This window comes from Cibotium barometz, chromosome 30 (genome assembly GCF_041138505.1).
Source record: "Cibotium barometz isolate CiBa-2024 chromosome 30, ASM4113850v1, whole genome shotgun sequence".
Taxonomy (NCBI): domain Eukaryota; kingdom Viridiplantae; phylum Streptophyta; class Polypodiopsida; order Cyatheales; family Cibotiaceae; genus Cibotium; species Cibotium barometz.
Window position 1 is genome coordinate 27,684,724 of NC_141075.1, and position 144,179 is coordinate 27,828,902.

The following is a 144,179-nucleotide window of genomic DNA, read 5'->3' on the forward strand; positions in this document are numbered from 1 at the left end:
CATATTCTTTACTTGCATGGACCATATTTTGCTACAGAAGGACCACTTGCAACATGGAATACACAAGGAATGGAAAAGTCTCATTATCAAGCGAGAACTTCCTTTTTTAGATGTACCCGAAGAGGAGGAGGTGGACAAACAAGAAGCAATGCACTTAAAGAATTATTCAATTGGTTCTACAGGAGGCAATTACAAAGGATGAGATCAAAGACCCAGCAATCTGAAACTACACCAACACCTCAAGAAAGAGACTAATGATTACTAACACATTTGTACCTCTAACAAAATATTTGTGAAATATAATCTGTCCTTGCAAAATATTGTGTACATTAGTTTTTGATTCTCTTGGGACTACTTGGCATGTCACCTTGTTTAAAGATGAAGTGTTTGAAACAAGGATTCGGCAAATCGATCTTGGCTACGAAGAGAAGCAAGAGTGCTGTTGTTTAGATGAAGCTTTGTGTGAAGTCCATTTTGATGAGGAACGGAGTGCATCTAAGGATGTGCTGAATATGGATGTTGTTGCAGATGATGCCAATCCAAGTGTGGAGTTGGATTTTGAGTGTGTGCCTGAGGGAATAGGTGGTTTATTTGATGGTAAGGACCTTGACAGCTACTTTGTGGAGTCCATGAGTGAGGGGGTGACTGCAAGTAGTGGGCCGGAGGAGCCTGAAGAGACTGTGCAGGTCATGATGCCCGAAGAGATGGATTGTCAAAAGTTAGTGTCAGAGATGACCTCCAAGGTGACAAACCCTAGTCTTGTTAAGGTTGAGGAAGTGAGTGTTGAGTGTGTGCAACTGGATGTGGCGGGACACTACAACAAGTGTGAGGAGAGTGAAGTTGGTAGGAATATTGAAGAGCTAGACACTAAATTGGAAGCGCTCTTGGATGAAGCAGTCATGGGGTTTTTGGTGTGTGGTGATGAAGTGCCAGTGCTTGTTCCTTCTTGTTATGGTGGAGATCAATTGGGAATTCCCCTAGTAGATGGGTGTCAGCTTGATAAGTGTGAAGATGGGAGTTTGATTAATAATGATGCAGAGTTTGATACTATCTTGGATGGTGTACTTGAGGACTTTGTATGCTTAGGGGACTTGGAAACTAAGCAAGTGAGTGAGTGTTCTGGGAGTTTGAAGGTTTGTGAAACTGTAGAAGAATTAGCTTGTGAGTTTGGAGTCCTTTGTATGGAGGATGCTAAGAAAGAAATTATCAGTGATGGGGCATCAGGTGTTCAAGTTCCTGAGGAGGTTGAGCTGTTGAAGGGCTTTCGAGATATTGACGGCAAGGTGGAGCCAGACAACTCCCTTGTGAATGAGAGTGTGTTTGATGTGCGGGAAGAATATGCAAGCACAGTGGTGGAAGGGATGTCTGCAAAGACTTTGGACCAAGCATATGTAGAGATGGATTCAGGTTTGCGTGATGAATGCCACTATAAGTGTGAAGGGCAGGTTCCAGATGGGTTTCCAATGTTTTTGGAAGAGGTGTTTGGTGAGCCTGTGAATGTGGATAGCAATCTTGGACAAATGGTCCCCTGTAAAGATATGCAGCACAGCAGCAGTGGAAAGTAGATGGGAGTAAGCAGTTTGATGGTGCCAATGCATGGTGTGTGGATATTGATGATCATAGATTTGCAGTCTATGCATTGGGTTACCTGGTTTTTGCGGGAGCAATTCTTATGCGGGCCTTGTTTATTACACTTATGCGTGGAGTAGCAATAAGGTTTAATTGGGATCCAAGTGGTAGAGTTGTTTGACAGCTACTTGAAGTGTTGTACATAGTGTTGTACATATGGTGTGGTTTGTGCATGGTTCACAACCGTTTTTTTTAGAATTTTAATGGTGATTGTACAGGATACAGTGTTAGAGGATATGATTTCCATTGAAGGGCAGCCTTTTGTGGACATGGACTTTGGTCTTAAGATGTTTTCTCCTGAGCATGAATGCTCTAGCAGGCTGGGGGGTTGGCAAAGTATGTCAGGCAAAAATCTGAAAGTTGTTTTGGGCTTGTGTATGTATGGAATGCATGGTGTGTGAATAAGCTTTACCTTGAATGCCCTGGCAAATGTACAGACTGAATGGTTTTGCAGTGAGCTGATACACGCACGTTTTTTTGGGAGCAGATGCTGGAGATTTGGAAGTTTTTTATTGCAACAGTATGGTGTGCGGGTGGTTGCCAAATGCAGGGCACCGACCGATTCAAAGGAGAGGCCGCCTTTGGAGTATTGGGGATTGGTCGTATTTTGGTAAGTCATGATGCAGCTGATGGAAGCTTGTAGGCAGTTCTTGCACTGGAAGGGAAGTCGTGGCCGCCGCATGTTCAGATGAAGCAAGGTAATGAAGAGTGATTGTGGCCATTATTGAGGGTTTAGAGGGAAATAAAATAAAAATATATAATACAATGTGGCTAGCTTGTAAGGATGCCACGTGGAGCTTTGTTTAGTTGCCAACACGTTGGCCAGCACATCCTCTCGAAGGTTGGCGAAGACGCGAAGAGAATGAAGATGGCCGCCTGGTAGATAAAGAGATTGCCTGGCAGGTATTGTAGCAGCCAGAGAGGCAAGGGAAGTTGCCACGAAAGCTGCCGGGTGATCGTGCAGACACAGAACGCAGGTGGAGCTCCCGCCTTGTGTGAAGGGTAGGATGCCTCTTGGGTAAGCAGGTAGAGCCAACCCGAGAGAGAAGGGCGCTGCAGAGGGCTTTGACGTTGGTGCGACTGGCTGGCGAGTCGGGCTAGTATGGTTGCCGCCATGTGGAAGAGGCGGCCTCTCTTGTGAGCATGCAGTAAAGGAAAGAGAAGAGGCTTCTTTAGCAAGAGTGGCTGTTGCGGAGCAGTGAGATGGGTTGAGGGTCATGGTTACCGCCTTGGGATGCTTACAAGGAAATGAAGCTGGCGAGAGACAGGGATGGTACAACTGCTGTTGACCGGCGACCGACAAAGGAGAAGGGCTGGACTACATTGAGAAAGAGTATGGGCAAGGGTGGTTTAACCTTAGGGAAATGATCTAGTGCTGATAGTGTTATACATATATATTTTTGTTTGAGTGCACTTTGTTCTAGTCAGGAAGTTGGAGAATAGTCCATTACTGTCATGTATCTAGTGCTGGAATTAGGTTCAGATATCCATGAATTGTACTTTGAAGATCCCACTATGTTTGAAGTTGTATTTTCCGATAGTGATACAGGCTATTGGTTAGTGGTGTTTCATATAGAAAAAGGGGAGTGGGCAGACTGTGAGTGGTATTAGAAGAGGACGGATTTGAGGATATCTTGCGATATCCAACTATGTAGAGATGAGGATCTGTACTGAAATATAGGTCCTGTTTTGGCTATCTTTCTGGTGTGGGTGGGTGGTGAACCGTGAGAAGTGTTCCAGCCTGTGGCTGGTGTGAGCCCATTGGTGTTAGTGTTTCCAAAGTTGGGAGGTGAAGGGCTATAGAGGCATGGTCTTTTTTTTTCTTGTTTTCACCTCACACCGGTTACTATGAGCTCAAAACTATCAAAAAGGCCCCTGAGTGAATAGGTGGTGATGAGCGTTCTAGTGGCCAATGATGCCATAGGTACACCGATGAAGGAATGATTGGAAATAAGGATTCAACTGGAGATTTTGAGGATTGTGACCAGTGACATAATGGTTTCATTAAATGATTGTTTTAAAGATAGTTGATGCTGAGAAAAAGGCAATTTCATATTGGGTGTGTAAGTGGTGTGACTAGTTTTAAGTTTGCATGAATATCCGGCTATGAAAAGATGTAGGGGAGAAGAGAGCTTGAGCTCTTGCAAGCACACACACACTCACAAAACCCTAATAGAGAACACACAAGGTGAGAGGCTGAAAATCTTCTTCTTCTTCACACAACACTCAACACACCATATACAAAGATAAGAGTACACACTTATGAAAAAGGTACTCAACCAAAATACATACTAGGGTTCTCTATAGTGTGAACCCAAGTAAATGAGCTGGGGCTATAACTATGCCAGTCTCTAGAATGTACCAAAATACATACTAGGGATCTCTATAGTGTGAACCCAAGTAAATGAGCTGCCGCTATAGCTATGCCAGTCTCTAGTATGGCTGTCACACAGCCTGTCATCCCACTGGCTGCATATCACCCATGATCCAACCAACCATGCCACTGGTGTAAGTGTGGGATGACAGGCTGTCACACAGCCTGTCATCCCACTGGCTGCATATCACCCATGATCCAACCAACCATGCCACTGGTGTAAGTGTGGGGCCTATCCCCCAGGCGGGTCATCAGTGTCCACCGCCTCACTAGATGAGCTTGATATCTCAACACTCCCCCTCCAGCTCAACTCCATCTCATGTACACCAAGCGAAGCCCTGAATCTGCGGAGTTTCTCTATACCCAATGCTTTGGTGAAGATGTCAGCTACGTGATCTTGTGTGCTGACATAAATAAGGTCAGGGTCTCGTGCCAGGACCTTCTCTCTGACAAAATGGTAGTGGACCTCTATATGCTTCGTGCGAGCATGAAAAACTGGGTTCCTGGCCAACTGTATACTACTAATGTTGTCACAGAAAATGACAACTTGTCTATCCATTGATAGACCCAAATCTGCAACAAGTAGCTTTCTTAACCAAGCTACCTCACATGCTGCCATAGCAGCACCTCTGTACTCGGCCTCTGTAGTACTGGATAGAGCAACCGTAGGCTGCATCTTGCTGCTCTAAGTGACAGTAGCACTCCCCAAAGAAAACATGAATCCACTAGTATATCTTCTATCTGAGATACTACCAGCCCAATCAGCATCTCTGTACCCATGTACACATAAATGCGGCTTCCAAGGAACCTGCATAAACTGACTCACCAACCCAACAGCATAGTTCAAATCTGGCCTGGTGATTGTCATGTAGATCAAGCTTCCTACTATGCGCCTATACATAGTAGGATCCTCCAAGATCTCTCCTGAATCTGCACTCATCTTGCCATTCTGATCCAGTGGCACTGAGATAGGCTTACAGCCTGTCATACCATACTTGGACAAGATGTCCAAGCCATACTGTCTTTGCAGTAATTCAATACCATGTGGTGACCTAATCACCTCAATTCCCAAGAAATATCTGAGCTCCCCCAGATCCTTCATCTCAAACTTCTGTCAAAGTAAGATCTTTACATCAAAGATCTCTGCATCATGGTCCCTTGTAATGATCAAGTCATCTACATAGATGATAACAAGCACAACCCCTCTATCATCGTGTCATCTACATAGATGATAACAAGCACAACTCCTCTATCACCGTGTCTCACATACAGCGAGAAATTTGCATTGGCTACATGAAAGCCAATAGTGACAAGATAATCAAAAATCTTGTCATACCATGCTCTTGGTGCTTGTTTTATGCCATACAAGGCTTTCTTCAACCTGCAAACATGCTCGGGGTGACTCACATCCTCATAACCAGGTGGCTGCAACATATACACCTCTTCCTGCAAATCCCCATGCAAGAATGCATTCTTTACATCCATCTGATGTAAAGACCATTTCTTTGATGCAGCCACTTCTATCACAACTCTCATTGTTGCCATCTTGGCAATTGGGCTGAAAGTTTCCTCATAATCAATGCCATATGTCTCCGCATATCCTTTGGCTACCAATCTAGCCTTGTACCTGCTTCTGCTTCCATCACTGTTATGTTTTACTTTGTACATCCACTTGCATCCAATGGCTTTCTTGCCTTCAGGCAACTAAATCCCAAGTCTCATTTCCATATAGTGCATCCATAGCTTTCTCCCAACACACTTGCATCCAATGGCTTTCTTGCCTTCAAGCAACTAAATCCCAAGTCTCATTTCCATATAGTGCATCCATCTCCTCATCCATAGCTTTCTCCCAACACACATTTCCAACAGCCTCATCAATGCATGTGGGCTCTACAACCTGCACAACCTTTGCCATGTATGCATAGTGATGTGCCACATAACCATCATAGGTAAACCTCTGCACAGGATTTTTCACTCTCCCAGATCTTCGCAGCTTTGCATTCATAGCTTCCATAGCCTTCTTTACACCAGGTGTTCTCATAGCTAGTATCCCAAGCTCCTCATCAAGGCTCGTCTCTGAGCCACTAGACTCTCCATCAACATGAGAATGCCCTGCAGAAATGTCAGGCATACCAAGGGGCTCAACCACTTTCTCTTTTCCTTTATGTGATGTACTAATCACATTTGCAGGACTGGTATTATGACGCAGCCTGTCACTCCATGGTCTATCAATAGAACCACTAGAGGAGGACTCTCCTCGTCCACTCAAGGACTGTGATTGCTAACTTGCATTCTGTGCAACCACACTTCCACTCACATCAGCCCCAATAGCTTCTTTTTAAGTAACATACCACCTGCTCATCTCATCAAAGACAACATCCCTGCTTACCCTCAACTCACGTGTAGCAGGGTTATAACACTTGTATCCCTTTTGCTCAAGGGAGTATCCAATAAACACACATTTTTCTGCTTTTGGATCCAGCTTAGTTCATCTAGCACATGCACATATGCAATGCATCCAAAGATTTTCAGATGAGACAAATGAGGTTTTCTGCCTAGTAAACCTCTCCTCTAGAGTTACATCATGTATGGCTGCAGTTGGAGTCATGTTCATGATGTAAACTGCTATAGAAACAGCCTCAGCCCAATAGCTATGCGGCATATTCTTCTCTTCCATCAATGCTCGCACAATCTTAGCAATGTGCCTGTTTTTTCGCTCAACAACTCCATTTTGCTGCGGAGTGTATCTGCATGTAAATTGTCTCCGAATACCATTCTTCTTCAAAAATTCAGAGAACTCATTGGAGAAGTACTCTCCCCCTCTATCTGACCTTAGGCACTTTACATATTTCCCTGTTTGCTTTTCAACCATAACTCTGAAATTCTGAAAGTGAGTGAACACCTCACCCTTCTCCTTCATGAAGTATACCCACACTTTCCTTGTGTGGTCATCAATAAATGTCACATAATACCTGCAGCCTCCCATAGAGATGGTCTTCGTAGGACCCCATACATCTGAATGCACAACATTTAGTGCATTTCTGCTCACATATCTGTTACATGGAAATAAATGCTTTGTTTGCTTTCCAAATTGGCATACTTCACATATTCTCTGCATACCTTCAACTTTAAATTTTGGTAGCCCTGTCACAATTCCTTTAGTCTGCATAGACTTCATTCTCTGCACATTCACATGTCCAATTCTTTTATGCCAAATGTCTGTGTCTGCAACAATTCCTGAACCATTTGCAAACATCGCAGCACTCACTTCAGGCATGTTTACATTCAACATAAACATTATGCCCACTCTGTTGCCTTTTGCAACTAACCTGCACTTGTCTTTAAAGTCTTCAACATAACAACCATCATCAGGGTTAAACCGAACCTGCAAACCCTGCTCAATCATCTGGCCAACTGAAACCAGATGTTCAAAACATGAAGTACATCTGCAAGGTACTTCACTTTGCCATCCTGCAGCATAGACAATGGCACATCTCCAACATGGGAAATTGGATGAGCAATGTCATCCACTGTTTCCATAAAACCTGGTCTTTCAGGGTTTTTCATCTCCTTGAACCACTCCCCATGGCTTGTCATGTGGTTCGAAGCACCTGAATCAACGTACCATACATCATCTTTATGTGCTGCTTGAACATTTTTAGACATGGCATTAACGACATGCTGCATAACAAACAACCTTTTAGTATCCTCATTGTTTCTGCTCGAGGATGCATAGTTGTTTTGCTGCAATTTCCCATTTTGCATGTGAGCCTGCTTCTTATAACAATGTGCCTGCACATGTCTAGGCTTACCACAATAAAAGCATCCACATGTATCATTATATTGCCTTTGCCAATTTCCATGACCTCTTTGATTCCCCCTACCTCTGAATTGGCCTCTTCCACCTGCGTGTTGTTGTTGTTGTTGTGAATTCTGGTTGTTGCTGCTACTGGCCATAATTTTGATTACCTGTTCGGCCACCTCCTTGACCGCGTCCACGGCCTCCTCTACCTCGTCCTCTTCCTGAACTTGTGTAGAAGACCTATTGCTCTGAACTGTTTTTGTTTTGTGAAGACTGTTGGTCTTCACCCAAGCTCTTCTCTTCTATAATCAACATAGACACCAAATCTGTAACATTGGGAATGTTTTCCCGAGTCTGAATAGACGTCTTGAACACCTTGTATTGTGGCCCGAGAGACCACGTAGACAGACTTCCACCTTATCATCATCATCTACTGAAACACCAATAGATACAAGGGACTCCACAATACCCTTTATCTTCATTGTGTAGTCATTCACATAGACATACTCTTTTTCTCCACAGTATGAAGTTCATTCTTCAACTGTATCTTTCGTGCCTTGGTATTCGTTTCATAGAGTTTTACCAAGGTGTCCCATGCCTCCTTAGGGGACTTGGCATCCTGTATGTTCCCAATCATGGTGTCCTGTATACTGATAGAGAGCCAATACATAACTTTTCTGGCTCCTTGGTTCAATCCTTGAACTCTTTCACATCTGTAGTAGTCGGATTGATCTCCGGTATCTCTGGTGCCTCTTCATGCTCACCTTCTATGTAGTCCCAATAACCCTTTCCCATTAGGAAATTCGTCAACTTGAACCTCCAAGCATGGAAGTTGTTCTTATCAAGCTTCTTATCAACAATCTGGTTTATGCCATCATTTGACATCTTGCGAGACACATAAATTTACCAGAAATAGCACTCTGGTTTGTCCTGCACAAACTACTGTATTTTCTGCAGTGGTACTGTACTACACTCCAATGTCACAACCAGTGACCTCAATGTGCATACATACACCTAATGGCAACTGTTGACCTCCTTGCAGCACACACAGTGTCTGCACAGCCAATCTGTCTTCCTACAGTTCTTAAAACAGAGTTCTGCAAAGAATCGATGACTTACCCGTAGTGCTCGAAATCGCCTGCTTTCTAAAAAACGAAAGTCCAGACGAAACGAGTTTTCGGTAAAAAAAAATTTATGTATAGTTACCCTATAGCTTTACTCCCATGAAGAAAGCTCCTCAATCAGAGATCGTTTGCCGATGCCTCCCGTAGAGCTCTCGACAAGGGTGTAGTCACCAATACAAATAGGGAAGAGTAGTTGAAGCTCTTACCCTCGTACTGCTTCCTGTGCTTCTCTTGCTTGCAGCTCAGCCCTTAGCATGAACCAGGCTCTGATACATGGAAAAGATGCAGGGGAGAAGAGAGCTTGAGCTCTTGCAAGCACACACACACTCACAAAACCCTAATAGAGAACACACAAGGTGAGAGGCTGAAAATCTTCTTCTTCTTCACACAACACTAAACACACCATATACAAAGATAAGAGTACACTTATGAAAAAGGTACTCAACCAAAATACATACTAGGGTTCTCTATAGTGTGAACCCAAGTAAATGAGTTAGCGCTATAACTATGCCAGTCTCTAGAATGGTTGTCACACACAGCCTGTCATCCCACTGGCCGCATATCACCCATGATCTCACCAACCATGCCAGGAGTATAAGTGTGGGGCCTATCCCCCAGGTGGGTCATCAGTGTCCACTGCCTCACTAGATGAGCTCGATATCTCAACAAGCTAGGGGGCCTAGGAACTCTTTTCCCTGGTACTTGGGACAAAACCTAACAAAATTCTTAATTAGATCCCATCACTACAGTGGTTGAGCGGTTGGCTAACCCACGGGAATGTAGGCTGGACTGATGGATCCTTAAACTGAGACACAATTGTGTTATGGTACGATAGATGAAGTAAATCTCGGACAAAAATTATTCCATAGAAAAGAATCAACGGCTGTGCCTCTCAATGAGGAAAACAGCGGTTGTCTCTATGATCCAAGTGCAATCTTTTCCCTGATCTCGCTTGGGACTTACAAGTTTGGTCAGATCAGTTCAGTTAGTTAAGGCTTTTGACTACGTTAGAGAAAAGTTATCTTGGAGGAATCGCCCGTGCTTTCCGGGCAAGGGAAGTTTTTCTGGGATCGCTTTTGGAAGAACCGATGGATTGGTCTCTTGTCTTGATATCCGTGGGCGAAGCCCCAAGTGTGAGACCTTGCCCCGTGCTAGAAGTGCTACTTCCACTGCTAGAACCCCTGAATTTGTTGTGTGGTGGGGATAGGGACTTCACAGCTGGTATCAGAGCGAATTGGCTAATGAGGATCAACCGAGAAGCCAAAAATGTCAAAAATTTATGAAGAAGCAGTAAAAGGTTGTGATTTTGTGAAAACATTCATACGAATTGATATTCAAAATGAAATTCGTAAATTGGTAATTAGGTCTTCAGATGGAAGTACTGCAATTGTATGGAATCCCTAACTTGCTTGAGGCCTAGATATGATGGTATTTACCTTATAGTTCCAAGGATCGTGACTACCCGTATATACCAAGGGTATAACTGCAGCTCTTTACTGGCAGTATATGCGAGCAAATATAAGACTTGAAATTATAAGCATTAATACTATCCAGATGATGAATTCGAATGTGGTTGATATGATTTTAAATTCTGGTTGAGAACTGATGAGTTGATTTGGATTCTGATTGAAAAATGAAGATTTCTCAATTTTGGTTGAAATGTAATAAACTAAGCAAAACCACAATGAGATGAATGGGACGAGTCTCTGTGTGATGATGTTCGTAAGCTGGAATGACGTTAATGACTTCAACAAATCACTATGAGATTAGTGGATTATGCTGGTAGATTGCTCCTATTAACACTTGACCCAGTGGATCAAGTTAAGGGATTTCAAATTAAAAATCTGTATAATTGAAAATTTCCATGAAGGATTGTTCAGATAGAAAATTCAATCTAATGGACCATTATTGTGATAAGGATTTGAATGATACGATCTGAGTGAATTATTGTCTGATGATGGTTTTATATAAGGGATCTTTATCCCAGGATTCTATTGGGTTCACCAAACTATAAGGAACCCCAAAATCAGTTGGATCTTAAGGAAAAGAGTTCTCCTCTAATTTTGCGAAATGAGGACATCTCGCGTTTTTTAAGTGGGGTAGGATGTAAGATTCCTCCCTCCGGCTTTTGAGGTGTGCAAGTGTAAAAACCTCTCCTTTTGATCTTATAATTATTCCCCTCTCAAATGAAAGAAAGATCCCATTTTACCCTGTTTTGGCCTAGAGAGAGAAAATGTTTTTGGCCTAGAGAGAGATCCCATTTTATCCTATTTTTCACCTAGAGAGAGAAAATGTCTAGAGGGAGGTAATTCAAAATTCAGATATTTTTGGATATAAAAATCCTCCTAGTGTCTAAAATGGTTTCCCTTGAAACAGATATTCAAAAAAAATTCCAATGTGAAATTGGAATGAATTGAAATCAGGTAAAAGGGACCTTAGAGTAAGGGTCCAGATTTGCTGAAATTTTTTAATTAAGGTTCCTATGGACCAATTAGATTAATCCAAATGTAGGGAGGAGATAAATTAAAGAATAAAAGAAAATTCCACCAAAAATGAGTAAATACTCACATAAGATGAAGAGTTGACTAAGGACAAGGTTATTAGTTAAAAAAGAAGGGATATTTAGAAGAAATGATACATTTTTGACACCTCAGTGTGGGGGAATTTCCCTCATGAAGGAGGCGCTTATTTCACATGTGTGGTTGAGTTTTAAACTCACAAATAATGAGATATTTTTATCTCTCCTCTCTCCTGCTTCAACTAGATCCAAAAAGTAAGCTAAACTGACCTAAAAATGGTCACAAATTGACCAAACTGATTTGGAAAATTCTAGAATCAGTTTGCTTGGTTAGAGGCTCACTTTTTCCTATAAATGAAGCCTTGTCATTGGTAAATGGTTACTAGTGTTTTATGCATTGTTACTCTACTCCTCTCCCTAGAGCCAAAAACGGTGAATTTATTGATAATTCATTAGTTTTTGACCATTTCCTCTTCAACAAAATTGGTGGCCAGTCTTGTTGCAAACAAGAGTAATTCCCTCAAACCATCAAGCCAAAGGAAAGCTCACAAAAAAATCATATAAGCTAGAAATCCTACTTTTTCTTTATTCCATTTAATGGTTTTCTAATTTTTGTTTTCTTTTAAATGAAAAATGATGCTATGCCTTGTTGGAAAGGCTTTCCCCATCTCTTGATTCTTGAATTCAGCCTTTCTTTATCCTAGATGTGTAATCAAATTGTTAGAATTAAACTTTTTATATTGTTTCTCTTTAAAAAATGGAATTTTATTAGTTTAGAATGCTTTAAGTCATTTGGGATAATTTCTAAGTAACTTGAGAATGAAAAAAAAATGAAAAATGGTCAACCATACAAAGGAGGTTATGAAGTCAATATTAGGTAATTTGGGAAAAATCTCACATTTTGGGAATCAATTACTCCATATAGTTTTGGACATATCTTAAACATACTAACTCCAAATTTGTCGAAAATCATAGATTTAGATTCTACTCTTCAAGATCTTTCCGATGATATGTCACATGAGGGGGTTTTGACAACTTTTGAACAAGTTCACCATGCTCCCATTTTTCAAATGGAAATGGATTTTTTCCAAATTATCTAATATGGTGTTTATGGTAAAATTTTCTTAAATTTTGTGAAATAAGTTTTATCTTTTATTATTCAAAAAGAGTAATCCCCATCTCTTGTGTATTCTAAAAGTGTTATTTTTATTCTATGCATTAAAAAATGCATATTAGAAATATTTTTATGATAAAAGTGTTATTTTCATTAGAATTAATTTCTATGCATAGAAAGATGCATATTGGGAATATTTTGATTATAAAAAGGTTACTTTCATCAAAATTATTTTTTATGCATAAAGGATTTATTTTATTATAAAAGTGTTACTTTCATTAAAATTGAATTTATGCGTAAATAGATGCATAAAAGATTTTTTTTATAAAAGCGTTAATTTCATCAAATTTTTATTTTATGCATAGAAAGATGTATAAAGAAATTTATTTTTATTTCAAAATAGTTATTCTCATCAATTTTGATTTTATACATCCAAAGATACATAAAGAAATTTATTTTTATTTCAAAAGAGTTATTCTCATCAATTTTGATTTTATGCATACAAAGATGCATAAAGAAATTTATTTTTATTTCAAAAGAGTTATTCTCCTTAAAATTAAATTTATGCATAAACGAATTTTATAAAAGTGTTATTTCCCACTGAAGTTGTTCTTATGCATAAATAGATGCGTAAAGAATCTTTATATCAAAAATAAGAATTCTCTTACATTCTATAAATAGATGTAAAGATTTGTGATGATGTGATGAGAATAGAAGTGATGAGAATGAGAGGTAAAAAGATGTGATGAGATGGGATGCGAATCAGATAGATGGGAAAGAATGGATGGATTGATGTGATGAGAATGAGAGGTAAATAGATGTGATGATATGTGATGCGAATCAGATAGATGGGATTAAATGGATGGATGGACGCAATGAGAATAGGAGTGATGAGAATGTGAGGTGAATAGATGTGATGAGATGTAATGTGAAGCACATAGATGGGAGAGAATGGATGGATGGCTGTGATGAGAATGAAAGGTAAATAGATGTGATGATATGTGATGCGAATCAGATAAATGTGAATGAATAGATGAGATGTGATGTCATGTGAATCAGGATGTAAATGAATGATATAGGATGTGAATGAATGTGATAACATGTGAATCAGGATATGAATGAACGATAAGGGACGTGAATGAATGTGTTAGGATATGAATCGGCATGTGAATGAGTGAGATGTGATGTGAAATGGATGTGATAAGATGCGATGTAAACTGGATAAATGTTAATGTATATAAAGTAATGAGATGTATGGGTAGATGCAAGCAGATGTGATATGATGAGGATAAATGAGGAAATAAGTGATGAGATAGAAAAAGATGTGATTAGATGAGATAGAAAAAGATGTGATTAGATGAGAATGGGAATACTTATGAAATGAATGTGGATTGATGTGTGGATAATGTGGATTGATGTGGATGCATGAGTGGATAATGTGGATTGATGAGGGATGATGTGGATGGATGTATGGATGATGTAGATTGATGTGTGGGTAATGTGGATTGACGTGAATGGATGTATGGATGATGTGGATTGATGTGTGGATAATGTGGAATGATGTGTGGATAATGTGGATTGATGTGGATGGATGAGTGGATAATGTGGATTGATGTGGATGGTGTGGATGGATGTATGGATGTTTGGATGATGTAGATTGATGTGTGGGTAATGTGGATTGATGTGAATGGATGTATGGATGATGTGGATTGATGTGTGGATAATGTGAAATGATGTGGATTGATGTGTAGATAATGTGGATTGATGTGGATGGATGAGTGGATAATGTGGATTGATGTGGATGGATGTATGGATGATGTGGATTGACATGTGGATTGATGTGGATGGATGTATGGAAGATGTGGATGGATGTGTGGATAATGTGGATTGATGTGGATGGATGTATGGATGATGTGGATTGACATGTGGATTGATGTGGATGGATGTATGGAAGATGTGGATGGATGTGTGGATGATGCGATTGGATGCGATTGGATGTGATTTGATGTGGGAATGATGTGATGTGATAGGGATCGATGAAGAAAAAAAATTGTGGGAAGATAAGAAAAGATGGGACTAATGTGAAAGAATGTGGAGTGATGAGAAAAGATGGAAATATTGTTGGAACTGTATTTGTATGTGAAATTGATTTTTAAATGACTGTTTTATGTCAAGAATGCTAGGGAAGCATTTTGACCGTCTTGTGAATGAGGTCATGGAGACCTATCTGTTAAAGTTGCAACTGCTGTGAGACGGAGAGTCAACGGAGGACGTCTCGCGTAGCAAGGTCCACAGCCGAGGTCTTGACCAGCGGCCTCGGTTTGATTTAAATGGTGAGCTTCCGGTACAATGGATAAGGGACCAAGGAAGTGGCCTATGAGTGAAGCGCTAGGTGACGTGCGAAGGATCCTAGAGGGTGCTGACCATACGGTGCTCAGGTTCTGGGTCACCGAAGATACCCAGATGTACGTCGGGGAAGATATTGGAACAAGGAGTAAGAGTTGTTTTCTGAATTTGGGCATGGATCTGGTTGGTTGACCTTGCTGGTCCTCAACGGATGAGTCCATGGCTCTTTTATATGGATCCGTTGGTTGATCTTGCTGATCTTCAATAGAGATTCCATTTTGATATGTGAATATATTGCCGGTTACTATGAGCTAGGAACTATCGAAAAGGCCCCTGAGTGAACAGGTGGTGAGCGTTCTGGTTGCCAATGATGCCATAGGTACACCGATGAAGGAATGATTGGAAATAAGGATTCAACCGGAGATTTTGAGGATTGTGATCAGTGACACAATGGTTTCATTAAATGATTGTTTTAAAGATAGCTGATGATGAGAAAAAGGCAATTTCATATTGGGTGTGTAAGTGGTGTGACTAGTTTTAAGGTTGAATGAATATGCGGCTAGGGGACCTAGGAACTCTTTTCCCTGAGCTGGTACGCAGGGACAAAACCTAACCAAATTCTTAATTGGATCCCATCACTTCAGTGGTTGGGCGGTTGGCTAACCCACGAGAGTGGATGGGGTTAGGCTGGACTAATGGATCCTTAAACTGAGACTCAATTCTCTTATGGTACGATATATGAAGTAAATCCCGGATAAAAATTGCTCTATGGAAAAGAATCAACGGCTGTGCCTCTCAATCAAGAAAAAAGTGTTGGTCTCTATGCTCCAAGTGCAATCTTTTCCCTGATCTCACTTGGGACTTCCGGGTTCGTCAGATCAGTTCAGTTAGTTAAGGCTTTTGACTACATTAGAGAAAAGTTATCCTGGAGGAATCGCCCGTTCATTCCGGGCAAGGGAAGTTTTTCCGAGATCGGTTTTAAAATATCTGATGGATTAGTCTCTTGTCCGGATATCCGGGCGAGGCCCCGAGTGTGAGACCCTGCCCCACACTAGAAGTGCTACTTCCGCTGCTAGAACCCTTGAATTCGTTGCGCGGTGGGGATAGGGACCTCACAGCTGGTATCAGAGCGAATTGGCTGATGAGGATCAATTGAGAAGCAGAAAATGTCAAAAATTTATGAAGAAGCAGTAAAAGATTGTAATTGTGGGAAAAAATTCATATGAATTGATATTCAAACTGAAATTCGTAAATTTGTAGTTGGGTCTTCAGATGGAAGTACCGCAATTGTATGGAATCCCTGACTTGCTTGAGGCCTACACATGATGGTATTTACCTTATAGTTCGAAGGACCGTGAAAGACAATATTAGATAATTTAGGAAAAATCTCATACTTTGGGAATTACCTTTTCAACATAGTTTTGGCCATATCTTGAGCATATTAACTCCAAATTTGTCGGACATTATAGATTTAGATCCTACTCTTCAAGATCTTTCTAATGATATGTCACATGATGGGGTTTTGACAAAAGCTTGGATAGGCTCACAATGATCCCATTTTTCAAATGGGAATGGGATTTTTTCCAAATTATCTAATATGGTGTTCGTGACTACCCGTATATACCGAGGGTATAACTGCAGCTCTTTACTGGCAGTATATACGAGTAAATCTAAGACTTGAAATTATAAGCATTAATACTATCCAGATGATGAATTCGAATGTGATTGATATGATTTTAAATTCTGGTTGAGCAACTGATGAGTTGATTTGGATTTGATTAAAAAATAAAGATTCTTGAATTTTGGTTGAAATGTAATAAACTAAGCAAAACCACAACGAGGATGAATGGGACGAGTCCCTGTGTGATGATGTTCGTAGCTAGAATGACGCTAATGACTTCAGCAAATCACTATGAGATCAGTGGATTGTGGTGGCAGATTGCTGTTGTTAATACTTGACCCAGTGGATTAAGTTAAGGGATGTCAAATTAAAAATTTGTATAATTTTTAAAAATTTCCATGAAGGAATGTTCAGATAGAAATTTCGGTCTAATGGACCATTATTGTGATAAGGATTTGAATGATACGATCTGAGTGAATTATTATCTGATGATGAGTTTTATATAAGGTATCTTTATCCCAGGATTCTGTTGGGTTCACCAGATTATAAGAAACCCCAGAATTATAAGGATTCTATTGCGTTCACCAGATTATAAGGAATCCCAGAATCAGTTGGATCTTAAGGAAAAGAGTTCTTCTCTAATTTTACGAAAGGAGGACATCTCGCATTTTTTAAGTGGGGTACGATGTAAGATTTCTCCCTGTGGCTTTTGAGGTGTGCAGGTGTAAAAACCTCCCCTTCAGATTTTATAATTATTCCCCTCTCTGAAATAAAAGAAAGATCCTGTTTTACCCTATTTTGGCCTAGAGAGAGAAAACGTCTAGAGAGAGATAATTCAAAATTGAGATATTTTTGGATATAAAAATCCTCCTAGTGTCTAAAATAGTTTCCCTTGAAACAAATATTCAAAAAGAAACTTCCAATGTGCAGTTGGAATAAATTGAAATTAGGTAGAAAGGACCTTTACCGTAAGGGTCCAAATTTGCTGAAATTTTTGAATTAAGGTTCCTATGGACCAATTAGATTAATCCAAATGTAGGGAGGAGATAAATTGAAGAATAAAAGAAAATCCCACCAAAAATGAGTAAATACTCACATAAGATGAAGAGTTGACTAAGGACAAGGTTAATAGTTAAAAAAGAAGGGATATTTAGAAGAAATAATGCAATTTTGACACCTTAGTGTGGGGGAATTTCCCTCATGAAGGAGGCACTTATTTCACTTGTGTGGTTGAGTTTTAAACTCACGAATAATGAGATATTTTCATCTCTCCTCTCTCCTGCTTCAACTAGATCCAAAAAGTAAGCTAAACTGACCTAAAAATGGTCACAAATTGACCAAATTGATCTGGAAAATTTTAGAATGAGTTTGCTTGGTTAGAGGCTTACTTTTTCCTATAAAATAAGCCTCCCCCTTTGTAAATGGTTAATAGTGTTTTATGCATTGCTACTCTACTCCTCTCCCAGAGCCAAAAAACAGTGAATTTATTGATAATTCATTAGTTTTGACCATTTCCTCTTCAAAAGAATTGGTGGCCACTCTTGTTGCAAACAAGAGTAGATCCCTCAAACCATCAAGCCAAAGGGAAGCTCACAAAAATTCATGTAAGCTAGAAATCCTACTTTTTCTTTATTCCATTTAATGGTTTTTTAATTTTTGTTTTCTTTAAAATGAAAAATGATGCTATGCCTTGTTGGAAAGGCTTTCCCCCTCTCTTCATTCATGAATTCAGCCTTTCTTTATCCTAGATGTGTAATCAAATTGTAAGAATTAAACTTTTCATATTGTTTCTCTTTAAAAAGTGAAATTTGATTAGTTTAGAATGCTTTAAACCATTTGGGATCATTTCTAAGTAACTTGAGAATGAAAAAAATTGAAAAATAGTCAACCATGCAAAGGAGGTTATGGCAAAATTTTCTTCAATTTTGTGGAGAAAGTTTTATCTTTTATTACTCAAAAAGAGTAATCCCCATCGCTGGTGTATTCTAAAAGTGTTATTTTTATTCTATGCATGGAAAAATGCATATTAGAAATATTTTTATAATAAAAGTGTTATTTTCTTTAGAATCAATTTCTATGCATATAGAAAGATGCATATTGGGAATATTTTGATTATAAAAGTGTTACTTTCATCAAAATTGATTTTTATGCATAAATAGATGCATAAAAGAATTTTTTTAATAAAAGCGCTACTTTCATCAAATTTTGATTTTATGCATAGAAAGATGCATAAAGAAATTTATTTTTATTTCAAAAGAGTTATTCTGATCAATTTTGATTTTATGCATAGAAAGATGCATAAAGAAATTTTTTTTATTTCAAAAGAGTTATTCTCATCAATTTTGATTTTATGCATACAAAGATGCATAAAGAAATTTATGTTTATTTCAAAAGAGTTATTCTCCTTAAAATTGAATTCATGCATAAATAGATGGATAAACGAATTTTTATAAAAGTGTTATTTCCCACTGAAGTTGTTCTTATGCCTAAATAGATGCGTAAAGAATCTTTATATCAAAAATAAGAATTCTCTTACATTCTATAAATAGATGTGATGATATGTGATGTGAATCAGATAGATGGGAAAGAATGGATGGATAGATGTGATGAGAATAGAAGTGATGAGAATGAGAGGTAAATAGATGTGATGAGATGGGATGCGAATCAGATAGATGGGAATGAATGGATGGATGGATGTGATGAGAATAGAAGTGATGAGAATGAGAGGTAAATAGATGTGAATGAATGGATGGATGGATGGATGGATGTGATGAGAATAGAAGTGATGAGAATGAGAGGTAAATAGATGTGATGAAATGGGATGCCCTGTGGTGCGAGCCTCTCGCACAAGCCTTTTTTGCACCTTTCTGGCCCACTTGTTTGGTACAATTAAAAAAAACCAATCAATTGCATCAAACACAATCTCGCATAAATCATCGAAATCCAAAGGGGCCAGAGGGGTGTGAAAATGCCCTGTGCGGCCTCTCGCACAAGCCTTTTTCGCACCCTTCTGGCCCATCATGTGGACAGGTCTTGTTGGTAAAACATCAATTCCTCTTTATGCTTATGTGACATTACACAAAAGAAACCTCAAACATTACTTAAAATATCGAAATACAAAGGGGCCAGAGGGGTGCAAAAATTGCTTGTGCAGGCCTCCCACACAGGACTTTTTCGCACCCTTCTGGCCCACTCGTTTGGTACAATAAAAAAAACAAGTAATCGCATCAAACACAATCGCAAACTATGAAACAAGAAAAAAAAAGTTATCTTGCATTTACAGTTTGCAGAAATATTACATTTGTACTTGATAGGCCAATTATATTAAAAATCAAACAGTCTATCTTTGCGTCCCTTTTTCTCTGCAAATTTGCCGCGCCAACTGCATGTCCTTCGTCATGATGGTCACTCACTTAGCACAAATTGCACAGAGGCTAGTGTCTTCAAAAAGAGTGACTAGGTAGGCCTCCGCCGCCTCCTGCAATGCTTCGAGGGAAACGGACTGCATGCGACATTCCATCTTGTAATCCCAAAGAATTTCCTTGCATGTCCATGCAAATGGAGCCCTCTAGATTAGCAGCTTTGTCAACTTCTAGTAGCGGTGTATCTCTTGGAATACTTTGAAGACGGAGCACGTTTTGCGTCGTGGACCACACAAAAGAGCTTGGGGGGTCGTGGGGGCCTGAAAATGTGCTCTTATGGTGGCCGCGGTGTTGCGGAGGTGACACTGGCCATCCAGGCTCTTGGGGAGTCTCGTTGTCCTCTTGCTGTCTAGAAGGGGCACGAGCTTTGGGCTTCAAGGCTACTGCCAGGTGTGCTGGAATCTCTATGCCAGCCCATGTGGGCTCCCCCAACAGTTTGTTGCCCTTCAACTGAGTCCTCTCCAAATTTGTCTTCGAATCCAAGTCACTCCTCTGTGCGCTATCACTGTTGCTTGGTGTCATTCATAATCGATAAGCACCCTCCTTTTCTTTTTACTGCTGGAGGCGTTACATTCCTCCACAATGTCCATGGCAGCTTCTTCCCTCCTCATCTCCTCTTCTATGAGTTTCTTCACAGAAGCTCTACCATCTATGACGTGGCAATCTTGCACTTCGGTTTACATTGCAAATCTGCAAAATAAGTTTTTCATCACATAAAAAATTTACACCATGAAACAAATGATGCTCTAATTCTTTTGCACATTACTTACCCAAGAAGTATGGCCAATGCGGCCACCAAGGTTTTTACTTACCCAAGAAGTATGGCCAATGCGGCCACCAAGGTTTTGTAAATCTTGGATGTGGGAATGCAATCTCCCTCTCTCCAAGTGTGCTTCCTGGGATAGGGAGGCGGCCTCCTCTTCAGTTAGAATGGGTAGCTCTAGGTCAAGCAAATATTGTGTAAGCTCCTTACTGCCATGACAAGGAGCGCTTAGAGAAGAAATGGAATGGAAAACGAGAGGGGGGTCCCAGGGAGGCTACTTATAAGAATTGGAAGAGCCAACCCTGTAACCTAATTTTCCTAGACCAAAACCCTAGACCATATAACCAAAACCCTAGACGTCAATAGGGGCCCAAAAATTTTTTACTCTCCTTCATGTTATCCTCCATGCAGCATGGCGTGCGGGTCCTGTCCTCGCTCTCCACCATGGTGCTTTCTTCCGCTTCCCTGTCAGCTTGCAAGCTGGGCCAATTTGGAACTTTGAACCCTCTCCCTTGAATTTTTGCCAAAGGTGTATCGAAAGAACCAATCAAACATTTCCTTGAGATAGTTTGTGCGAGTTTTATTACCTCCATGTCGTGTGTTCTTGAAGTACACTCCTCTTGCATGGTAATGACTTCTCTATTTCTTTGGTACTCCACATGTCAAGGGAGTACTATGTGTTCATGAACCATGCACCATGAGCGTACAAAATGTGCTATAGTCAGAGGACAAAGCCACATTCTTGTAAAACACATTAATAGAAGATATATTTAGTGTAAACTTAGCTTAGAAATCTATGGAATACCATGGAATGCAAGATATTCAATTCACCCCATGTGTTGACCACCGCTTTAATGAAACTTTGCAACGCCGCTTGAAATTGTTTGCATTGTTCCTCAGTTGTGCTGCTTAGATTCATCAACTGCACAACCTTGTTGAAATCTTCCCATACGTGCTCACACAAGACAACAGTATTTGCATCCAAGCAGTCCGAGGTAGTGCAAGCACAAAGGTCTTTCCACAACTCCCATCTCTTTGGAGCTATGATTTACACACCTTTCATGTGTGCATTTGCTAGAACCTTCTTGCTTGTGTTGGCAAGCTGCTAGAGAAACCTTCTGGCCTTCCTGCACTCATTGAAACCTTCTACGCAACCATATGAGAAACTCATGAGGTCTTTTGGTTCACTCAAATCTCCACGTTACCACCATGACAACCAATCTCATTGAGAATGTTCTCTCTCTTTGTAATCGCCTCTTGTCAAGCATAGTGAAAGCATAGTCTATGTGACACTTTAAGAGGCGGACAAAGATACACATGAAAGCATGCAAAGTACAAAAGTGAACATTCTTAAGAGGAAAAGGAAGAATGGGGTTCTAACTATTATCTCGCAAATCCCTCGTTGGAGGTGTCAGCATAAGTGATGAAAGTACACCACCATCCCACTCACCCTCGCAAACTGCCCATTTTTCACATTCCTCTTCACCAATGTCCCTCCCCTTAAATTTCTTCTTGGATTTTTGTTTCACTCCATGCTTGCACCAAGGGCATCGATGAGCAGTATTTGCACCTTGAGCAAAACCAAGCTTACACTTGTGATTGTCTTTAGGTCCCCACCCAGATGCCAATCTCAATGGCAAAACTTCCTAGACCCTCAACATCCAAGTGCTCCCCCTTTATTTGTACCTTAATCACATTACAAACCAATGAAATCTTGCAAAGATCCATGCTAGCACCTCGTTCATCTCCTTGGGAACCTCAAAGGCTCCCAACCACCATATTTCTCTCTAATTGAACACTGAACAAAAAGTTAGTGTTTGTTTTGCTCTCATTACCAGCTTTATCATTCAGTAGCTTTATCCACTAGCTCCATCAATCTCCACATCACCAACTCCATCACTCTCTAGCTTCTCACGTAATCACTAGCTTTAAACGCTTATGCCATAGCAAAGTTCATGAGTGTAATACTCACTCTCTCTAGCATCCTTCCCTTCACTATCTGACACTCATCCAACTTCAAAACGAATGAGAATTTTTGGCCTATGAAATCCACAAACAAACACAATGTTACGCTCTTTGTAAAACCGTGCACACGAAAAAAAACATTACAATGTTACAAACCCCACTCACATCCTGCGGGCAATCCATAGAATAATATCATAGCCTTTTGTAGCATCTCCAAGTCCACAAATATGTTGTTGAATTCATCATAAGGGAACGAAACCATATCATGTGCGGTCTTCTTTTTTCCCCATGAAGCAATGGAGAGGGTGTCGTGGATGTAATAGTACTCACCAATCCTGCATTTGACGTCTTCATTGCTCACTCCCTTAGCTAATGATACTCTCTTAGGTAGCGGAAAAAGGTTGTTCGTGATGCCTTTCTTGTGAAGGGTGTCTCCTGAAGTACCTTATAGCCCTTATAGCCCTTGGTGTCTCCTGAAGTACCTTATAGCCCTTGGTGCTAATGCCTACCTCATCGCACACATTAACAACTTCAACATTGCTAATAGTTTGGGCTAACTAAAACATGATATCATTGGCCCCCACCAAATGTATCTTCTTTCCATGGGGATCCTTGATCATTTTAAGCACATTCTTCCTCGTTGTTGTGATTGAGCGCAAGAGCTCATTATAGTCCCTAGACTTATTAGCACCTATAACATCTTGGAGGAATACCCTACAAAGCAAAAAGAAAGCATTGACATTTCGAACTTGGAAGTGCACTGACAGTGCATCGTTCATTACCAGTGGAATTGTTAAGAGCCATCTGCACTGCATGAACTCTTCGCTTTTATGAGCACCCCCTCCCGCAGAACTGTTTCAATGTGGTTGAGTGGCCTCTTACACTCCCTGGCTCCAACAGGTATGCTCTTCATGTGGTCGATAGTCTACCTTAGATTTTTAATGTGCATGCTGCACTCTCTCAATTTGCATCCTCAAGCTCCTTAACCTTGGCGTGAGACTTAAGAAGGTCTTGGTGAAAACTAACGTACCTTGAAGCAATTGCGAGGATAAGTAGAATACTCTACCAGCATCATTTGTTGATAATCTCTTGCAATACCCAAGCATCCCATTTTTACCATCTCCCACATAATGAATAAATGAGGGAAAGTCTCTAGAAGTTGGTGGGTATCACACAGAAGAGTCTGCTGGGGGTATAGATTTTCATCAACCCACAGATCCACATTTGTGTGACCACCTTGTCTCCGTGCAATCTTCTCTTGTTTTGTGAGATGACCCTTTCCCAAAGATGCATACTCTTCCAACACTCGAACATTAAAATCCACCTTGTGTTGTTGTGAGTGATGGCACATTCACATTGGTAATTCGCGCAAAGCCATGATTCTACTTAGGTGACAAGTCGCACAACCGGACGAGCTCCAAGTGGAGAAAAAATTAATAGGCCAAGTAATGATGGATTAACAACGCTATGTTGATGTTAAGCCAAATGAAAGCACAGTAGAGAGAGAGTGACTGGCATGAAAGCATAGTAGAGAGAGAGGGGCGAGGAGAGAGGGAAAGTGAGTATGCAGGCCATAAGCTCACATTAGAGAGAGAAAGAAAGATATATTAAGCATCTACTAAAGACCCAATGGACCTATGAGACCAAAGTGATACAATAATGTCCAGAGAGATGGGAAGGGAATTGATAGTAGAGAGAGGGACTGTGTGTACGTAGGCCATTAGCTCTCACAGTAGAGAGAGAGAGAGAGAGAGAGAGAGAGAGAGAGAGAGAGAGAGAGGAAGGAAGGGGGGGGAGAGAGAGAGAGAGAGAGAGAGAGAGAGAGAGAGAGAGAGAGAGGAGGCTGATTTGGAGGGAAAAAGGTAGGGTAGAGATGGTTTTAGGTGGAAATTGAGTTTAAAAAATGAATTATATATATATATATATATATATATATATATATATGGGTTTGGGTTAAGTTTTAAAGTATGAAAATTTTAAAAAGATAGAAACAAAATCACTATTTTTGGCCCCCACCTAGTTGCAAGAATGATGATGTGGAAAGTGATAGGATAATTTGGAGGTATTTAATGAGGGTAATTTGGTGGGACAGTGGATGTTGAAATGAGTGATGCTAGATTGCCAAGTCACCTAGCCAAGTTATCCCACATGAGCTATCATAGCTTTGTTGTACTCTCCGCATATAAAAGAGGACCATTTCAAGCAATGCAAAATGTAGCAAGCTCTCAAGCCTCTCTATGAGTATAAGTCTCAATCTTGTAACCTAATTGGGCTTGAGTCTTAAGCTAAATTAATTTAGTTCATTCATTATTTTTGTTATTAGGTATCACCTACCCTATCTTAGCTTAGTACTAATCACATGTTAATTAGATTAAGATTAGGATCTAATTAGATAGTTGATTATCATTAGAGAGCTTGATCCATGAATTTCATCAGTGAAGGCAATAAATTAGGGAGGAAAATATGTCACATGTAAGGAGATAGAGGAGATTTTAGGGGGAAATGGAGGTTGAAATTTGAAATTTTGATATATATAAGGATCTGGGATAAGTTTCAAAGACAAAAAACTTGCTAAATTTAAAAAAAAACCCACTATTTTGGGCCCCTCCTTAGTTACAAGCTTGGTGATATGGAAAGTGCTTGCTACAAGAGAGAGAAAATAACTACTCTAGACCTTAAAATTTTGGTTGGGAATTATAAGCTAGAAAGAGCAAACTGTAGGCTCCAAGTAGGCCTCTTTATTACCCTCGTCTCCTTAAGAATACTTAAAATTAACCTTAATCCCTAAAAATTAAGAATCCTTACAAGGCCCAAAAGATGTCCAAAGGCTACCTAATACCATAAGGGCTTAAAAGGGATTTTAACCCAGCCAAATCTCAACATGAGGCAAAGACGTTGGATGGAGGTCTTCTCAGAATTTGATTTTAAAATCAAATACAGACAAGCAAGGATAATTTAGTTGTAAATGCATTGAGTAGAAAGTCCTTCATGGCTACAATCTCAATGCCAGGTGGCCCTTTACTTATTGAAGTGAAGGATAAAATAGCCTTAGATGTGTACTTTGGGTATTTTTTTCATGAGGTCTTATTCCATTCCTAGTCGCACATGGGAATTTCACCCGGCTACACACACCATACTAACCACGCACACACCCGAGTACCACAAGGGGGTACCACTCTTTCCAAATATTGGCCACTTTATAGGCAGTGTGGACAAGCCTTTGGACGAACCCCACAAGTTAGTCACTCGGCCGATTGGAGTGAACACCCTGCACAACTTTGTTGGTAGAACTGGGCATCGTAAGTCGAGTCACGATCTTTGATGTCCATGGCGACCATTGTCCCTAATCGAGAGCGTGAGCTTGAAGGGCAAGCATTGCACATTGTTGTCTCGTCTCGCAGGATTGCCGAAGAGGAATGTGAAAAAAAGCGCCATGATGATCGGACGATGACAGCTTAAGGAGTGTGAATGGCATGCCACCTACGTGCCCACTTACACGCGAACACACCCTTAGTATAAGATGCCCCTAAGAGGATTTGAACCCTAGACCTCTTGTAGAACGTCCAAAGTCTTATCTACTAGGCTATCACCTTGGCCCAAACAACTCACTCTGAGAAAGAGACAAGGATAATCAAAGATTATACTCTTAGTGATGGATGCTTTTTCTATCAAACTAAGGATGTGCATATACCAAACATTAAAGAGTTAAAAGGTCGAATCCTACATGAAACTCATGATGCACCATCAGCCAGACATCTAGGATATGTGAAGATGTTGAATGTTCTACAAAGGAGTTCCTTTTTGGCTGAGATTGAAGAAGGATGTACTTAGGTATGCCACACAATGCTTAGCTTGTTAGAGGAATAAGGCTGAAAGGGTAAAGATGCCAGGCAAGCTTTATCCACTAAATATTCCTCAAATGAAGTGGGAATGTACCAACATGGATTTTGTCACAAGTCTTCCTTTTGTACAAAGGGGATATGACTCTATCATGGTGGTGGTTTGGACAGGTTGACGAAAGTAGACCATTTAATTCTAGTCAAAAATACCTTCAAGGCAATGGATATTGCAAGAATATTTATAACAGAGATATTCAAATTGCATAGATTACCTAAAAGGATTGTTAGTAATAGGGATACAAAGTTCATTTCTCGATTTTGGACCACTCTTTTTAAGGGGATTAGAACTTAATTAAACTTCAACACAGCCTATCATGATGATCAGACAGAAAGGATAAATCAAGTCATTGAAGACATACTTAAACCTTATTGTAATAGTGAGCCAAAGCTATGGATTCATTACCTACCATTGGTAGAACTTTCCAATATCTCAGCCTATCACAAGAGTATAGGTATGTCCCCTTTAAGGCTTTATATGGTCAACATTGTATAACACTACGTTAAATTGGTATGATCCAATTGATAGAGTAGAATCCTCTAAACAAATGCTAGATGACATGGATAAACAAATGAAAGCCATCCAAAAGGGGATCAAAGCTGCCCAAGATAGGTAAAAGCACTATATAGATGCTAGAAGAACTCAACAATTATTCAAAGAAGGAGATATGGTCTTTCTAAGGATACGTCCAAAAAGAATCTCTATATATCTACAAAAGTACAAAATACTAAGCCCTCGCTGCTCTGGACCTTATGCATTACCAAAAGAATCAATCATCAAGCCTATGAGCTATTGCTACCCCCTCATTTAAAAATCCATAATGTTTTCCATGTTAGCCTTTTGAAAGCCTATGTACCTTGTCCTAGCCATATCCTAAACGATGAGAAAATTGTTTTTCCAATTCAACAAAACTGTTATGCCAATTCAACCAGATATAATCCTTAGTTCTGTATAAAGGACTCTCAGAAAAAGATTCATTAGGGAACCCCTAGTTCAATGGAAAGACTTCCCAATTTAAGATACTACCTGGGAAGATGAGTCAAGATTTTCCTTACCTATTTTCGAGATGAGGACATCTCAAATTCTTTAAAGGGAAAAGGATATATAATCCCTTTTTTCTCTCTCTCTCCACATGGGAACTCCCACCACCTTAGAAACTAATTATTTTAATTTTTAAGGGGGAGGAGGTGGTCTGCAGGCCACTAACCATCCCCCCACATAAACCTCTCCCTTGTCATGCTGGTGCAGCTCGTTCCTTTGATGCTCTCTATTCCCACCAACCATGCATGTGCGGTCAGCTTGCCCTCTTCTCCCACCTGCCAACCCAGGCTGCTTCCGCCCCTTGAGTTCTTCTTCTTCTTGTTCTTCTCTCTCTCTCTCTCTCTCTCTCTCTCTCTCACACACACACACATATGCATACCAGCCCCTCCACCTTCTCCCCTATTTAAGTATCCCTCTCAGGACCCTTTCGTCACCCCCTCACGTGCTCCCTCTCCTTCTCCAGCTCTCCTGACCTCTCAGGCTCCTACTCAGCCCTCTCTTGATCCCTCTCAACCCGCCTCCCCCACTGCTTTGGGCCCCCTCTCATGGTCTTCCCCTCCCCACTCTCTCTCAACCGCTTCCACCCTTTCTCATTCTCCCACCCTCTCTCACTCTCACTCCCTCTCCCTCATCCACTCTCTCTCACTCTCGCTCCCTCTCTCTCTCTCCCGCACTCCTTCTCTCTTGGTTTTTTATCCTACTCTCTCAGCCCCTCAACTCACTCCCTCTCCCTCCCTCACCCGCTCTCTCTCTCTCTCTCTCTCTCTCTCTCTCTCGTTTTCTCTCACTCCCTCTCTCTCTCCCTCATATTTCTCTCTCTCTCACTCCCTCTCTCTCTCTCCCTCATATTTCTCTCTATCTCTCCCTCATATTGCTTCCTCTCTCTCTCCATGTAGGATAGTATAAGAAAAAGCTCCCTTTTAAATTTACTTCCTTTTTATCCAAACCTGATAAAATTGAGCATTTTGTTCTCACTTCATATATCAAAAGTGTTCATAGCCTAGTGGTTGAGTATTTCTTTCATAAGCAAGAGGGTTCCCACCAAAGATTTTTCGCTTCTTAAGAGAAGATCCATGCCCAAACAAGAAAACGTCCGGTCTTTGTTCCTAGAGGATGGCTCGTAGTAGACGTATGGAGTGGTGAGGTGAAAGGGGTCGTCCAAGCACGGATAATCGTGCTCGCAAGGTGACAACACGACCTCAAGTGACCATAGTTGCGAATCACTCCAAAGGAAGTGGAGGGCCGGCTTACCTCCCCGCCGTAAACCACGATTATTGGGCCTCCACGTCATGTAAGAAAGGATTGTCTTGTGCATTTAGCTCGGGAATTTTTGACTCAAAAAAGAGAAGAAAGAAAAGGTTATTTTTCTTATGTAAGAACGTTTATTTTATTGTATGGATTGGTGCATGAAATATGGATGTAAGATTACGTGACAAGACTGGTAATATATTAGACCAAAATTGTTGTAAAATAAAGCAAGGGACGTATTCTCTTAGGGATAAGCATTCCGAAGGGATCAGTTAGGAGAAATTGGATATTCACCCACCCAAAGGGCAACCAACTCTTGAGTATTTATGGAGTTGGGAGCAACTGCCTATGATTGTTAACCCACCACAAGGTAGGGCAAGGGTTCCTTCTAGGATTGGAAACCCGAGCTTGATAGGTTTCATGTTAGTGTAGGTGAGTGAGGGGACATTTCACCTTACTAATATATGATAATTTTTCACCACGATGGTCACAATGCCAAGATTGTATGTAACTCGGTGCATCGAGGGATGTTTTCTAGATTGTGTTGTAACTCAAATTCATGATTACAAATGTATTTACTATTGTTTGTTAAATGATTTGTTGGCATTAAGGGATAAAGGAACTAGTGAAGGGAATTAAATTAACGAACTTTGTTATGTGATCCATATGTATTACCAACGTACTTAGTAGTTAAAAACCTTCACGGATGAGCGTAAGCCAAATCTAGAAAGTGGGTGGTAGGGTGGACCCGATCAATCGGATACTTTACAAGCAAAATATAGGTAAATATTAGGTAAGATCCCCAAGACCATGAATGTATTCGTATATTGGATAGTCAAGGATTGGCTCTTGAATAAGCGACCTTCGTTGATAGCGTGTGGTGTTACCAGTGAGATTCCTCCCTACCTCCACAGTAGAAAGGGTACGTGAGGTATCTTACACCAGAGAAGCACATCAGAAGATGATGTATGGGGGGTGTCCAAGCGCACAACAAAAAATGACTAAGCTAAGACTTGAGATCTAGGAGGGGATCAATGGAAGCTCGATCCCTCCCCCAGTAGGATCGCCAAATTTTTAGTGTACCTGTAGAGCAAACCTTATTGTCGACACAATGGAAGCTCGATCCCTCCCCCAGTAGGATCGCCAAATTTTTAGTGTACCTGTAGAGCAAACCTTATTGTCGACACACTGGTAGTATGCCTCAAAGATCTAGGGAGACGTGCAACTACACTGCCCCGCTCCACTATGTACTCACTCATTGGCAAGATACTATGACCAACATGCACCCAAGAGACATCGACAACAGGAAATAAGCAAGACAACACTTCAATAGAACATACTTGAAGGAAAGACACACACATGGTTATAGAGACAATGAAGAACAAGAACAATAGCATTCATCCACTAAACTGACTGACTGATTGATTTGTTCCGAGTCCCTTAGCAATCCCAAGTTTACTTATTTATACAAGTAGTCCAAGCACAATGCAAGTAGGTGTAACATTTGGATAGGTGCACCTTTTGAGCCATAAAGTGCATGGAGCATGATTCCTTGTGCAACCTACCAATATTAGAGATGTGCCAGTGCAACCTTCCACAGATTGTTGCCAATATTAGGAATGTGCCATGCACTTGTTGATGGTGTGCAAATGGCGGTCCCTCCAGGGTAAGAGATGGAATTGAGACTCGTTGATGGTCTGCAAATAGCGGTCCCTCCAAGGAAACATTAGATGTTATAAAATCTTTTTTATAGGATCTAAATTTTAAACTTAAACATTAACAGGATAATTAAGAATTGATTAGCGAACATGTTCTAAATATTTTGCTCAGAGTTTTAAGTGAAACAAAATATGCTCTCTTCTAATCTAATATTTAGAAAGCGTTTGAAGGTGGGCATCGAGACAATGCTTATCTAATTCTTTTTCCAAACAAATAACAAATCCGGCTGGGTGCACCTAGTGAAAGTCTCTCTCTAATACACCCATGGCTATAGTCTAGTGGTTAAAGAGGCCGAGTGATATCCCAACGGTACTGGGTTCAAGCCTCGCTAGCTATACAAGTGGATGTGTACCCTTGAACCCTAAATCGATGGAGAGGTGCGTGTGTGTTATACACAAGCCCAATGTAAAACTCACAATTTCCTACAATTTCAAGCCTAATTTTTTTTTTAAAAGTATATCTCTAATCAATGATGAAAATAATATGTTCCTCTAGATTGTGCTCCTAAACTCATGTGATTGTCCATGGCCAATGCCTAGTGTCTAAGAAGTGTTCTTTTTATTTAGGCTCACTGAAATGCTTGTTGATGGCACGAAAGATTTCTGGACGTTGATCACGCAGGTATCGCCGCACGTAATGCTCCCTATACTGTTCTCCTTCCTTAAAGTTCTCCATATAGCCTGCCGCTCGATCCTCTTTGTTGACCCTTCATTGTCAGAACAAAAAATGTGCAAATGTTAGCATCCAACGTGCCATAAATATCATGTTATTCAAACAAAAATAAATACCTAATTGGGTAAAAGCATGGTTTGGTGCCTTGAATTTTTTTCCTAGATTCTCCCCTTCTCCCAAAAAAACATATCTATCCACCAATCAAAATAAGGACAACTCTTAACTCTATCCGGTTTTATTTCCGAAATCTCCACTATATACCCGTTTTATAGCTAAAATATATAAAAAAATCATTCCTTAAAAAATAAGGGCTACTTAATATCTCAATCGGTTTTTCTTAATTTTGGCGTGTACAAATACACTAGAATGCCGTTTTTTTTTCGAGCTCCCCCCGCCCCCCCCCCCCCCCCCTCCCTCTTTCCCCTTCTTTTCTGGAGGCTGCAAAGATGAGCTTGCCCAACAACGCTCTACTCCGTACCACCAGAACAATGATGCCCATGCTCCCTTTTTGGGGGGTTGGATAATGGCTCACTAGCCAGCTCTCTGATACTCAAAACCAATGGGCAGTGGTCGAACTTCGTAGTCCCAATTGCAGTGCATATACATCCTCCCCTATCAAGAACCCAATCATCAACATAGAAGTGGTCCAAGCAAGCATAAATACATAGAAGTGGTCCAAGCAAGCATAAATACATCAGTATCTCTATGTCTATTAGACGAGCTGTAGAGGAGGCAGGAGGGCTTCCTGTGAATGTCCTCCTGAGTACATCAGTCCCTACCTTGCATAGAGAGTATGAATCTCTCCCATGTGGCTCTCTCCATAGAGTGCGCCACCCCTTCATGTCCTCCTCTTTTATCTGTTGGTGGCTTCTCGATCATGTTAAAATCTCCCCCAATGATCCAATGAGCTGCATGCAAAGACATTCTGTGAGAAACTATCCAAAAAGAAGTCCTCTCCCATGTACAACTGGGAGCATAAATATTGAGGATATCAGTATGTATATTGTCGTACATGACAATAATCCACTGAGTTGTGGCAGGCATCATAATAGCATGACCAATAATGCAAGGCAAGATGGACTGGGAAATCGAAATACATACACCACCCTTGGAGACTGCAGCCCCAGACAAAAAATTGTGACCAGATAGAAGCTTGCCAGAACGATGGTATTGCTCCTCCATAAGAAGAATATCAATCAGGCCATCTATAACTGCAGGGTGGAGTTGGTCCCTCATACGAACTTTCTTTGCCAGCGAGGAAATATACCACCTAACCCTGTATATTCCATGAGACAATCTTCATGGGTGAAGTTTGTTAAAGCTACGACCAGACATTGTGTCAACTTTGATGCATCACCTCTCAAGGAAGTGAAAGAACGCCTCGCATAAGTAGCCACCTACGGGAATACGAGTAGAGGAAAAAAACTCATGTGTCGTGTGTCACAGCATGGGTGAACTCTCCATCCCATTTTTAGGAGAAATCGTCTCTCCCAAGGGGAGGAGGGAATACGTTGTGAAAGAGTCTGCATCAGGATCGACGAGAGAGGCATAAGGGTTGGGATGCTCCACATCTGGGGCATGGCCCACCTGCATCAAGGTCGATGAGGGAGGCATAACGGTTAGGGTGCTCCACTTCTGGGGCAAGGGGTGGGGTTCTAGTACGCCTGCTGCCGTCCCTAACCATCACCCGCGTTGGGCTGGCTGTTAGGGTGCTGGGGCGGCAGAGGACAGCATCTTCTGTGAGCATATCCACTCCAACTCCCAGGGTGCCTGCTATTGCTAGGGCAGTCCCTAAGCAAAGTGGATGTAAGATTCCCAAGGTCTCCTAAAACCAAGACAAGCACGATTAGTACCAAATGAAAGGGGTGCAGGCTAGCTCACCTCCGAAACGTAGGTCCAAATCCATTGATGGACCTTGTCGTCCGAGGCCTACTAGGAACATGCCTCCTGCCATTCGACATCACACGCTAAGAGAGTAATATCACCACTCGATAGGATCACCTGCCGGATTAGAGGTTAGTCGACCTATAAATAACCATTCACTCATAAATGGCTGTAGCTTATGGGATAACACTTATAGCCAAGTAATCACAGCCTGCTGCACTAATCCTCATAGTCTTCTAATCCCAAATTAGTCCAACTAACCTTGCATTAGCATAAGGTACGTAAGATACTTCCCCTCCCCTCTCACATTTCAACTCAAAGAAATGAATCCTTGAAAGTCTAGCCACATTAGACAACTGACTCCAAAAACAAATTCACACATGTCTAATCTATCCACATAGTTACTTATATAGGAACCAGCTTAATCACAAGTCACTATCAAAGGACATGCCTATTCATTAAAGACACATATAGGGATGTGCCTCTTCAATTGTACCTTTTCGGCCTCTATTGTACCCTTGCACACAGGTCACTATCAAAGGACATGCCTATTCATTATAGACACACCCCTTCACTGGGATGTGCCTCTTCAATTGTACCTTTTCGGCCACTATTTAAGAAAGGCCCCTGTCTCAATGCAATCATTCAGTCTTTTCTTGTAGCATTTGTCTTATGTTCATTAATCAAGTCTTTAATCATGTTAATTAAGCTATAAAAGTTTTACACATTCTCTCATGTTACTTATGATGGGAGTGCTGAGATGACTAATAGTATTATGATTCTCGGATAGGCAAGTATTTTCTGTATCACCCTCGGTCTCAGAGAGGGTGAACCATATTTTGGAGGATAGGCATGGTGCATATGTCTTCAGGTGACCATCCAATTGGGAGAGGCATATCCCCTATGGTCAAGGTCGAGTTTGCCTGCTAGGCATTTGGCTACTGGTTACTGTTCGTTTATGTTTATGGACAGATATCAACCTAATCAATGACCCTAGGACTTAAGGATATTTAGATTGACAGGTTAGAGCTTTCTTGACTGATATGTTAGAAATGCTAGTATGTGCTAGTGATGCTATCACGAGTGTCAAGATAGGGCATGGATTTACGCTGATAGTAACTAATCATCTCAAGGGAGTTTTCCAGGGGAATGCTTGTGTATTTGAGAGTATCCAAAGGTTTGGAGACGTTGAGGATGGGAAAGGTTGCAAAATTATTCCCTACGTATAATGAATTTTCCAATCCTAATGTGGATAGGTAATATGATTAGCTACAACTGTTGTTTCCGTGATTTCAGGCTATCGGATTCCATGGGAGTTGGAGATTGAGTTGTTTGGGTTCCTCACAACCTTGATTTGGTTTTGAGCTTGTCTTTTGTTCCACTTTATGAACAATGTACAAGGGTGTGATCCTTCATAGGTGTCTTTACAGTTAATGAGAGATTAAGGGGTAATTAGGGAGCGATTAAGAGAGTTAGTCACATGTTGCTCATGACGCCGCTGGGCTCTAGTTGGAGGGTGCGGCATCTGTAAATCCAATGAGGAGAGGTTACGTGTTGGTGAAGCGGCTATGGACCATCCAGTATAATGAGGGCGATCCTCTGGGATTGGGCTCGCACGAGAGTCTGCTACTACTAGAGAAGAAGGTATAGGGGTAGGGGCAGCTGCTGGTGTCAAAGGTGTATAATCTGGTGTAGAAGGGCGCACCGTGAACGAAGATGGATAAATGTTCTCAGAATAGGTGCAATATTCATGAAAAATGATACTACACTCGGGAAGGATAGCGCCCAGATAAGGATGATGCCCGAGTATAAAATAGTAATGATACAAATCCTGTGCGAAAGTACGAACACGGATCACTGACACATCGAACTCTAGGAGGTGAGAAGTCGATGTGGCTATCTGAACACGGTAATGAGTGGGCTGTAAAGAGGGGGGCACACTCACTGGAACAGGGGCAAAGACCGATGGTGGAGAAACACAGGTAGGAGAGGGCACTATGGACTGTGAGGGTGTATCCTGCAAATAACTGAATTCATAGGTTTCCTCTACCAATAAGCCGTCGGAGAAGAGGGTAATGTGAGTCCACATGATCTGGGAGGTGCTCTTAAGCCCGTAAAAATTGATATTGGCCCCTGATAAGTGGAGAGCACGTAAAAGAAGGAAGTGACGGGTTTCCGATATTCTAATGCGCCACATTATGTGAGATTGTAATGCCCAAGAAGATGGAAATATCACCCCTGAAAAATGTTGCCATAAATGATGTTGCTGTAGGAGAAGCACCAGGGAGAAGGTTGCTGTCCAACATATGAGAGTCTTCAAAGGGGAGCTGCTGGTCCAAGCAGAGAGTGTAGACAGCAAGAAGCATGCTCAAGGCGAAGGGCTGAGGCGGGCTGGAGCCGTCAAGGAGGAGGCGGCTGCAGGCTAGCGCACACGGACAGAGGCACAAACAGGTGGCGCCCATTTGTTGTGGCTCACATATGGTTTTTTTTTTATATATAATGCATGGCAGTTTACACCTTAGGCCCTTAGCGTGTTTTTTGTTTGTGTTATGTTTTTTTTTTAAAATTAAAAAACATCTACTCGTTTTACTCTCGAACGGGCAGCTGGCTAGAGCGAACCAACGAAGGGGTGTGTCTACTTGATGGAGGGGTAGCAAGAGTGCCTTTGCACGAAGGGCTACCGGATGAAGAGGTAAGCTCCCTTATTTGCAGGTTGCATGTTGTCTTGCCTCTGTTCAAAAATTTTCTGCATATGGTTGGCCCGGCATTAATCAGCAAAAATTGGGAGTTTGGGGCTGAATTTGATGAGGCATTCTCTCTTGCTCTTCCATTCAATACCTGCTACACCCAATTTTAGGGTTTGGTCTGAATGATTTTAGGGTTAGGGTTTGGGCATTTCACAGGGCAGAAAAAAAGTTTGCTCTGATAACACTGTAAAGCTTTTATAGCTTAATTGATTAAAGACTTGATTAATGAACATAAGACAAACACTGCAGGAAAAGACTGAATGATTACATTAAGACAGGGGCCTTTTTTAAATAGAGGCCGAAAAGGTACAATTGAAGAGGCACATCCCTGTGAAGGGGTGTGTCTTTAATGAATAGGCATGTCCTTGGATAGTGACCCGTGTACAAGGGTATGACCCTTCATAGGTGTCTTTACAGTTAATGAGAGATTAAGGAGTAATTAGGGAGAGATTAAGAGAGTTAGTCACAATCGTGACAGAATGTGTACTTCATGACCATGTTTAAAACAGAATTTGATGGGACATTCTCTCCTGATTGATTTTAGGGTTAGGGTTTGGGTTAGGGTTTGGGCATGTCACAGGGCGAAAAAAAGTTTGCTCTGATACCACTGTAAAGCTTTTATAGCTTAATTAACATGATTAAAGACTTGATTAATGAACATAAGACAAACGCAACAGGAAAAGACTGAATGATTGCATTGAGATAGGGACCTTTCCTAAATAGAGGCCGAAAAGGTACAATTGAAGAGGCACATGGGGTGTGTCTTTAATGAATAGGCATGTCCTTTGATAGTGACCCGTGTGCAAGGGTGTGACCCTTCATAGGTGTCTTTACAGTTAATAAGAGATTAAGAAGTAATTAGGGAGAGATTAAGAGAGTTAGTCACAGTCGTGACAAATAGCACATCTCCTTGGAAGGATGAGGAAGGATGCTTACATTTCTTTTGGGATCTATCACATCTTGGTGGAATGTTGAGCCCATTTGGCACCAAGAGACCATTAAATTGGTTGGAATTGTCTATGATAATGTTGAGCATATGACTCCTAGTAGCAGCTAGGTTATGTCATAGTACAGGTTCTAGTAGCCTGGATTTCGTTGAGGCTTTAGAGCTTGAAGGTATAAATCTACGTGCACCGAGCCTTGGGAAATGGTCGATGACCTGTGATATAGTCGTTTTACACTGATGTGTATTGACTTATGTTAGCTCACACTAGAGGGTTTTATCAGTGTGGTGGTCTAGTTTGAACACTAATATGTTTTATCACTGTGTTCTAGTTTGAACACTGTGTGATGATATGTTTTATCATGGACCCTTTCATATTATTAAGAAAAACTCATCTCTCAGTTATAAGTTGGAATTGCCGCCTTCTTGGGGTAGAATTCATCCAACTTTCCATATTTATTGGCTCAAGAAGTTTGTGGATGGTGATTTTCCAGTTTTAGATGTTTTGGATTATGTTCCAGAAATCGAAGATGAACACATACTCTTAATTCCAGAGACAATTCTTGATGTCAGACAGAAAGAAACACGACATAAGCTTACTACATAATTTTTGGTTAAATGGAGAGATCTTGATGATTCTAACTCTACTTGGCAAAGTGATGAAGACTTACAAGAATATCCAGAACTTCTTCGGGAATTCTTTCAAAGACAACCATCTCTTCTTAGCCGGAGTCTTATTTAAGTGGAAGGGAATGTCACGATTCTGACTAACTCTCGTAATCTCTCCCTAATTACTCCTTAATCTCTCATTAACTGTAAAGACACCTGTGAAGGGTCACACCCTTGCACACGGGTCACTATCAAAGGACATGCATATTCATTAAAGATACACCCCTTCACAGGGATGTGCCCCTTCAATTGTACCTTTTTGGCCTCTATTTAAGAAAGGCCCCTGTCTCAATGCAATCATTCAGTCTTTTCTTGCAGCTTTGTTCATTAATCAAGTCTTTAATCATGTTAATTAAGCTATAAAAGCTTTACACTATTGCAGCCCAAATCCTCTGTGCTTCCCTTCACTCCCATAAGCAATCATAAACGGTCTCTGAAGCTCCTGCACATCTCAGGCCTAAAACTGACAACTAATCTCCCCTTGTTGGTGGCAAGGCCACCAAGAAGAGAAAGCGAAATAAAGGAGAATATCTGTGTTCTCCTGTAAGAGTGACACAACTTCCTCCAAAAAGTCCTCTGAATGTTAGGTGTGATACCATAGGCCTCCCAATGAGGTCTAAGTTTAGGGACCTACTGTGTCACGATTGTGACGTGTTTATATATCAGATTCTCTCTTCATTGCTGATTACTGTTGCAGATACAAAGAGTTACCAGCCAAAGGGAACCCCTACCCTCGACTGGTTGCGACTCTTCGTCAAAGGATATACCTCTTCATCGAATAGCCACATCTCTTCGACGAATGGTTATATCCCTTAGTGAATCGTTGTGCCTCTACATCGACTGGACACATCCCTTAGCCTAAAAGTTGTACCCTTTCGTCTAGAGTCATGTCCTTTCATCAAAGGACATGCCTCTTCAAATGTGTCTCTTCATCTCCTATATAAGAGACCTATTGTACTCAGTTTAATAACAACAAGTCAATTCAATCTTGTCTCAAGTGTTCTCCTGAAGGTTCTTGTTCTAAGTTAATTACTTAAGTAGTAATTAGTACACAATATGCAGGATTAACAACATAATCCTCACAGTGGTATCAGAGCAAATTTTTTCCTACCCGTGGGTTGTGAAGCCCTCACCCTCTCCGCGGCACTCCCTCATCCACCTCTCCTCTCGGTGTTGTATGGAAGAAGCAGAGCGATGGCGGACTTGGCGTGAATCTTTGCTTGTCGTAATGTAAACAAGTACACAAGGTCTCACACCCATATACACGTGTTGTGTGTATAGCAGAGAGGGACCCCCTGCAGTATTTCCGGAATGCCCTCCCTCCCTGCTGCCGGTGGCGTTCGCAACATGGCAGGAACTGCCCCCTTCGCTGCTGACTATGGAGCCCCCCTCTCTTCGCCTTGGTTGCTGCCAACCGACGCTCTTGTTTGCTGAGCGTGGTTGCCTTCTATATGCTGAGCGTGGCGAAGTGTCACCTCCACTCATACTTGGTGTGCTACTGGTTCAACACTGTTCGCAGCACGTTCAACACTGTTTGCAGCGACCCATTCGGTGATTCAGCGAAGCGTCACCTCCACTCGGCGATTCAGCGTTCGAAGCGTCACCTCCACCCGGCGACGCCTTCGAAGCGTCAACCTTCAAAAAAAAAAAAAAAAAAACACCAATACACAACATTAATAAGTGTACTGCCACGTGGAATTCAAAAAAAAAAAAACCAAACAAACGTGCGTAATCGGCTGGGCGTGCGCTGGCCGCCCGTTTGGGATTTTCTGGTGTGAACAGCTACGGTGGGCGACTCGAAAACCACCACCCGGCTGTCAGGATGGCGCCTAGTTCTTACTCGCCTCCTTCTCTCCAGCGAGGCGCCCTTCTTCCTGGCTGTTCGTGGGTTTTCCTGGCTTTGCCCACACTACATATCTTGTGTGCTCTCGCCCCCTACGTGCATGCGTCATGGACCACTTCCCGGAGGAACCCGACATGCACATCTCTTACCTAAGTTACATCGACGAGATCCCCGAGGCTGTTCTTCCCGAACACAGCCCTCCTCGTGCCCTCACTCCGGATTCAGTGCCACTACCCGCCAATGTTGGGTGGATTCCAAGTCTTTCAGCCTCTCCTATTCCAGCATCCCCGGCCTCTCAAGTGTACCGTATTCATGTCAGCAGCCCGCATGTGACCAAACCCGACACTTGGGCGATTTGGACCATTTTCCTCACCTGCGAGCCACTGCATCTTACTCATTTCGAGTATTTTTTATCACGGTACCCGCAGCTGGCACATTTTCTTCCAGAGTGCAGTGTGGATGGCTTACGCAATGTCTCCTCCACGCGCCCTCCTGTGACATTTTACTGCGAGATCTTCGTCCCCGACTATACTCCATTATCTCCAGTACCCAGTTCTTTGGAGGAAGCCAATGCAGTAACTTCGGAGGACGATCCCGACGAAGTGGAAGATCCCGACTTCGCATACGAGGACCCTATTACTGCCTCTCCAGCAGCTGTTCCTTCCATACTCCATTTCGGGTGGACCTTTCCTGCTTCACCACAGTACTCTCTCTGAGTGCTGCAGATGTCGACGTCGCACGACAACGTGCCACCCGCCGATCCTCAGATGGAAGCCTTGCTGATGACTACTCTCCAACAGCAGATGGAGGACTTGCAAAAGGCATTTTTCGACGGAATGGCATCAATGAGATCCCAGATGGAAGACATGCAGCAGCGACACCAACAGGGATCCAGGAAGTCCCAGCGAGCGCATCGTTCGCATTCTCCACAGTCATCATCATCATCCTCGGTGGGCCAGCAGGACGATCCCTTACCTCCTCCCGATCCGACTGCCGAGGTAGACAATGCTGAACTTAAACTTTTATATAAATTAATGACCACAGCACAAACACGGAAGATGGACATCAAGTTACCTGAGCCCTACAATGGCCGCCGTGATAAGCGGTTAATCGATCATTGGCTCTACAAAATGGAGGTTTATTTCTCGAATACTGAATTGCCCGAGAACAAAAAAGTAGCATTGGCCAGTACCCTCTTGAAGGATACCGCCTTCCTCTGGTGGCGACGCAGGATTGCAGATGGCAAGTCTACTCCAACGTGGGATAAATTCCGGCGTGCTCTTCGCAAGGCTTTTGAGCCTGCAAATGCGAATTTTCATGCCAGGTCTTCTCTCCGCCGCCTGAGTCAAACTGGCTCCGTGGCCGCGTACATCTCAGAGTTTCAAAAATTGGCTCTGGAGATAGAGACACTCAGCCCCTCTGACCAGCTTCACAGCTTCATTGACGGGCTTGAACCCACAATCCAAGACGAAGTCCATAAGTATAATCCTGCCACCCTGGATGAAGCAATCTCGTATGTCGAGCGCATCAGTGATTACCGGCGTTCCCCCAGGAACTTTTCCTCCGGCGCCCGTTCCTTCCAGCGGAATCGATCCAATGGGACTAGCCAACCCCAGCGTCCTAATTCTGGACAACCCAACTCTCGGCGACCATATTCTGGACAACAGTCCTTCCGGCCGCGATTTTCCGGGCAAACTTCTGCGTCAAATGCAGGATCCTCTCAGACCGAATCCTCTGGCAGCAGCAGAAACCGAGATCGGTCTCGACAGGACCGTCGCAACAATGATCGGCGCAATTTCAAGCGAGAACCCTCTTCAGGACAGCAAACCTCTTCATCAACTGCCCCTTCATCCCAACCTAGTCGCCCAGGCCTCTGCACAATTTGTTCTGGCGATCACCGGTGGTATGAATGCCCTCAGCGTCCTAAACTCTCCAACACTCGGCGCAATTCTCAGGTGGACAGTTGTCACCATGCTGATCATGACCCGCCTCCTGTGAAAGACAAGAACAAACAGATGGCTTGTTCTGTTCGCGTTTCGGAGTTTGTCAGTACCCTGATGCTTAATGGCCAAAGTACCAACCCTGCTCCGGTGAATCTATCCAAACAGGTCCTTAGTCTTCTTGGCTTCATTGGCGACCATCCCATCAATGTGCTGGTGGACAGTGGCTGTTCCACTAATTTTGTGGGCACTTCTTTGGTTCATAAGCTTCGCCTACAGACCCGACATTTTGTGGATGCTTTCCAAGTGGAGCTTGCTGATGGTTCCTTCCTTAATTGTAACCAAAAGGTGCAACAGCTCCAGTTCCAGATTCAAGATTACCAGGATCACCTTAATTTTTCAGTGATGCCGTTGTCACATTATGACATGATATTGGGACAATCTTGGCTGTATCGATATGATCCGGTGATTAGCTTTCGTTCCCATTCAATCCAATTATATCATAATGGTCGAGAGCTGGAACTTCATGGCCTTTTCAGTGCCAAACCCATCACCATTGTTTCTGCCCTGCAAGTCAAACGTCTCGTTCGCAAACGTGACAGTGTAACATCCTTGGTCATGTTACGGGAGATTGAAGCAGAAACCAGTGAGCAATCTCAAGCCTCGTCATCAACTACTGCTTACTTGGAGCAACCCTTCTTCAGGCCTTTTCAGGATTTGTTTCCGAATGATCTTCCGACGACATTGCCTCCTCGTCGTCCTGTGGATCACCCGATTGATCTTATCCCAGGTCAACCTCCTCCAACCCGAGCTCCATACCGTGTTTCTTACTCTGAATCTCAGGAGATACAAAAGTAATTACAGGAGTTGCTGGACAAAGGTCACATCCGTCCCAGCAAAAGTCCTTTCGGAGCCCCGGTTTTACTCGTCAAGAAGAAGGATGGATCAATGCGGCTTTGCATTGATTACCGAGCTCTCAACAAGCTGACAATCAAGAACAAATTTCCTTTACCTCGCATCGATGAATTGTTCGACCAACTGCTTGGTGCTAAGGTGTTTTCCAAGATTGATTTAAAGTCTGGCTATCATCAAATTCGTATTCGTAATGGTGATGAATACAAGACAGCCTTTCGGACAAAATATGGCCATTATGAATTCTTGGTCATACCTTTTGGGTTAACCAATGCCCCGGCCACTTTCATGACCCTGATGAATGAAATTTTTGGGCCATACTTGGATAAGTTCGTGATCGTTTATCTTGATGATATTCTGGTTTTTAGCCGATCTATGGTCGATCACAAAGAGCATTTACAGATAGTCTTTGAAGTACTACGCAACAATGTGCTGTACATCAACAAAAAGAAGAGCGAATTTTTCAAAAACCATGTGGAATATCTTGGTCACATCATTTCTGCTAATGGGATTGCAGTAGATCCTAAGAAGATTCAGGCGATTGTGGATTGGCCTTTGCCCCTCACCATTTCAGATGTTCGATCTTTCTTGGGACTTGCTAACTTCTATCACAACAAGGTGCATAGATTTTCGGAGATTGCTGCCCCTTTGACAGAACTGACAAAGCTGGACAAACTTCAGTGGTCTTCAGAAGCTGAGCAATCCTTCAATGATCTCAAGCATGCCTTGACGACAACCCCGGTCTTGGCCATTGCAGATCCCACTCAGCCCTTTGATGTAATGACAGATGCCTCAGATCGTGCTTCTGGTGGAGTTCTGATGCAGAATGATCGTGTCATTGCTTTTGACAGCAGAAAGTTTTCAGCCATTCAAAGCAGGTATCCTGTGTATGATAAGGAGTTTTTGGCAATTGTGCATGCTTATCGAACATGGAGACATTATCTTCTTGGAGCAGATTCAGTTGTACGTACAGATCATCAATCTCTGACGTATATTTTCACTCAGCCTGTTATGAACTCTCGACAAGGCAGATGGGTTGAATTCTTGGCTAATTTCCACATGATTATTCAGTATGTTCCTGGTCTTCAGAATGTGGTTGCAGATGCCTTAAGTCGCATGCCTCGAGTCATTAATTTTGCCATCACAGATGTGCAAATGGAAATCCCTGCTTGTTTCAAAAATGAATATTTGACGGATAGAGATTTTGGAGATGCGTTCCGTGCTCTCAAATCTTCTAATCCCAGTCCTGCAGAAATGAACATGTTTGCAGCCTATATTATCATGGATGAGTTGCTGTTCTTCTCTGACCGCATTTGTGTACCCCACAATACTTCATTGCGGAAGATTCTTATTCAAGAACATCATGAAGTCCCTTATGCTGCTCACCCTGGTATCAACAAGACATATCGACTTTTGTCTGCTACATACTTCTGGCCTCAGATGCAGCAAGATGTTATCAAATTTGTCAAAGCTTGTCATTCATGTCAAACAATGAAAGCCTCTCGACAACTTCCTTAAGGGTTACTTCAACCATTGCCAGTTCCCAATGAGAGATGGGAAAGTATCAGTATGGATTTTATCACCACCTTGCCTCGTTCATCCAAAGGCAATGCTCAGATTCTTGTGGTGGTTGATCGATTTTCCAAAATGGCACATTTCATCCCTTGCAAAAAAGCTGCTTCAGCCCCAGACGTAGCGTCATTATTCGTGCAACATGTCTTCAAATTGCATGGTTTACCAAAGACCATCATTTCTGACAGAGATCCAAAGTTCACTGGACATTTTTGGACGTCTTTGTTCAAATCTCTTGGCACGAATTTGTTATTCAGTTCAGCCTATCATCCTCAAACCGATGGACAGACTGAAAGAGGCAATCAGATTTTGGAAGAAATGATTCGACATTATATTCAATTTCGTCTGGCATCATGGGAAGATTATTTACCACTCGTGGAATTTGCTTATAATAATTCCCATCATTCAGCAATTGGATTAACTCCATTTCAAGCCGCATATGGACATACTCCTCTTGTGCCTACAAACTTTGTTTTACAACACAAAGTGGCATTGGCAGATCAGTTGGTTCAGGAAATGCAAGATGTGCTTGTACAAGTTCGAGATAAATTGGTCCATGTGCAACAAAAATATCAAAAACAGGCCAACAAGCATCGTCGACATGCAGAATTTCAAGGAGGAGACTTGGTCTTATTATATGTGGCACCTCACTGCTATAAAACAATGAAGTCAGTTTTTCCAAAGTTACGACCTCGCTTCTATGGGCCTTTCAAGATTCTTAAGAAAAATTCAACTGTCAGTTATAAGTTGGAACTTCCACCGTCATGGGGAAAGATTCATCCGACTTTTCACATATCTTGGCTCAAACAGTATATTCAAGGAGATTCGCCTGTTCCAGACTTATCTTCTTATGTACCAGAAATTGAAGATGACCATATTATCCTTGTTCCAGAAGTAATACTTGACGTAAGACAGAAGGAAACAAGAAGAAAGTTGACTACAGAATTTCTTGTGAAGTGGATGGACTTGGATGAGTCTGATTCCACTTGGCAAACAGATGAAGAAATGCAGCAGTACCCTAACCTTCTTCAGGAGTTCTTCGACAAACGGATGTCTATCATTTGACACATGGGTTTTATTTTAAATGGGAGGGAATGTCACGATTGTGACGTGTTTATATATCAGATTCTCTCTTCATTGCTGATTACTGTTGCAGATACAAAGAGTTACCAGCCAAAGGGAACCCCTACCCTCGACTGGTTGCGACTCTTCGTCAAAGGATATACCTCTTCATCGAATAGCCACATCTCTTCGACGAATGGTTGTATCCCTTAGTGAATGGTTGTGCCTCTACATCGACTGGACACATCCCTTAGCCTAAAAGTTGTACCCTTTCGTCTAGAGTCATGTCCTTTCATCAAAGGACATGCCTCTTCAAATGTGTCTCTTCATCTCCTATATAAGAGACCTATTGTACTCAGTTTAATAACAACAAGTCAATTCAATCTTGTCTCAAGTGTTCTCCTGAAGGTTCTTGTTCTAAGTTAATTACTTAAGTAGTAATTAGTACACAATATGCAGGATTAACAACATAATCCTCACATACTGAATGTGTCCTAGAACAAGACGCCTGGCGTTCCGTACAATATAACTGAAGAAAGGCATGCTTTTCATCCGGCTGGTAGCATCTCTCTAGACCCACTCACCGGGGTCCCAATGCAAGTGCCTAATAGGGCAACCACCATACAACCAAAGGCTCCAAGCATATGTGATTATCCTTGGTATAAAATAACTTCCCTCCTCTGCCAACAACTCTCACAGGACGCACCATCGGGCCCTTGATGATATCTTGCCACATCACATCTCTCCAAATACCATCCATCCTGTACAGAGGATCTTACAAAGCAATGCCTTACACTGCACTCTGGGTCTATGATGTTCAATTCCCCCTCTTGCTTAATCAATCACCAACTGTCATAGAAGCCATTTTTTTGGATGGCAAGAGTCTCAACAGCACTCAACAACCTGCTCACGCCCCTATAGTAGTTCCCCCAACAGCCAACTCAAGGCACAACACCCCAACTCCCTTCTTGTCATGATCCTCTTAAAGATTTCAAACTGAGATCAGAAGCAAGTTCCCAATCCACACTCTTCGCCTCCCAAGCTCTGGGATCACCCACCTTGCTGCACCAGGCCCATGTTGAGCTTTTAGGGCTAGGTTTATTGTGTCTCTCCATTTAAGGGTTTCATCTTCAGCAAGGGACTTCTGCAATTTCCAGTTTCCTATCCTATTTTTTAGGGTTTTCATCACATTTTTTTACACTTCTGGGGTGCTCCATCTAGGGTTTCTGTTAGGGTTTTTGTCATCAGTGTTTTTTATGTTCTACGATTTTGTCATCAATCAAGGCATCCTAGAGTCGAAACACCAATTTCATGGTAGTCCCTTCACACCATCTCGTGCTCGCTCCCCTGCCTTCTCATACTCGCCCCTTCAACCAGTCATGCCCCCCTTACGTTTCATACTTACCTAGCCATGGCAATCCCGCTGTGAAGTGCAGAAGAATCCATGCACAGACAAAGCGTCCAATGCAATCGGCCAGCTATGTGTAGGTAGGACACGCATCGGCTAACTAGGGGCGAGGACATGGTCTGTGGGTCATGCCGAGGTTCACTCTCCCCCCCTACCTTACAACTTTTCATCCTCGTCCATGCTGCTCGCCCCCCACACTTGGTCATACTTGACCCTTTTTTTTTAACATACTCGCCTCCCATGTACTCACCACCCCCCGTGGATCTTACAGACTCGCCCACCCCTCTTACCTGCCCCCCTCCAGCGGTGTCCTTTTTGACAAATTTTTCCATCCTCCACCCCCTTCTCTTTTGTTTTTTTGGGGAAAAAAAACACCTTGCTTGCCCTCGCCCCCACTTCTTTCATACTTGTCCCTTCTTAGTCTTGCCCCATCTTAAGGAAAAATTCCTACTCACCTGGGATTAAGTACCACGGGGTCTTAAAGACCCTTGTTAGGTGACATCAATGGATGGCATTGATTAAAAATCGCGACGTCTTTTTTGGGTCGTCGAATAAAGTAAACTAGGGCCAGTAAACTAGGTTACTAAGAGATTATAGTTTACTTCCTCGTTTACTAAACCGGCATAGTTTACTTCCTAGTTTACCTCCTAGTTTACTAAACGGGTATAGTTTACTTCCTAGTTTACTAAGCGATCATAGTTTACTTTCTCGTTAACTAAGCGGACATAGTTTACTTGTTATTTTACTTAGGAAATCATAGTTTTGGAAAGAGGGTGAATTTGGATTTGGGACTTAGAAAATTTTGGAACAAGATGTCATGTGCAAAGGAGGATTTTAACTCGAGACCTTTGATTACCATTGGAAACATCTTACCACTACACTATACCTTCAAGCAACGAAACTATGTGGTTTCAAGCCATTATATTCTATATTCTTCACCCCAAGTTTACTCACCCTAGTTTACTTTAACCGACGATCCAAAAAAGGCGTCACGATTTTGATCAATGCCATCCATTGATGTCACCTATCATCAAGGGTCTTTAAGACCCCGTGGCACTTAGTCCTGAGGCTCACCTCCCCCCACATGGCCACTTTCATACTTGCCCCATGCACTTTTTCATCCTCACGTCTACAACCACGCCACGTTATAGGCTCGCCCCCCTCTTGGGGGCAAACTTTTCATACTGCACCATCATATTAATCTGTATTTCCTACTCAGCCCCTTGTGGCCGTCATCTCCTGCTGGCTTCCTGCAACTGCTTGTATACCTCCTGCCTCGCCCATCCAACCTGCAGCTTCTCCTTCTCTGTTCCAAGCTTTCACCCCCCTCTCCACCACTGCCTACACCTCATGCCGTCATGCTCTGGCTGCGGCCACCATGGCCTGCTTGCCGTGTCCTCACCATCCACACCGATCCAGACTGTACAAGGCTGCTGATTCCACATGCTATCGGACCCCCTCGCACCCTTCAAATGTTGGTCCCCCTGCAATCGCTCATCCTCAGCACACCCACCACTCGCCCCCTCATACCATAGGGCGGGTATACCCATTACTCGCCGGCCATCTCAACCACTCACCCTTCACAAATTGCAGCCTCCACTTGACACCTTCACACACACGGACAAATTCATGCCCTCACCGCCTCACGGTCACTGCCAGCAGGCTTCAGCCTCCATCACGGGCCCCACCCTCGCCTCACCAACCGTTTGGTCTGCGCCCTTATTCTCTGCTCTTGCTTGGGTCCATGATGGAGAAGCGGGGCATGGATCCCACTCTGTGCAAAGATGATGGCATGGCCTCTACCCTGAGAAGGGTACAGCAGCAACACAGCCGCAGGCAGGGTAGCGGCATTGGATCACCTCACTAAACCCCTTATCTCCACAGTGACCCCCTTACCTCACCTGCACTTATCGCGTCCTGGTCCTTCCCATCCTGCATTCAGCCTGCTCCCCCTTATAATGTACTTGCTCAACCTTGTATCCGCGGTCCTCAGCTCCCTATGTCCCCTTGAAATCAGGTAGCAGACCAGTGATGATGCGGATGTTGGACTTAAACAGTGAACATGCAACAGAAAGGTGCTGCTGACTCTCCAGAGAACAGACAAGGTATAGTACAATGAGGGATTGTGGGCATCATAGGGGACGGGGCCAAGACACCAGCCATTATCTATTCCGTGCAGTGCAATTCATGGTTCAGTATGATTATCAAGCAACAACTTCCAATGATGGCTGCTGTGCGGGAGACCCAACCGGCCTCGGTACTTCAGTGTGAAGATTCCAGAGCGCACCACTCCAAGGCATTCAAGGCACCACACCCCAAGAAAGGAGATGTGCGTCGCTACACCTAGGTGCACCTGGCACCTTTCAAAGATAGAAGGCTCACCAACAGTCACCGACGGCATCTTCGTGACTCTCTGGAGTTACAAGGCATTTTACCCCGTTCAAAAGGGATATAGGCTATTCTATAGTTTCACCTTGTCCATTGCAAGGCAACTCTGTGCTATTCAATCGTACTCGAGGTCTACGTTCACTTTGTCATTCCATCCTAAGGAGTGTGTTATCCCCTCACTGTGACCACTGCTGAGTGTGCACGGTGCAGTGAGTGGTGATTGAAACTGGTAGTTGGTAGTAATACAAGTGGAGTACATTATTCTTGTGCACTGTTCCTTTCCTGTTCCTTGCTTGTCCAGTTTAATTAAGTATTGCTTAAGTAAGTGTGTTATGCCATCATTTCTTCCTACTGTTCTATCCTTGGACCCCATGGACATACTGTCCAAGAGTGAACCACCATATCCTCTTAGTGTACCTGGGCAACCCGACCTGCTAGAGTGACGGTGTTCTCTTTCTTTTCAATCATGGAGGTTGAGGCGTCAGTGTGATTGGGCTGAAGCGCACCTCCCATCAACGACTCTTGTTACGCAGCTATCACAAGCCATGTTACCTCAACAGCAACAACTCCAGAATATTGATAGAAGTCTGCGCATGACAGAATGGGGAAACTTCTCTTGGAAGGTTCCAAAAGCCTTGCCTAGATCCTTGCTTAGGCAGCCGAAGCTTTAGAGCACAGCCTTCATGGCAACCTCTGCCGTCTTCTCACTTCACGTTCTTTCCATCCCTCTTCGTCTCTATCCTCCTCCTATTCTGATCTTTCCGCCTTTTTCCCATTTCGAATTGATCGATTGAAGCCACACAACTCGCAAATCACAGCGTCGCAGCAGCAACACGCCATCATGCATCCCCCGACTCCTTACCTTGCATTAGCAAGATCAAGGTCGAAGATTCAACCAGAGCCGCTTCACACTTCTTTTTGTGAGATAACTGCAAGGGTTTAGAACTGAGCAGGATTTCTGGAGTATGACAAAGAAAACAGAGGAGGTGAATGGAAAGCGCATGAACAAAACCCCCACTGCATCCAGGCATTATTTTGTTGCCTCCAAGTTTGCAGGCCCGAAGGCAGATAACAGCAATTCCATTTCAAGCGGTATCACTGCCCTAGAAGCCAAGCCAAGTTCTCTTCAAGGAACACTATGCGGACCACCATCCAAGTGTGTGCCAGCCCACACAGCTGTGGTAGCCAGTAAAGGCACAGCAGTAACCCCTAATAAAGGCACAGCAATATACCCTTATGGGATGCCTGGCAAGAAACAGCCCCCTGCATCTGAGCAAACAGGTAAGCTTCGCAAGACTACTGTCGATTTGCACAAAAAAGCTGGTTTCTGGCTCTGAGAAATTCCCCCCCCACACCTGCAGCTTATGGTGACAAGAAACGGGGCAGGGTGCTCAAGTCTGCTCTTTACTGGCTGGATCAAATAAAATTAGCTGAAGCGATGGAGAAGCATGCAGTAGCTACCGGGTTCTTTTGCCTTGCAGTAGAGTGTGGAGCTGAGCCAGTAGATCCTCTCAGAGAAGAATTGATTGCATACAAACAATGACATTCACTATGGTCTGACGGCGTTTAACAAGTGCTCTTATGCTATGATGTCACAGAAGAAGTTCAAGAATCTTATCTCCTTGCACTCCTGCCAAAGATTTGGGGGGCATTCCTAACGGTGACATCAAGGATTTGGCAGATGAGAAAGCAGGGAATTATTCAGATGAGGTACGTGATAATGCATTTTGGGAAGAAAAAGTGGATTTCAAGAGGGTGAATGAGGAGGTTCTACACCTTGATAAAACTCCAATCCTTGTTACAGGGGATATTGAAGCCATGGATGTTGACAGTCTTACAAGGGAGGTGTTTTCCTACATAATATATGACCCTGTTAACTCCCCATCCCCCAAGAATAAGGCGTCCTCTCGGCCTGAAGATAATGCAATATTGGTCTGTCCTAAACAAAGCAGCAGTGCTTTGAATGCTTCAGAGATGGTAGATGATTCTGCCATTTTTGCTCAAGAAAATGTGTCAGATTAAGTACTGCTGATCTGGATCAAGCTGTTTCTACTGGATCTATGCCAAGTCTGGACCTTTGGAATACCTTGTCCAGGGAAGATGATTTTGGTAGATCTGATGATGTGCAAGAGAAGGCTCTGAATGCCCTTGAGAAGAGTCAGGATTGTACATCATTGGCCAAATTTTCTGGGGAGCAAGTGTGTCTCTCCATGGAAATGGACGAGGACAGTAGTGATAGTCTCAGTGGTCCATGCATGACCACCCTTCAATTTCGAGGATGGAATCATTGTAGGAGGGGATGGTTTATAACAAAGCTGTTTTCCACTTGCACATGTACGCATGGGGTTTTAGGCACATAGATCTTTAGCATGGGCTAGTGTGGACACATCTTTAGAGTGAGTGACTATATAAGTCACTTATTGGACAACTTTTGTACCTTTTTGACATATTATACATTGTTACCTTTTGTTGGAGCTTATGGCCCAAGCTTTCATGGCTGACTCATGGAAGACTTTCCATGTTTAGGTGGCTACTCTCTATAATGAGTAGACATGTGTGTACTCCATGTATAATGAGTGCAGTTTCCTAATCCCTCACTAGATCCCTTTCTTGGATAAGGGGCTTTTCAGTGGACTTGGGCCCAACATGTGAGCGTGTGTTGGGCATGCGACACTAGACTCTAGAACTCACAAAGAACTCTGGATTGTCAAGAGCTCCCTGCAAGCAAGATCACGAAATTTTAGCGTATCTGTAGTAGAACTTGCTACCCGACACAGTAGGGTTTGTGACACCAGACTGTGTCACGGGTTCACTCAATGGCAGTATGCCTCTAGGAGTTGCTACTTGACTAGGGAGACATGCGGCTGCACTGCCTCGCTCCACTACGCACTCACACCACTCTGACAAGACACTATGCTTATCATGCACCCAAGAGACAGCAACGGGCGATTGGCAAGATGACACTTCTATAGAGCACTCGAAGAGAAGAGGCATACCCAGACATGAAGAATAAGAACATTTGCTTTGATTCACTAAAATTGATTGATCCCCTCAGTAGTTCCAAGATTTCTCATTATACAAGTGGTTCATCCACAATAAGTAGGTGTGCCGTTTGGGCCACAAAAGTGTCCGGCTATGAATGAGGAGTGTGATTCTAGGAGGACTCGAATTGAGAGATAGTTGCTAGTTTAGAGCAAAGCTTCCCTAATTTTGTTTCCTAGAGAGGAAAGTTCTCAGGAGGGGAAGTATGTTATATACCTAACACTAATCCTCGAGATTAGTGCCTAATCTGGTAAGGTTGGGGAGTCCTCGGATTAGGAGAATGCCACATGCACGTTAAAGTGGCTAGGGTTCATTATTATTGATAATCCATGGTTATTGGCTATTTATAGCATGACTGTTATTTATAGCGGTAGTGGCCATTATATAAGTGACTTATGGATTATTGTGATTCATTTAGTCATTGAGTTGGTTGTTGGTTTGTGCCTAGATTAGACTCTTGCCACCATGGACATGGTGGTTCATAGGCGGTCTTGCCGAAGGTCCTTTAGAACAAGCTCTAGTGGTGTGGAACACAAGGGCTGACTGGCTCGGCCTGTGGGGAGTGGAACCCTGGCCCCTAGCTCAGGGGTGATTCTTAATGGAATCTATATTTGGGAGGTGAGTTTGCCTGCACCCTTCTATATGTATTAACCTTGTGTGTTTAGCTTGTGTATCAAGTGGTCCTATGGGGCCTTTACGAATGCAGACTTCCCAATTCAGTATTTCGATGAACTTTTTAGGGTCCGACCGAATACCCATGGAGCTAATGATAAAGCCAAGGTTATGTACCTCGATCGAGAAGAACTCCAACTTCTGTTCATTGACATAGAGCTGACTGCTTTCGAACAATATCATCACCTTCTCTACTTAGTGTAACCGGCCCACTGATTGCCAATATTAGGGGTACATCACCCTCTTGCTGATGGTGTGCTAGTGCACTTGTTGGCTGGACACTTGTCAATCGAACACCTATCAACACCTGTCAATACCTGTCAACTTTCAATTGAATAGCTGTCAGTTAGACCCTACACGTGTTAGGGCAGTCTGGCAGGATTACACCGGAATTCCAAAACTTAGACACATCCAGGCCTAAGGTTACAACCGTCGGAGTAGAGATGAGGGTCACCTCAGCCTCACCATTGACTCGACCATTCCCCTAGAATGGCTCACTCCCCTCGCCTCTCCGCTTGACCCAAAGTGGGTTTCCTCCTTCTTGTGGCATGATGTTCCCCTGGTGATCCTTTCTTTGCAGGGACATTCTCCCCAAATAGCTGTTATAGCCGAAGACCAGTATCGTTTGTTTCCTAGTCGCTCCATGTTCGATGAGGATTCCCTCAACCCCCATAGTGGGTTGGGATAGTTGGCTTCCTTGGCACGTTGATCCATCACCTCTCAAAGTCACTGTGGCTTTGAGAGAACTGCCTCCTAGCCCAACTTCATCGGGATCTCTGAGAGGCCTTTGAGGTTATTCGAGTTTATGAAACCCAGTGTATTTGCAGTATATGGAATGACATCATTCACACACTCTTTTGTTCACGTGGGCCCGCCTACAAGGATGCCCTAGAGCTACACAGACAAAACGCAGCAGATTTATGAGATGGAACCATGGTATTTTCTTCTCGTGCACTCATACGGGCCCCCAATTGGTTGAGATCACCCTACCTTTTGGCTTGAGATCTCCTTTGTATGATTCTATTTTACTTAATAGAAATCTTTTTTTCTGAAAAAATAAATAAATACCCCCAATTGGTTGAGATCGCCCTACCTTTTGGCTTGAGATCTCCTTTGTATGATTCTATTTTACTTAATAGAAGTCTTTTTTTCTCAAAAAATAAATAAATAGTAACTAAGCATGGAGAGTATGATAGACAAACCTAACATCCGGATGTGAAGTGATAGAACGAGCCATTGTGAAACCACACAATCCAACGGCTGTTCCAACAGCTATAAATAATGGCCATATCTAGCATAACCACAATTGAACTCTTGGTTAGAAGATGACATTGATTTCAGCCACGTATTCTGATGGATTAAAAAAGTGAATAAGATTTAAACTTCAGGCATCCGTGAATAGAAACTTTTAGGTGCAGCATCAACAGTAGTGCCTCGGAGAAAGAAGGAAAATCTCTAGAAGTGGCTACAATTGAGCTGAAGCTATAATGCATTTTGTGTGCAGAATCTCAATATTCATTTAATCGTCAACAAAATGATGCAATTATGATATGCAAAGGCAATTTCGTTGTGCATGTAAATGTGTCTTGTGTATAGATTCTACCTTGGAGACCAAACTAGGTCATGTATGACCAAGATGATGATAACTCTATGGAGGTAATTCCCATAATATAGATATGTATCTAGGTAATTATGTTCCCCGAAAAAAAAGTAGAGAACGAGTAACTATACATTGTAAATCTATTGTCAATAATATCATAGTAGGTAAGTAAAAAGAAGTAATTTTATTTTTAGCTTTTAAAAAATGTGTTTTGAAGCACATTGAGATAAATAAAGGCACCATGTACAAAATTATCTCATAGTCACAAAAGTGGAAATTTTCTCACAAAATTATTTTTCAATAGAATAAAACGTTTTTTACTAAAAAACATTTAAAAAACAATAGACCAAGTTTTTTTAAAAATGTTTGAAGAGTTCTAGTCAAACTTTTCAATCCAACTTCTATAATATCTTTTTCCAATCCTTACAGTTCTTTTACATCTCTTGTCCCAGGTGGCATCTTCAAAAGGATAGAACTTCCATTTGACCAATAATTCTCTCAGAATTCTGTTCTTGAGAATCTTTTCTCAAACATCAAGGATTTCTTCAGGTTGGAGTTTCATCTGCCCTTGGGTTGAAGAAGTTAAGATTTCATCATCATCAAGCACATGATTCGGGCTTGGTATATACTTTTTAAGAAGGCTGACATGAAATACATTATGTACTTTAAGATGAGGAGGCAGAAAAAGCTCGTAAGCTAAGTCACCTACTTTTTTTATAATTAGATATGGCCCACAATATCTAAGGGATAACTTCTTTTACTTCCCAAGAGATAGAGAACTTCTTATACTATCACCATCAAATTATTTGTATTAGACACGCTCAAAATTTGAAAAAAAAACCACAAAAAAATTAGCCATTCTTGGTTCCATTCCAATTTTTCATTAATTAAATTTGGACCACCCAAATTCAGATGTGCGGACCCGCCAAAGTGTCTTAGGTTATAGTCTACCTTCTAGAGTTGTCTCTCTCTCTCTCTTTTTCTGTACAGCTACTTTCAGTTTTGTGCGTTATTCTCGTCATGAACGTTTGCTGATTTCTGAGCATTGAAGTTACTGATCTACCCAGACCACATGTTAGAGTGGTATCAGAGCCTACTTCAAGTGTAAAGATTCAGCAAGAAACCAAAAAAAAAAAAAAAATCTCACTCGTGTGGTTGGTTTTCAGACTCCTGTGGACCACCTCTTTCAGAGTGACTCTTGTCCCTCGAACGACTCGAAGACGAGTTTAGGGGAGCACGTCAAAACATGCAACCAGTCCTTCAGTTTGCCAATAAAATTTCAAACTTATGTTTGCAGACGGACCCACTATGAATTTGTGGTCATGCCTTTTGGCTTGACGAACGCCCCAGGCACATTCAACCTCATGATGATGCAGGTGTTCCGAGAATTGATTGGAAAGTGTGTGTTCATATTTCTGGACAACATATTGGTATTTTCAGCTACGGTTGAGCAACATGACATTGATGTGGAGAAAGTCCTGAAGTTGTTGGAAAGCAACGAGCTCTACGTCAATGAGAAGAAGTCGGAATTTTATTTGTTTGAGGTTCATTACCTTGGATATATAATTAGTGCAGAAGGCATTCGACTTGATCCGGCCAAGGTAGCCGAGATTGTCAATCGGGAAGTACCATAGACTGCTTATGACATCAGATCCTTTGTGGGTATATGCCAGGCATACTCCACCCACATAGACAAGTTTTTTGACCTCTCAGCGGATCTCACCGATCTACTAAAGGGTGTCAAGACTAAAAGGCAACGGATTCGAATGATTCCACGAGCATTGGAGGCATTCAAGAACCTCAAGGTGGCTTTGTCAGAAGCGCCTTGTCTAGCGCTTGCCTCGTGGGACGAGCAGCTTCAAGTGATCACCGATGCGAGTAACATCGGAATTGGAGGTGTATTACAACAGAATGGCCACCCAGTAGCTTACATGTCTCGTAAGTTATTGCCTGTGGAAAAGAATTACTCAATCTACGATCGGGAACTCCTCGCAGTTATTCAGGCCTTGAAACATTGGAAACTTTGAGGTTCACACTGACCATCAGGCATTACGCTGGATTTAGACAATGCCAAGTGCACAGTGGAGTGACCGACACCGCTGCTGGAGCCAGATATTCCACAAATTTGGTGGCATGATTGAGTACCTTCCAGTAAAGGCCAATCCAGTGGCCGATGCTTTGGTGACTTTGATTCAGACCACTAGACTCAACCTTGTTGGTACGGGATTAGACAACATGAAGCACACGTACGCAGATTTCGAGGAATTCGGTACACAGTGGAAACATGCATTGGATGCCACAGGACCATGCCACTTTTTGGTACGCGATGGTTGGCTTTTCTACAAAGGCCGACTGTGTGTCATGAAGTCGTTCAGGGCAGCTCTCCTCCATGATGCCCATGACGCCATTACCGGTGGTCATAGGAGCATGAATTCGAATTTGGAGAAGTTAGAACGGCAATATTATTGGCCAACGATGAGGCGAGATGTGTTTGTATATGTGCAACACTGTGATATTTGTCAAAAGATGAAAGCTCCTCGGGGGAAGAAGATAGGGTTGTTACAGCCCTTACCAATTCGTGACGGACCTTTCCAAGATATATTGATGGATTTTGTCACGAATCTGCCTCCCAATCCGGGTAAGCGTAATACTTAGTGCTTGACTATAGTTGATAGATTTAGCAAATTTGTTATGCTTATTCCATGCAGGGCCAATGTGCCCCTGAAGATGTTGCCGATTTGTTCATTCGGCATTGGTACCCAATTGGCGGGATCCCTAGGACCATAGTGTTAGACCGAGATGCCAAGTTTACCAGTCATTTTTGGAGGACATTGTTTGATAAGTTTGGTACTAAATTGAATTTTTCCAATGTATTTCACCCACAGACGGACGGCTAGACAGAAATCCACAACCAGTTGGCCTTTGATATGTTGAAGTGTTATGTCCACGATCAACAAGGTAAGTGGGAATCATATTTGCCTTTAGTTCAAGCTGTTTTGAATGATTCTTTTTCTTCAGCTATTGGCAAGACTCCATATGAAGCAGTGTTTGGAAGACCATTCCAGTCGCTATTGACCATTCCAGTCACTATTGGCCAAATACTCGTCTTCAGTACCTGAAGCGAACACATTGACGGAGTTTTACCAGGAGATTTTGGAGTCAGTAAAAGACAAGTTGGCTAAAGCGCAAGAGGCCTACACTTAACAGGCAAACAAAGACCGAAGGGATATGAAGTTTTTGGAAGGTGATTGGTTTTATCTTCGGATCATGAAGCAAAGATTGAAACAAGTGGGCAAGCGAAGCCCAAAGTTGTCATTCAGGAGCTTCGGACTTTTTCCCATCGAGAGAAAGATTAACAAGGTTTCAATGAAGTTGAAGCTACCTCGGAGCTGGACTATGCACGATGTGTTCCATGTCAGTTGGTTAAAACCATATGCAGGTCCGATCCCTTCAAAGATGAAAGCCGAAGTGGAACCGGATATCATTGATGAAGCTGAAGTGATGGTTCCAGAATAGATCCTTTTGCACTGCTTCCAGCATGGCTTAGGCCGAAGACAAAGACAGTTCCTCACAAAGTTTCAGGATCGAGGGACCCACGAAGCGGTATGGCTTGACAAAGAGTTCTTCAACGACTATCTGGCTTTATTGATGGACTATTTGGAGGCTATACAGCTTCCGTCAAGTTAAGCAGAAGGGGATGTCACATGCATCCCGCACTTGGATGCCACGTGGACATATCTGAACAAGAAGGTGCAAGACCTGGAGTGGAAAACTGGTCCCCTGTGAGCCCAGTCCGGGACGAGTCAGCCAGGGTTCTACTCCATGCGTCCAAGGTCATGTGTGCATTGTCTTGAACATGCGTCTGAGGTCAGGTGTGCATTGTCCTGCACATGAAGCAGTGCTAGTCCGCGCTGGGAGTCTCCCTCTGGAATGATGTCAGTTGCTCTATGTTTGGTTTGCGACCAGATGCCAGACTTCTATGTAGAAATTAGGTTTGCTTTTAGTCTGGGCATGGGGAAGGCTATGAGCCACCCCAAGGGGGATAGAAAGACCCCAAGCCTTGCCCACCAGCCCTAGTGTGGGCTGGGCAGTCTGTCGGCCAGCCCTAGGGGCCTGGCCGTATAGCCGACAGGGCTACAAGCCCTAACCAGCCAGTTGGCCAGGCGTGGGAGGCAGTCCCACACCCTTGCGCAGGGCTGCCCAGCAGCCTGGGCATTGCCCATGGCCATGTGCAAGTGGCCAGCAATAGTAGGTGTGAAAACAATAGCCTTTTTAGCATTAAATGCTATTACTGCTAGTCCTTGGTCTTTTTCAGCAAACCGACCCAGAAAAGCTGGCCGACCAGGACTAGAAAGGGGTATATAAACCCAAACCATAAATTCAGTCATTCTATCTCAGATTTCACCAAGTGTTGCAGCAACTCAAGGGCCCGAACAGCCAAGGGAGAAGCTAACGCAAGGGTGAAAGCTGAAGGTCAAGGGAAGAGATTTATCTCAGCCAAAACAAGTCAAAGTACAGTCTTTATTTTCTGATTTGCATCATTCTAATAAAGCAAATACACCATTCATGGTGGGGGATTTGGGACCCAATACTGTGTCCTCTCCTACTCTCTCTCTCTCTCATTGATCGTGCGATTGAGCTTGGGTGGTCCAGACGCCCACGACTACGGAGGAGGCCATCCCAGCATAGACAGAGGTTGCAACGGCGGATTCGGATTATTCTTGCAAGACATGCGGGACACCCAGTCAGGGTGCTGACCACAGAGGATATTGAGGAGATCCGCCAGCGTCCGATGCGGCACATATTATGAGATGGAGGCACCTCCATAGTGTACCCCCCCCGTCCCACATTATATTGTATCCCCTCACTGTACTCCACTCACCTCCATAGCGTACCGCCGCCCCCCCCCCCTCACTATATTCACACCCTATAAGGGTTTTTGTTTACCTTCCAGTTCCAGTTTAATTTTCTAGGTGCCAGTAGTATCATCTTTATTTTTTCATTTTCTGGTTTTTTATCCAGACATTGTATCAGATCCACCATGATGTAACTTTTTGGTCTCATAGGTCATTATGGCCTTTTGAAGACGTTAATATAACATTTCATTTCATTTCTCTCTCTCTCTCTCTCTCTCTCTCTTTCTGCACATCTACTTTCGGTTTTGTGCGTTATTCTCGTTGTGAACATTTGCTGATTTCTGAGCATTGAAGTTACCGATCTACCCCGAAGCTTCCGCATGTTACACTCCTAACCGTGGAGGTATGTGAACCAAGAACCTCGTCATGCAATCCCAAGCCCGAAGAAGGAATCTAACCAAGGGGGAGGATGGGGGCCAATGATGTGCCTCCAAGAAGATAAAACGTGGGCTGTATATCGAGTCACCTCCCCTAACCGGAGTACACTTCATAACCTGCTGCTCCATGAGAAATTCCTTCCATGCCTTAGTGCCAAGAAGAAGTCCTCTGAGACGTCCTTTTTTTTCCAGGGAAAGAGATCCTTCTATTAGTTACCAAACAAAACAACCATAATGGCTAAGTACAAACTTAGCTCCACAGAGGGGAGCGAGAATCAACAAAACTGAAAAGGGGAAGGATGCTCTTCCCCCCAGCTTGGCCGGTCTAAGTGGTGAAGGCTATCTCATACAATGGGGGGGAACAACCACATAGGTGGTCTATAGTGCCAAGTGGGCTCACCACCACTGTCAGTGAGAAAAGGACTGTGATGCCAAATCCTCCAGAAGGCCTCATGATGCTTCCCCATGCGGTCAGAGCCACCCAAAGCTTCCCCCAGTGTCCACCACGGAGGGTATCAATGATATCAAGTTAGATGCTCCACATGGACTCCGTTGGCAGGGTGAAGGAGCCCTCAATGGCCTTGCTCTACAGCGAGCTCTCCAAATGTGCCACACAACAATAATTGCAAATCTCCCATCTCTGTCTGGAACCGGGAGTCCAATGATCAGTGGAGGGAGCTAGAACTAGTACTGCAGAAATATGGAAATAAGAGACCTGCAGGGCGAGTCCCCCACCATCCTCCTCATATGTGATGGCGTCCTTGGCCTCGGTGGCCCAAGTAACTGTGCGGGAGGGGGCCCGGTATGTAGTGAAAATGCGGAGAATCCGTTGCCAAACTTGCTAAGCGTTGCCAATGAGGTGATAGCTCAAGTGGCGAAGGTATTTGTCAAGGACCAAGAGGCCTTGGGTTCAAAACCCCCCTTGGTGCTTCCTAAGTGGCATCGCCTACAGGCAGATAATTGAGCGCCTACGGGCGGATAATTGAGCGCCTACAGGCGGTGAAAAATCAATAGCTACGAGAGGATCTTGGGCCAGTCAAAAAAAAAAGAAACAAAACCTACTGAGTCTTCGGGCAATCCCAAAGGAAATGGTGTTAAAATTCCTGCAGATGGCCACACCTCGAATAGAGTGCTGACCTATGTCCGAACGTGAGCCAAGTGCCAAGCACCCAACTCCGCTGTGCGAGCTGCCACAAATTGAGAGTGATCTTTCGTGGCTGAAAATTGTCCCACAGCCTCTTCTAGGAATCTGAGAAAATTTGAGAAGGGAGGCCATGAGACTACCAGTGCCTTGCTGCTGCCCTCGATTCCGGGCATCTGAATCCTGCAGCCCAGCCTTGTTAGCGGTGGCTAACATTCTCTCATAGTTTTAGGCAGATTCACATTAATGAACCGCGAAGATGAAATAAGGCATACATGCTGTGATAACTATATATTCATGCGCAAGGCGCTCATTGTAAGCGAGAAGATGATTACACTTTTACAATAATACAAACTATTTCTAGAATTAGACAACTATGTCTTGGTGTTCTTCTGTGCATTCTACTTTATCTTTGTTTCATGTGCAAACCTCAGTAAGTGTTGGCTGACCCCCAACACTTTTGGTGATCCTCCTCTTCCTTTCATTATTCACAGGCAGGTGATGGCGTGGCAGCCCTCCTTATGATATGGTGTTTTACTTTTTGGCTAATGGCGGTCCTTGTGCTAGGGCATCTCCATCATGTCCCTGACACCAACACACCCTGACGTGGGAGGAGACTTGACACCAACGAGTGACAGGGACAAGGCAGATCAATTCTTCAAACTCGTCGGTATTGCGGAGGTCAGTGGACACTCCGGGCACGGCTAGTTTGCCGCCACATAGTCGAGCGGAATCTCTTCATGATGGAAGTCAATTTTTGGATGATCTACCATTCTGCCCTGCTGATACTCATGTCGCCGCCAACTTGTTGATAACCGGAGTTCTTTTGATGACTCTGGCGGCTCCGTGACCCCCTCCGTCGAATCAAGCTTTGGGGTTATTGGCAGTCTGCCACCTCTCCAAATGGCACAACATCATGAGAAAACGAAGTACCCTATTTTCAAGGGGAAAGGATCCTGATACTGACGTTAGTACTTTTGGAAATCGATGGAACTCCAATGGCAATCAAAATCAACCAGATGATTTAAATCAGAATGTGTTCACATCCACCTTGGAATCCAAGCAATCATACCAATGCAACAACCAATCACTCAGGTAGGAGCAATGGTCGCAGTAGCCCCAGCTCCCCGTCGTGTCTTCAGTCGAGGCAATGGAAATCTGCCGCCAGAAGGATACCATGTCGACGGTGGCTGGGACACCGCAAGACGAAGTGCCCTATATGGATAAAACATCAGCAAGAGATACAAACTCAACAGTAATAGTGCCCATCCTGTATGGTGCTTATTCCTCTGGATTTCATCAGTGAAAAGGAGGAAGAACCAGTGGCCTTGGTGGTGACACGGTCCCACAAGCAACAACGGTTCACAGGGCTTGGGGGAATTCCCTCACCCTAGAGAAAAAAAACCTGCATGGCAAGACCAACAACAAATACATGAGCAAGTGACGTGGATGGTCCGGGAGGCCGATCCCATCCCACTCTGTCTAGTTGGTGCTCCGATGATGGTGGTTGCAGAGTGGAGGACAGTCCGGAGGCAACACTTAAGACAAAGATAACCGGAAAACAGACGACACCAGATCCTGACCACTTGAAGGCAGAATCCGCAAGCCAAAATTATCAACCAAAAAGCTAGACGAATGGTGGGAAACAATCACAGTATGATTTATAGGAAGATTTGAAGCACATGAAGATCAATATGACACTGGACCAGTTACTGAGCCTTGTAGCAAATTATCCAAAGGATCTCCTGGGCAAACTAGCTGATCCAGTGGTACATACGGATAAGGTGGATGTTGACTCTAAAGCCACTGTAATGGGATACAACAGTATCTGAAGTAACAATAATAGTAAAAGCACGGATTGGGACACTGAAGTAACAATAATAGTAGAAGCACGGCGTATTCTTGGAGTTCTTCCAGATGGTGGGTCTGGTGTAAACATCATTTCAAACACCATGCGGAAGGAGTTGGGGATCTTGGAATTAGAACCCACTCCTTTCTTAGTAAGAATGGCATATCAAAGGCGAGACGCAAGTCAAGCCCTTGGGGCTAATACGCGGGGTGGAAATCCATATTTTTGGATGTGAGCACTCCATAGTATTTTTGGTTATGAAGATGGAGGAAAACGTCGGAGCCTACCCCATGTTGTTGGGACACCCATGGTAAAGATATTAAAAGACTAAGATGGTGGTTACCTCCGCAACAAATAATCTTGTAGAAAAAGAGAAGCCTGTAGAAGCAAAGAAACTTGCAAAAGCAAAGAAACCGGCAGAAGAAGAGAAACCTGGAGAAGCAGAGAAGCTTGCAGACATGGAAACAGCAAAACATGCCGAAGGGGAGAAGAAAGTTGCAGTTTTACTAGAAAATCTATTGGGAAGAACAACAGGCGGAAGCTGACTTCCACCCAAGACGCTGGCCCTTCTAGCCCATCTCTGACGGATTTAGTAAATGTGGTTGTGGTGGAGACAGTTCCAACCCCCTGGGATGTCAAAGCCGAGAAGCTCAAATCGGAGGGGAGGTTGGCAGAGTAGAGGTTTTCGTATGATTGCCCTGATCCTCTTAATTTTTATTTGTGAAATTCGATAATCGTGGGTCGAGCGGTCTTTGAATGATTTAGAAAATGTGGCTTAGGCATCACTAAGTCTGCAAGAAAGGGAATCAGCTTTACAAATCCAGTTAGTAGACGTGGTGGACAAAAAACTACACTTGAGCAGCTCCATAAAGCACATGCATTGGAGCTAAGAACCACACTAGGACTAAAGGACGAGATGGCCGAGAGTCTCGGGTCAGCTCTGGCAGAATGCCATGATAAAACTGTGAAGATCTTTGACTTACAAGAGCAACTTCGGAACAAGGACACTGAGCTTGAGAGATCCAAGAATAAAGTCAGATGGCTAACGAATTGCAGGGTCGAGATTCACTTCAAGCTTACACAAGCAGCGTAAGAATTGCTAAGCCTTTCTAACACCAAAAGTCAGGATGAGCAGCAGGTCAAAGCGGTGGTGACAGCCTACCTTGAAACCCTCCGGGAGATCCATGCTTTGGCGGATGCGGATAAAGTGCAAAAACACATGTATAAAGCTCGTTGTGATGCCCAGGTTGCCATTGAAGAAAAAGATGAGTATACCGAGCTTATAATGGTAACGGTGGAGGAATGGGACAGTTAGGAGCTCAAGGGGCTGGCGGACGTAATGCAACTCTTATGATAATATCGAAAAATGCCTGCTAGAGGCAATGGAGCGTCTGCTGCCCACCTGTAAAGCCATGGTGCTTTATCGGCCATTTTAGCCTGGTTCAGATGGTGATAAGGGTAAAGACGGTGATGGTAAAGCAATCCATCCAACAAATGCTGGCAGAGGTCCACAACCTACGAATGCAGAAATGCCCAAAACGGAGAAATCCTCTACTGGTGGATCCCAACCTAATTTTTCTGAGAGTTTTCTGCAAGACCACGTGGAGATGTTACAAAAACAGGTTGCTTTACTGGAGGGGAAGCTGAAACTTGCCACGCTAGCTTCAAAACGAACAATAGAGGAGGGGACGGGTCCGAAGGATAAGCAGAAGCTCATTCTGGCCAGTCAATGATCCCTTGGCAGTTTTAGACATCTCTTCTTTAAGAGAGCATGTCCTTGTCCTGCAGAAGGAGCTTGAAATTAAAAAAGATGATAGTGATTGTCTTCTTCTGCAGCTCAAGGGGTATTGAGGATGAAACTGAAAAGCTCTCTAAAGAGAACAAGTAGCTGACAGAGCGGACAGACAGTTTGAAGAACTTGATCGGGAGCCGGTTCATCCTCAAGAGCTTCTTTCAGTCCTACAGGGTTAGTATAGCAGTTGAAGAAGACAAATGAAGATATATCTCTGCAAACCCAGCAGTTGGTAGAGCAGCTAGATAAGGAGAGAACAACTAATCGGAGCTTATAGTTGCAGAGGAAGGACAAACTATCAGGTCTTAAAGAAGATTGCTTCGAGGGGGGGCAGAATATTTTCCACAGATGGTCCATACATTGTCAAAAGCTTCTATTTCTTTACCCCCAACTAGAGCGATATTAATACATTCTTATTGGAGTATGCTCGATCTACTGGAGATCTAAAGAAACATGTTGATAGAAGATCGGTGGAGCGAAGCCAAAGGAGGAGATCTGCTGATTGAGCGGAAAGTCATCATTTAGATCCATCAAATGACTAGAAGGGCGGCATGCTGCCGATGGGTCTATCACTTGGGATAATGAATATTGGCTTCGAGCTCCAGCATGCCTAGCCCCTATAGCTCATTGGTGGACTGTTCATAGCACATATTCTACAAAGCTATATGCAAAATCTTATAGTTCTCCTTCTGGATTTTGTGAAAGCCTATGAGAGGGTGGATTGGGGCTTTCTAGAGAGGACGATGTGTTGGATGGGATTTCCGGAGGCATGGGTCCAAGGTGTTTCTAGGCTCTATTTGGCTTCTCACAACCAGCAGGTTCTCGTTCAGGGAGCTAGAGACAACAGATTTCCACTTTCTCACTAGGTCCGATAGGGCTGTTCACTCGCACCTTATCTATTTTTGTTTGTAGCTGAGGCCATGAGGAGTTTTCTTGCCGCTCAGAAGATAGGGCTCCAAGGGCTGCATCTTCCCATCCACGCGTTGGAGGAGCTGCTCAATCTAAAGTTTGTCAATGACACAGCAGCATACCTATCAAGAGATGAGGGGAATCTCCAGAGAATCGTCGAGGTGATAGAGATCTTTTGCCGAGCATCCAAAGGGCAGATCAACTCGCACAATGTCACGTGCATCCCGCATTTAGATGCCACGTCGACATATCTGTACAAAAGGTGCAGGACTTGGGATGGTAAACTGGTCCCATGTGAGCCCAGTCTGGGACGAGTCAGCGAGGGATCCATCCTAGTCGTCTGAGGTCAGGTGTGCATTGTCCTGCGTAGGAGTCCAAGGTCAGGTGTGCATTGTCCTGCACATGAAACAGTGCCAGTCTGCGCTGTGAGTCTCCCTTTGGAATGATGACAGTGATTCTGTGTATGTGGTATGGTACTGGATGCCAGATCATTGTGTAGGTAGTTAGGGTTTGCTTTTAGGAAAAGGGGCCAGCCCATAGGGCTACCCCAAGTCTTGTTGTGGGCATGGGGATAGTGTGAAACCACCCCCACGAGGGCCAAGAAGGCCCTGGCTAAACACACCAGCCATGGAGGGGCTGTAGGACAGCCCTAGGGGCAGGCTAGGGGAAAACATACAAGATATGCAGCCTTTGTATGGCTGTAGGGCAAGTATGGCTGTAGGGCAAGTATGGGGCAGCCCATACAGCCTGCCCAGTCCCCAAACTGCTTGCAAAACAGTGTCCAGCCCCTTGGTATTCATGCACCTGATGCCCAGCCAACAGCCATGAAGAAAAGCGCAGCTTTTTACTGGATTTTTCTAGCATTTAATGCTATAATTCAGTCGTGGGACAAAATTAGAACTGGCCGCTTGGAATAATGCTGGCTGATTGCCGTTTATAGGTAGTATAAATAGGTGAGCCCATAATCCATTGAGTTATCTCGTAATTCACCAAGTGCTCAAGCAACCAAAGGGCCAGGACAGCCAAGGGCTTGCTAACGCAAAGGGGTGAAGGACTGCAAGTCAAGGGCAGAGATTTCTCAGCCAAGAAAGGTCAAGTTTTCCTGTATTTTCTTTCAGATTTACATCATTCTAATAAAGCAAATACACCATCCATGCCGGCGGCCCTACAGAGGATATTTGGGACCCAATACTGTGTCCTCTCCTCTCTTCCTCTCTCTCTCTCTATTTTCTGCACATCTTCATTCAGTTTTGTGCGTCAATTCTGTTGTGAAAAGTGTGCTGATTTCTGAGCATTGAAGTTACCAATCTCCCCCGAAGCTTCTACATGTTACACACAAGTCATGTGGATTTCGGGTTGGCTCAGCACCCGCCCCGAAGTGGAGGCCAGTGGAGGCTTTTCAATGGATCCCGAGTGGCACTCAAGTTCATTACCTTGGATGCCAGGTTGGTATCAATATTTTCCCAGCGCAATAGCTAGCCTCTCTTCTTCTGAGCATTTGGAAGAAGCTGCTAGACTAGAGTTCAACCAAGCTTTCCTTAGCTGGCCGAGTTGTGGTGGCAAACCAAGTTCTTCTCGCCACCATGTGGTACATCACCTCTTGCTGGGCCTTCTCCCGGGCTTGCATTAGTCAGGTTCAACGGTTAATCCACAACTTTCTTTCGGCTGGTAGCGATGAGACGGGAGGGCCAAGGTGTCCTAGAGAGTGATCATTCAACCCGCGACATGAGGGCCTTGGGCATCATCGATCCCTCTGTTAAGAGTCGTGTCCTTTGAGGCAAGTTAATAGTTTGTGGCCTTCTTTTGGATGGCATATCCTGGAAGGTGAGACGCGGGCTTGTAGCTTTAGCCCTACATTTGAGGAAAGATTTGCCGCCAGTCTATTGCGCACTTGGGATCACCTCAAGCTGGCCCTTCAATAGTCCACTCCAGTTGTATTCGAGGAGCGCCTCCATCAACCTTTGATCTTGAACCCCCTGGTTTGTTTGGCTCGCCCACACGTATCATGGGGAGCTCTAAGTATGACACCCGCTCGGTCACTCAGAGATTAGCTTATTTTCAGGCAATTGTCTCTGGAGGCCGAGGACAGGAGCCTAACTAGGATATGATTAAGGGATAGACTTGGCCTCAACATGGACTCTTCCATCCCCTCGGAGTGGCTTGGCCCCAATCCTCGACCACAAACCCTCCCCGCCACCCCCTCCCGCGCAATGGTTGGGAGTGTTCACTAAGCACAACATACCTTTGGCTATCCACAACAGCGCTGACGGGAAAGAAAGAAAGAAAGTTATATTAACGTCTACAAAAGTCCAAAATGACCTATGAGACGAAAAGGATTACATCATGTCTATGGAACACATCATCATGGGTACTAAAATGAGAGAAAAGGCTAAAGGGCTGATCTATGTACAAAGAGGATAAGGCTTGCATAAGATATCCTGCATGGGGCGCCGCAACATGGCACTGAGAGTGGTAAAGCTGAGCTAGCATCAAGAAATCCTCTCATGGTGTAAGATGATGGCCCTGATCCTCCAATAGTGGGCAGGTGTGGGTCGGGGCCTGTCACCCACCTGTATTTGTGAGAAATCTCCAATCCAAAACCCTAATCAGCTTACAGGGAATTTTGTATCAAGAATTTTGAAGTTAATAAAAATTGGACATGTTGCCTGACCTAGCATGGCAGACTTCATGATTGGACATGTGTTCTTTTCCAAGGAACCATGATTGGACATGCTTCTATTCTGAAATGGGAGAGCATAATATTGCATGCATGAATGGACATGCTTCCATCCCGAAGTGGGGAAGTATGATTGGACATGCTTCATAAGCATGGTGGACTATGCACTCTTACCATTATGGGAGAGCGTATAGATGGATACAAGTGTATGGAACGGATGGTACTCACCTTAGGCACATACACAATAAGGTGTTTGAAGATCTTGCATTGGATGCTGATTTTGAGAATGCTTGAACATTTAGGCATTCATCTTAAAGCATGGAACTTGTGCATAATACTGGTTGCTGATCTAGCAACTTGTATTTTGCAGGAGGTTAAGTATTTTTCTTACTTAAACTACTTTCGATTTTGATAGTTTTACAAGATATGTACCTTTTAAGTTGGAGGTCGATTTTGAGGCCTTTCCCTTCATCTTTTGGGAAAATAGAGACTGGAAACGGAATCGGAGCGGTCGAAAACAACCCGGGTAATTTTTATTTTTATTTTTTAAGGTGACGTGGCGACTCACCCAAGCCATCTCAGCAACTGTCTCTTCAGTTACAAATGCAAATTCGTTTTAGAATTTGAGTTATAAGCATCTCTTTCTATTTTCCAAAGAGGGAAAGAGAACTAACTCTTTCTATTTGTTGACAAAGGAAAGTTTCCCATGCAAAACTGAACATGTGTAAAAGTTTCCCATGCAAACTAAAACATGTGTAAAAGTTTCCCATGTAACCTAACATGTGTAATCTTTTTCTATTTTGAACTAAGAAAGCTTTTTAGAAAGGAATTCACCTATAAAAGGAGGTGATTCCCTTCATTTTGGAGGAGGAGAGTTCATGTAAACTTGTGCATTTTTGAGAGCAGGAAGGCAAGAAGACTAGCTTCTTCTCTACCAAGTGTAGAGAACCATTTTTTAAGAGAGAAGACTATCATGTGAAGACGGAGGTGCTACTCAAGAAGAGGCTTTGAAGAGTTGAAGAAGAGCTTGCTGATTTTCTTCATCAAAGGACTTCACTCTTATGAGCATCATTGCCACAAGAGAACCAGTTGTGTGACCCATTGGTAGGCCATTGGGGTGGCACACAGACGGGTGAGTTTCTCCAACACTTGTGTGTGTGTGGTAGGCCACCACATATAAACCAAGAGATTCCACAGGTTTTGTTTTCTATCTTGTTTGATGGCGGTACCATGCTGAATCAAATCAGCCCATACACTTGTAAAATTCTGGAGAAATAATTCATATTCCTGTGAAGGGGCCCGGCCGTTCCGGGTCTATGCTGTGTCGTCTCTCTCTCTCTCTCTCTCATTTATTCTTCCATCTATTTGGCTCAAGTATTGTTGGCTGAAAATTCACGAGTTTTACTTCAATTTTCAGCCATGGTTAAAAGTGGATTAATGTGACTTAGCAGTGATAAGCTTGTTACCCAACCTCAACGAGTTTCAGTGGTATCAGAGCGGTGTTATCTTCCCTACCTTGTTGGTGATTGAAGACAATCCTTGGGCACAAGCCTTTTGCTGCTAAAGAAGAAGATGTCAACCCACAGAGAGAGATCAAGATCGCTGGCTCATCCTAGTGAGTCAATGGAAGTCTCTTCTTCAAGAAGAAGAGGTGGTGGTGCTGACAGGGAAACAAGGCAAAGTGGTGATTGTCCACGAACTTCAAGATCCTTTGGCCAAAATGAAGAAATAATGCGTAACTCTCATGCCTATGGTGAGGAGGCGCTCCATCGCCAAATCAAAGAAATGGAGGACCTGCTAACCAATCCAGATATGCAAGTGGTGGTGTCAAAGAAGGCCATCAACCATTCCAAGGTATCTCATTTTGAAGATTATGTGAAGAAATCAGATTTAGGTGATCCTATGCTGTTTGCAAAGGAATACCTCTATGAGAAGGGAATCATTGGTCCCGATCCATCTGGGCAAGCTGTTTTCTTGGAGCCCTACATCATAGCTTCCTCTAATATATCACTAACAGAGTCACCCATGTTGGTGAAAAAGGCAGTTGTTCAAGATACCAAGGAGAAAGACAAGAAAGAGACCTGCAAGCTGGGAGATCGAAGTGTGAAACTGCCATACTTTGATGGGAAGGACCGTGACATCTCAAAGATCTTAGCCTTCATCCGGGGGTTTGATTTGGCTTTCAAGAACCGGAACTTCTCAGAAGAATGTCAACTCCATCAGGTAGCTATACATCTTAAAGAAGTTGCTAGTAATTGGTATCTAACACTTGTTACTAGGAATCTCAATCCAAAAACTTGGGAGGAGTTCAAGGAGATGTTTAGAACTCAATTTTTGCCCACTGACTTCAAGAAGAAGGTGTGCATAGAATGGGATAAGTTGGATCAGCAAGGAGATAATGTGCAAACGTACATTAATCGGTTTTGGGAGGTCTACCTCAAAGCTGCTCGATACATCGACATCAGTGATAGTGAAGTGATCCGCAAGTTTGAGGGAGGTTTGAATCCTCTCTTAGATCCTCTCATGCGTATTTCACGCACAGATACTCTAAAGGATTGCATGGAGTCTGCATTGAATGTAGAATCTCGTGACATGAAATGGATGATACAGAGGAAGGGGTCTTCTTCGGAGGAGCCACACTTAAAGAAGACAAAGAACCAAGAGAAGCCAGAAAAGAAGCCTTATGCAACCTCCAAATTATCCAATTCCAAAGATCAAACCAAAAAGCCTAAACCAATCTTCAAGAAGCTGTCAAAGGAGGAGCTAGAGCAACACATCAAAGAAGGAAGATGCTTCCAGTGTGGACAGAAAGGGCACATGGCCTGGGAATGCAAAAAAAAGGATGTTGAGAAGAGGACCGAAGAAGAAACATCAAAACCTAAGGTTGTTACCATAGCTGATGTGCAAGTTCCAGAAGCCAGCCACAACGCCAAAGAAAGACAACCATGGAAGGCATTTGGTAAGTTGAGAAATCAGTCTGTGGTAGTTATGATTGACTCTAGGTCTACTCATAACTTCATCTCTGAAGAGGTGGCCAGATCCATTGGCATAATGGAGGAAGACAAAGGTATACCCACTATTGCTGACACACTTTTTGGTCAACAAGCACCAGTTGTCCCTGTGAAGGATCCTTTGAGGATTCACATAGGAAACTACTTGGATCATGTGGATTTTCTCATAGGCCCTACTCAAGGGTGTGATGTAATGCTGGGAATGCCTTGGATGCACAAGGTCAAAGCTGTACCTGTGTACAGCCCAGATGAAGATAAAATCAAGAATACTCATAAAGGAAAGAATATTACATTAGAAGTAGGAGTTCGGGGAAACTCCATTCCTCTTGTTGGTTATGTACAGATTAAGAAAGCAATGAAAAGTTCCATTTGCAGTTATTTGGTTTTTGCACAAGAAAGTAAATCTGAAAATGATGTAAATGTTGTGCATATGAATTTTGTGCAACAATTCAATGATTGTTTCAGTGAGTCTCTTCCATGTAACACGCGGAAGCTCTGGGTAGTCTTCTTTCAGCCCTAAACACTCTTGAAAACCTTCTGATGCAAAAACGCACCATCTGATGCAAAAACGCAGGTAGAGAGAGAGAGTAAGAAGTGCTGGAAATTCAGTATATACTATGGTACAAAAAGGTACATGTCTTTGCAGCCCTTGGCTGCCTCCTTGAAAAGGTAATAACATACCAAAACTGCCCTAGACTAGGACTTCTAATGACTCAAACCCCTAGTGGGTTGAATGATTAATTCTATGAGCAAGGGGGGCTATTTATAGCCCCTTGGAATAAATGATGAACTGGCCGACTGCTGGTCGGCCAGTTACATGTTCATTAAAGTCCCTTTAATTCAGCCGACTGGATGTGCTTTTTGTCCTTGATGCGCCTGCTGCTGCCACACCTTCCTGGCATTGCTGACGTCAGCCGACATGCTTTCTGGTACAGCCGACAGCTCCTCTCAGCCGACTGCACCCTGGTTCTTCTCCACATCCAAACTGGCCACTTGTGCTCCAATCCCTGGCTCTGTCTGGTTCTACTGGTTTCATAATCTTTATCTGTTTGCCTCTTCTGGATCTAGCCCTGAGAAGGTCCATGGCATTGCTGATGCACATGACATCCCCCTCTGCTAAACTTGATGACGGGAATCCAATCTGCTCTTGGATGACTGTCATCATCCCAATCCTGTTCCGAAGTCCCTCTGTCATCTTCCATCCCTGGCAAACCTTTTTCTCTGAAAATCCGATCTGTTCTCCAAACCACTCTGTCTCTGATGAAGATCTATGCATCTGGTCTTCCTCTAGTCCACAATCCATTCCTGCCCGGGCTCTGAACACGGTCTTGGTCTGGAACTGAGTCTGGCACTCTCACATCACCCTTGGAGGATCAACCTCCCTTGGGACCGTTCCCTTAGAACCTATCTGGCTCACAGAACTGCCATCCCCATCTGGCACTGTGGAGCACCACCAACACACCTCCTGGGAGTTCTTCCCGATCTGTGTTCTTGCCTTGGGTTCCGAATCCGTGTACTTTCCTGTACCTTGGACCTGTACACCATTATATGGGACTGAATCAGTGTTTAGCTTGGCTGGGCCTGATGCTCTGATACCAATGTAACACGCGGAAGCTCTGGGTAGTCTTCTTTCAGTCCTAAACACTCTTGAAAACCTTCTGATGCAAAAACGCACCATCGGATGCAAAAACGCAGGTAGAGAGAGAGTAGAGAGAGAGAGTAAGAAGTGCTGGAAATTCAGTATATACTATGGTACAAAAAGGTACATGTCTTTGCAGCCCTTGGCTGCCTCCTTGAAAAGGTAATAACATACCAAAACTGCCCTAGACTAGGACTTCTAATGACTCAAACCCCTAGTGGGTTGAATGATTAATTCTATGAGCAAGGGGGGCTATTTATAGCCCCTTGGAATAAATGATGAACTGGCCGACTGCTGGTCGGCCAGTTACATGTTCATTAAAGTCCCTTTAATTCAGCCGACTGGATGTGCTTTTTGTCCTTGATGCGCCTGCTGCTGCCACACCTTCCTGGCATTGCTGACGTCAGCCGACATGCTTTCTGGTACAGCCGACAGCTCCTCTCAGCCGACTGCACCTTGGTTCTTCTCCACATCCAAACTGGCCACTTGTGCTCCAATCCCTGGCTCTGTCTGGTTCTACTGGTTTCATAATCTTTATCTGTTTGCCTCTTCTGGATCTAGCCCTGAGAAGGTCCATGGCATTGCTGATGCACATGACATTCCAGATGAACTCCAACCTGAAAGACCTGAAGACCACAAGATAGATCTCATTCAAGGAAGCTCGACTCCGAATCGAGCTCCTTATCGGGTGAGTGCTTCACAACGGGAGGAGATCATGAGACAAGTAAATGAACTGCTGGAGACGGGCTTGATCCAACCTAGCCACTCTCCCTACTGCTCGCCACTCTTGCTAGTACAAAAGAAGGATGGCTCTTTCCGCTGTGAAGAATAGATACCCTATTCCAAGAATCGATGATATCTTGGATACACTCAACAAAGCTTCAATCTTCAGCCGCATTGATCTAAAAAGTGGGTATCATCAAGTTTGGATTGCACCGGAGGACATCTCAAAGACTACATTCCGCACCACCTTTGGTCTCTATGAGTTCTTGGTCATGTCTTTTGGTTTGACTAATGCTCCGGCAACCTTCAACCAAATGAAAGAATCATTCAAAACAGCTTGAACTAAAGGCAAATACAATTCCCACTTACCTTGCTGATCGTGGACATAACACTTCAGCACATCAAAGGCCAACTGGTTGTATATCTCTGTCTGGCCGTCCGTCTGTGGGTGAAATGCACTGGAAAAATTCAACTTAGTACCAAAATTATCAAACAATGACCTCCATAAATGACTGGTAAACTTGGCATCTCGGTCTGACACTATGGTCCTAGGAATCCCGCCAATCGGGTACCAATGCCGAATGAACAACTGGGCAACATCCTCGGCGGTCACATTGGCCCTGCAAGGAATAAGTATAACAAATTTGCTAAACCTATCAACAATAGTTAAGCACTGCATATTACGCTTACTCGGACTGGGAGGCAGATTCGTGACAAAGTCCATGGAAATGTCTTGGAAAGGACCCTCAAGAATTGGCAAGGGCTGTAACAACCCTACCTTCTTTCCACGAGGAGCTTTCACCTTTTGACAAATGTCACAGCGTTGTACATATGTAAACACATCACGCCTCATCTTTGGCCAATAGTATTGCCGTTCTAATTTCTCCAGAGTCAATTCATGCCCCTATGATCACCTGTAATGGCGTCATGGGCATCATGGAGAAGAGCTGCCCGGAATGACTTCATGACACATAGTCAGCCTCTGTAGAAAAGCCAACTATCGCGTATTAGAAAATGGCATGGTCGTGTAGCATCCAATGCCTGTTCCCACTGTGTACCGAATTCCTCGAAATCGTGTACGTGTGCTTCATGTTCTCTAGTCCTGTACCAACAAGATCAAGTCTAGTGGTTTGAATCGTAGACACTTGTCCCTTCCTGCTCAAAGCATTGGCCGAAGGTACTCAATCATACCACCGAATTGCTGGAATATCTGACTCCAGCGGTATTGTCGATCACTCCACTGTGCACTTGGCATCGTCTGAATCCAACGTAATGCCTGATGGTCAGTGCGAACGTCAAAGTCACGGCCATACAGAAAATGTTTCCAATGTTTCAAGGCTTGTATAACCGCTAGGAGTTCACGATCATAGACTGAGTAGTTCTTCTCGACGGACAGTAACTTAACGAGACATGTAAGCTACTGGATGACCATTCTGTTGCAATACACCTCCAATAACAATGTTACTCGCATCGGTGATCACGTGAAATGGGTCGTCCCACGAGGCAAGAGCTAAACAAGGCGCTTTTGATAAAGCCACCTTGACGTTATGGAATGCCTCCAACGCTCGTAAAGTCATTCAAATCTTTTGCCTTCTTGTCTTCACTCCCTTTAGCAGATCGGTGAGATCTACCGAGAGGTCAGAAAACTTGTCGATGTGAGTGGAGTATGCCCACAAAAGATCTAATGTCATAGGCTGTCTGAGGTACTTCCCACTTCATAATCTCAACCACTTTAGCCGGATCAAGTCGAATGCCTTCAGCACTAATTATATATCCCAAGTAATGGACCTGGGACAGATAAAATTCCAACTTCTTTTCATTGACGTAGAGCTCATTGCTTTCCAGCAACGTAAGGACTTTCTCCACATCAACGTCATGCTGCTCAACCGTAGCTGAAATTATGAGTATGTCGTCCAGAAATATGAACACACACTTTCCAATCAAATCCCGAAAAACACGCATCATCATGTGGTTAAATGTAGCTGGGGCGTTCGCAAGTCAAATGGCATGACCACAAATTCATAGTGGGCCCGTTCTATATGGAAGGCTGTCTTGGGGATGTCCCCCTCCACAATCCGCACCTGGTGGTATCCACTCTTTAAATCAAGTTTCGAGAACACCTTTGCTCTATTCAGCCTCTCGAGAATATAGTCAATTCGAGGCATCGGGAATCTGCTCTTGATAGTTAGCTTGTTGAGTGCACGATAATCGACACAAACGGGAAGACCCATCTTTCTTCTTGACAAATAAGATCGGTGCTGCAAATGGTGACACGCTGGGGCGGATGAAGCCAGATTGCAACAATTCTTGGAGTTGGCAATCCAACTCCGATTCCATTGCCTTGGAAAGGCGATACAAAAACTTGCTCGGGGGTTCCGAGCCTGGGAGGAGGTCAATCTTGTTGTCCTCCGGTCTGGATGGGGGGAGCTGGGGAGGGAACCGAGTACTTCTCGGAAGCACTAGCCACCGTCTGGGCTGTCTGGATGTAAATCATCGCACACTGTGCGCCTAAGTGGCTTATGAGCGGAAAGTTCAGAATTCCTGGCTCACACTTAATGGTCATTGGGGCATTTGACACATTCCGATTGATCTGGAACGTGTGCTTGTCCCACTTGACATCAGGAAGAAACTTGTGAAACCACTGAATACCCAAAATTATGTCTGCTCCTACAAGAGGGACAACCATAAAATCACGCACAAACTCTATGCCCTAAATCACTAACTTAGCACCTAGAGCTTCATACTTGACGCTCGTTGTCATGCCTGTGCTAAAACCCTCAACCTGTTTGTCCACCGAAGTCAGATCGAAACGGGCATGCCTAACGGCCTGTTCCATGACCACATCCTCCGTGCTGCCGCTGTCAAACAAGACAACAACTCTCTGGCCGCCTATGTAGCCAAAGGACTTGAGCAATTCGTTGCGCTCATACTCCTGGTCATGGGCGCCCTTCTGCTTATCTTCGAGCTCCCGGCTAATAATTGCTCCAACTGAAGCAGCGGAGCTCACCACATTGAAGCGGTGGAGGCGGCGGTGGCGGGCATTGGAGGCTTCTTCGAACAATCCCGAGAAGTATGTCCTTTTGTATGACAAAAGAAACATCTACCCTCCTTCTTTTACTAAGAAAGCTCCTCAGCACTCAACTTGCCACCTGTCTTGCCTGCCTCCGCTTTCTGGTCAGGAGTAAGCTTAGACGCATTGTTCGAGTTCTTGGAGCCAGAGGCTCCCGGGCTCTGTCCTGGGAAAGACTCCGTCTGGTTCTGGCTTTTGCCCCCCAAGGCGGTAGCCCTAGGAGAAGCTGGCTAGGAAGTCTTGGGCTTGCCACCATTATGTTTCATTTCTGCACTCTGCGCAAGCGAGAGTGCGTCCTCAAAGGTGGCTGGCCTAAACATACGCACCTCCCATTGGATTTGCGTGTCCAGGCCATACAAAAACTGCCCTTTCTTGTCCGTATCATCAGATAAGCCTAATTGCAGACATAAGGTCGAAATTCTATTGGCAAGCTGAAGGACTGGTTGCGCGTTCTCACGCGCTCCCCTGAACTCGTCTTCGAGTCGCTCAAGGTAGTGTGGCGGTAGAAACCGCTGCTTAAGGTCGCAGACAAACTCGTCCCACACATAAGCTGCCATACCTGCTCTGGTGTGGGCATGAGCCCACTAAGTCCACCAAGGAATGGCCTCACCTTCCAAGTACCAACTGGCTAAGATCACTCTGTCAGTATCTGTTTTCCTAACTGCGGCAAAGTAAGCTGCAAATTGATGTAACCATGAATAGAGAGTTGTGGGATCGAGTTTACCATTATACTTACTGAAATTCATTTTCTCAGGAAAATGATTCAAGGGCGCCGCCGGTGTCAATCTGGCGTCCAATGCTTTGAGGTAACGCTCGTATTCCACGCGTCGCATGGCTTCGTCTTCTCGTTGTCGGATCTCCAATGCACGCATCTGCAACTCAAGCAAAGAGCTTGGCTGTGGCTGTGACCCTGTGAGAGGGTTCTTGTGTCGAGGATCTGGTATCTGGGATACGGGAGGAGAGGGAGGAGGAGATGGAAAACGCAACGCTGGAGAGCGGGTACGCTACTCCAGAGCCAAGATCTGCGCCTTCTACTCATCCAACTTGGCTGTCTGTTCTAGGATTGCTCGCATGAGCTACTGGAACATGTCTGTGACACTCAAGCCTGGTGCCCTAGCTGGGCTGCCTGGTGCACTCTCGTCCCATGGTTCTTGGTCTCTCTCGTTGTCGAAGCTCGCCATAGCAGGAAAATGCACTTCCTTTCCGGAACGCAATCCGACCATCCACTATCTGTGTGGGAGACGTCCGGAGGCTTCCGGAGGCTGAAAACCAACCGTCCTTCGAGGGACAGGAGTCACTCCGAAAGGGGTAGTCCACCGGCATCTAAAAACCAACCACACAAGCGAGAAAAAATTCTGGTTTCTTTGCTGAATCTTTGTACTTGAAGTAGGCTCTAATACCACTGTAATATGTGGAAGCTTTGGAGAAGAATCTGTAACTTCAAAACTCAGAAATCAGCACTCTTTTCGCGACGGAAATTAACGCACAAACTGAAAGGAGATGTGCAGAAAATAGAGAGAGAAGGGAGAGATGGAGAGGACACAGTATTGGGTCCCAATTACCCTCTGTAGGGCCCCCACCACGGATGGTGTATTTGCTTTATTAGAATGATGTGAATCTGAAAAGAAAATACAGAATTCTTGACCTTTCTTGGCTGGGAAATCCCTGCCCTTGACCTTCAGTTCTCCACCCCTTTGCTTAGCAACTCCCTTGGCTTGTCTAGCCCTTGATTTGCTTGAGCTCTTGGTGAATAATGAGATCAATGAATGGGATTGTGGACTAAGCCTTTTATACTACTACTCATGAGCAGTCGGCCAGCATACATCCAGGCGGCCAGCATAAAAGTCCCACGACTTATGCAAATTCAGCAATAAATGCTAAAATAAATCCCATAAATGTTGCGTTTTATTCCTAGCTAGCTGGGAGGTGATGCGCCTGCATTCCAATGGTTGGGCAAGCCTTTTGCACACATCCCAAGGACTGGGCAGCCTGAATGGGCTGCCCCATACTTGCCCGTACAGCCATGAAAAGGCTGTAAACTCCTGGAATTTGCCTTATTCTTGCCCTAGGGCTGTCCTACAGCCCCTCCATGGCTGGTGGGTTCAGCCTGGGCCTTCCTGGCCCTCATGGGGGTGGTTCCACACCATTCCCATGCCCACACTAAGATCCGGGGTAGCCCTATGGGCTGGCCCCTTGTCCTAACCACTATCTACTCAATGATATGGCATCCGGTACCATACTAGATACACAGAATCACTGACATCATTCTAGAGGGGGACTCACAGCGCGGACTGGCACTGTTTCATGTGCAGGACAGTGCACACTTGACCTTAAGACTCCTGCGCATGCGCAGGACAATGCACACCTGACCTCGGACATCTGAGATGGATCCCTGGCTGACTCGTCCCGGACTGGTGGGCTCACATGGGACCAGTTCACCATCCCAGGTCCTACACCTTCTGTACAGAAATGTCTACGTGGCATCCAAGTGCGGGATGCACGTGACACTCAGCAACTGTCTCTTCAGTTGCACATGCAAATTCGTTTTAGAACTTGAGTTATAAGCATCTCTTTCTATTTTCCAAAGAGGGAAAGAGAACCAACTCTTTCTATTTGTTGACAAAGGAAAGTTTCCCATGCAAAACTAAACATGCGTAAAAGTTTCCCATGCAAACTAAAACATGTGTAAAAGTTTCCCATGCAACCTAACATGTGTAATCTTTTTCTATTTTGAACTAAGAAAGCTTTTTAGAAAGGAATTCACCTTTAAAAGGAGGTGATTCCCTTCATTTTGGAGAAGGAGAGTTCATGTAAACTTGTGCATTTTTGAGAGCAGGAAGGCAAGAAGACTAGCTTCTTCTCTACCAAGTGTAGAGAACCATTTTTCAAGAGAGAAGACGGAGGTGCTATCATGTGAAGACGGAGGTGCTACTCAAGAAGAGGCTTTGAAGAGTTGGAGAAGAGCTTGCTGATTTTCTTCATCAAAGGACTTCACTCTTGTGAGCGTCCTTACTACAAGAGAACCGGTTGTGTGACCCATTGGTAGGCCATTACGGGTGAGTTTCTCCAACACTTGTGTGTGTGTGGTAGGCCACCACATGCAAACCAGGAGATTTTAAAGGCTTTGTTTTCTATCTTGTTTGATGGCGGTACCATGCTGATTCAAATCAGCCCATACACTTGTAAAATTCTGGAGGAATAATTCATATTCCTGTGAAGGGGACCGGCCATTCCGGTGATTTAGCAACGATAAGCTTGTTACGCAACCTCAGCGAGTTTCAATGCACCTCTCGGTCGAGGTCATCAACCTCTACATAGCTCAATGGCTCTATCCAGTGTCACTCCTCTGGGTCAGGCTCCTACATCAGCCTGGAACCAGGTGGGTGGGTGGGTCTACCCTTGGAGCTCAGGTCCGGAAGAAATTAGTGAGAGCTCTCTGCATTGGTCCTCGAGTAGGTGCTGCTGGTCTGGGCCGCAATAGTGACTCCTTGTGTCTATGAAGCTCCAGAAGGAAGAGCCCTAGGCATCTCTGATCCAGGAAGTACATGATCCTAGTACATGATCCTGAAGAGTGGTCCAAACACGTCTCTAAAGAGGCAGTGGAACCTCCCCTTGGTCTCATAGTATACTGAACATTGGCATAATATGTAGTGCTCCTCCGTCTAGGCCTCTACATGGCAAAGCTGACACATCCTATCCTCTAGTGCAGCCATCCGTGGCTCATATTTGGCTGTCTCCACCCTCAACTGGTGGGATGAGGTGCAGATGTGGTCAATTGTACATCTCACTCCAAATGACACGTGTGTCCATGTAGCGCGGGTGTGTGATAAAGCTATCCTCCATCAAGTGAAGTAGATCAACGTTTTTCTTCTACAGTTCACCTCGGGACAGCAGCCCTCTCTGCTCACCATCTGACATCGGGACGGTAGCCCTCTCTACTTATCTTCCCCATCAACACCACTCAGGCGGCAACCCTCTCTGCTCCTCACCTCTCACTCAGTTATTGTAGCACCCTTGTCACCAGAGCTTGCACCACTTTCACCACGTGGGACGGCAGCCCTCTCTGCTCCTCACCACCACTCAGGTATTGCAGCACCCTCGTCACCAGAGCTTGCACCACTCGGGATGGCAGCCCCCTCTACTCTTCATCACCCTTCAGGTACCACAGCACCCTTGTCACCAATGTCTACATCACTTCACCTTTTGTTGCCCACTACCATCTCGGAGTGCCTCTACATCCACCGACGCGAGCCTTCGACACCGACCACCTCACGGAGTCCCTTTGTCTCACATCGACACGAGCCTTCATCACTGACCATGCTACAACTCCAACATCATCTTTGCTTCTGCAACTGTCTTCTTCACAGAGTCTCCACACATCCAAGAACCTCTTGTACATATTTTCACTCACCATCATCACTCACTCACCCATTTCATGCTGTGTTGTTTTGCTCTGATATCTCGTACATCTAGTCCTTCGGTCCTTTTTCCCTCACAGTGAGGAAGGAAGAGTGGAGGGGATGGGGTTCTGGTGGGTGGGAGGGTTGCTAGAAGATCCTCGACTCCAAGCCTCCTTGGAGTCCTGTCTCAAGAATAGCCGGTATAGTTCCAGCTCGAGCTTGGCTAGGTGGGCTCGCTTCTTCCTCCGTATGAGACATCGGAAGACCGTGTGTTCTTGTTAGTGAGTGGTGGAGCCTAGGGTTGCCTCACAATGCAGTCGGGCTTGGGTCTCGTCATACTAGCTATTCTGTGAGACAGTTTTGCATGGTGGTCTGGGGGCGGCTTTGGTCTGTGGGAAGGCGGCTGCGGTGGTGGCATAGTGGTTGAGTACTTCAGGTACGGTGTAGTATGGTACGTGTATGGTACGAGTATGTAAAGTACACATCAAGATAAGTACTTTAAATACGTTCACGTTTTTAATTATATATATATATATATATATATATATATATATATATATATATATATATATATATATGTGTAAAAATAAGGAATATCTAGCATCCATACAAAAATAGCATGAAAGACAATGGTAATACTAAAATGAAAACTAATCTATCAACTACTGAGCAATGACCACTGACTAAAATAATTTAAAAATGGGCCAAATAAGTGTTGTACATTGAACCTCATATTTTGTACGAAGACCTCATACGAGGTACGGTACATATGTAGTGGTATGGAAAGTACTGACGGTACACATCGGATGAGTACGGGTATGGAATGCAACTATGGGTGGCGGATGTGTCGAGGGTGGTTGCGAGCTGCGTGGTGAGCTCATCAAGCAAGGTGTGGGGGTCGAGGTTGGAGAGGGTGCGGTAAATGTGGTCGGAGTAGATGGGAGAGGTCTCTCTAGTGAAGTGGTATCTTGGGTGGCAGTGGTGAGGTAGAACAGGGGGCTGGGTGGTGAACGGGGAGAAGGCTAGATATGTGTGGTCAGCTGCAACTCTGATAGGGCGAGGAGAGATGGTGAAGTTCAGAATGAGTGGTATCAACGAGAGAGCCCATCACGTAGTCCACTGTATTGGTGCCATGTGCAAAGGGGTAGCATGTGAAAGAGCTGGAACCAGGCCATCAAGCTAAGCCATTGTATATTGCTAGTCCATGAGCTCGCCAAGAGCCAAGAAATACTCCCCATAGGTGCGGCTCGCTGTGTCCTGTGATGTCTGGATCGTTGTGTCCTGTGATGTATGCTTGAGGTCTGTGCCCTCAATGTCGATCTTCTAGTACATGAAATCCTCTGTCTCAAAGAAGGGTATCTGTGCGCTGCCTGTTCGGGCATTGAAGTCTCCAGCAAGCAGGATGTCTCTTAGGTTGGAGAACCCCAGAATGTCATCATAGAGTGGCAGATATGGAGACTCTCCACAGGTGGCATATCTGGATGCAGCTGGTGCGAAGTAGCAAACCTGCTAGGTAGATATCTCGGGGCCTCTCCGTCCTGATCCTAATCCACATGAATTGTGCTCCCTCGTCCTGTCTGACCACCTATATCGTATGCTACAGTATAGTATGGCCACTCCTGAGCCTCTGGTGCCCCCAACCATGCGTGACTATGGGCGGTATGCGGACTCCCATCTATATCCTCTCACCTCAGGTAGCCATCAAAGGCCTGCATCTGTCCGTAGAGCCCCATTGCAGTTCCAACCCACAATTTCCAACTTGGTCTCATAGGTCTCGCACCATCATTGGAGCGCCACTCGGTGATAATCACCCTTCTATTTCTGTACACTACCCATTTCCGCCGTCCACGCCTCCAGTATGCGCAGCATGCATTCCCTCCTATGTGCCACTTGGGCTGGTGTGAGGTCATCATCTTGGTAAGTCTTTTCCCCCTTAAGGCTCACCTTTTGGTGAGGAAGGTTTGCTTTGCTTCCAAGACTTGAGGATGAGGACGCGCTCTCTTGTGGTGTCCTTGCCCACCCTCCATGTTTCAACGAAAGGGATGTCGGGGATTCCCATCTTCGTGCTGGTGATGCCCCTTCCTTCCATCCCACAACTTGCACATGTAAAGCTTAAGTCTCCCTCCTCTTCTCCTCCTCGAGCGTGTTATTAATGATGTTCGGTGTTAAGGGTGGGTTCCGTTGTTTCTTGGCAACCTCGATCCAATTGCCCATATCCTCCACTTGCTTCTATGTTCTTTTGATCACCTTCGGCCCATGTGGCTAAAGGGACTAGAAAGTTCTTGAGCTAAGGCTAGGTTTTTTTTTTTTGAATAGAGACTTCTATTAAGTAATATAAAATCATACAAAGGAAGATCTCAAACCAAAAGGTATGGAGATCTCAACCAATCGGGGGCACTATGCTGCCATAAACGCCCCATAGGAGGGGAGGAAAAGGAAATACCATGGTTCCACTCTCTCATAAATCTGGTACGTACTCTAGAAGATCCCTGTATAGGGGCCCACGTGGCCAAAATAGTATGAATGATATTACTCCATATATTGCAAATACATTGGGTGTCACAAACATGAATACCCTCGAAGGCCACTCAACATCTGGTCTTCCAAATATGCCACATCATGATACTAGCAATTATCTCCTCTTCCAGAAATCTGAGAGAAAATGAGGAGGGAGACCTTGAGACTGCCAATGCCCCGCTGCTGCTAGAGTGCTCTCGATCGCGGCATTTGAATCCTGTGGCCCAGCCGTGCGGTGTAAGCAAAGGAGTGCCATGAGCCTCCTCTCTATCAAAGGGATCATGCCATGTCCACTCCCCTGGATCCGCTAAAGTCATGTGAGAGTGAGACCCTCCCATATCCACAACTGCCAGAATCTCTCTTTGGCTACCTTGGCTGTGGTGGAGGGTCAATGTGCCAACTATGCTCATGGAATCCTATCACCCTCACCCTCTGCCAGGTGCATCCACTAAAATCCTCGAAAGGGGGCTTTGCTCTGTCAAGTCTGCCATGTGGTCCAATAGAGAAGGTGAGGAGGGCAGAGCTCTCATCGTGCCATAAACAACGAAGGGTAAGTCATGTCTGGTGAAAAAACCCAATCATTTAGGGTCCGGAATTAGGGCAAGACACTCCGGGGGGATGGAGAAGTCCATGTCGAGGCTAGGTGTTGAGAATCTATCCCTGTCCCGTATCCAAGTGAGGCTCCTCTCCAGGGCCTCCGACGGAAGCTATCTAAAAAGAAGCCAATCTGCTGGGCCCACACTTAGGATCCCCATGGTACGTGCAGGCGGGCCCCAAACATATGCCCACTGGGTAATGACGAGGGGGTTCCATATCAAGGGCTGATAGAGGCACTCCTCTCATGGAACTGGAGTGGACTACTAAAGAGCCTGAGGTGGTCCCAAGCTCACACAAGCTAGCTGCAAATCTGTCCTCAAATGTTGGGCTAAAGCCATGAGCCCGCATCTCCGTGAAAATCCATCTTGTACTCTGGGGCCAAGGATCTCCCAAAAAGGGGGTGCGGGCGGCGATTTGGGCTTCCAAGGCTTGCCTCTCGGAAGAAATCCTCGAACTATCAACTTGCCCAAAAGGGCACGGCTATAGATAGAGGGGTCGATGATGCCCACGCTCCCCCCTGTATCGAGGCTGGACGGACACTCTCCAGGCCATCTTGGCCTGCAAAAGTCTCCCATCACTACCAACCCAAAGAAAGTTACGTATCAACCGTTGAACCTGACCAATGCAAGCCCGGGAAAAGACCCCGCAAGAGGTGATGTACCACATAAACACGAGTAGAACTAAGGAACCAGCCCAACTAAGGAAAGCCTGGCAGCTCTCGCTTCAGGAACCGGCCCAACTAAGGAAAGCCTGGCAGCTCTCGCTTCTTTGTTCAACATTCCTCTCAATCTGTCCATGCCTATGACAGTAGTGGCACTAAACTCCTCTATATTAACCCAAATTTGCAGGTGATTGGATCCCTCGGTATGGTTGTGGCCAAGAAGAGTTTGGATGAAGGTTGTCCTTGGTTGGTTGTTATAAAGTATTTGCCCATTACGGGATGTTGTAGTGTTTCCAGAATTGTCCCTCATTGTCTGCTCCTGTTTGACCTTGCTCACTAATTGAGGTACTGTTTGGTTTACAACAGTAGGTTGAGTTGTTATAAATGATCTCCATGTGGAAGGAAGTGCTGCCAGTAGCAGCATCACTTGCAGAGTATCAGGGATGGCCAATCCCACAATGATGGCTTTGTCCAATAAAGGTTTCCAGTCATCATCAGCAAAGGTATCTGCAGATTGTCCTTCCTTCATCTCAAGAGTAATGAGTCTCTTGAGGAGGTTAACCTGAGAGGGTAAATCCATGTGTTCACATTCTGCTTTGAGGGCTTCCCACATCGCCTGAGCAGTTTGTAGTAGTCGGACTAACTGAATTTGCTTGTCACTGACAACAATTTCCGAGAGGTCTCTTGAACCCATGATGTGTGTGCGGTTGCATTTGCCTGGCCTGTTAATTTGTCCAATTGGTAAGACCGGGTGTTGATAGCTGCGACCTGCCGCTGCTGATTGTTTTGTCTGCCAACTGAGGCCAGCTACGCTCTGCTGCTGTCCAGATCAGCTATTTCTTCCCCATGTGATAATTAACAGCCTAACTATGACTTAATCAGTTATTAATCACCCAATCACAAGTAGACAGATAAACTTCAGTATTTGATCCCAAGGAGTTTATTTATACGTCACATAAGGAAGTGTGTCGCTTGAGCTTTGGTTGGTGACTCTTTGACGCTTCGCATTTATTTAGTTTGTTTATTTAAGTTGGTTTTATTGTTATTTAAGGTTATTTCACAATCCCAAACACATGTTGCTGGCCTACAAGCAAAAATAAGCCCTTAATTTTTTATTTTATTTTTTGTGTTCTCATCTTGCAATGTGTGAGCACCAAATTGTCTAGGACCAAATGTTGGAAAATGATGTGGAGGTTCTGAGGGTAATGATATGGGCAAAATGATAGCGACAAATGCCACGTGTGTGGAAAATCTTGCCACGTGTGGCAAATCTTGCCACGTAAGGATATTGACATGCATGGGGACTTGAGAGGTGAAAGTGGCTTGGTCAACCAGCGAGCTTTGGGGCAGATGCCAAACCGAAGACCTAGCTACCAATCTGATGTATAGAACCCTAACGCTTTGTATCGTGTTGTTCGCTTGTTGTACAACCTGTTGTACGATACTATGGTACCTTCTGTACCTGTTGTATTAGCTATTGTACTGTTGCACCTGTTGTATTACCTAATACCTATTGTACATGATGTTGCACCTAATCTACTACTACATGGGCGTGTCCGATTGCATCGCATGTTGGCTGGTGTTTTGAACTTGTTGGCCATCACCTATCACCACTTGTGGACACCTTGATCTTGCTCCCCAACATTGGTGGCGCACTATATCCCTATAGACCCGTTGGTTGTGGACGCACAACTAGTTGGCACTCATTCTGTGGGTGGGCACCCCATTGTTGCTGCCCATATCCTTGTTCCAATTATTGGACGCATGCAACCCATTGACAATCAACCAAGGAGGTGCTCACCTGATTTTGACGGAGCCTGTAAACCTAGGAAACTTGGATTCTCCGCACCTCTGTTGCCATTGCCAACATATGCCATCTTGGCTACTATGCATCGATCCTATTCAACAGTCCCAGAGAACCTGCCTGGTGGGTTGCCAACAATGATAGCTTTGGAGAACCTGCCTAGTAGGCTAACTAGCAAAGGATACAATGTATTCCATTAGCTTCAAATCTGCAGGTGAGGTTGTTTCTAGCAGGCGCCCACAAAGCTTTGTACTTCAATAATAAAGAAACCAAAAGAGGAAGGGAAGGAGGAGGGGGGGTGGGGTTTACAGAAATACATTTACAAAAGGGGTTTTTTTATCGATTTTGAAAAAAAACCCGTAAAAAGTTCGTAAAGAAAAAGGGGTCATTTTATTCAACAAAAATTCACAGGTAAGGGGTTTTTTTAACACCCCTTCAATGCACGTGATACATAGGGTTTCTTAGTAGTGCAGCACCCCCTGAGCTCTTTATAGATTCATAAGGTATATGAGGATTAGATATGTGTGCCTCTTATGACAAAAGGTGGTGGAGACAAAGGAACATCCTTTAGTCCATTGTTCAACATACTATTAGATTCGATTGAGTGCACTTAAATATGATGATTCATTTGGGGAGGGTCTCCTTCCTTTATGGAGAATGATAGGGTAGGATCGAAAGAATGTAGCTCTCTATATGTGCATGAGGTTTTTTAGTATGTGTGGCTCTTGTGACAATTATAGGAGGTGGAGACAAAGGACCATCCTAAACTCAGATTGATGCCCACCCATGCGGAATGCCATACAAAGACTTACATCATCCCACAAACAGAGAATTCTTAGAGCCACAACTATAACCCAGAGGAGATCACAAATAGTCTAGAGAAAACAGAAACTATGTACTCAGCCAAGGCAAATGAGGATCGTTGATATGTTTCATGGACACATGAAAGGTTCACCCTCTAGGCCCTTGCAAGAAATGCATCTTGTTGTAATTTTTAACAGTAAAATTAGGTGCCTCGAAATCTTCCATGTTTAAAGATGCAGGAGCATTAGGACACATATGGTTTTCAAATGACTTTTCTTTTGGTGAGTTATATATTAATATATTATAGATATCAAGGTTCAAACTCACGCACTCTTCTAGGCAACATGTACAATCTCAGTTCAAACTCACGCACTCTTCTAGGCAACATGTACAATCTCGAGAGGGGTATAGCTATTCAAAAACCCCATATACATGTGCATTCAAAAGGTATTCGAAAAAAAAAAACTCACCTGTAAATCTTGGCCCGAGTGTTAAACTACCCCTTTTTCTTCTTAAACCGGTGTTATAGAAACCTTACCTTTAAATCTTGGCCCTCTTAAACTACCCCTTTTTCTTCTTAAACTCGTCATTTTAAATGTTGTAGAACACCTTACCTTTAAATATTGGCACTCTTAAACTACCCCCTTTTTTCTTCTTAAACTCGTCATTTCTTTTTCCCAAAAATCACCTTAAAAATGCCAATTATGTTAAAATCACTTGCTATTTCGTCATGGGCAGGATCCCCCGCGAGGGTACGATAGCTGCTCGACCAACAGATACTTTAGTGTTTGTTCGAGAATACTTCTGGATCAAAGACATCTTCGTATAAAGAATAATAACCATTAACCGTGTTCCATACATAAGTCGTGAATTTGTGATTAGCATCCATGTCTGGAAAACAAGAGACACTATCTAGCTAATCTGGCCTGTTAGAAATGTACAGAAGCTTACCATGCAAATACGTGGTGAGATTTCATGATAGTTACTGCTTAAATACCGTCAATGAATGAATTAGGAGCCAGTACAAATTAGGATTTCATTACTAACCTCTGGTTTGATCCACCTTGATGCAGCTGGAGACATGATAGGAGGATCGTTCGTGTGTGTATGTGTGTATATACACGTGTGTGTATATACACGCGTGTGTGTGTGAGAGAGGGAGACAGAGAGAGAGAAGGTGGCGGACGCGAACGACGTGTCGCTTGCAATTCTAATTCTATCCCGGTTTACTATCTTATTCACACCGCCCTTCGAGCTTCGAGGACAAATGTACGTGGTTCGCCAATAATATCTTACTAGAAATCGTGTCCACCACGCACCTTTTTTTTAGTGACGTGTCCACCACGCAGATGAACCCTTTGGAACTATCATACATATAACATGGGGTTGAGGTCTAGTATACGTGTATACAATATATACATATATATATTATATGTAAATATATCTATCTACATAATATATATATATGTATGTATGTATATAAACACATGTATAGATACATACATATATCTATATATATATATATATATATCTACATATATATACATACACATACATACATACATATATGTATGTGTGTATGTATATATATATATGTATAAATATATTCATATAAAGATACATACACACACACACATATATATTGTACGTACATATAAATATAAATGTATATGTATGTAAACACTATTGCAAGCAAAATAGGTACCTGACGAGGGTTACCTAAAAAGATTTTCTCTTAAAATGTGTGAAATCTCAAAAACAGCTTAAAAACATAGTTTTTTGAAAACACGTCTAGAATTCCATGTACAAATTTAAAAATTACATGAATTGTGTTATTTTTTCAAGATTGAAAACACGTGTGACCTTCGTAGATTTATAAACTATTGCTCTTTGTGACATAAAAATAAACTTGACTTACAAAATGACATAGGAGTCTACATAACTTCAAGAAATATCAATCTTTTTCAAATGAAAATTTATTTTATAAATTTCATGGACTTTCTTGGGATAAATTCTAATGGACTTTCTTGGGACAAATTCTACCACTATGCATAAATATGCACATTATTCGCTGAAGCTCCCGCCCCTCCCTGCTCGGGCTACCTGCACACCTGCGTCCCCCCGCCTACCTTCCTGCTCGCCCCATCGCGCCCCCCTCATTCCTCGTGCCTCCCCTTGCCCCCCCCCGCCTGCCTTCGCCTACTGCGCCCCCTCCCTCGCTGCACTGCCCGCCGCCCCTCCTCGCCTTCGCGCCCCCCTTTCTTTTCGCGCCCACCTCCCCTCTGCATCGCCCCAACCCCCCCCCTCTGCCAGCTCTTTCTCCCCCCCACCCCTCTTGCGCACAGCTCCCGCCCCCCCTAGGGCTACTCCTTCGCCGCTTCGCCCCCCCTCCCTTTTCTTGCTGATTTCCGCCCCCAGGGGGGTTTTTCCTTTTTTTCCCGGCCTTCGTCTTCCGCCTCTCTGTGTGCAGCTCGGTTCCTGCAGGATCTCCGCTTTCGCCTTGCCTTCGCCATAGCTTCAGACTCTGATGGAGGCTCCTCCCGCCCCGCCTTAGAGGGACTCCCCCGCAGCCCGTTCGCCCGCCCCTGAGGACACCCCCATCAGGCTTTCTCTTTCGCCAGAAGAGAAAGCGAGCCTCACCACAGAGGTGGAACGCCTCCAGGCTCATTCCACCATTTGCCGTATAGTCGGCACTCGCCCTAGCAGAGGGGAGATCCGGGATCTTCTCCAGGCCCGCCTTCTTGCAGATGTGGGCAAGGTCCTGGACGTACAGCTACTGGGCCGTGGACATTACCAGATCGAGTTCGAGACCGCCCAGAGCGTGGCCAAGGTCCTAGCCATGAGTCCCCTTGACATCACGGGTGCTCGGGCTTTCTTCAGACCTTGGCAGCATGGCTTTGACCCAGCAGCGGCGGCTGAGCAGGGAGAGCGCCTTTTCCATGTTACAGTTTGCTTCCCTGGACTCTGCTGTCGGGAGTATCTTCCGCTCCTCTCTAGGCTAGGAGCATTGGTGGGCTCGGTACTAGAGACTGGCCCCACAGTAGCTTCAGTGGTGGCCAGAGCAGCTGGGCTACCTTCTGTCAGAGTTTTGGTGTCTGACATCTCCTCCCTTCCTAAGGTCATTCAGCTACCTAGGATAGGGGGGGATGGATTGATCAGAGAGTGGAGTTCTCGGGGCTCCCAAACCAGTGCTTCATTTGCAGGCAAGTCGGTCATCTGGCCAAGGCCTGCCCTCGTAGGAGACCCCGACCCTCACCACAACAGCAGGCCCCTGATGGCCCGCCCACAGATGCGGCTCGACAGGCTGCCTCCGGGACACCTGCTCAGGCCACAGAGACCTCGGAGTGGCAGCCTGGACGGGGGCGCCGTCGAGGGAGGTAGCCACAGCAGCCACAGTCTCAGCATCACTGGGTTCCCGCGAGGAACAGCTTTGCTCCCCTCCAGGAGGAGACCCCTGCGATGACTGAGGACCAGGAGATGCCAGCACCCCCTCCTTCACCCCCCCACCCTCGTCCCCTCCCACCGCCTCGCTTCCACCTTCGCCTCCTCCCGTCCCCGCTCCGGTTTCGGCAGCGGCTCCCTCTCCACCCCCCTCGCCCCCCTCCTCCCCCCCGCCCGCCTCACCTTCCCGGGAGGCCCTGGCAGTCCCCTGGCGTTCACCTGCAGTCCGGAGGGCGCTGAGCACCGACCTCGCTCGAGCACCACAGAGGAGACCTACCATGCCGATTCGGGCTCATCTATCCGCAGTCGGCTGAGTCGCCTCGGCATTAGACAGCGCTCGGAGGCCTTTGATTACGCCTTCACACGGCTTTTTGGAGCAGAGGGTCCCCATGAGCCAGCACCCATCCGAGTTCATGTAGTGATACCTCCGGCCCGCGAGGAGGAGGCACTTGATGCAGCGGTGGCCTTCTCGTTCCCTCTATGTGGCCCATGCGACCGGGAGTGGACTCGAGCTCGCTCTTAGCACTTTGAAGACTCAGGCAGTTGAGTTTTCTCATCATGTGCGATCTGGAGGTGACAGATATGATAGGCCGACTATGGGAGTTGGCTCATTTTTCCTTGGATCTCGGGAGTGTGGATGCCTCAGGGATTTGTCATTTGGTCGTTCGCATAGTGGCAGACTTAGCACACGACCCTGGATATATATGTATACACGAGGTTGCTCTGTCAGAGCGGGAGGCAGTCGCCATGGGCCACAGCCACTGGCACCTGATCCGTGATTCTTGCAGTACACCGACGGGTGGGCAGATTCGCAGCCGCTCAGATGGGGACTGCTCTCCATCCAAGCCGCTTGTTGCGAAGGCCCGCCGTACGGTTGAGACAGCATCCACCTCAGTAGGTCATCCATGAGGATCATCTCATGGAATGTACAGGGCGTTGGCGGAGCACATTTTATACGCTATCGTGGTTGCTTGAGGCAGGAGCTTCAGAGATGCCTGGTTGGTGGCAGCATTGATATTTTGATGATGCAGGAGCACCACTTGGGTGAGAGCAGGATCCGGAGATATGGTTCGGTGATGCCTGGCAGATGGGACACCTTTTGGTCTGCAGGGTTTGGTCCTTTGGGTGGACAGGGAGGAGTATGCATGGTCATTGCAGATGTATGGCGGCGGCAAGCCATTGTGGATCGAGGGATCATTGTGCCTGGTAGAGCACAGTATGTCATTCTGAGGATGCATGATGAGCTATTGGCCGTGCTCAACGTCTATGCGCCCAACCATGCTAGTGCTAGAGCAGAGTTCTGGACCTAGGTTACGGATGCATTGCCAGAGGCCGCACATTGGTGTGTCGGGGGAGACTTCAACATGCTTGAGGACCCGGCCGATAGGGTGGGAGGCAGTCATGTTACAGTGCACGGCACGGAGCTTGCAGCTTGGGACCGGTTTTGCATGTCACTGAGGATCACTGATGCATGGCAGCATGGGGCCTTCTCCTGCTCTCAGGACAGTCTTAGTTTCTCTCGGTCGGATCGCCGGAGGGAGGGACTAATCTATCATGGATTGATCGCTTTTATGTGGGCGACTGGTTAGGGGAGCGATGGGGCTCCACCGGCATTCTCGCTGGCACCTCATTTTCAGATCATGCGCCAGTTATCTTGACATTGGAGGAGAGGACACGGGAGTCCAGCTTGCAGTTGAGGATCCCAGAGAGGGTACTTACAGATCCCAGTCTCGCTGAGGACATTGAGAGGATCTGGCATGATAGTCAGTGCTCTAACCAGGATGCAGCAGGCCAGTGTGCCCAGGGACTCATCGAGCTTAGCTCTTTTTTGCACGCTGCAGCTTTGACACGGCTGGGAGAGATTCGCGCAGCGGTGCTTCGCTTCAGCGCCTTCAGGAGCAGCAATTTGCATGTGAGTGGGTGGCGTCCCAGCTGAGCCAGGCACGCCAGGAGGTTAGAGAGGCAGAGAAGCAGAGACATGAGTTTTACTATCGTCGTCAGGCCTCTCAGTGGACGCAGCTTGGTGATAGAGTGACTGGGGAGTTTTTTGAGATCACTGGACCCCGCCATGCTCGAGCAGGAGTCCGCCAGCTTGGTAGGCCGGATGGATCGGTAGCTACTGAGCCCAGGGAGATCAGAGCCATTGCCACTGCATTCTATAGAGACCTGCTTTCAGCGGAGCCAGCCACCACTAAGGATCGGGATGCTTGCAGACAGACTGTGTGGGCCCGTGCAGAGGAGGGTCACAGATCGTATGCGTACAGTTCTTGGTGCGCCTCTTTCAGAGATTGAGCTTGCCGAGGCCTTGTGGGTCCTGTCGCGACATAGTTGCCCAGGGGAGGACGGACTGACGTCGGCCTTTTTTATGCGCTATTGGGACCTTTTGGGGCCAGGCCTCCGCAGGGGCTTTCAGTATGTTTTGGACACTAGGGTGATGCCACAGAGCTTTTCAGAGGGCTTGATCTTTCTTATCCCTAAGGGGGAGGGAGTATCAGATGATATTCGGCATTGGAGACCTATTACGATCCTCAATACTGTCTACAAGGTCTTAGCCAAGGCCTTGAGTTTGAGGATCCAGCCCTTCCTGGGGGAGTTGATTCATGCTACCCAGACAGGATTCGTCAAGGAGCGCAGTATCCTTGACAACATCTTTACTTTCTGGGAGGCGACGGCCGAGCTAGATTTCTTGGTGAGGACTTGGTCGTGATGCTTCTCGATTTTGAGAAGGCATACGATAGAGCCGATTGGGGTTTCTTAGAGGACACTATGCTTCGCTTGGGCTTTGAGCCAGGCTGGATTAGAGGGGTGGCGGCTCTGTATTCCACAGCTCATAGCCAGGCTGGCATACGATAGAGCCAATTGGGGTTTCTTAGAGGACACTATGCTTCGCCTGGGCTTTGAGCCAGGCTAGATTAGAGGGGTGGCGGCTCTGTATTCCACAGCTCATAGCCAGGTGTTGATTGCAGGAGGACGGGGGCCGAGTTTTGAGCTGACCAGATCAGTCCGTCAGGGGTGTCCCCTCGCCCCTTTTCTTTTTCTCTTCTTTGCGGAGGCTATGAGCATGTATTTGACGGCAGAGGAGGTTGGTTTGAGAGGACTCCAGCTCCCAGTCCGGGGGGGAGGAGGTTGGTTTGAGAGGAGGTTGGTTTGAGAGGACTCCAGCTCCCAGTCCGGGGGGAGGACCTACTTGATGCTGAGTTTGCTGACGACACGGGCTTATTTTTGCATGGCCAAGAGGCCAATCTTCTTCGGGCAGAGCAGTCGCTCAAGGCTTTTAGTGCAGCTTCGGGAGCATTGATCAATTGGCGCAAGACAGTGGCCTTTTGGATCAGTAGCGCTCCCACTCTGGCATGGAGCCCGGACCCCAGTTTTAGATGGATTCCTCCTGGCACAGCAGTGCGATATTTGGGATGCCAGATTGGACTAGATTTGTCACCTGAGCAGCAGATTGCCCCGCTTCTTCTGAGCATTCGGAAGAAGCTTTTGTATTGGAGTACAGCTTGACTATCCTTGGCTGGGAGGGTGGTGGTGGCAAATCAGGTGCTGTTACCGACCATGTGGTACATTACGTCTTGCTGGATCTTTTCGAGCTCTTGTATCAGCCAGATACAGAGGCTGATCAGGAACTTTCTTTGGTCTGGGCGGGACGGTCAGCCAGCCCGGGCAAAGGTTGCATGGGCAGTTATTACACTTCCGCTGGCTCGGGGAGGCTTGGGCATTATAGATCCAGTCGATCAGAGTAGAGCCTTATTGGGGAAGCTTATTGTTCGAGGGCTACTTCCAGGCGGCGCAGAGCCGTGGAAAGAGCTTCTCTTGCAGCGGCTGCAGGCTCGGGCTCCCCCAGCACAGCAGGGGGCACTTGGGCACCAGAGATTCGCTAGATCTTCATAGAGATGGGAGGACAGGCCTCAGTAGAGGATGGGAGGATAGATTTGCTTTGAGCATCCTGAGAGCTTGGGAGCTGCTGAGACCGGGGCTCTCTTAGCGACCTCCTTCTTGTGTTGAGGAGCGGGCCAGACAGCCGCTCATCTGGAGCCCAGCGGTTCGCACAAAGCAGGGTCATATGCTGGGTTCTCGGCCTCGTCTAGCCTGGGGACCTTTAGCGGTAGGCCCAGCACGTAGTTTTGGAGACTGGCAGGCCTTCTGCAGTCTCCCAGAGGAGATCCAGGTGGAGAGGCTGAGTCACTTCAGAGGGGGGTTGATTTTGAGGGATGATATTCAGGAGGCACTCACAGAGGAGTGGTTCACGCCTTTCGAGCTAGTGGCCCCACGGTGGATGGGAGCCTTTACACAGTTGGAGATCCTGATTGCTGTCAGAGCTTGCACTGAGGATGGCAGATGCCTCTACTATGAGATTCAGGATGAGGGCAGACTTCAAAGAGTGGAGGTGGAGTCGCCTTTGGTTGTAGAGTGCACCTTTCAGAGGATACGGGTAGTGGCCGCCGCTTCTCGGAAGTGGCATATTGACCCCGACCCTGCAGATGTGCTCCCGGATTGGCGCATATGGGCATATGCAGTGCGCCCCTTGGCCCGGCTACAGTGGGACCCTGGGGAGTACGAGTGGCATGATCCTTATGCATCCCTTGAGGCCACAGAGATCACCTTTTTCCAGTATACTATTCGGCTGGGCCGGCATATTTTGACGGCGAGGAGGATGGTATCTCCAGCTCAGAGCAGGGCACTGGCGGCTATAGGGACTCTCGCAGGAGTTCCTAGAGGATGGTATCTCCAGCTGCAAGCAGCAGGGCACTGGCGGCTACTACAGGGACTCTCGCAAGAGTTCCTGGAGGATTTTTGGGCTCGGCTCTGGGCTAGTTGACAGGCCCGCAGGATCTCGACTTTCCAATGGGCGGCTGGTTGCCCACAGGGGCTCAGCAGTTAGCACCTGGCTTGTTTACAGCGGTCTTCCGGTGGCCTGTGTCCGATGCGGCCACCCTATGGAGACACAGAGACATTGCCTATGGGATTGCCCTTAGGCACACCAGATTTGGCTGCGGATGCTGCGTATTCTGGCCCCCTCTCTCCAGAGGGTATGTTTACGTGGGGTGCCGCTGCTTGGTCGAATTCGTCAGGGCCTGCTATGGGCTATGAGATGGAGCAGGACAGTCAGGCCATTAGATTCATTAGGGGCTAGCCTCGCCTGGTTCCGTCACCGGATTTCTCGTCCACCAGCTGGACACAGGAGAGGGATTTACGATGGGAGCTCCTCAGCAGCCTCACCATCTAGTCAACCTGGAGGGCCCGGTGTTTCCCGAGCTGCCTTGCTGTATTCACTGCTCTGGTTCTCTTATGAGCAGGAGAGATCTTTTGTAGCCCTACGGGCGTTTTTATATAACTAATGAAAGGATCTTTTCTCGGAAAAAAAAATATGCACATTATTTGACAAACGCTTAAAAAATATTAGAATACATAACAACATAAGCTCCATAATTTATGAAAAGTTCTACAAACATCCTTGAGTCTATTTCTAGATCCAAATAGCAAAGCCTTTAGTATATACACTTACCTTGACAGCTTGCATGACATAATTATTTATTCTATTATTTATAAGCTAGAATAGTGGTAGAGAAGAGGTTGGAGCTTTCACGAGATGACGGTAGATTCAGGATCCCCTATGCTGGAGAGCATACTACTACGCATAGGCATGGCAGGGTCCAGGCTCACATGCACCTCCCTCCTCAACATAGATGGTCCCACCACGTGTATTTGCTTATCTTTAGCTTTAAATTTGAATTAATTGACTCGTGGTTTTCCAATGGAGCCTTACACACCTGGATTAAAAGCAATGGATTACAGGTCATCATGGATTATCTCATCTAGCTCTTCTGCTATCATGAATTTTTGGCATCTGCTATGTAACGATATTATTTATGATACAAAGGTTACATAGTTACATAGACAAGCTTTTTTTTAAATGAGCTTCTCTCAAATTTATAGTCAAAGGTTGCGACCATATGTGTTTTTCAGGTCCTTAGCGCCCTAAACCTATGTTCTACCTATATCACCTTATTCTAGGCATATTTTTTCTTTAATTCTATGATTTATAAGATTTTTTTAAAATTTTTGAGATTTTATTGGCTACTATCTACTATTAGGAATGAGCTTTTACATATTTATTGATGATAAAAATAAAAATAACTCTCATAAAAAATGTAAAAATATTTCAAAGTTAAGAAAAATAATCCCCCTAAAAGTTGATATTTTACATCAAAGTTGATGCAAAACATCAACTTTTCCACACAACTCGATGTTTTGCATCAAAGTTGATATAAAACATCAACTCTACCACAAAACTTGATGTTTTGTATCAAGTTTTGGATGCTCCAGAGAAGAAAGTTGGAGGATCAGAGGTCGATTTTCACAAACGGGCTGTTTTACGATTTCGTTTGTGTGGCATGCTCAGACAACCTATTTCACAAATTTTTAAGTACCAACACGACTATGTTTCGATGCGATGTGCAGATGTCACAAAGCAATTTGCTGATGTGCTGGTACTCAAAATTTGTGGAATAGATCGTTTGACTATGCCAAAGCGGATGGAATCGCTAAAACAGGCCGTTTGTGAAAATCGACCTCCGATCCTCCAACTTTCTTCTCTGGAGCATCCGAAACTTGATGCAAAACATCAAGTTTTGTGGTAGAGTTGATGTTTTGCATCAACTTTGATGCAAAACATCGAGTTGTATGGAAACATTGATGTTTTGCATCAACTTGATGCAAAACATCAACTTTTAGCCTAAAAGTTTATGTTTTACACCAACTTGATGCAAAACATAAACTTATGCAAAACATCAAGTTTTTCATAAAACTCAATGTTTTGCATCAAAGTTGATGCAAAACATCAAGTTTTATATAAAAGTTGATGTTTTGTATCGAGTTGATATTCAAAACATCAACTTTTCCACAAAACTCGATGTTTTGTATCAAAGTTGATGCAAAACATCAAGTTTTGTGGGAAGTTGATGTTTTGTATAACGTTGATACAAAATATCAAGTATTGTAAAAAAGTTGATCTTCTTCATAGAAAGTTGATGTTTTGCATATAAAGTTGATGTTTTACATCAACTTGATGCAAAATATCAAATTTTCATAAAAGTTGATGTTTTGTATCAAGTTGATGTTTTGTATCAAGTTGATGAAAAACATCAACTCTTAGCTGAGAAGTTCTTACTCAGCATTAAGTTGGCTGTAAATTTTATAGCTAAAACATCCATACCATGTGTAGTAACCAGGGATTTAATATTCACGTGATCACAAGTTTTTTCTTATTAATAACACATGTGAACATGTTAATAACATGTTTACATGATTACACGTTCACAAAATAGCAGGTTGCTGGTTACCTGGTAACCTGCTAGAATCCCGCCGGGATTCGATAAAACCCGACGGGCCCGCCGGGTATAATTAAAACCCGGTGGGAACCGCCGGGGCCGTCAGAATTCCCGCCGGGCAACATATTTCTATATATATGAAGCTCGTGGGACCCTTTGGGAATTTATTACTTGATAGTATTACTTGACAGCTGTTTACACACAGGTACTATCTTATCTGCATGTGGGTAGTGTGGGTGTGTGAGTACTCATACGGGCAGCCACCCACAGTCGCAGTGCGCAGCTAGATGTGGGTGGTCCGCCACACGAGAGATGCGCGTGTGTGTAAGGCCATTCTTCGGAATGGTGCTTATCATGGGACACATGGTCCGTAACGCGGCCGAGTTGTGTCCTATGGTAAGTATGGCACGTTGTAATGGTACTAGTCGGTAACGCGATAAGCATAGTATCATTATGACGATGTCACCTTCCCTTCCCTTTATCAAATGCGGGCATATGGTCGGTAACGCGGCTAATTTATGTCCGTATCCAATTCCTATTCCCATAGATTCGGGCGGCACCTTGTTGGTAACGCAACAAAATGGTGTCGTTCGCTAGTACATATGCTTTGATTGCATATTGCGGCATTTGATCGGTAACGTGGTCAAAAAATATCATAAATTTGTTTGGTTTGCCGGTAACGCGGCCTGTGTTGTTTTTATTGCGTATGATACATGCGATACTTGGTCGGTAACGCGGCCTGAGTATCACATGGGTCATAGTCTAAATCATATTGTCTACAAGTCTCATTTCATGAAATAGTAAAATCAAAGCAACAAAGTAATAACCGGAATAACACTAAAAAATAGATGATATTCTCTCTCTCTGTAACGTACCCATCTTCACTAATAAAGAAATATCCATGTAATTATGAATTTTTATGGTATAAAAATCAATGATTTTATTATTTGAGTCATTTCTACTTAGAATCTTCAAATTCTGAGCCCAAATTTGGAATCTGTGCGCGCGATTTTACCCTAATATAGGATTTTACAGCATCCAAAACGGACACCGGATCAAGCCTATACGCTAATTTCAATCATTTTAGTTAAAAATCGGCGACCTTTAAACCTTAATAAATCCACGACCGGGCGTCCGATTGACGAACGGTCTGAACCCCTACGACCAGGAGAACCTCCCGGACAAAAAACATTTTCGCCCCCGGGGCGGTCCGGCACGCAAATCGAGGCGAACGTCCCAAATTTGGATACCCCGCCCCAAAATTTGGTCCGTACACACTTACTAGGGTGCCCGCACAATGGCCGCCCGAGAACCAAAGGACGGCCGCCCACTGTATGGTCCACGCGTACCCCTACGTGGACACCCATGCTGCCCTAGACCAGATAAGGTACATGCGTACCACTCCTTTCCCGGACAACCAACACCGTACCTTTCCCCTAGACCCATGCAAGCCACTGATCCATAGCCTTTGAAGGTACACCGTCCTTTCGTCCTTGCTTTGCGCAGCGCCCGTACCCTCACTCCTCAGCTATATAAACCCCCGGGGTGCTCCACAGACGGCACGCATTTCTGTGTAGCGTATGCCCTGTTGTACCGTCGTCCATACCGCCGTCCATCCCTATGTAGCGTACTTGCTGCAGTACAGCCACCCCTCTCACACCCCCTCATTTGGCTCTTTTCAGATAAGCTAAAATTCCTCCATCCCCCTCTTCCTTAGAGGCAGTGTCCTTAACTCTTCTCCCCCCCCGTGTGAAGAGACTTCCAGCAGCCCCTCCCAGCCCTCTCCACGTTTTTGCGCTTAAGGACATCTCACAATCCCCCCCCCATTTGCGTAGACTTTAATAAGGGTTTTTTGCCTCAAGAAAGGGTTCGTGCGCCATATTCTTTTGCTCATACGGTGAGCAAACGAGCTCGGAATTCAGATCCGACTGAAGCGTTTTGATCGCAGCAGCGAGCTCTACAAGGTGACACCTAAGATGGCCTCATCTTGGAGACGACAAAATATTGCCTCAAGAGAAGCACGTAACAACGAGATGGGGGAAGATACGCCCAATGCGGCTCCAGTCCTCCCTTTTCAAGCCCCTCAAGGAAACGGTGGCCAGGTTAGCTTGATTAATTTTCAAAAGAAGAGATTTTTCTTAAATTAGTGTTAATGAATGGTGTCTTTTCCTTTTAAAATGACGACATAAAAATTATATGAAGTTACGAATTATGTGATGTTGTATTCGATAAATTGCGTTGAAATTGTTATCTTCATGAATTGTGAATGCTATATTTAGTAAATTGCATTGAAGTTGTTATCTTTAGAATTCAAGATTTTTTTTGGCTTCAACGCTAACTCCGTTCCGTGCTTGTGTAGCCGGGCGGCGTCGTTAGCAAAGCTCGAGAATGGCCCAAGGTATCCCTCATATCTTTGGGAGAATAAGGATCGCCGATTGAGGCGAGAGATTATGAGGCTGCCTTGTTCTGAGGGCCCAGGCTAGTGCGGTAAATAAGCCCACCCTAGTGTGCAGACATCCCTTTGAGGGGCGGGAGGATCGAGCGATGGAGCCTGAGAGGGCGACCGGCCGGCTTGAGTCCTCACCAGCGGCCGACGATGAGGTGTATGGTCCCGTAGGGTTTTGCCCATAGAGGCTGGAAGGCCGAATTCTAGATTATCGGCAGAATAAGAATAAGAGAGCCGGTTTGGCTTGTATGGAATTGGTTCATGTATAAACTTTTTATATAATTACATCTTGTCTTTGGTATGATTGTATTGTGTAAGAAGGCTGTTTTAACGAACCTTGTGAAAAAGGGCCTTAATTAAGGAATATGTTTATTTGTCAAACAGTGTGGTAGGATTAATTAGAAAACAAATTGATGCGTGAGTAGGGTGGAAAGTGGGAGGATGGAATGCCCTGACGGCACTATCCTACGGACAGGTGGACCCGATTAGTCGGGTAGCTTTCCAACAGATTAAGTGAAAACCCTACATTAGATAGTTAGGTTCCTGGGCAACTCTATTCTAGAAGACTAGGTCAGCGGCTGTGCCTTGCATAAGATGAGGAAAAAAGCGTTGTCTCTAGAAATCAAGTCTAGTAGTTGCCCAATTTATGATCAATTGCCCTATGGGTGATTTGATGTTTAGAAAATCACGCTCCCCCTGCAGGATAGAGCTAGGTCATACCTATGAATCGTATCCTTGAATCTCTACAGGGTCAAGGTGTCGATGAATAGGAAATTTTTCCCAAGATAAGACTTAGCGGACTATCTTAAGTGTTTCTCCCATTTCAGAAGGGAGGAACCTTACAATTGGTATCAGAGCATACTCTCCAAGGAATTTGAAGTGGTTACCGATGCTAGTAGTGTAGCACTTGGTGGTGTCTTAGGCCAAGAAGGAAGACCAGTTGCTTATACTTCCCGCAAGTTGAAGCAATATGAAGCAAATTATGCCACCCATGATTTGGAACTCTTAGCAGTTGTTCATTGCCTCAAATTATGGAGACATTATCTCTTGGGAGGTAAATTCCAGCTTGTAAATAACAGACCACAAAAGTCTAAAGTGGATCTTCACCCAGCCTAACCTCAACATGCGGCAAAGGAGATGGATTGAAATCCTACAAGAATATGATTTCGACATCAAATTCCGCCCTGGGAAAGATAATGTGGTAGCAGATGCACTTAGCCGCAAAATCTTTCTTGAATGCAATTTCAATGCCAAATAATCCCATACTGGTCAAGGTGGAAGAAGTCTCATCTCATGATCCAGATTATCAGAGGATGATAAAGTTAGTAGAAGAAGGGGGACATTCAGAGAAAGAGAAGAATCTAATCAAGGGATACTCCACTCATGAAGGAAGCCTCTACTTCAATCACAGGCTATGTATCCCTAAGGATCCTGCTTTAAAGAAACTAATCCTCCATGAAGCTCATGATAGCCCTGCTGTAGGACACCCAGGTTATGCAAAAACATTAAATGTTGTAAGAAGGAGCTTTCATTGGGCAGGCTTGAAAAATGATGTGCTTCGGTACTTGAAGCAATGTCTCTCATGCCAAAGGATCAAAGCTGAAAGGGTCAAGATGCCTGGAAAACTTCAACCCTTAGATATTCCCCAAATGAAGTGGGAGTGCATTAGTATGGATTTTGTCACAAGTCTCCCGACTGTTCAAGGAGGATATGACTCCATTCTAGTAGTAGTGGACTTACTTACCAAAGTAGCTCACCTTATACCAGCAAAGAAGACCTTCAAAGCTTCTGATGTTGCTCGAATATTCATCAAGGAAGTCCTCAAACTTCATGGTCTCCCAAAAAGGATAGTAAGTGATCGGGATTCTGACTTCACCTCAAAATTCTGGCAGTCCTTATTTCAAGCTCTAGGAACTCAACTTTGCTTTAGCACAGCTTATCATCCAGAGACCGATGGCCAAACTGAGAGAGTCAATCAAGTAATTGAAGACATTCTCAGAGCATACTGTGGACGGGAACCCAGAAGGTGGATTCAATACCTTCCTCTGGTAGAATTTGCCTACAATGCGTCTTATCATCAAAGCATAGGAATGTCACCATTCAAGGCACTCTATGGGCAAGAATGCCTGTCTCCTCTAAATTTCTCTGATCCAACCATAAGAGTTGAGGCATCCAGGAAAATGCTCGAAGAAATGGAGGAACAAACCAAGGCAATCCAAAAGGATATTAAAGCTGCCCAAGATCGACAAAAGCTTTATGCTGACAACAAGAGGTCTGAAAGGATCTTTAAGGAAGGAGACAGAGTTCTTCTACGAGTGCGACCCAAACAAAGTTCTCTATCACTTGGGAAATATAAGAAGCTCAGCCCTAGGTATTGTGGTCCTTATACAGTTATCAAGTGTCTAGGTAAAAGTGCCTATAAACTCCAACTCCCAGCCCATATCAAAATCCATAATGTATTTCATGTAAGTTTGTTAAAACCATATGTCCCCAGTCTCGATCATATTCTTGATGATGAACAAGTTGTAATCCCTACTCAAGGAGTCCTTGAATTACAGCCCACCAGTAGCATCATAGATTCTAGGGAAAGGCAACTCCAAAATAGAACTCTTGTAGAACATCTAGTTCAGTGGAAAGATTACCCTAAAGAGGATGCAACTTGGGAAGATGAAGCTACACTCTTAAAGGATTATCCCGAATTCATGACGAGATGAGGACATCTCGATTTCTTTAAGGGGGGAAGGATGTAACGTACCCATCTTCACTAATAAAGAAATGTCCATGTAATTATGAGTTTTTATGGTATAAAAATCAATGATTTTATTATTTGAGTCATTTCTACTTAGAATCTTCAAATTTTGAGCCCAAATTTGGAATCTGCGCGTGATTTCACCCTAATATAGGATTTTACAGCATCAAAAACGGACACCGGATCAAGCCTATACGCTAATTTCAATCATTTTAGTTAAAAATCGATGACCTTTAAACCTTAATAAATCCACGACCGGGCGTCCGATTGACGAACGGTCTGAACCCCTACGACCAAGAGAACCTCCCGGACAAAAAAAAAAATTTCGCCCCCCGGGGCGGTCCGGCACGCAAATCGAGGTGGGCGCCCCAAATTTGGGTATCCCGTCCCAAAATTTGGTCCGTACACACTTACTAGGGTGCCCGCACAATGGCCGCCCGAGAACCAAAGGACGGCCGCCCACTGTATGGTCCACGCGTACTCCTACGTGGACACCCATGCTGCCCCAGACCAGATAAGGTACATGCGTACCACTCCTTTCCCGGACAACCGACACCGTACCTTTCCCCTAGACCCATGCAGGCCACTGATCCATAGCCTTTGAAGGTACACCGTCCTTTCGTCCTTGCTTTGCGCAGCGCCCGTACCCTCACCCCTCAGCTATATAAACCCCCGGGGTGCTCCACAGACGGCACACATTTCTGTGTAGCGTATGCCCTCTTGTACCGCCGTCCGTACCGCTGTCCGTCCCTGTGTAGCGTACTTGCTGTAGTACAGCCGCCCCTTGCAACCACCCCTCTCACACCCCCTCATTTGGCTCTTTTCAGATAAGCTAAAATTCCTCCATCCCCATCTTCCTTAGAGGCAGTGTCCTTAACTCTTCTCCCCCCCGCCGGTGTGAAGAGACTTCCAGCAGCCCCTCGCAGCCCTCTCCACGTTTTTGCCCTTAAGGACATCTCACAATTCCCCCCCATTTGCGTAGACTTTAATAAGGGTTTTTTGCCTCAAGAAAGGGTTCGTGCGCCATATTCTTTTGCTCATACGGTGAGCAAACGAGCTCGGAATTCAGATCCGACTGAAGCGTTTCGATCGCAGCAGCGAGCTCTACAAGGTGACGCCTAAGATGGCCTCATCTCGGAGACGACAAAATATTGCCTCAAGAGGAGTACGTAACAACGAGATGGGGGGAGATGCGCCTAATGCGGCTCCAGTCCTCCCTTTTCAAGCCCCTCAAGGAAACGGTGGCCAGGTTAGCTTGGTTAATTTTCAAAAGAAGAGATTTTTCTTAAATTAGTGTTAATGAATGGTGTCTTTTCCTTTTAAAATGACGACATAAAAATTATATGAAGTTACGAATTATGTGATGTTGTATTCGATAAATTGCATTGAAATTGTTATCTTCATGAATTGTGAATGCTATATTTAGTAAATTGCATTGAAGTTGTTATCTTTAGAATTCAAGATTCTTTTTGGCTTCAACGCTAACTCCGTTCCGTGCTTGTGTAGCCGGGCGGCGTCGTTAGCAAAGCCCGGGTCCGAAAGCACTATCTCCGTAAAGCAAACTCTACCAGGACCCATGCCTAGAACTTTTCTCATGTCTGTTGCTCCAGAGTAATTATTTGGTCCACCAAAATGGACCCTTCACCACTAGGCCCTTCCAACAAGTCTCTCTAGGTTAGCACAGCTTGGTGGTAGAGTGAGTGATTTATCTCATGGTGTTCACTGCCTTTCCTCTCTATCTGTGTCTTGATACTCTCTCTCTCTCTCTCTCATATATTTCTCTTGATCTACTTGATTGGTGGTAGCAGTTCAGTGAATGTGCAACAATGGATGTTTCTTTTGTTTGATCAATGATAATTAATGTGACACACTTGTTACGGTTGTTTTACCTGTTTTAGTGTAAAGCGTAAATGGATAACATGTTGATGTATTGCTTGATGTTGTTTTCAATACTATTGTTTGATATTCTATTTTTGTTCTGTATCTAAAGATATTTGCTAGATTTGCGACGATGGCCACCATGCTCTCCACCAAAGAGCGAAAGATCATCCTGCAAGCCATTCGCACAGAGGCAGTTATCATAGTGTCACAATGTTCAGAAGAAGCTGTCAAAAAGACTAATGAGTCAGATATCCTCATGAGAGACCTCGTCGTGTAGATATGGGAAAATGCACAGCGTTGTCTCAGATGCGAAGGCAACGCTGAATTGTGTGAAAGAAGGAAGTTAGTCGACTTTGACTACCAGCACAGGATACGCACTATCTTGGGGAGTATGCGTTCGGCATACGAGGATCTCAAAGATGCTGCACCACCTTCTGCTGACTTACGCCGTCTACAACTATGGGACGCAACATGAAACGAGCAAAAGGTGAAGAGCAAACGTATGAAAGTTCTTTCTGCAGACACACTTCCCAAAAGAGTGTGCATCGCCCAAGATATAGTCGCTGCACCATCCGGACAACCGGATGTGACAGGGACGGACGCAATCATGCGTACCATTTTCAACAAGCGATGTACACACCTTATCGGCGTTCCGCACGAGGCCTTGATCGAGGGGCAAACAATAGGGTCAGGAGCTTTTGGCACAGTGAAGGAGTATAAGGTCCAAGGCGTCTCATTTCTTCAGAAGCACGTTACTTTTTGCGGAAAGCTTTACAAGGGAGAAGGCAGCTCAAGATTTGAGAGCTTTCAGGCTAAGCAGGGCATGCAGGTTCTACACCCATCCATCGTGCGATGCATAGCCTTCACCAAGGAATCGCCGTGGATCACTATTTTTTCGTTATATAACGGCGGCTCGCTGGGTGACACGCTCTTGAAGGTGTCTTTCAGACATAGTGAGTTTACCATAACGATGTATCGCTTGGATCAGGGATGGAAAAAGCCCCTGCCTGTGCTGACATACAATTAAGCCAGGTGCAGCTCGCTCAGATAAAGGAGGTGGTTTTGAATATGCCTCACATTATGCATGCCCTGGTGGATGGCCTAACAGCCGCACACATGGCTAGCATCATTCACACTGACCTACATCCCTTCAATGTTGTGCTAGATTTTACAAAGGATTTAAAAGCACGCATTGGTATCATTGACTAGGGCCTTCTGCTGAGAGTGCCCAAAAAGCGAGTATCGCTCAATTTTGTATTCGAAGCCAGTAAAAATCTAGAAAAGGTGGCAGAGGCTCAAGCTTATGCTGACAAGGAGCGGAACAAGCGACCATGGATAGCTCTAGAGATTTTTTATCCTCTCTTGGAAGATGCATACACTCCTGGGAGCGATGTTTTTGCCTTGGGATATTTATTAGAGGTGTTATATGACTTTTGGAGGAAAGTGCAGGAGTTGTGGATGGGCGGCATTACTCACGACAAAGCCACCATGGATGCAATTATATATAAAGTCAGAAATTGGATGTACTTGCCTAATCGTGATAAGAGAAAATCTCTCTTGCAAGTAGCAGAATTTTTTAGATCACTTAAGACTGAACCAAAAAGGGCGCAACGTCCGTTGGTGGAGCTTTCTGTATCTTTTAATCCTATTATGTAATTGATCATGGTATCTGCCTTACTTTGAAGAATGACCAATGTTTTCTAGTGTGTGTAATGTTTTGAAGTATTTTTATGTTAAGTGCATACTTTTCGAGTCTTTGCATTACATCTTTCATCCTGTGGTGTTTAAAATTAAATTTTTGAGGATAATGATGAATTTGTCGTACGTTTTATTTTATAGTTCATTAAAAGCCTAAAGTCATCTTTATTTGTCCGCTATTCGTGCAAACATGGGAGACGCACAAGCAAACGAGCGCCACGAGCTGGCTAAGAAGCCTAAAGTTCATTAAAAGCCTAAAGTTCATTAAAAGCCTAAAGTTCATTATTTGTCCTCTATTCGTGCAGACATGGGAGACGCACAAGCAAACGAGCGCCACGAGCTGGCTAAGAAGTCGTACGAGCGCATGAAATCCCTTGCACACAGATTGACTGCTCGTGAAGCGACTAGAACGGCATGCCGGTTGTCAAAATGGGCAAACCCTTCTTATGCCCAATGGAAAGACATCAACAAATAAATAACCATAGATATGATTAAACAGATATGGCATGCCTAGATGGGCAAACCCTTCTTATGCCCAATGGAAATACATCAACAAATAAATAACCATAGATATGATTAAACAGATATGGCATGCCTAGATGGTGAGATCAAGAAGGGAAGGTGGAAGGTTTCACGGTGCAATCAAGACATCAAAAATAATGCCGAACGAATATTCTTAGAAGTGTACGGTCATCCTCTCCACAATGCAGATGCTCCACTGTATTTTGCCAAGATGCTGTATGCCCATTTTGTCCTGCAAACGCTTGTGGACTTCGCTTCTAGAGAGGTCACTGTCAACACCCACGATTTGCGTGAAGAGACAGTGACCTTCACAAGAGAGGAGCTTGCTCTCATGGTGGAAGGGGTTGGTGAACGCGGTCAGAGACAACCTAGGGGCAAAGCTCGCAGAGAAGGAGCAAGAAGCAGTGAGATTGTCACAGGCCCAAACTCCCCCCCCAGCCAACAGAGAGGTTCAAGAGTAGCTCACCTGGCTTAGCCAAGATGTGCAAGGACTATCTGCACGATTAAATCCTATGCGTCAAGGGAATCATATTTCACATTTTTTGATGCATCCTGAGCTTGTGGGGGCTGCTAGCGGTGCTACTAGTTCCTCCACCTTGCAATGTCCCGTGTGCTACAAACCATTCGACGGTTGGAGTGGCCACTATGTTCTACCATGTGGCCACTACTATCACTTGATATGCTTGGTGAGACAAATGCAGAATGTGTCCACATGTGCATTGTGCAGCATAGCAATTAACCGTGGTATTTATGCTATGTTCGGTATGGCTAATGAATACAAACCACCGGGGTCACCCTCTGCTACTCCTAGTGTACTTCGCAATCTCTTTCAAGACGAAAGCTAAATGTACAAACACTTCTTGCGTAATGGTAATCTTTTTGTAATGTCATATTGTAATGATAACTTGTAATGACAACTTGTAATGACAACTTGACATAATGACAAATTGAAATCTTTCATTTGAGTTGATAATTCATATAATAAAGTTAATTTTAAGTAACTTCAAGTTCCTTCTTCCCCTATGTCAACATCGTGCTCTAAAATCCTTTCACTGTCTACTCTCCCATATGCTTGATTGAGCTCGTCCGAGTCAATGCTCAGATTATCTTCTATCTCAAGGCTAGTGCACAACGTAGGTCCAACGTCAAAGTGCTCGTCTTCTACATCATCACAATCATACATCCATCTGGGCATATCTTCTTCATATTCTTCGCTTTCAATGTGTCACAGGATTTTTTCATTGCAATACATGTAAACAAGTTTATCAGCTCGGTCTGTAAGAAGTCGATTGCGAATAGTGCTGTGAATATATTTGTACATGCTCCAGTTTCTTTCTAAGCCTGAGTTCGAAGAACACTGGCCTAGAACCTTCATCGCAAGGTTGCGCAACAAAGCATAGTGCTCACCACCATTCATCATCCACCACTTCCATGCAGGTTGCTCTTTAGCCATTTGTGGAACCAGGGAGTTGGAAAATAGACCTTCTTTCAATCGAAAACAGGACATCTCTTTTATACATTTTACACGATCATCAACATTGTCATAAAAAGTGTTAACCCACTGTGTAGAAATCCTGAACCACCTCAACTTTAGACATCAAATCCATATTCCAGTATTCAATCTAGCATATAAGCAGCACTGTGTAATGGTGTATGCGCTCCAATCCATCTGGCATGGAAGTACTTCAATAGGACTTTTCTTTGTCGACTAGAGAATGGTACACGCCAATGCTTTTCAACCACTGTGAATGCTCTAATTTCTCAGGACACTCTAAACTCCGCTGGACAGTCCACCATTGTATCCATACTTTTCCAAGATTAGGTGCTCTTTGATCAAGATTTCGTATCGCATACATAACAGGCATCATTAAGTGGTATGCATCCATTACACTGTTCCACCAATTTTTCTTTGTGAGCGCCGTCTTTAAGACTTTGATTTTCTCTTTTACTCTTTTAGTCTCAGTGCTCTCCCAATCATGAAATGCCATATATGTAAATGTTTCATAAACTGTATCTTTGTTTCGAAGAAGAGACTCGAAAGTATAGAAGTGAGTGCAAAACCTGGTCTCTGCAGGAAGCGTTAACATAACTGACATGCAAGGCCGAAAAATATCTAACACTCTCTGTCTCTTTAGCATAAATTTCACAAGCTTGCGAACGGCATCGACGATTGAGGCAAACCATTTGGTATCATCTCAATACAAGAGATTCAAACTATGAGTATTGCAGCCAGACGAGAAAACATGTGGATACTGCCGCTTTAAGATTTTGGATGCATTCTTGCAATTTTTTGCATTGTCCATAACAATTTGGGCTACATTTTTGGCACCCACTTCTTCTATCATGTCACAGAGGCAATGATACCAGCAATATACGCCCCAGATTTTATTGCACCAGCCGAATCCACGGCACGCATAAAAGTCTCACCTCTAGGTAAAACAACCATTATATTAATTAATGGTTTTCTTTGTACATTGGACCATCCATCACTGACTATACTACATCCAGAAAGCTCTATGTTGCTAAGAATTATTCTATGTACACGTTCTTTCACTTGAGCATAGCATTTCTCCAATAGATCATTTCGCATAGCATGATACGAAGGCGGTGAAAACCCTTATCCAAATTCATCGATTTTCTTCCATACTCTCTTCCATTGCTCACTCTCCACCATCACCATAGCACTTGCTGAAAAGTAGATCGCTTCAGCAAGGGCGAGCTGTGCATTATCAAGCAGACCGTTACATAAGCTTTCCTGCAATGAAGTTTGACGCATGGGTATGTTAAAGTGACGCTTGCAAGAAGATACACTAGGTAGATTACTTTGTGGTTGCACATTAAAGTTCGGAGTACAAGCCGGCGATGCTTCCGAAGTTTGATGATTAGAACAAGGAAAGATAATAGCCCCTAAGATAAGGACGTTCTTCCCTAGAGGACGCTCCTAGCCAATCGGGAGCTCTATAAGCACTTCAAGGAAAGATGTGACGCCCCCAAAACAAGGACAATCTTCCCAAAAAGCCAGCTGAAGGGCGTCGGGTGCCTTTTATTCATAAGAAATATGCCCGTCGGGATTCTTTGTTTCCCGACAGGGCCCGCCGGGAAATAAAGAATCCCGACGGCTTTACAGGAATAGTAAGTTTTGGCTGGTAAGAGATCAAGTCTTGTGAATATATGTTGTGATCACATGTTTTAGAATGTTAATAACATGTTTTGTTAACGTGATCACGAATTTGTGAACACGTTTATGAAATCCCTGGTAGTAACCAGCAAGATTCGAACCTAAGTCATTGCTTGATATTTTACAAAAAAATATTTTGGAAAGTATAAACTTTTGTTTCTTAAAGCGAGCTTTTTCATGCTTTCTAAACTCATTTAATAACTAAAATTACCATTTAACCCCTTTTTGTCACATCAAGGATACATCTTCTTTAAAAATGAGTGTGTAATTATTGTTCAAATTAGACAAGCTTATTCATAATATTTTAAAATTCATCTGTATGTAACGAACTCTTTTTAAAAACATGATATTTTAAAATTCATCTGTATGTAACGAACTCTTTTTAAAAACATATATATTATCAATTAAGAACTTTTAATACTCAAGAGCTTCAAAATGCATTTTAATACTACTCTCATCAAGAGCCGAAATAGGATTTTATAATTAAGATAATAATTATATCAAGATAAAGCTTTTGTAATATAATCATATAAATATTTTTTTATAGTTGCATTGTGTAGCACATTCTCAATCATGCTAACATGGCAGATGAACCAAGGAGTCTAAGCTTCAAGTGTACACATAGAAGAAAAAAAATGTATTTGTGGATAGTAAAGAAGAGGATGCCTCATGTCACGTAGGCTGTAACGCCTGTGACCGATGGTGGCAGACCGAATGGCTAGACGGGGCTTTAGCGTCAACGCCTCGGCCAGAGCACCGAGGACGTGGCCATCCGCCGGGGTTCAGTGGGAGAGGACGCCCATGCGGAGTCATGGGCGGCCAGGCTAGTGTGGACGGCAGGCCACACACTATATAGCCTGGGGGATGAGGGGCAATCCTTATTCTTCCTTTATGGCTGGGTGGTGAGCCAGAGGCCCCCCTCCTGTGGTAACGCCCGTAGTGGTTTTATGGTGATCTAACATTGGTATCAGAGCAGGAAGAAAAGAGACAGCGAAATCCAAAAGAAAGAGCATTATATTAAAGCGCGAAAGGAAAATCGCTACTTTACTTGCAACGATGTAGGACACACGAAGACTGAGTGTCCAAAGCCTAAAGCCATCACGAGTGGCAACGAGCCCAAAAGAGATGGTAAATCCTCTAGGCAGTTGCATACAGTGCAGAGACTCCCTCTCAGTTCCGCAGAGTTCAGAGAGGTGACAGTGTGTCATTGTGATGAGCATCACGCTTGTTCCGCAGAGTTCAGAGAGTTCAGAGAGGTGACAGTGTGTCATTGTGATGAGCATCACGCTTGTTCGGTGACACCAGCGATGTGGTAGCCTACTGTAGGTCTGCATGACATGGTGCGCATGTATGGCACCATAGGTGGCCGTAGAGTCACAGTTTTTATCGATGATGGAGCTAGCCACAACTTCTTGAACTACTCGTTAGTAGAGAAATTGGGGTTGACTGAGACCCAGAGCGATCATGAGTATACTATTGGCCTAGCCAACGGGTATGACAAAATGATATGGAATACCGTAGTATTGGGGGTGCCATTTTCTATGCACGACTACGAGGCTCCGCTTGACTTTCAAGTCATGCACTTAGCCAGAACAGACGTATATCTAGGCAGGGAGTGGCTGTATGGCTTGGGCCCTAGTCTAGCTCAGAATTACCTACATAATACGCTACATTTTGAGCATGGAGGTAGAGTCATTACCCTGCAAGGCGACCATACTGTCCCCAGCGACACCACTTATTTCATCCATGGAGCTGTGCACAGTGGTCCGCAGAGGCCACATAGCAGAGGTATATGCTTGTTACCCTCTTTTAAATTCTGTTTTCATAGATGAAACTGTAGATGATGTTTGCATAGACAAACAAGGAAAACAAAATAGCCTTGGACGAGACCCAACCACTGTTTGAAAACCGTGTTTGGCATGCATGCGATTTAAACAAGAAAAAATCCAAGGCAAAAGAGACATTAAAGAAAAAGTACGTAGATACTTTAATGATTTTATTAGAGAAATTTTAGGATGTTTTTCCTGATGATTTGCCAGATGGCTTACCACCATCTAGAGAAGTAGACCCATGGCATCGAGGATCAAAACCTATAAGCAAACCTGCTTATAGATTAAGCCACTCCGAGGCATAAGAGGTGCAAAAACAATTGACGGAATATTTGAACAAAGGCTTCATTCGGCCCAGTTCAAGTCCGTGGGCATCGCCTATTCTTTTGCTGGTAAAGAAGAAAGACGGATCTATGCGGATGTGCATAGACTATAGGGCTCTTAATCAGATAACGATTAAGAACAAGTATCCGATGCCACGCATGGATGAGTTGTTTGATCAACTCTATGGATCGAGATACTTTACAAAACTAGACCTGAGATCAGGGTATCATCAGGTTAGAATTAAAGCAGAAGATGTTGCGAAGACAGCATTTAGGACCCGTTTCGGGCATTTTGAGTTTTTGGTTATGCCATTTGGGCTAACCAATGCTCCAGCGATGTTTATGACGCTGATGGACAACATTTTACGTCCATATCTGGAAAAATTCGTAGTAGTTTTCTAGATGGATATTTTTGTGTACAGTAAGACAGAGAAAGAACACATAGAGCATTTGCGTCTAGTGTTCGAGTTGTTGCGAGAGCATAAACTATTTGCAAAGAAGAGCAAATGTGAATTTTTTGAAACAGAAATTCACTACCTTGGCCATATTATATCCGCCGATGGTACGCGGATGGAGCTAGAAAAAGTAGAGGCTATTCTTAAATGGCCAGCGCCGAAGAATCTCGAGGAACTGCAGATTTTTCTTGGCATGTCGAGGTTCTACCAATAGTATGTGAAGGACTACGCGAAGATCGCAGTCCCGTTTTGATGACTGACCAGTTACGATCAAAAAACTAAAAACATTAGTTGGGGGGAAGCCCAACAGAAGAGCTTTGATAAGCTTAAGGTGACCGTATCACAGGCGTTACAGCCTACGTGACATTACCCCCCCTTAAGAAGAGTTTTCGTCCTCGAAAACAAACTGGGAAAACCTCTTGGAAATTGCACTACGGCATTCCCAAGTAGCTGCCTCCTCATCCCTGTTTGTCCATTTAACAAGTACCTCGTGGTACACTTTATGTCAGGTTTGTCTGTCACGATACTCTAGAATCTTTTCAAGTTCATGTGGTATCTTTGGTGGCTCTATCAAGTCCGCCAAAATCTCTAGAGAAACTGCGTTCTCTAACCCGTGAATTGATTTCTTCAGTTTACTGACATGGAAGATAGGATGGATTTGAGAACTCTTCGGTAACTCAAGTTTATATGCTACGTCCCCAATCTTAAGGATTTTAAAAGGACCACAATATCTCAGAGAAAGTTTATCACACTTTCCCGTTTTCATGGTTTCTGACTGCGCAGGAACCTTGAGGAATACAAAGTCACCTTTCTACGTCTTTTATCCGCATAAGTTTTAGCGCGATCCTGAGCGCTACGAATGCTCTCACGTGCGGCTCTGAGCATATCATTCATATCTTCAAGGAAATCCTTGATAGATTGAATCTTCTTCCTTTCTAGGCCTACAGCCATTGAAGATCTCGGCTGGAATCCATACATTAACATGAATGGTGTAAATCCAGTCGTCTCGCTGAGTGTTTGGAGCTGTTATAGGCAAACTCCAATAAGGAGGCAAGTACTCTTCCCAATTAGATTGCTTCTTGCTAACATAAGAATGCAACATATCCTCTAGAATTTGGTTAACTCTTTCAGTTTGACCATCAGACTCTGGATGATCTGCAGTACTCATACTCAGAGTAGTATCCAACTGTTTGAAGACTTCCCTCCAAAAATGACTATTGAACTTTCTATCTGTATTTGACACTATATCTGCGGGCAGGCCATATAGCTTGTAGAGAAGTTCAATAAAGAGTTTTGCCAACTCTGGCATTTTAGCAGTTTTCTTCGTGGCAATAAACTTTGCCATTTTAGTTAACCTGTCCACTACCACCCACACCGAGTCATTCCCTCGACTCGGGTAAACCGGTAATGAAATCCATGGAAATGCTTTCCCATTTCCCTTGAGGAATATCTAGCGGATGGAGTAGTCCTCCAACCTTAAGACGTTTGTGTTTATTGACCTGGCACTTATTGCATTTCAGCACATAAGTCTGGACATCCTTAAACCAACTAGGTCAATAAAACTGTCTTTTTACTAGTGCATAGGTCTTCTGAATCTCGGGATGACCCGCACTTGGACTATCATGACTTTCTTTAAGAATTTGGGCCCGAAAGTCACCAATAGTTGGTACACATACTCTACCCTTGTAGAGTAAGTACCCATCATCAATGGAGTAATTTAGCATATTTCTCCCCCCAACGAAGTTTATCACTCCCCTTTGAAGTGGTGGCAGTCAAAGGTGATGAAGGGCCTACATCAAAGCTCCGACTCCAAACTATACCCAAAAGACACGGCTAGTTTCTTCGGACTAACTCTCGCTCCCTTTCCAGTCCCTTCCCTTCCCGTTGCGCCTTCGGCCAGTCTCTCTGGACTAGCAATCCGTGCCACACGAGGGAGGTGGTCGGGTCTGAAGAAGTGTGTACGCGTACAGTGCGCCACACCTCTATAAAAGATGGATCGTGCTCGCATAAACCATGTAGTGACTCCAAGAAATCATTCTTGAAGACTTTGAAACTAAGTTCATTAATCTGTGGCATGCGACTAAGTGCATCTGCCACCACGTTATACTTACCTTTCTGGTAATATATCTGAAGGTCAAACTCCTGTAGAATCTCCGCCCACCACCGAGCTTTTCTACCCTTCAATTCACTTTGACTTGAAAGCCATTTCAGACTTTCATGGTCCATCCGGATCTCAAAAGAAGCACCATACAAATAGTGTCTCCACTTTTTCAGTGCATGAACTATCGCTAGTAACTCTCGCTCGTAAGCCGAGTAGTTACGCTGTGCACAATCTAACTTTTTACTCTCAAATAAAATTGGGCATCCCCTTTGCATAAGTAAGGCCCCAATGGCCTCATTACTAGTGTCTGTTTCCAAGACAAACGGCTCATTTGGATTGACAATAGTCAAAACAGGTGCAGCGATTGATGGCAGACCGGATGGCTAGACGGGGCTTTAGCGTCAATGCCTCGGTCGAAGCGCTGTGAGGACGTGGCCATCCGGGGTTCAGTTGGGAGAGGATGCCCATGCGGAGTCATGGGCGGCCAGGCTAGTGTGGACGGCAAGCCACACACTATATAGCCTGGGGGATGAGGGGCAATCCTCATTCTTCCTCTATGGCTAGGTGGTGAGCCAGAGGCTGTAATGGCTGTGATCGACGGTGGACCGGATGGCCAGACAGGGCTTTAGCGTCAACGGCTCAACCGGAGCATCGAGGACGTGGCCATCCGAGAGAGGACGCCCATACGGAGTCTTGGGCGGCCAGGCTAGTGTGGACGGCAAGCCACACACTATATAGCCTGGGGGATGAGGGGCAATCCTCATTCTTCCTCTATGGCTGGGTGGTGAGCCAGAGGCCGTCCCCTCCTGTGGTAACGCCCGTAGTGGTGTTACGGTGATCTAATACCTCATCTACCTTCTTAGGGAAAGACACATCAACTAGTGATGGTGCATCAAATGATTATGAGGAACCATAACTATGCCATAAGCTATATGTTCAGAAAATAACTTCTTTTTATAGTTGTATCATTTTTTAAATAGATTGAAGATGGAAATAATAAACATTGTCTCTATTTTGGCATGTTTTTTGACAACTTATTGTTGGATTTTCAATTATAATCTCAAAAAGTAAGTAAAACAAAGTCTTTTTTTCATGTCAATTTTTGTAAGAAATGTATAAAGTGCCCAAAATATTATCGTTTTCTGGTAGTGTTGTACACTTTTTAAAAAGAGGTAAAACTGAACTTTTTTTATGGAATCTTTGAAAGATGCCAAATGTTTCTCGTTTTCAAGAAATATTACCTATTTTGTCTGTAACAGTGTTACACATACATGTGTGCATATATATATATATATGTATACACACACACACACACACACACACATATATATATATATATACATACACATTCATACATACATATATATACACGTACACATACGTATGTGTGTGTATAAATATATATGTCTATAAATATATATATATACATACATATATATATATTTATAGACCTATATATTTTTAAATGTATATATATATACACACACACGTATAAATATACATACACATAGATATACAAAGACCTATATATATAGATACATATATACATACACACACACACACACACACATATATACATATATATAGATACATACATACATACATACATACATATATATATATATATAAAGATACACACTCACATATAAGTATGTATGTATGTATATATACATACATACATATATGTGAGTGTGTATCTTTATGTGTGTGTGTGTGTGTGTATGTATGTATGCGCGTGTGTGTGTATGTGTATCTTTATATATATATCTATCTGTGCACGTGGGAATAACCCCATATTAAAATCATAGACTTAGGAACTTTCTTGTCTTTTTCCCCTCCTGTCCAAGGTATCGTCGTTTTTAAACATTAATACAAGAACGACAAGATACATGAAGTGTCGATAAGGTCATTGATATGAGCGTTAGTATATTCACTTATCGATGCTATTATCGACACTTCTGACAATGCACATATTGATGACCTTATCTCTGTGCTTATATCAACCCTGGTAATTGTTACTGATGACCTTACCAACGTTAAGTTTTTAATGTAGAATGGGATAGACTAGGACTCTGCTAGCCCCAATCCTGCCCTCGGTATCACAATAGGTACTCAAATTTGAGAGATTCTGAAAGAAAACATAGTTACAAGACATGAAGTTACACATTGATATTAATATTCAAAAAAACATCGTCTACATTACTATGTTACAAAAAAAATTGAGCCAACCTCTTACAAAAAACATAAGCAAAAAGCAACATATCTATACACGGCGGCCTATCTACTCTTCATCGTTCCCCTCGCATCCTTTCACTTCTTCTGAGTCTCTTCTGATATCCCTTGCATAAATATAGGTAGCCCATAAGTAACATGCTACCAAACCATAAGTTGCATGCTTGCACTAAAGGATCAAACCATTATACTTACGTAGTTGACAACATGGGCCCAATTAATTTGATACCCTTCTCGCTCCAACTTCTCGAGCAATGCAATTGTTCCTTGCCTCCATGCTATTTTTTCAAGATTGAAAACACGTGTGACCTTTGTAGATTTATAAACTGTTGCTGTTTGTGACATAAAAATAAACTTGACTTACAAAATGACATAGGAGTCTACATAACTTCAAGAAATATCAATCTTTTTTAAATGAAAATTTATTTTATAAATTTCATGAATATAAGACACTTTTTTAATGGACTTTCTTGGGACAAATTCTACCGCTATGCATAAATATGCACATTATTTGACAAATGCTTAAAAATATTAGAATACATAACAACATAAGCTCCATAATTTATGAAAAGTTCTACAAACATCCTTGAGTAGGCTATTTCTAGATCTAAATAGCAAAGCCTTTAGTATATATACTTACCTTGACAGTTTGCATGACATAATTATTTGTTCTATTATTTATAAGCAGATAGTGGGCAAGATATACAACCAATGCCAAGAGTTTAAAGAGGTCAACTTATAGGTATGTAAAGGTAGACTTATATTCATATATATATGTAGAAGATGGTAACTATGGAGGCTCCGAGTAAACCTAAGCATGTTAAAAGAGTAAAAAATTGAAAAAAAAAATTGGTGGGACAATTTTAGAGGCAAACATCATATAGCCTATGGGTGTAAATTTCAACCCACATAGGCATTTTTTTTCATGAAGGAAATTCTTATTATGCAATATAGATAAGGGTGACAGAAAGAAATCTTAGCCTATATCATGTACATATGTGGTGGTGGCAAAAATTCATAGTATGCATATGTTGAGGTTTGATCCAGATAACCATTATCATAAATGTAGGTGATGGTATATCTAAGAGTAGTATAGGAATGAGATCTAGTTATAATTATTTAGAGTACATGTGAAGGATGTTGAGAGATGGTATGTCTAAGGGTAGTTTAGAATGAACTCTGGTTATAATTATTTGGAGGACATGCGAGGATGCTGAGAGATGCAATCTTCGCTCGCGACATTGTCTTTGTGTACAAAGAAAAAAGAGAGGAGCTTAGGGTTTCTAGAATAGTGGTAGAGAGGAGCTTAGGGTTTCTAGAATAGTGGTAGAGAAGAGCTTGGAGCTTTCACGAGATGACAGTAGATTTAGGATCCCCTATGCTGGAGAGCATACTACTACGCATAGGCATGGCAAGGTCTAGGCTCACATGCACCTCCCTCCTCGACATAGATGGTCCCACCACATGTATTTACTTATAGTTCTTTAGCTTTAAAATTGAATTGTAGAACAAAAATCAGGATTAACCAATCAATTGACTCCTAGTTTTCCAAATCAATGGAGCCTTGCACACCTGGAAGAAAATCAATGGATTACAGGTCATCATGGATTATCTCATCTAGCTCTTCTGCTATCATGAATTTTTTGTATCTACTATGTAACGATATTATTTATGATACAATTTTTGGTATATTTATGATACAATTTTGAGTACCAATACGACTATATTTTGAGATGCGATGTGCAGATGTCACAAAGCAATTTGCTGATGTGTTGGTACTCAAAATTTGTGGAATAGATCGTTTAAGACGGAATCGCTAAAACAAGCGGTTTGTGAAAATCAACCTCCGATCCTCCAACTTTCTTCTCTCTGGAGCATCCGAAACTTGATGCAAAACATCAAGTTTTATGGTAGAGTTGATGTTTTGCATCAACGTTGATGCAAAACATCGAGTTGTGTGGAAACATTGATGTTTTGCATCAAGTTGATGCAAAACATCAACTTTTCCATAAAACTCAATGTTTTGCATCAAAGTTAATACAAAATATCAAGTTTTATGAAAAAGTTGATGTTTTATATCGAGTTGATGCAAAACATCAACTTTTCCACAAAACTCAATGTTTTGTATCAAAGTTGATGCAAAACATCAAGTTTTGTGGGAAGTTGATGCTTTGTATAACGTTGATACAAAACATCAAGTATTGTAAAAAAGTTGATCGTTGCATAGAAAGTTGATGTTTTGCATATAAAGTTGATGTTTTACATCAACTTGATGCAAAATATCAAATTTTCATAAAAGTTGATGTTTTGTATAAGTTGATGAAAAACATCAACTCTTAGTTGAGAAGTTCTTACTCAGCATTAACTTGGCTGCAAATTTTGTAGCTAAAACATCCATACCATGTGTAGTAACCAGTAGGATTCGAACCTAAGTCCTTGCTTGATATTTTATAAAAACATATTTTGGAAAGTATAAACTTTTGTTTCTTAAAGAGAGCTTTTTTATGCTTTCTAAACTCATTTAATAACTAAAATTACCATCTAACCCCTTTTCGTCACATCAAGGATACATCTTCTTTAAAAATGAGTGTGTAATTATTGTTCAAAATTAGACAACTTTTAAATAGCTTATTCATGATATTTTAAAATTCATCTATTCGTAAAACGAACTCTTTTTAAAAACATATATATTATCAATTAAGAAATTTTAATACTCAAGAGCTTCAAAATGCATTTTAATACTACTCTCATCAAGAGCCGAAATAGGATTTTATAATTAAGATAATAATTATATCAAGATAAAGCTTTTTTTAATATAATTATATAAATATTTTTTTATAGTTGCACTCTGTAGCACATCCTCAACCATGCTAACATGGCAGATGAACCAAGGAGTCTAAGCTTCAAGTGTACACATAGAAGAAAAAAAATATATTTGTGGATAGTAAAGAAGAGGATGCCTCATCTACCTTCTTAGGGAAAGACACATCATGATGGTGCAGCAATGATTATGAGGAACCATAACTATGCCATAAGCTATATGTTTAGAAAATAGCTTCTTTTTATAGTTGCATCATTTTTTAAATGGTATATGTTTAGAAAATAGCTTCTTTTTATAGTGATAGTGCAGCAATGATTATGAGGAACCATAACTATGCCATTAGCTATATGTTTAGAAAATAGCTTCTTTTTATAGTTGTATCATTTTTTAAATGTATTGAAGATGGAAATAATAAACTTTGTCTCTATTTTGGCATTTTTTTGACAACTTATTAATAGATTTTCAATTATAATCTCAAAAAGTAAGTAAAACAAAGTCTTTTTTTTTCATGTCAATTTTTATAAGAAATGTATAAAGTGCCCAAAATATTATCGTTTTTTGGTAGTGTTGTACGTATGCATAGACCACTTTTTAAGAAGAGGTAAAACTGAACTTTTTTTATGGAATCTTTGAAAGATGCCAAATGTTTCTCGTTTTCAAGAAATATTACCTATTTTTTCTGCAACAGTGTTACACATACATGTGTAAGTGTGTATATATATATATATACATAAATATATATACATATATATATATATATATATACACACATATATATATACATATATATATATATACACACACACACACACATATATATATATATACATATATATACATATATATATACACATATATATATATACATACACATACATACATACATACATATATGTATGTATGTATATGTATGTATGTATGTGTATGTATATATATATATATATTTATATGTACATGTATATATATGTATGTATATATATGTATGTATGTATGTATATATATGTATATATGTATATGTATACATATGTATGTATGTATATATATGTATATATATATATATATATATATATGTATGTATGTATACATATGTATGTATGTATGTATGTATATATATATATATACACATATAGAGATACATACATACATGTGTGTGTGTATGTATGGTGTGTATGTATGTATCTATATATGTATATATCTATACATGTAGATATATATACATATAGACATAAGTATATATATATATATATTGTACGTACATATAAATATAAATGTATATGCATGTACACATACATGTGTGTGTGTGTGTGTGTGTATATATATGCATATATATACACGTACACATACGTATGTGTGTGTATAAAAAATGTATATGTCTATAAATACATATATACATACATACATACATACATATATATATTTACAGACCTATATATTTTTAAATGTATATATATACATTTATACGTGTGTGTGTGTGTATATATATACACACACACGTATAAATATACATTCACATAGATATACAAAGACCTATACACACACACACACACACACACACACACACACACACACACACACACATACATATATATAGGTACATACATATATACATACACACATATACATATATATAGGTACATACATGTATACATACATACATACATATATATATATATATATATATATATATATATACGTACATACATACACACACACACACACACACACACACATATACATATATATATGTGAGTGTGTATCTTTATATATATATATGTGAGTGTGTATCTTTATATGTGTGTGTGTGTGTATGTATGTATGTATGCGCGTGTGTGTGTATGTGTATCTTTATATATATATATATATTTATCTGTCTGTGCACGTGGGAATAACCCCATACTGAGGTCTTAGACTTAGGACCTTTCTTGTCTTTTTCCCCTCCTGTCCAAGGTATCGTCATTTTTAAGCATTAATACAAGAATGACGAGATACATGAAGTGTCGATAAGGTCATTGATATGAGTGTTAGTATATTCACTTATTATCAATGCCTATAAAATAATTATGGACACTTCTGACAATGCTCATATTGATGACCTTATCGATGCTAATATCGACCCTGGTAATTACTGATGACCTTACCAATGTTAAGTTTTTAATGTAGAATGGGATAGACTAGGACTCTGCTATCCCCAATCCTAGCGTGCCCTTGGTATCACAACAGGTACTCAAATTTGAGAGATTCTGAAAGAAAACATAGTTACAAGACATGAAGTTACACATTGATATTAATATTCAAAAAAACATCATCTACATTGCTATGTTACAAAAAAATTGAGCCAACCTCTTACAAAAAACATAAGCAAAAAGCAACATATCTATACACGACGGCCTATCTACTCATCATCATTCCCCTCGCATCCTTTCACTTCTTCTTCATTGGGAGTCTCTTCCAAAATTCCTTGCATAAATATAGGTAACCCATAAGTAACATGCTACCAAACCATAAGTTGCATGCTTGCACTAAAGAATCAAACCATTATACTTACGTAGTTGACAACATGGGCCCAATTAATTTGATACCCTTCTTGCTCCAACTTCTTGAGCAATGCAATTGTTCCTTGCCTCATGCATAGTTGTACTCATCTTGCGTATAGGCACATCTGGTTGCTTCCTTCTACACCTAGAAAAATAAAATATATAAGAGGATATATAAGTAATACATGCATAAATGGCTTCTCCATTACAGAGAGCATTCATGGCATAAGACTATCTATGCATAATACTATGCGCAAAAGAGTCATATATGGCTCCATTATAGAGAGCATTCATGGCACAAGACTATGCAATAGAGTCTATACATAATTCTATGTAAAAGACTCATACATGGCTCCACTATAGAGAGCATTCATGGTATAAGGCTATGCAATATAGTTTTTTTATAATACATGTATAAAAGGCTCCATAGAGAGCATTCATCACATAAGACTATGCAATAGAGTATATTCATAATACTTTGCAAAAGACTCATACTACACGGCTCCATTATACAGAGCATTCATGGCATAAGACTATGTAATAGAGTCTATGCATAATACTATGCAAAAAATTGTTATGCATAAGACTATGCAATAGACTCTATGTATAATACTATGCAAAAGACTCTTATGCATGCATAATACTTTGAAAAACACTCTTATGCATACATAAGACTATGTATTTGTTGGCAGAAAGCCAATATAAACAACTACTCATGTTAACGTGTAACAGATATAAAACATTAAAAGATAACAGTTCAAAAATAAGTAAATAAAAGACAGGTAATCTGCAAACCATCAGTGACTACGTATAATACTACTTCTCTGAATCAATGAAAGAATGAATACATAAGCAGTGCGCTTTGTGCCTTAAGATGCTAATAGCTGTGGTATAAAAGATAGGTAATGAGTGATTGCGTATATTACTGCTTCTTTGAAATCAATGAAAGAATGAATACATAAGCAATGCGCTTTGTGCCTTAAGATGCTAATAGCTGTGGTATGAAACATCACATGCATTCAGTATGTCGATTGAATCCTCATAGCCATTCGGTGAATAAGTATTAAATGACTAAGGATAAAACTACAAGTTAACACTTGACACACTTGGTGGGGGCGGTCCGGCCGCCCCAAGGATGAAAGTCGAACTTCATGAGGATAGGTAAAAGTAAAACCAGATTTTGTAACTTCTTCAAAGAAATCCTACTGAAAACCTAATCCAGTTCTATTTAAAGGGTTTCTAAAATCTATATTTATAATATGGGCTGATGGATGTGCTTGCCTATAAGAGTGAAATTGAGATTGTAAATAATTTGAAAAAGAATGTGAAGGATTATTTAGATTCCTCTTCATCTTCTGTCTTCGCCTCTGCTTCCTAGTAGTTACCATGACCATATATTCAGGTAACAGCACCTCACCATCGTGCTTGAGTTGCACCTCTAGAAGACTGACGCTGAGCCTTTTATGCAGATTCTTTGAATCTTCCAAATCGCTTTGCACTTTGTCGTTCGCTGGTCCTCTGGTAGTTACTGATTTAATGGTGGTACATCTCTACTGAAATGTGTAACTATTTTCTGCACTATTCACCAATTGAAGGGAAGAGGCAAATTATTGGATTACAATGTTTCCATCTCTGCTGAAATGTGTAATTATTTCCACCAATTGAAGGGAAGAGGCAAATTATTGGATTGCAATGTTTCCACTACAATCCAGTATACAGATAGAGCACTTTTGTATCTCCCTCTCCAGCACTTGCACTGACCCTCAGAGTTCTCCTATCTTGCCTTCACTTTCTTTGACATATTTGTCATGCTCATGCTAGAGTCTTTGCAGATCTATCTTGTAATCATCCAGCTTCTTTACCGTGTCTTTGAATTCTTTAGTGGATGTAGCTTTTTCATTCAATTTATTAATTTTGGCCAAATCTTGAGGTGCTAAACCTTCCAATTGGGCATTGTGCTCCTCCAGTTTGACTTGCCATCTTTAATGCTTTAGCTTCATTTTTTAATTGTTCTGCATTATGATGGAATGCTCGTGCTTACTCTTGAATCAAAACATACTACATTCAGAGTTGAGGTAGCACTGGATCTTCAGATGGGCTGGCTTGGTCTCCTTTGCCTTTTCCTGTGCAGATTGCCCTTGATTTATCTCTGTACTTTCTTTGGTTGGCTACTAAATATGCTAGATTGTCTAGCTCCTCTAGCTCCTTCAGCTCCTCTACCGGATCCTCTTGCGCCAAATTCATCATCATTTTGTTGTCTCGGAGCACATTCAGGTAACATGTCATCTCAATGATTTTCTTGAATTCTTGTATATATCCGAGATAAATGCTGTCCATAATCTCACGGATTCGAGCTTCATATGTATCAACTTCACTAGTAGATAGTTCATAGATTTTCACATCAGTTGTTGCACATCAAGCACACTAATTCTACTTTGCAATACCTGTACAGTTTCCTTGTCTGCTTGTGCCTAAGCTTCATGTTATTCTCATCATAAACATATGCTGGAGTAATAAATGTTTGCTTTGTAGCTCAACATATATATATATATTTACAGAGTCCATATTCTTGCTGCATCTACAGTTTTTCTTGTTTTACTTGTAATAGCACTAGGGAAAGCGGAAAGAAAGCAAAGTGAGCAGAAAGAAAGCAAAGTGAACAACGAACACGACGAGAGCGAAGAAAATGAAAATTGCAAAGTGAACTCTGGTAAAAGATTGTAAGCATTAAAGGATGAAAAGTAGATAATAAAAACGTTAAAACGTGATAATGATAATCCAAATGGCAAAAATATTTACTCATGGTTTCACGATAATGACAATAATGAAGTTGTACATTATTCGAAAGAACAAAGCGGTGACATGAGTGAAGGATGGCTAAAGAAAAGCTACCCCATTCTATGGTAATAATGGCCCAATTCGGTAATGCATGAACCAATGCACGACTACAACATAGACTGTGATAATGGCCCAATTCGGTAATGCATGAACCAATGCACGACTACAACATAGACTGTGATTTATGATAGATGCGTGCATGAGAGAAATAGTGTACAATGGGATAGACGCCGGTTCAGGTAACCATCCAAAATAGGGTTTTAACATAAAATCATTTATGGGCTTCAGAAGTTTCACACCATCCAATGTCACTAATTCAAGTGTGCCGGCACGCCCACCACAACTTTAATTTACCCAAATGTGGACCCATCTTGGATTTGAATAATAAAACCAGATCATTAACATAAAAAAACCAACATTTTGTATTTCGATCGATCCACAACTTCCTTCGATTCTGGATGACATCAGATGTCCAAACACTCTGCAACCGCTTTTCTTCCATAGCCCAATAATTGTTCCAATCGAATTCTTTGAAAGATCGTCAAGCAGACACCGCTACTCTTAAGCTAGGTACCACAAATTCCATTGGAACCATTGCTTCCAATCTGTAGACCATGGAAAATGGCGTTTATCTTATTGCTGACTTGTAAGCTGTCTGGAATGCCCAAAGTGTAGAATACAGCTTCTGATCCCAATCTATCCAATTTTCATTGACCACTTTCTTCAAGATTCTCAATAAGATTTTATTTGAAGATTCAGTGTAACCATTGGCTTGTTGGCTTGCAGATAATATAATGTGGACTTTTTATGAATAATCTATGGTGTTGAGTTAATCTTTTAATTACTTCATTTAGAAAGTGTCCATCCTAATCACTGACGAATTCAATAGGGAACCCAAATTTGGTGATAATCATTTCATAAAGAAAATTTACTATGAAAATGACTTTATTATCTCTTAATGCTTTGGCTTCCACCCATTTAGTATAATAATATGTGGCCACCAAAATATATTTATTGCTAGTTTGCTGAGTTGGCAGTTTAAATGGTCCGACAAAATCCGAATTTTATTTCTAAAATGGTTCCATTTGGTGCACCGGATTGTGGGGCATTCGGCCCATTGTACTTGGTTGGCCTAGTCTGCTGACAAACATCACACTCTCGAGAAAATTGCCATGCATCTTCAATCATCACTGGAGCCACGATGTTCCATCTTGAAATATTTTTTGACTTGTTACTTCTCCCGAAAATGGCCACCACTTACACATTGGTGTGCTTCCATCAATATAGCTTGGTGCTCACGTGTTTGTACACATCGACGGATTATTTGATCAATGCCCATTTTGTACAATTGACCTGCAATTACCAAAAAAGTTTTACTTCGGCGAGCTAAAGCCAACCATACATACAAAACATCTATCTTTGTTAGAAGATACATTGGATAAGCCAAATCCACCAGATATTGCAGGAATCTGTTATGCCATTTAATCTGACCCATAAGTCTTTGTAATTTCTTAATATTGTGGGATACCAATAAAGCTTTAACTACTTTCACCTTTTTGGAATCTACTGCAACTTCGGCTTTAGTGACACTCCATGTCCTAATAGGATTCCAATGGTGACTATAAATACACATTAAGCTGGATTGAGACTTAGACGGGTAGTCTGACACCTTTCCAGATACAATGTCAAAAACAGAAGATGCTCCATCATTTTGCTAAAGACCCCAAAATCATTCAAGAATAGTTTCATAAATGTGACCAAGTAACCATAGAAAATATCTTGAACCATCCGTTGAAATGTTGCTAGAGCATTCTTTAGACCAAATGTCATCAAATTGGAAGAAAATGCTCCCCATTTTGTAACAAAAGTTGTCTTTTCTTCAATCATCTGGATCCATCACGACTTAATCCACTGAAATCATCCAAGAAAGAATACATTTCATGACCTACACGACAACATCTAACATTGAACTTGTACAAAAGTGGGAAAGGATATATCTCTGTTATAGCATTGAGCTTCCAATAATCCACATGGACGTAGAATTTTCATTCTTTTTCCATACAATCACTATCGATGTCAGCCAAGTCACCATATCTACTAGATATATGAACCACACTTTCAAGAGTTTATCAATTTCCTCCTTAACCTGCTTTGCATAATTCGGGTTCATTTAGTGCCGCTATTTTTTAATAGGAATGCCATCCTCCTTAAGATTGATATGATGTTGATAAAACTGAGGATCAAATCCCTTCACATCTTTATAATTCCAAGAAAATACATCCACATATGATGTTAATAATTTCTGGAGTTTTTGTTTAAATTTTGCATCAAGCTTACTGCTGACTCAAACCATCTTTGGATCCTCTAGATCATGTCTTCCAGCTCATCTTCTGTGACCTTACAGCTGTGCTTCAAATGTTTCTCTCTCATGATTTTCTTTTGCTTGGATAAGAGCTTGAACTTCCTTTGTGTTATGAGACTGACAAGTGATACTAAAAGGTACGACTAGAAAATATTTTTTTATTTTAAAGGTTGCATATAAATAAGCTTCAAGGGATTTCAAATTGGAAATACCTAAGCAATGGTTAATAGGCATTAAAGTTTAAGTAAAAAGGGAAGTAGATGGTGCACAATGGAAGCCCAAGGGACACATAAGTAGGTACTCCCTTCCAGGGGTAGTTGAAGAGTCATTAGACAAGAAAAAGGTAATGTCTAGCCAATGAACTGTCAAGGGGCTAAAGTTGCAAGGTCATGCACCACTTAGGCCTTTATAACCAAGAGTTTAGGGACTACTTAGGATATGGTTGGGTGGAGAATCAAATTTCTAGTCTTACAAGTCCTTAAGCTTATAATACAAGGAGCATTACATTGGTATTAGAGCTAGCGTTCAATCTCAAGGGTCTCTTCATGCTTCTCGTGAGTGATGAACACAACGAATGGATAAGTTATCTTTTGCTCTTTTTAGTAAGAGGATAAGGTGCTTTTCTTCATATTTTGCTATATTATTTTGATTAAAAGCTTGAATAGCCATAGCCATATTTTTGGCAATTATGGTATGGTTTCTCTTTGGAAAAACAAAGGAAAGTTTGAAGTTTTGGTTATCAAAATTTGCAATCCATGCGTAGTCTCTTGAGCAAAAGATGGAAGAAATTTTGCTTTTCAACATCAAGGAAAAAAATAAAACAATAAAATTTAAAAAGGAGTCTATGTAGACTCTCTTTTTAGCCGTTCCAAATTGAGAATATAGGGTGTGTTTTGGTATACACACAAGAGCCAAGGACAAGAAGACATTCAAAGGTAACAATTATTAAGAGAGAAGGTATGGAATGGAAGGAGGTGCATGTGCATAATCTTCTCACTTGCTAGTAAAACTTTCTAGAAACCAGTAATTTTCAAATCAATGCGGAAAGCTCAAGGCTCAAAGTTCTCATCAGAGCCTATGTGAAATATGCACCTCCTTTAAAGAACTCCCCTTCCTTACATATGTGTCATAATGGAATCATTTTAATATTGCTCATAGTTTTTTTACTAATAAACCTTGTACATTTTCAACTCTTCATCTTATGTGAGCATTTACTCATTTTTGGATACCCAAAATATCTCATATTTTTAATATTGCTCATAGTTTTTTACTAATAAACCTTGTACATTTTCAACTCTTCATCTTATGTGAGCATTTACTCATTTTTGGGTATCTTCTTTTACAAATTGGATTTATCTCCTCCCTACACATGGATTGATGCTATTGGCCCATAGGAACCTTAATTGGACCATAATCCAAAAATTTCTGAAAATCTAGACCCTTAGACTAAGGTTCTTTATACCTATTTCCAATTAATTCCAATTGTACATTGGAAAATTCTTTTTGAATTTCTGTTTCGAGGAAACTTATTTTATTAGGATGAGTTATTTTTCTATCCAAAAATATTCATAATCTGAATATTCTCTCTCTAGAATAATTTTCTCTCTCTAGGCTAAAACACTTAGAAATAAGATCTTTTATATTTCTGAAGAGGGATTTGATTACACGGGAAGATGCTGGACATCTTGAGAGGCTGGGGAGGAATCTTACAAGCAGGCCAACTCAATGAGGCGAAGTCTCTCCCGGCGAGCAGCGTAATGTTGCTCATGGTCGGTCATGTGGTCCACGAACGATCAGGAATCATACCCTTGCTCATCCCAGAGAATTTCCAGATCGTCCAATTCCTATTTCTAACTAGTAATTTTGAAGTGAATGCAGAAAGCTCAAGGCTCAAAGTTCTCATTACAGCTAAAGAAGATTCAAAAATTCCTAAAGGCATGAAACTACTCTCCTGTGGCAAAGCTACAAAGAGGTTAACATCAAATCGGACTTCCAAAGGTGTACCTACGAGGGTTGAGAATGCTAAGGGGCAGAAGGTTATGGATCATTCTTAGGCTCAAGTAATCTCTTTTATTCTTACAAGACATCGCTCAAGAAAGGAGGACACAACAACTGCAAAATCAAATTTGCGATCAACTCAAAGCTTCCCTTCAACATGCGGTACACACACACCTAGGAAATTGTCCAAAAAGGTGGTGACAAGGACCTCTCAACCCAGACCTTTGTAAGAGCTCTCAAATTTTTCAAAGAAGAAACCCAAGCCCGATTTTGGAAGGTACGGTAAGGACAAATGGGTAGTCTCTTCAAGGCCTACAAAGGAAGCTTAGCGAATCATGTGGCAAGGTTGTTGCAATCTTGGACACGGCTGAAGCTCTCTAATAAGTTGTAGACCAAGAGGATAAAGCAACCAAGAGAGAGATCTCCCTTCCACAATGACACAAAGCAAGGTGAGCTGACCAGCTGGTCTCAAAGGTGAGCTGACCAGCTGGTCTCAAAGGTGCGGATATAGAGGCTGCATTGCATCTATTCTATCTCACTGATAGAGGTTGGGAAGTCATGCACCACTTTGGCCTATATAACCAAGAGTTTATGGACTATTTGGGATATGGTTGGGTGGAGAATCGAATTTCTAGTCTTACAAGTCCTCATGCTTATAATGCAAAGAGAATTACACTCTGGTATGCCCACATAATCTAAGATAGTGCTCTAGGATGCTAAAGACTAGACCACCTAGAGCTAAATACTAGACCATATCCGGAGTTGTACTATAAGGAAAAACAATTTTATCCACATCCACTTCAAACAATGATACAAAATCTGGATTCTGGTTAAGGATTTCTTCCTCTTCATCTGCATCAACTCTTTCCATCTAGTTTAATCCTTTGGCACAAACTGGGCACACAGATTGTTGTAAAAAATCATGGGATGCCACTTGTACATGAAAAGGATTTCTTCCTCCTTATCTGCCGTCAACGCCTTCGAGCCAGTTCAATCCTTTTGAACAAACTAGGTGCACAAATTGTTGTAACATATCATGGGATCATGGGACGCCACTTGTACACAGAATTTCTTCTTTCGGTTTAGGATTATAATTTGATGAGGCACCCAATCGTGTTTGATCTTTGCTTGCCTCAGCCACCATAGCCTACTCAATAACATGGGGTAAGATTTGGCAACTCCATCCATCTTCAACACAATGAAAGCTACTGGGAAGTCACATCCTACTATTTGGATTTTAGAGTTTCGGATTAGCCCAAGTGGCTTGCCTCTTTGCTGATTTGCCATTCGAATGAGGAATGGAGCCGGTTCTCATTGTTGCTCCAAGATGCCCAGGGTTTTATCCATAATAATATTTACTCTAGATCCACCATCTAGAACCACACCTTTGATTGTCTTCCCCTATATCTTAACTGTCATTTTTGAAACTGCCTCATCCCAATCCGCATTGTAGCTGGTCAGACTTTGAAAGCAGATTGATCCTCTATGTCTTCTGGAGTACAGACCACTGTGGTTGGAACTTCAACAAGACAATATTCTCCCACAAGCTTCTAGATTAATTGGGCACCAGAGACAACAATTGATCCATTGTCATATCTAGCTTCATATTCTTCAGATCCTTCAAGAGTTCATAATCAAAAGCTACAATCTTTCCACATCTGGATTGTTTCGTCTTTCTAGTCTAACGGAGAGTATCATTTTTCTTTGACTGATTTATCGTCCATCGTGGAGAGTATCATTTTTCTTTGACTGATTTATCGTCCATCGCGGTCTGCTCCCCTATCTGACTGAAGCTTTTCACTTCCTTAGACTTGTAATCGTGCCTCTTCTCAGCAGAGTATTGTCGAATTTTGGACACCTTTCCCACATCTTGTGTGAATTGGATAGCTTTCTCACATCTTGTACGAGCTAGCACTTTTTGGCCTCCTTCATCCATCACACATTAGGTGCGTACTGGCACTTTCCGGCCTTCTTTGTCCGTTGTCACTTCCTCTTGGAGGTCAGATTCATCATGCACCATCTGCCACCCATGAGACTACTTCTTACTTTGGCCAGCTTTCCAGAAGAAGGAATGGCAAGCATACTTGGCTTACTATGCTTCACTAATGGCAAAGGCCGACTTGCCATTGGAATCTGGGACAAAAACCACTCATCATTCTAGACCACCCCTTGTGCTTCTTGCACTAACTTGGCAACTTGGTCCTGGATACGCTTTTGGTCTACCCAATCCACGGGTTTGTCCTTTGCCCTTGGCAAAGTATTCTTTTCTTTCATCACTGACTCCTATGAACATGTCACCACCAATACAACCATTGGTGGACTGTCTTCCACTTCAATAAGACTGATTCCTATGAACATGTCACCACCAATACAACCATTGGTGGAGTGTCTTCCACCGAAATAAGATTAATATGGACCATATTAATTGCTAGAGCCTGAGAAGTAGACCCCTCTACCTGATTTTAATATGGACCATATTAATTGCTAGAGCCTGAGAAGTAGACCCCTCTACCTGATTTTATTGTAACTCCCCTTGATGGTGCTTCTGGACTGGACATTCAGACTTACAATTGACTTGGGGCTTTAAAATAGTAACAGTGAAAATTGCTTCCGGATATTCCTCCGGATCTACTATGCCCATAGGGATGATACGGTGGTGCATTAGCATTTTTTGGATTGCTGATGAGCACCACCTATTGCGGGATGGAAATACTAGGTTGTCCTAGACCTACGGCTTGTCGTGGAAGATAAACACAATTGTTGTATCAGCAAGCTTCTGTGCTATGTGTGCTGGTCGCGTAGATTACAGAATATGGGGTTAGCTTGCACTCCTCCTTTGTATTACCTTCATCGAATCCCTTTGTACACCAAACCCTAGGATAAAATCCGGATTCAATCCCACCCACACTTCCTTCGGTGAACTTTGCTAATACCATCAATATTTGTTCATCGACTTCCTTATCCAGATTCTGAATCCGCTGCTTCTGGTTCTGGTGCTTAGAATCTACATATAAATCCAAATCTAAGTCTACATCCAAAGTGTCCTCTACTTCCTGGTCATCATCCCTGTGGAATTTGAATTGGGCTTATGCTTTCCCTTCTTAGAAGTGCAAGTTGCCAAACTGCACTCAACACGAGCGGCTTCCACCAATGCATGAAAGCCCCCAATCAAAAGATCTACCGAAGTGACAACTGCCTTCAGCTTCTTGTGCAATCCACGAATAACCCATTACCCATCAAAGCTTCTTGTGCAATCCACTAATAACCCATTACCCATCAAAGCTTCAGTAGGCCAATTTGCAGGATCCAACCAACTCCAAAGAGTATGGAAATGAGCCACATAATCCTCCATGGGAAACTACTTCTGTTCCATCCGAGACAGAGCTTATCCAACACCTAAGAAAAGGTCTTATCTTTCCAAAAATGATTACGGAAAGCGACCTCAAAGGTAAGAAAATTACTGGGACCATATTAAGCATGCCAATTGGTGGCCCCACCATCAAAAGTGCCAACAATGAAAGCATTTGGTTTGTTGGTAATTGTGGGAGTACTGGGTGGCATACCAATAGGACACTAGATATTTTTAAAATTGGCGACATGGCTGTTGAGATCTTCCTTTTTCTTGCCATTAAACTTTGGATACTTTAAGAAGACCTAATGAGCCATTTTGACAGGCAGCAAAGAAAAATACCAAGGCCCAAAGGAATCAAAGCAAGAGCGGCACTGCCAAGACTCGCCAGAACAAGGCCATCTAGGCATTTTAGGCTCACTTTCGGACTCTTGGTTAGTGGAGTTCTCTTCCTAGGCATCTACGGGATCCAAATAATATTGAATGACATCATCCACCAAAGGATTGTTGTCAGGCAAACCAGCTCAATGAGGCAAAGTCTCTCCCGGCGACGGCGAGTGGTGTAACGTTGCTCACGGTCGACGGTCATGCGGTCCACGACAATCACGAATCATACATTTGCTCATCCTCCCAGAGAGTTTCCAGATCATCCAGTTCTTGTGTAGTATCCAAATCAAAGAGCATAGGCACGCCACTCAGTAAAGGAAAAAAACTAACCAAAACAATCAAACCACATGGCAAGAGGAATACAATGTAAAAGTTTTTGGCAACAATAATAACCCAACCCATTGGAAAAATGAATGGTTTTGAATTCAATGCAATCAACAATACCCCAATGACTAGCTAATTGCATGGCAGTGAATTCAGCAGGACAATGATCAACGCTTGCACACAGACATAATGTTACATCACCACAATGAAAGTACAAGATCTAAGACAAATAGTAAGATTCAATAAGTAGTCTTTGTTTTCTATGTTCAATACCTAATTGTTTTACACTCTATAGCTAAGCATTAAAATTTTATTTTGCAGCTTTATATCCATCGAATGTGAAGGAGTAGCAAAATGTAGAGTGCATCAGTGGAAGAATTAATGTATTCCATATAGAGATAGACACATTGCTATATCATAACCCACCCAGCCATTTATCAGCACACAATGAATCTTCTTTTATAATTCCATGTATGTTTTGGGGGCTGATGCAAATGATAATGTTGGTAGACTCGAGTCTATCCCACTATCACCAGTGTGTAGCCAAGAATGGGTTTGTTCCTACACAAACATCATTGCAGCATACAAGATTAAGATAAGAACAGATATGCATGCAGCAATGAAACCATCAACAGGTTCTAAGGACATCCATTTGAGTTGGTTTATACCATTTAGCACCTTTGCACAGATGTTTACATCATGTGAGGGTGTCAAGAAAACAATGTTAACATATCAAGTGAGGTTCCTTGATAATGATTGAATGAACCAAATTTTGGGAGATGGATGAGATGTAAAGAGGACCTCTGTAGAAGATTCAGCATAAGAAAAAATTTATACATGTCGAGAGAAGTTAATTTACAAAGAATTTACACATTGTAAATATAAATTTACACATTGCATCAAAGGTGAATGGGCTAATGTAGAATATTATCATTTCCTATGGGTAAAGGATTTTGGGATTATGTAGAAGGAGACAATGAGCCTTCAGAGTTATCCAAGGGAGAATGCAACTCCTGCAGATATAAAGGCATTCAAGGATTAGAATCAGGGTGTAAGAAAAGTCATGTACTGGCTTTCAATTAGTGTCACAGACACTATGATAAGACACATACAAGATACAAACACTCCAGCAGTTGCATGGCAGAATCTAGTTCAGATGTTCCAGACTAACTCAAAGGCAAGGAAGTTGCAATTAAAGCAAGAGTTGCATACTATGGGAAAAGAAAAGCATGTCCATCAATGAATATGCCTTAAAGATCAAGGGCATTGTTGAATCCCTTCGGTCTATCAATGTATTAGTGGAGGATGATGATTTGGTGAGTGTCTATTTGAATGGGCTTGGCAAAAAGTACAAGCCATTCAAGACCTCCATTTGCAGTTAGGGAGAATATTCCCAACTTTCGAGACTTGATATCTATAGAAGAAAAGGCTTCAGGTGAGGATTCTTCTTCACAAAGCAAGAACACACCGAAACCGGCCTTCTACTCTAATTCAGGTAGAGGGCAGAGGTAGAGGCCGTTGTTGAGGCCAAGGTGGTGAGCGGACAAGGAAATCAGAATTCTCGACAACAACAGCCCAATGATTCACAACAGCAATCATACATAGGTGGAAGAGGCCAGTCTGGAGGAGGCAGGGAGAGTTGGCAAAGAAATCAAAATGCAAATAGCATAGAGTGCTATTACTGTGGCAAACTAGGACTCATGGCAAAGGACTACTACAAAAAGTAGAATGACATTAAAAGTGGGAAGTTGCAACAAGGTAACTATGCTTTATCTAGCAAACATTGAGGTGATGAGAGAAGTGAGCAGCTGTTTGTGATGTAGCACATGCTTAGTTCTATAATAGGGGATGTGTCAAGATCTTAAGATATATGGTATGTGGATTTTGGCACCTTTAACCACATGACGAGTCATGTTGAGTGGTTTAGAGATATGCAAAAAATGGAAAAATCGGGTTATGTAGAAACAGGTGATGATACTACGTATCCCATTGCGCATGTTGGTAAAGTGCCATTGTCTACGCAGGATGGCAAAATGAAGTACTTGGTTGATGTACTTCATGTTCTGAATATTATAAAGAACCTGGTTTTTGTTGGATAGATGGTTGAGTAGGGTCTACAAGTGAGGTTTAATCCTCGAGGATGTTTTGTGGAAGACTTCAAAAATAAGTGTTGCTTGGTTGCAAAGGGTAACAGAAGTGGCAGGATGTTTACTTTCGATGTGAACATGTCTGAGATAAAGGCAGCCATGTTTGCGCATGGAACAAGTGCCAGATTTTGACATATGGCGCAAGTGCATTAGTCATGTGAATGTACAATGACTGAAGTCTATGTAGGCCCAAATCTTGTTGTAGGTCTTCCAAAGTTTAAGGTTGACGGTATGCATAAGGTATGTGAAGCATGCCAACTTGGTAAGCAGGCCAAACATGCTTTCCCACATGAAAAGCATGTCAGTGTGCAAGGCCATTGGATGTCATATATTCAGATGTACGGGGACCAGCCAAGACTGCCCCAACAATTGCAGGCTGTAGGTACTATGTTACATTCATTGAGATGACCACACTAGGAAAGTGTGGGTTTATTTCATGAAGGAGAAAAATGAGGTGTTTGCTCACTTTCAGAGATTTGAAGCCTTGGTCGAGAATGAAGAAGGCATGCAAATAAAATGCCTAAGATTAGATGGTGGGGGAGAATATTTCTCCAATGAGTTCAACGATTTCCTATGAAAGCATGGAATCAAGAGGCAGTTTACATGTAGGTACACTCGGCAACAGAATGGTGTTGTAGAAAGGCAAAATAGGTACATTGCAGAAGTGGCACGTGCCTTGATGGCTAAAAAGAATATGCCACATTACTTTTGGGCACAAGCAGTAGCAACTGCTTTGTACATTATAAATAGGACACTCACTGCAGATGTTCACGGTATGACTCCTGAACAAATGTTTACAGGTATAAGACCAGATGTGTCTCACTTGAAAGTGTTTAGGTGTATTGCATATGTACATGTTCTTGATGAAGTTGGATCCAAAGGTAGAGAAATGCATCTTCATTGGTTATGCTATGGAGCTAAAATGTTATAGATGCTATAACCCTACCACTCATGAGATGCGAGTAAGCAGAGATGTTGTCTTTGATGAGATGAGTAGCTGGTATGCACCAGTAGTGAAGGCAACACAAGATGAAGATGAAGTGCTGATGTTGCAGCACATGTAGAGCAGCAATCACAAGTGCTGAGTGGACCTGGCGAGTCCTCGAGTAGTGGATCCAATGTTAGCCCATGGTCAAGCAGGTTGAGGAATGATGCAGGTACACATCTATCATGGAAAGGGAAGAAAAAGGTAGATCAACCTTTTGTGCCTGATCTGTCTGCAGGTCACTTATATGTGGATGGTAACTCTAATGGCTCTAAGAAGAGCCTTGATGAGGATCTTGGCATTCCGTCTGTTTGGTTACTCTTTGTGTAAGGAGAACCAGGGCTGTTTTGAGGACACTTGGCAGTGATCCAGGTGTACGCAGGTCTACGAGGGTTAGATACCCTGTTGACAGGTTGAGATATGATGGATATACAACCCATCATTATGCTTACATGGTAAAGGCAATTGGTAAAGGCAATACAGGAGGTTTAGCCCACTTGCTTTGAGCAGGCAATAATGTAAAGGCAATACAGGAGGTTTAGCCCACTTGCTTTGAGCAGGCAATAATGTAGTTATCTTGGACAATATTCACTATGTGCATGTGGACAATCTTATTTCTGCCACATCCTCAAGAGATAAGGTGAACAAGGATATTTCAAAGGTGTAGGGGGATAAGAAGAAGACACACAGTAAGTTCCCTGTACACAAGCATAAATGTCATCTTGTTGACTGCCACCATGGGTTTATTTTCTTTTTTCATTTACTACTTGAGGATGAGAAAGGTTTAATAAAAGGAGACGAGGAAAGGTCAAAGGAACCTTCAAGAGAAAAAGACGATGAGGCTCACGAGATTGCAGAGGAGATAAATTTGGCTACGGAGAGGGAACTCATTGAGTAATTTGATATTGATGCCTTGAGAAGAGAAGGCACCCAAGTTGTTATAGAGTTGCTGACAAGAAGCCCGCTATGGTAGAGGAAACAGAGCATGTTCCAACCTCATTCCTCCCTGTGTTTCTAATAGGTGACCACCAGTATGTCCTCCTAACAAATATTCAAGCTTTGGGAGGACTACTCTCTTGCCATCATTGCACAGAATCTTGAAGAAGATGATGATTTTGTTGATCCAAGTGTGGAGAAGTATCTTCTATTGGATTCAAATGGCAAGGATAGTGAGTACCATACTCCTAGTTAGATATTATCAACGATGTATAAGAATGTTCATCGCTATAAAGCCAACCTTCCCCACTGAAGAGTAATTTCAAGATGTTCAGTGAAGACTCAATAGTCCACAAAGAGAAGAGGAGTCTTCAACTGTCCAAGATGCCGATTCATCAATCAACTTATCGACAAACAATTTACTTGTTAATGACAAGAATCAGAAGGTCTAATTAAAATAATTTTGAGTATCGTGAGGATGAAGCTGCATATTGCATTTGTTTTGTAAGCTCATGAACAACTTTGTTATGTAGCTGGTGGTCTATGCTGATGATTTTCTCATGCGTGTGTCAAGATCACAAGTGGGAGGACTCGAAAAGAAATCATCGCTGAGAGAGTACATAAACCGGCTTAAATTTTGAGAATTTTGAGCGGTCATCATTATCTTCCACAAAAAGTTTTCAAAGGATAAAGCTGAATTCCCATTGTTTATAATCAAAATGTTATCTAGATGTCTTAGGGGATACCCCGTCAGGTGGAATGCAAACAAAATCATGCTTCTGGAGAAGCAATAGTGGTGCGAACCTTCGAGCAGGGCCCGAGTGTGTACTTAGTCTACACTGCATATGGATTAACATGTGGGATTAGGGATCCCAAGATGTTAAGTGAATATGGCAAAAGGGAGCTTCTCATATTCAAAAGACCAAGAGTTCCGCTAGTTTTACGATTGCAGGATGATGCCGAGCTGTTTGCAAAGAGGACAAAGCTTCACGCACCAGAGTATGCTAGTTGGCAGGATCAAGAGTAGTAGTAGAAGACTCCCATCGTTTGTAAAAAATTGGTTTTTTAATGTAATACAATGACACTTCTGGAGTACGGCCTTTTTTTATTTGGCTCTATTATATCCATGTTTTTAATGTCTAAAAGTTTGAAAGTATCCATGGGAGGTGTTGAATATAGAGAAGCATAAATTGAAACAAATCAAAATTTTATTCAAGTCACTGATTTATAATTTTCAATATCCAAATCATTAAGTTAAGTGAATTCACTATGTTCTATTGGCTTTGGCTTCTTTCTCCTATATCCTAACTGCAATCCTCCTATACCACCACATGAGTAATTGCCTCATCATTGTTGCATTGACTTCATGGATTCTACCACCATGCAAGGTGGCCTTTTGAAACCCACAATGAGCTTGCCAATGTGAGTGCTCCACGACTTGGGTCAACTAGATAGCTAAGCTTCCCTAATTTGCAAAGTAGGGACCATGAGCCTCTAAAATGTGCTGGAATAAAAGTGACAATAGCATATGCACATTGGTTATTTTCAATAAGAATCTCTAAACAACATAAGAAAGAACATACAAAATTGGGGATCTTACAATATAATGTGTTATGCTACTTGATGTCCATGCTTCCACCATGTACTTGTAAAATGTAGTCATAGCTTCTTTAAAGTCGTCGGCATCTTCTTCGTTTTGTTGAATGTCATTTTTTATAAAACTGTAGCAACCTTATCAAATGCAATCCATGCATTAGCCTTTGCAATTCTAGTCTCGCCACCATTATTACTTCGGATCTGGGACAACCATGTGTATCTTCATCCATGCCTTATACTTCCATCGTTGACGAACTTATACTTCCATCGTTGAAGAACTAATAAATGGCCTTCACGGTTCCTTAGTGGTGGTGACAAAAATTTTATAGCCTTGGCTCCAATACTTGGTTTGCATGGCACATTTCCACTTACACCTCACCTCTTCACATCTTTCTTGATTTCCACTTTCCCTTTATGTAGACCCACTCACATGAAAGAATCTCCTCCACTCTCTTACACACTGCTTGGGCCTCTAATGTTGGTTGCATCTTATATGCAAAATATATATATTCATAAACCAATTTTTCCACAATTCTACAAATGGCATGTAGTGTGAAAGGATGGAATCGTATTAAAGGAAAGTCAAGTATAGGGTCCCACTTTGGATCCACCCTAACCATTTTTCTGCCATCCCACATGAACTAATCACATGAGTCGGTGCACAATCCTCCCAGTATTCATATTCCATGCCTTTTTTCCATTCTTACCCTTTTTCCTTGAGTGCATGCAATACAAGTAAGCGAACTCTGCATTTGCAGCATTTGAGACACAAAACATACACTTTAGTGTCTTTAGATCACCTACAAGATGCCATTCCACTAAGTAGTCTCCAAAACCATCCACGTAGAATTTCACCTACTTTACCATAATAGGAATCTCTAGTTATATTGAAAAACATCTTTAGGATCTCATGGTCCTATTTTGAAACCTCAAATGCTGCGAGCCACCAAATTTTGTTTTTAGATTGAACACTGAAGTACCAAGGATCACTTGGCTTTATGGAAGGATCCAATGCCTTGTTCATCAATGTCAAACTTACTCTTTTTATCTTTAGATTCTTTACAATTTCACTCTCATCAAGTTTTAGTACAAATTTGAGTGTGCCACCACATTCATGTGATAACAGGCATATTATAAAACTTCACCATTGCAGCTTGCAATTTGCACACATCCAAGACAAAATTGTTGTTTAGATTCAGATCGAAGGTCACTTATTTTACACAATGTTTGAACACATGTGAGTGAACTATGTGTTTAGGCTCACCAAAATGAGTTCAAGGACATTGTTATTCAATTGTTGCCTTGCTTTTATGACACTATAAGGGCATCGCATGGAGTTACCCTTTTGTTATGCAACACAGAGTTAAAACCTGTATCCACTTGTCTGTAGATCATTGCATAGGATTCTCTACTTAAACCAACTTTATCACAAATACCTTGAGTTTCAGTTTGCCAGTAAATGCATTCTTCACATCTTGTAATCGTGCATGCACGAGATCATCACTAATTGTTCTGAACTCTGAATGAGAGAGTGTAGACTTCACCATCTGTCTTAAGAAGACTCCACTATCTTTTTTAAGGTTCTTCAGCTTATTAGTGTCGACATGTATACGACATTTGTAGTTTCCACTACTTTTTGACAATGCAGTAAGTGGTCTTTGTTCTCTTACTCGTTCACGTGCATCCAAATTAGAAGTGGGCCCATGCAGTAAGTGGTGTTTGTTCTCTTACTTGTTCACGTGCATCCAAATTAGAGGTGGTGACTGTCTTCTCTAATACCCCTTCTAATTTGTTGTTCTTTGCCTCTAGGTTCTTTGCTTTTTGATCCAATTCATGGTTCTACAAATGCTAAGCATGAACAACTTTACAAACAACTTGGCTACCTCAAGAGCACCATCTATCTTCTTCATGGGGAAGAAATGAGCCATCTTGGTCAAACAATCGACAACTACAAAGATAGTGTCATATCCTCCTCTACCAGTGGAAAATTTAGTGATAAAGTCCATTGAAATCAATTTCCACTACTTAGAAGGAATTTCTAAAGGTTGCATTTGACTTGGAATTCTATGCTATTCAATCTTCACTTGTTGACAATACAACCACTCTCTAACATAGCGTTAGACATCACTCTTCAAAAACTATGCCAAAAGAAAGCCTTTTTCAAACCTTACTGTAAGTTTTTGTTATATCCAATGTGTCAAGAGAATGGTCCATCTCATGACAATCATGAAGAATCTTGGCCTTCAAAGAGGATTCACTAGGCACACAAAGTCTCTCATTATAGTACAAGTTCCCCTTGACCAAATGAAATTTCCCACCCTCTCAGATGGATTATTGGCAATGCTTGCTAGGATGCTCACATAAAAGGGATCTCTCTCAATTTCAGCTCTAATGTCTTCCATCATGTCTGAGCAAACAAGAATCAAGGCATTAACTAAGGGTCTCCTGCCCAAAGCATCAACTACCTTGTTCTCCTTGCCTGCAATTTACTTGATCTCAAAATCATACTCATGCAGGAGTTCCATCCACCTCCTTTGCCTATTTTTCAACAAAGGTTGAGTGAATAGATATTTTAAACTTTGATGATCAGTTCAAAGTTCAAAATTAACACAAAGTAGGAAATGTTTTCAATGCTTAAGTGCATGCACAACTATGGCCAACTCAAGGCCATCGGTAGGATACTTCTCGTCATGGCTCCTAAGCTTCCTCTTAGCTTCCTTGACTCATATTCTACTACTTGTCCATCCTGGGAGAGAATACACCCAATTTGTGTTCCCACTAGCATCACAAGTTATTACAAAAGGTTTTCCCATCTCAAGCATTTTCAAAACACAGTTCTCTACAACCTTAGCTTTTAACGTGTCAAAATCTACATCATGGCACCTTTCATCCCACCTAAACTTGTTTTCTTAATCGGTCAAATCGATCAATGGAGAAGCTATCTTAGAAAAGTTTCTAACGTGTTTTCTCTCATATTGTGCCAATCCTATGAAGCTCCTCTCACATCTCCCGCACATTTGGGTCTAGGCCATTTCTTAATCACTTTAACCTTCTCGGGATCTATGTGGATACCGTCCTTAGAAATGACACGACCTAAGTACACAATCTTATCCTTATCAAAGAAACACTTGCTCATCTTTCCATTTCAAGCAGGATTATGGCTGCCCATAGTGTTAAAAGATACCTAGCAGTTTGCCAAAGCTTATGACTTCTGCCAGCATTAGGACAATTAAATACTATGGATAAAATGCACATAATTAATATTGTCGTTGTTGGAAGCATTTTAGAAATATGGCCTCTACGGCAGAGAACTAGTACTAAATAAATTCTAGTGGCTATTGACTATTGCACAAAGTGGGTTGAAGTTAAAGCCCTCATAGATAATAAGGCTACATCAATAGAAATTTTTTTATGTAACATGATAATGACTTCCATATGAAAATTTCTAATAACATTTTTTAATTTATATATACCAAGATTATGGATTAAATCCTATTATATGAATACCACAATCATGATTTTTCTAAAGCACTATCGTGGTTATGTAAATCTTCATCATGGTATTTTAAACAATAATCTTTATATTTTAAAGTATGATCGTAGTATTTTAAACCACAATCGTGGTGATTGATGAGCATAATTGTGGTTTCTCAAGTTTTCATTTCACACACCATGTGGCTGCATGCAAACTAATCCTCTTGCTAATCACATATTCATGGTTTACTCATGGTTAATTTATGGTTATTCGCTACTTGATTTGCAATTAAAGAGCATTCATCATCATTGTTTTATGGAGCAAAAACATCAAAGTTACAAGCTTGGTTGACGTTGGTCAATCTACAATTGTTCTATGGTTAGTCAGATATGAGTGTCTTAGAATTATTCAAGTAATATTATCTATATCCTCTTTCCAATCCCTCTTTCTATTTCTTACTCTTGTTCTCTTAAAGAATAAACTAGCTAACATCACATCATTGGTCATAATTTTCAAGGTTAATTGAATATACAATATTACAAGAAAGAAACTCTATGGTTGAGTCATGAGATGATGCAAGGAAGATTCTAAGTTCCATTAATATGGAATACAATTATATACATGCATGCTTGAATGGTTGCGTTCTCTTCTGTGGGATCTTGGTGAACTTTACATCTATTCAAAATGAGGTTCTCAATGGTATAGAAAATATTTACAAGGTGGAACCATTTCTTATAAAATTCTAGGCATTTTTCAATCATCCGAAGAATCTAACACATGTTTAAGTGCAAGTCCATAGCAAAGCTAATTATTTTTCATATTGACGCTATAAAAGATGGGGAGTATAGCCGAGTGAATAGGAGAGAGAGTAGAGGGAGGGGAACCGGGTAGGTGCACAGGGTGTACACAATTTGAGATGAGGCTATGCTTATGGCTATAGTAGTGCACGGCTACTACGCGACTATAGCCACATTCATAGCTATGTGTAAAGAATTGTGTTTATCCTCGTACTAGGAAAAAATCCAAACATTCTAGAGAGAATTCTTTAGAGCTCAAAATATCCCAATATCACAAAAAAAGAAGCACAAAATGTGATCCCAATATCACAAAAAAAGAAGCACAAAATTTGATCCCAATATCACAAAAGAAGAAGCACAAAATGTGATCCCAATATAACAAGAAAAGAAGCACAAAATCTGATCCCCATATCACAAAAGAAGAAGCACCAAATGTATTGTAATACAATCAAATATGGACTAAATCAAGACTAGCAAATGGAGAATTGGTTTAATGAATTAGGGTGAGCTTGGCCCAACATCTATCGCATCTTCCATCCATACATGCTAATCGATCTAAAGATCCATGTGTCCCATTTGCAAGATAAATAAAAAGATCTATCCTAGTAGAAGTGGACTAA

At 42.8% G+C, this 144,179-nt stretch overlaps 1 protein-coding gene and 1 long non-coding RNA gene across 3 annotated transcripts; one reads left to right on the forward strand and one right to left on the reverse strand.

Moving 5' to 3' along the window:
* Positions 1 to 30,760: 30,760 nt before the first annotated feature.
* On the reverse strand, positions 30,761 to 87,947 carry LOC147621341 (uncharacterized). Of its 2 annotated transcripts, none has more exons than XM_086824073.1 (3): positions 87,872 to 87,947; positions 53,540 to 53,628; positions 30,761 to 31,289 (listed from the first exon to the last, which is right to left on the reverse strand). In XM_086824073.1, the coding sequence occupies exons 1-3, from the start codon at positions 87,905 to 87,907 to the stop codon at positions 31,142 to 31,144; spliced, it is 273 nt and encodes a 90-aa protein (XP_086680199.1). In that variant the 5' UTR covers positions 87,908 to 87,947; the 3' UTR covers positions 30,761 to 31,141. The 2 variants fall into 2 exon arrangements, with proteins under 2 accessions (XP_086680199.1, XP_086680200.1); XM_086824074.1 differs by lacking the exon at positions 87,872 to 87,947 and adding an exon at positions 63,383 to 63,559.
* Positions 50,200 to 51,095, forward strand: LOC147621342 (uncharacterized). Its single transcript, XR_015269812.1, has 2 exons — positions 50,200 to 50,333; positions 50,428 to 51,095. It is a non-coding gene; the product is annotated as an uncharacterized LOC147621342 (long non-coding RNA).
* Positions 87,948 to 144,179: the final 56,232 nt, after the last annotated feature.

Coding starts and splice junctions, on each gene's coding strand:
- LOC147621341 (XM_086824073.1), bottom strand. CDS start 87,907: ATGTCTCCAGCTGCATCAAGGTGGATCAAACCAGAG. Junction 53,629..87,871: donor CAAGGTGGATCAAACCAGAG/GTTAGTAATGAA, acceptor TGGTTATGCTAG/ATATGGCCATTATTTATAGC. Junction 31,290..53,539: donor ACTTCACATCCGGATGTTAG/GTTTGTCTATCA, acceptor CTGACAATGAAG/GGTCAACAAAGAGGATCGAG.